Source organism: Rhizophagus irregularis, chromosome 20 (assembly GCF_026210795.1).
Source record: "Rhizophagus irregularis chromosome 20, complete sequence".
Lineage (NCBI taxonomy): Eukaryota > Fungi > Glomeromycota > Glomeromycetes > Glomerales > Glomeraceae > Rhizophagus > Rhizophagus irregularis.
In genome coordinates this window covers 1377614-1492465 of record NC_089448.1, presented here as the reverse complement: position 1 = coordinate 1492465, position 114852 = coordinate 1377614, and the positions used below count along the sequence as shown (strand labels likewise).

General features: G+C 28.4%; 23 protein-coding genes across 23 annotated transcripts, besides 3 other annotated features; 7 read left to right on the top strand and 16 right to left on the bottom strand.

The window, feature by feature from the left end:
* Window positions 1-3999: 3999 nt before the first annotated feature.
* OCT59_012947 (uncharacterized protein) lies at window positions 4000-8953 on the top strand (the record flags this gene model as incomplete). The annotated part of the gene is made up of 4 exons (XM_066140490.1): window positions 4000-7652; window positions 7965-7980; window positions 8054-8303; window positions 8760-8953. 4 exons carry the CDS (start codon window positions 4000-4002, stop codon window positions 8951-8953), a joined length of 4113 nt encoding a protein of 1370 aa, XP_066001372.1.
* Window positions 8954-9891: 938 nt separating this feature from the next.
* Window positions 9892-13634, bottom strand: OCT59_012946 (uncharacterized protein; the record flags this gene model as incomplete). Its single annotated transcript, XM_066140489.1, has 9 exons — window positions 9892-10004; window positions 10251-10433; window positions 10494-10544; window positions 10725-10842; window positions 11049-11783; window positions 12075-12460; window positions 12858-12944; window positions 13022-13151; window positions 13296-13634. 9 exons carry the CDS (start codon window positions 13632-13634, stop codon window positions 9892-9894), a joined length of 2142 nt encoding a protein of 713 aa, XP_066001371.1.
* Window positions 13635-14451: 817 nt separating this feature from the next.
* On the top strand, window positions 14452-15925 carry OCT59_012945 (uncharacterized protein; the record flags this gene model as incomplete). Its single annotated transcript, XM_066140488.1, has 6 exons — window positions 14452-14536; window positions 14651-14932; window positions 15116-15322; window positions 15400-15447; window positions 15527-15628; window positions 15711-15925. 6 exons carry the CDS (start codon window positions 14452-14454, stop codon window positions 15923-15925), a joined length of 939 nt encoding a protein of 312 aa, XP_066001370.1.
* A 4602-nt stretch (window positions 15926-20527) lies between these two features.
* Window positions 20528-22027, bottom strand: OCT59_012944 (uncharacterized protein; the record flags this gene model as incomplete). Its single annotated transcript, XM_066140487.1, has 1 exon — window positions 20528-22027. One exon carries the CDS (start codon window positions 22025-22027, stop codon window positions 20528-20530), a length of 1500 nt encoding a protein of 499 aa, XP_066001369.1.
* A 6182-nt stretch (window positions 22028-28209) lies between these two features.
* On the bottom strand, window positions 28210-29706 carry OCT59_012943 (uncharacterized protein; the record flags this gene model as incomplete). The annotated part of the gene is made up of 1 exon (XM_066140486.1): window positions 28210-29706. The coding sequence occupies one exon, from the start codon at window positions 29704-29706 to the stop codon at window positions 28210-28212; it is 1497 nt and encodes a 498-aa protein (XP_066001368.1).
* A 3151-nt stretch (window positions 29707-32857) lies between these two features.
* On the bottom strand, window positions 32858-34357 carry OCT59_012942 (uncharacterized protein; the record flags this gene model as incomplete). The annotated part of the gene is made up of 1 exon (XM_066140485.1): window positions 32858-34357. One exon carries the CDS (start codon window positions 34355-34357, stop codon window positions 32858-32860), a length of 1500 nt encoding a protein of 499 aa, XP_066001367.1.
* Window positions 34358-36135: 1778 nt separating this feature from the next.
* Window positions 36136-36772, top strand: OCT59_012941 (uncharacterized protein; the record flags this gene model as incomplete). Its single annotated transcript, XM_066140484.1, has 2 exons — window positions 36136-36248; window positions 36382-36772. The coding sequence occupies 2 exons, from the start codon at window positions 36136-36138 to the stop codon at window positions 36770-36772; spliced, it is 504 nt and encodes a 167-aa protein (XP_066001366.1).
* Window positions 36773-40242: 3470 nt separating this feature from the next.
* On the bottom strand, window positions 40243-44573 carry OCT59_012940 (uncharacterized protein; the record flags this gene model as incomplete). The annotated part of the gene is made up of 11 exons (XM_066140483.1): window positions 40243-40262; window positions 40418-40434; window positions 40536-40608; window positions 40686-40770; window positions 41497-41507; window positions 41573-41632; window positions 41843-41939; window positions 42010-42679; window positions 42758-42881; window positions 43206-43496; window positions 43580-44573. 11 exons carry the CDS (start codon window positions 44571-44573, stop codon window positions 40243-40245), a joined length of 2442 nt encoding a protein of 813 aa, XP_066001365.1.
* Window positions 44574-45905: 1332 nt separating this feature from the next.
* OCT59_012939 (uncharacterized protein) lies at window positions 45906-46148 on the bottom strand (the record flags this gene model as incomplete). The annotated part of the gene is made up of 1 exon (XM_066140482.1): window positions 45906-46148. The coding sequence occupies one exon, from the start codon at window positions 46146-46148 to the stop codon at window positions 45906-45908; it is 243 nt and encodes an 80-aa protein (XP_066001364.1).
* Window positions 46149-47946: 1798 nt separating this feature from the next.
* OCT59_012938 (uncharacterized protein) lies at window positions 47947-49195 on the top strand (the record flags this gene model as incomplete). Its single annotated transcript, XM_066140481.1, has 6 exons — window positions 47947-48013; window positions 48113-48468; window positions 48537-48546; window positions 48742-48769; window positions 48838-49108; window positions 49190-49195. The coding sequence occupies 6 exons, from the start codon at window positions 47947-47949 to the stop codon at window positions 49193-49195; spliced, it is 738 nt and encodes a 245-aa protein (XP_066001363.1).
* A 7265-nt stretch (window positions 49196-56460) lies between these two features.
* Window positions 56461-57963, bottom strand: OCT59_012937 (uncharacterized protein; the record flags this gene model as incomplete). The annotated part of the gene is made up of 1 exon (XM_066140480.1): window positions 56461-57963. One exon carries the CDS (start codon window positions 57961-57963, stop codon window positions 56461-56463), a length of 1503 nt encoding a protein of 500 aa, XP_066001362.1.
* A 2956-nt stretch (window positions 57964-60919) lies between these two features.
* On the bottom strand, window positions 60920-61557 carry OCT59_012936 (uncharacterized protein; the record flags this gene model as incomplete). Its single annotated transcript, XM_025322854.2, has 2 exons — window positions 60920-61173; window positions 61365-61557. The coding sequence occupies 2 exons, from the start codon at window positions 61555-61557 to the stop codon at window positions 60920-60922; spliced, it is 447 nt and encodes a 148-aa protein (XP_025165203.2).
* Window positions 61558-61584: 27 nt separating this feature from the next.
* On the bottom strand, window positions 61585-62031 carry OCT59_012935 (uncharacterized protein; the record flags this gene model as incomplete). The annotated part of the gene is made up of 3 exons (XM_066140479.1): window positions 61585-61811; window positions 61916-61927; window positions 62013-62031. 3 exons carry the CDS (start codon window positions 62029-62031, stop codon window positions 61585-61587), a joined length of 258 nt encoding a protein of 85 aa, XP_066001361.1.
* Window positions 62032-66374: 4343 nt separating this feature from the next.
* On the top strand, window positions 66375-66866 carry OCT59_012934 (uncharacterized protein; the record flags this gene model as incomplete). The annotated part of the gene is made up of 2 exons (XM_066140478.1): window positions 66375-66632; window positions 66729-66866. The coding sequence occupies 2 exons, from the start codon at window positions 66375-66377 to the stop codon at window positions 66864-66866; spliced, it is 396 nt and encodes a 131-aa protein (XP_066001360.1).
* A 1293-nt stretch (window positions 66867-68159) lies between these two features.
* Window positions 68160-69810, bottom strand: OCT59_012933 (uncharacterized protein; the record flags this gene model as incomplete). The annotated part of the gene is made up of 1 exon (XM_066140477.1): window positions 68160-69810. The coding sequence occupies one exon, from the start codon at window positions 69808-69810 to the stop codon at window positions 68311-68313; it is 1500 nt and encodes a 499-aa protein (XP_066001359.1). The 3' UTR covers window positions 68160-68310.
* Window positions 69811-71646: 1836 nt separating this feature from the next.
* Window positions 71647-73140, bottom strand: OCT59_012932 (uncharacterized protein; the record flags this gene model as incomplete). Its single annotated transcript, XM_066140476.1, has 1 exon — window positions 71647-73140. The coding sequence occupies one exon, from the start codon at window positions 73138-73140 to the stop codon at window positions 71647-71649; it is 1494 nt and encodes a 497-aa protein (XP_066001358.1).
* Window positions 73141-76371: 3231 nt separating this feature from the next.
* Window positions 76372-77871, top strand: OCT59_012931 (uncharacterized protein; the record flags this gene model as incomplete). The annotated part of the gene is made up of 1 exon (XM_066140475.1): window positions 76372-77871. The coding sequence occupies one exon, from the start codon at window positions 76372-76374 to the stop codon at window positions 77869-77871; it is 1500 nt and encodes a 499-aa protein (XP_066001357.1).
* A 4611-nt stretch (window positions 77872-82482) lies between these two features.
* Window positions 82483-86808, top strand: OCT59_012930 (uncharacterized protein; the record flags this gene model as incomplete). The annotated part of the gene is made up of 3 exons (XM_066140474.1): window positions 82483-85519; window positions 86108-86371; window positions 86477-86808. The coding sequence occupies 3 exons, from the start codon at window positions 82483-82485 to the stop codon at window positions 86806-86808; spliced, it is 3633 nt and encodes a 1210-aa protein (XP_066001356.1).
* A 3020-nt stretch (window positions 86809-89828) lies between these two features.
* Window positions 89829-89834: a sequence feature (Short protein (OCT59_012929, UZO20506.1) was converted to a misc_feature.).
* A 747-nt stretch (window positions 89835-90581) lies between these two features.
* Window positions 90582-90603: a sequence feature (Short protein (OCT59_012929, UZO20506.1) was converted to a misc_feature.).
* Window positions 90604-92314: 1711 nt separating this feature from the next.
* Window positions 92315-92367: a sequence feature (Short protein (OCT59_012929, UZO20506.1) was converted to a misc_feature.).
* A 3715-nt stretch (window positions 92368-96082) lies between these two features.
* Window positions 96083-99400, bottom strand: OCT59_012928 (uncharacterized protein; the record flags this gene model as incomplete). Its single annotated transcript, XM_066140473.1, has 19 exons — window positions 96083-96480; window positions 96909-96954; window positions 97036-97065; window positions 97340-97364; window positions 97436-97474; window positions 97540-97571; window positions 97645-97669; window positions 97746-97781; window positions 97862-97878; window positions 97940-97954; window positions 98046-98070; window positions 98166-98201; window positions 98383-98467; window positions 98550-98584; window positions 98665-98695; window positions 98762-98835; window positions 98992-99043; window positions 99129-99219; window positions 99398-99400. 19 exons carry the CDS (start codon window positions 99398-99400, stop codon window positions 96083-96085), a joined length of 1095 nt encoding a protein of 364 aa, XP_066001355.1.
* Window positions 99401-100773: 1373 nt separating this feature from the next.
* On the bottom strand, window positions 100774-101310 carry OCT59_012927 (uncharacterized protein; the record flags this gene model as incomplete). The annotated part of the gene is made up of 1 exon (XM_066140472.1): window positions 100774-101310. The coding sequence occupies one exon, from the start codon at window positions 101308-101310 to the stop codon at window positions 100774-100776; it is 537 nt and encodes a 178-aa protein (XP_066001354.1).
* A 1920-nt stretch (window positions 101311-103230) lies between these two features.
* On the bottom strand, window positions 103231-104465 carry OCT59_012926 (uncharacterized protein; the record flags this gene model as incomplete). The annotated part of the gene is made up of 3 exons (XM_066140471.1): window positions 103231-103793; window positions 103860-103965; window positions 104247-104465. The coding sequence occupies 3 exons, from the start codon at window positions 104463-104465 to the stop codon at window positions 103231-103233; spliced, it is 888 nt and encodes a 295-aa protein (XP_066001353.1).
* Window positions 104466-106079: 1614 nt separating this feature from the next.
* On the bottom strand, window positions 106080-106760 carry OCT59_012925 (uncharacterized protein; the record flags this gene model as incomplete). The annotated part of the gene is made up of 2 exons (XM_066140470.1): window positions 106080-106207; window positions 106358-106760. The coding sequence occupies 2 exons, from the start codon at window positions 106758-106760 to the stop codon at window positions 106080-106082; spliced, it is 531 nt and encodes a 176-aa protein (XP_066001352.1).
* A 238-nt stretch (window positions 106761-106998) lies between these two features.
* OCT59_012924 (uncharacterized protein) lies at window positions 106999-108224 on the bottom strand (the record flags this gene model as incomplete). Its single annotated transcript, XM_066140469.1, has 3 exons — window positions 106999-107487; window positions 108019-108132; window positions 108204-108224. 3 exons carry the CDS (start codon window positions 108222-108224, stop codon window positions 106999-107001), a joined length of 624 nt encoding a protein of 207 aa, XP_066001351.1.
* Between the last annotated feature and the right edge of the window lie 6628 nt (window positions 108225-114852).

Below are 114852 nucleotides of genomic sequence, written 5' to 3'. Positions count from 1 at the left end.
TCAATGGAAGGTAGGAATTAGGGAATAGTCATTTAGGGAATGTTAATAAACTTTATTAGCCTTTTTTTTTGTAGGTACTGCACCTACTTGAACGTCTGAACAAAGATTTTGGCCTTGGATTCTGAATGAAAGGTAGGCATTGGGAATTGGGAGTTAGGACGTTGGTAGGACCTTTACTAACGTTTCTTTAACCGTAGATACCTCCTATCTAAACGCCTTGAAGGGTACAGGTTAAGATCAACATTGCTTGGAGGACTTGGATGTAGCAATAGAATATTTGATTGTAATTTTGCTTAAAGAAACATTTTAACGTTTCATTTTTTTTCTTTTTGTAGAGAACAGGACGCGTTCAATATGTCTTCCAGGATTATTAGATGGTAAATTACGAAGTTAATCAGAGAAAAAGGAAATATTTTTATTAGAAAAAAATATATGTATATATAATATATTATACCATATATTTGACGCTATATTTTAAATTTTATTGATAATTCAAGTTTAGATTTTTAAAAGAATATATAAAGAAAGTATAAAAATGCCCTGGTTGTGCCACAGATGATTTATAGGAGCTACCAATATTATTATCAGAAATTTTTAAAGTCATTAAAGATTTGGATCCAAAGTATTGAATATTGAATGTAATAAACAATATGGATGTACAATATCAAAGTATATTTTAAAAACAGGTATGGCTTGTAAGAGACTTTAGAGTATTTCTGAAGAACCTTCTGAAATTTTCAGATGTAATCATAGCAGTAAAGGTGCAAATGAAATGTCTATTAATCAACTGAAAGCTATAATTGTCTAATAATCACAAAAAAAAAATTGGCTAAAAAATTTCAAAAATATTAAAAAGGGAATTGCTAACCGTCGCCTTGGCCTGGGTTTTTTTTTTCAAATATGTCACATGATGTACAATATATAGTAAATCGGCTGATGGCTGATTTTTTAACTTTTGATCGGTTAAACTTAAAATTTTATTGCGAAGATGTTTTTTTAAAAAATTTTTTGCAAACACATTTATTCAAAATAAATTTTATTTTTATTTACAAATATTAAAATTTAAGTCACACATTTACGATTTTAAAGAAAAAAATTACCGTATTTATTTTTAATGAAGTAATACAAATAAAAAAAACAAAACAATAAATAAAAAAGATAAGTAAATTACAATGATCAAGGAGAAAGATGCTAATAAAAAAAAATGAAACAACAATGGAGTAATGGAAAGTAATAGAAGATGAAAAAGAGTAATGAGAAGTGATAGGAAACAAAAAGGAGGAATAGGACATGATGAGAGATTAAAAGGAGTGATGGGAGGTAAAAAGGAGTGATGGAAGACGAAAAGAAGTGATGGGAAGATGAAGAGGAGTGATGGAAGATGAAAAGAAGTAATGGAGACGATAACGAGTGATGAGAGACAAAAGGAAGTGATGGGAGACGAAGAAGTGTGATTAAAGGTAAAAAGGGGTGATGGGAGACGAAAAGAAGTGATGGGAGACGAAGAGGAGTGATTGGAGACGAAAATGAGCGATGGGAAGATGAAGAGGAGTGATGGGAGACGATAAGGAGTGATGAGGGACGAAAAGAAGTGATGGAAGACGAAAATGAGCGAGGGGAGACGAAAAGAAGTGATGGGAAGATGAAGGGGAGTTGATGGAAAACGAAAAGGAGTGATGAGAGGCAAAAGGAAATGATGGGAAGTAAACAGAAGAGAAAAAGAGATAATAGAAAATGAAAAGTTGTAATAGAAAATAATGGGAGACGAAAGGATAGAATAATGAGAAGTAATACAAAAAATAAAAAAATGATCATGATAGGAGGTTGGGTACCAAGTAATTGTAGTTAGTAAGGAACGAAATATAAGATAGAAACGAAATAAAAAAAATAAAAAAAATAAAAAAACATACCTTTATTAATTGTAGAACCGAAAGAACTAAAATATCTAAAAAAAATGAAATAAAATTATTGAAAACCGAAATAACAAAATAAAAATAATAAAAAAATAAAGAAACAAAACGTAAAGTGAAAAACAACTGAACCTTAATTGCAGAACCGGAAGGACTAAAGGACCTAAAAATAATGAAATAGAGTAGTAAGAAACAAAGTGTAAGCAGAATGTAAGTTAGAAATAAAAATAAAAGAAAAGAAAAATACCTTGAGACTGAAAAAAACTGACCGACCGAAAAAACTGAAAAACGAGATTCGATAAACAAATAAACATGACGCGATCATGTGGCCAATCTGGCCAATCAAAAATATTAAATCTGTCACGTGATCGAGGTCCCAGGCGACAATCACCCAGGCGACAATCGTTCAGGCGACGGTTAGCAATTTCCTATTAAAAATATTAGAATTTATGAAAGATATATTATAGATGAATTATAAATGAAGAAATCCTACTATGACTCTTTTATTATTACCATTATGTACATTGATACTGTTAAGAGTTTTTGCATGTTTATGTTGTGCGTCAAGTGTCGATTTGCGTCAGATGCAGCCGACGTGCGTCAGACGTAGATTGATACCTGACGCGCGTAACTTGTGATATAAAATATGCAAAATTAAGTTATAATTAAATTAAAATTTTCAAACTTAAACTAAATTTCTTTATTAAATAAGTTTATTAATCTTGTTAAAAAATATGTAACCCTGTAATATTAAATTGATTAGACTCAGTTTCATGGAAAACACTTCATTCAAAATATTAATAAATTACAAGTTTTTTCAAGTAAATTTACAATATTTAATTAAACATAGATTAAATAGCCATAAAATTTCACAATAGTATGTGTAATTTATTGTAACAAACAAATTTACTTACGTAATAAAAAATAATTTTATTAGTAAAAAAAATTTTTTTACTATAGGAGAACTTTATTGTGTGATTCAAGTGACGCGCGTCAAGTATCAATTTACATCTGACGCACGTCAGCTGCATCTGACGCAAATCGACACTTGACGCACAACATTTATAATTTCTTCTTTTTATTTAATAAAAAATTTTTAAATCTTTTTTTTAATGTGTGATTTTATCTATGAACTTGTAATATAATCAACCATACATGGAAAGTGGCGTTCCGGACAATAAATGAAAAAAATTATTATCAAAAAAATAAAATTTTAAAATAGAATATACCTTCATATTAACTAAAATTAGACCCTATAAAAAAATTTTACCCATTATTTTTGTAAAAACTCTGTAACAATGAGCCTTTCACGGATCCATTCACGGAAAATGTAAATTATTAGATAAATTGCGTAATATAAAGTTATTAATTTCGGAAATATAAACCTTTTACGGAAAAAAGATGGAATATAAACACGGATTAACTTTTTTTATAGGGGATTATTAATTTTCTAACTATATTTTTTCTGACGCATTTATCTGCATCATGGTTGTTTAAATTATCAAATTATAATGTTGAACATGCCCATAATCCTATTTTATTTGCTAGTAGAAGAGAACTATTTGTCTACTTATTTTTTTTGGAGAAAAATGCTGATAAAATGCTTCTTATAATCTTAATGTGAGAAAATAAGCAAGTTTAATTTTGTTACTTTTATTTTTTTTTTTTGAACATGGGCGTTTACAGCGGACAGAATCACATGATTATAGTAAAGATTGCACCCACTTTCCATTTTTAGTAGGTATTCTGGGACTTGGAATTTTTTTTGTTAGTAAAAAACTATTTGTTATACCTCTTATTTATCACAGGTGTAATTTCTTAATGCCGTAATTCCGGCCAAAACTACTCCACTTTAGACGACCCATGTTGGAATTTCTCAATGCAGATCAGTGCATCTAGTGCATCGGAAAAAATACGGACCGAAAAATTTTTTTTTTTGTGTAATTTCTATTTTTGGTTAATAAAATATTTCTTTTTTAGCAGCTTCATTCATGATACTGTTAATAAGAAAAAAAATTTTATTAAAAGAATTTGTCTAGAAAAAAATAAAAATTTTTTTTTTCCAGTAAAACAAATTTCTAAATAGCGAATGGAAACTGAATTTAATAAATTAAATATCTTGGATGAAGGTACTATTACAATAGACACCAAAAATTGTTCGTATTGTGATATACCTTTTACTGAAGAATTATGGTGTAAAAAATGTATTAATTCTTTAGCAGAAAATGGCGATAAAGAAGCAATGTTTAATTTGGCTGTACATTATAGAGATGGAGTAGGAACAGAAAAGAATTCAGAAAAAGCCTTTCATTGGTTTCAAAAAGCAGCAGAAAAAGATCATATTGATGCAATGTATAGCTTAGCCAATCACTATTATAATGGAAAAGGAACAGAAAAGAATTTTGAAAAGGCCTTTAATTGGTGTCAAAAAGCAGCAAAAAAAGATTATATTATTGCAATGTATGGTTTAGCTGTATATTATAGAAATGGAGAAGGAACAGAAAGGAATTTAGAAAAAGCCTTTAATTGGTGTCAAAAAGCAGCAGAAAAAGATCATGTTGATGCAATGTATGATTTAGCTGTACATTATAGAAATGGAGTGGGAACAAAAAAGAATTTAGAAAAAGCTTTTCATTGGTATCAAAAAGTAGCAGGAAAAGACCATATTATTGCAATGTTTAATTTAGCTAATCAATATTATAATGGAGAAGGAACAGAAAAGAATTTTGAAAAGGGCTTTCATTGGTGTCAAAAAGCAGCAGAAAAAGATTATATTATTGCAATGTATAGTTTAGCAAATCATTATTATAATGGAGAAGGAACAGAAAAAAACTTAGAAGAAGCCTTTCATTGGTGTCAAAGAGCAGCAGAAAAAGATCATGTTGATGCAATGTATGACTTAGCTGTACATTATAGAAATGGAGTAGGAACAGAAAAGAATTTAGAAAAAGCTTTTTATTGGTATCAAAAAGTAGCAAAAAAAGATCATATTATTGCAATGTTTAATTTAGCTAATCAATATTATAATGGAGAAGGAACAGTAAAGAATTTAGAGAAGGCCTTTCATTGGTGTCGAAAAGCAGCAGAAAAAGATTATATTAATGCAATGTATAGTTTAGCCAATCACTATTATAATGGAGAAGGAACAGAAAAGAATTTAGAAAAAGCTTTTCATTGGTGTCAAAAAACAGCAGAAAAAGATTATATTATTGCAATGTATGATTTAGCTGTATATTATAGAAATGGAGAAGGAACAGAAAAGAATTTAGAAAAAGCCTTTCTTTGGTGCCAAAAAGCAGCAGAAAAAGATTATATTATTGCAATGTATGTTTTAGCTGTATATTATAGAGATGGAGAAGGAACTGAAAAGAATTTAAAAAAAGCCTTTTATTGGTGTCAAAGAGCAGCAGAAAAAAATCATGTTGATGCAATGTACGATTTAGCTGCACATTATAGAAATGGAGTAGGGACAGAAAAGAATTTAGAAAAAGCCTTTCATTGGTGCCGAAAAACAGCAGAAAAAGATTATATTATTGCAATGTATGGTTTAGCTGTATATTATAGAAATGGAGAAGGAACAGAAAAGAATTTAAAAAAAGCCTTTCATTGGTGTCAAAGAGCAGCAGAAAAAGATCATGTTGATGCAATGTATGTTTTAGCTGTATATTATAGAGATGGAGAAGGAACAGAAAAGAACTTAAAAAAAGCCTTTCATTGGTGTCAAAGAGCAGCAGAAAAAAATCATGTTGATGCAATGTATGATTTAGCTGCACATTATAGAAATGGAGTAGGAACAAGAAAGAATTTAGAAAAAGCCTTTCATTGGTGTCAAAAAGCAGCAGAAAAAGATTATATTATTGCAATGTATAGTTTAGCCAATCACTATTATAATGGAGAAGGAACAGAAAAGAATTTAGAAAAAGCCTTTCATTGGTGTCAAAAAGCAGCAGAAAATGATTATATTATTGCAATGTATGGTTTAGCTGTATATTATAGAAATGGAGAAGGAACAGAAAAGAATTTAGAAAAAGCTTTTCATTGGTGTCAAAAAGCAGCAGAAAAAGATTATATTATTGCAATGTATTACTTAGGCATATTTTATAGAAATGGGGAAGGAACAAAAAAGAATTTAGAAAAAGCCTTTCATTGGTACCAAAAAGCAGCAGAAAAAAATCATATTAATGCAATGTGTTATTTAGCCAATCACTATTATAATGGAGAAGGAACAGAAAAGAATTTAGAAAAAGCTTTTTATTGGTATCAAAAAGCAGCAGAAAAAGATCATATTAATGCAATGTGTTATTTAGCCAATCATTATTATAATGGAGAAGGAATAGAAAAGAATTTAGAAAAAGCCTTTTATTGGTGTCAAAAAGCAGCAGAAAAAGATTATATTATTGCAATGTATAGTTTAGCCAATCACTATTATAATGGAGAAGGAACAGAAAAAAATTTTGAAAAGGGCTTTCATTGGTGTCAAAAAGCAGCGGAAAAAGATTATATTATTGCAATGTATAGTTTAGCCAATCACTATTATAATGGAGAAGGAACAGAAAAGAATTTAGAAAAAGCCTTTCATTGGTGTCGAAAAGCAGCAGAAAAAGATTATATTATTGCAATGTATGGTTTAGCCAATCACTATTATAATGGAGAAGGAACAGAAAAGAATTTAGAAAAAGCCTTTCATTGGTGTCGAAAAGCAGCAGAAAAAGATTATATTATTGCAATGTATGGTTTAGCTGTATATTATAGAAATGGGGAAGGAACAAAAAAGAATTTAGAAAAAGCCTTTTATTGGTATCAAAAAGCAGCAGAAAAGGATTATATTATTGCAATGTATTACTTAGGCATATTTTATACAAATGGGGAAGGAACAGAAAAGAATTTAGATAAAGCCTTTTACTGGTATCAAAAAGCAGCAGAAAAAGATCATATTTATGCAATGTTTAACTTAGCTAATCACTATTATAATGGGGAAGGAACAGAAAAGAATTTAGAAAAAGCCTTTCATTGGTATCAAAAAGCAGCAGAAAAAGATCATATTTATGCAATGTGTAATTTATCCAATCGCTACTATAATGGAGAAGGAACGGAAAAGAATTTAGAAAAAGCCTTTCATTGGTGTCAAAAAGCAGCAGAAAAAGATTATATTGATGCAATATATGGTTTAGTTGTATATTATAAAAATGGAGAAGGAACAGAAAAGAATTTAGAAAAAGCCTTTCATTGGTGTCAAAAAGCAGCAGAAAAAGATTATATTGTTGCAATGCATAACTTAGGCATATGTTATAGAAATGGAGAAGGAACAGAAAAGAATTTAGGAAAAGCTTTTCATTGGTGTCAAAGAGCAGCAGAAAAAGATCACATTTATGCAATGTATGATTTAGCTGTACATTATAGGAATGGAGTAGGAACAAAAAAGAATTTAGAAAAAGCCTTTTATTGGTTTGTAAAAGCTGCAGAAAAAGATTATATTGATGCAATGTATGGTTTAGCTGTATGTTATAGAAATGGAGTAGGAACAAAAAAGAATTTAGAAAAAGCCTTTCATTGGTTTGTAAAAGCAGCAGAAAAAGGTCATATTAATGCAATATTTAATTTAGCTGCATGTTATAGAAATGGAGAAGGAACAGAAAGGAATTTAGAAAGGGCCTTTTATTGGCATCAAAGTTACAAAACAAATTCTAAAAATAAAGTTGAATTTTGTAATGAATGCAGGCTACCAAACACTGATTATCAATGGTGCCAACAATGTAATACTAGGCGATTTCAACAAAATTTTTCAAAGTGGACTAGTAAAAATAAATTTATTGATAAATTTATTCAAGAAGCACAAACGAATGCTAAAAATAGTTATGAAATTTTGGAGTGGATACCTTACAATAATTTATCAAGTATTGATTATTATGCTAAAGGAGGATTTAGCAAAATTCATAAAGCTATCTGGTCAGATGGGCCTATTTTTAGTTGGAATTTTGACAAACAACAATGGAATAGACAAACATGTTATGAGGTTATTCTTAAAACACTTAATAAATCACCAAATTTAAATAGTGAATTTCTAGATGAGGTATAGTATATATATATATATTTAATAGCAAATTTTATTTCAAAAGTTTAATAATTTTTTGTTATTTACATAGTGGAAATATCATCATAATTGTCAGAAAAAGTCATTTTCGAAATTTATTCAATTTTTTGGAATTACCCAAGATCCAAATAATTTAAATTATATAATAATAATGAGTTATGCGAAAAAAGGAAGTTTGAGAAAATGTTTATCTGATATAATTAATTTCAAGTGGCAAGAAAAGTTACAATTATTGAAAAAAATAATATTAGGACTTAAAGTAATCCATGAATCAAATTTAATTCATGGTGATTTACATGATGGTAATATTTTAATATCAGATAATTATAATGAGCTATTTATTATTGATTTAGGATTATGCAAACCTATAAGTGATTTACAAGATTCTGATAATAAAGTTAATGAAATTTATGGAGTTTTACCTTACATGGCGCCTGAAATATTAAGAAAAAAACCCTATACTCCAGCAAGTGATATTTATAGCTTTTCGATGATAATGTGGGAATTTACATCAGGCGTTCCTCCATTTAACCATGAAGCACATGATCATCATTTTATCTTAAGTGTTTATGAAGGAAAACGTCCTAAAATCATGAAAAATACCCCAAAATGTTATATAGATTTAATGACAAAATGTTGGGATTTAAATCCTTCCAATAGACCGACCATAAAAATGCTTGAAAACATTATATCTAAATGGATTAGATGTATTAATAAATATTATGAAATAAACAAGAATGAAAATTATAAATTTTTAGTACCTAATATTGATAATCAATTAAAAAATGAAATGAAAGAATTTGTAGAAGCAAACGAATTTTTGGTGCAAAAACAAACAAATACTTCTATTATCCAGTATCATTCACAAGCATATTATTCAAGTCACAAACTTACTGAAATTTTAGTTCAAGAAGAGTCTCAGGGTTTTGATTGTATGATTGAGGATTATTAATTCTATTAAATATTCTTTATTTGTTAGATTATTATCAATTATTACTCATTATTATTAGTATCATCAAAGTAAATTTCACTTGATATTATTGCATTGATCAATGTGCCTGTCGTGTCTTATATAGTTATATTCTTTGCTGAAACCTGTGAAATCGTGGCTATGTAGTAGCTATATATCCGCCATTTATCATAGTAGGCGTATGGCTACTTTAAGTTATTTTCAACGCGTAGAAATGTATTTAGTATAGTAATAGTATAGATTATTCGAAGTAGCCATATAATAAACATATAGATTATTTAAAGTATCCATATAAATGATTTAAAGTAAACATATAGATTATTTAAAGCAGTTATAAAGTAAACACATAAATGATTTAAAGTGGTTGTAAAGTAAACATGTAGATTATTTAAAGCATTTATAAAGTAAACATGTAGATTATTTAAAGCAGTTATATAATAAATTTGTAGCAAATGCGCAGTAACTCTATAGTATATTCATATATTCTCTACAATAAACATAAAGTAATATTCTATTCTATTTAATGTAATCCGGTCCAAGTTCGCAAAATAAAGTCTTATCCAAGTCCGGTCTAGTACCTAAAAAATGAGTATGAAAACGTTAATTAAGTTCCTTGAAAGTAAAGTAAACCTTTAATAAAAAAAAAGAAAGCCTTATTACATACAATTCTATATGATTCCATGGAGTACAACTTGAGATTTACGCAGCTTCATGTATGATAACAACTAAACAGATAAAGTTTGATTGAAAATATTTAAGAATTAAATTAACAATACGTGTTTAATGGATTAATTCGTTCATGTAACCAGATAAAGTTTTTCATCTTTAACGTTCTTTTTCAGCACTTGCCTTTTGGAAATAAAGTTAATACAAGTAAGAAATGATAGAAACAAATAAAGAAAAACTTACATACTGTATATTTAAATAGCTTCGAAAAAGAAGTCATTTTTTAAATAATGCTTATTTTCCGAATCATGACTATCCTTGCATCTTGCATTACAATCATGTACAAAATGCACCTTTCGAACTTTATCTATAACCGTTAATGGAAAAATATTGCGATAAAAATCATCACGACGAAGAACAAAGATTGGACAATCCAATTTGTCGTGATTCTTATTGGCATCTTCAAACCAATTGACGTAAATAAATGGATAGAAATAACCATCGTTGCTTTTGTGTTTAAAAATTCCTTTGATGACTGCGTAACTTTCACCATAATTGGCCACTTGAATGGTCACCACATCGTCTATATTCAAATGGTGTTGGGCTTCGCCACTGATATAAGATGCGTATTTATAAAAACTAAAAGTTTTGTTGATCATTGATGTATGATATCCAAAACTTTCGTATACAAGAGACAAATCAATTTGAAACGTTGTATCAATGACAATATTCGTGTTGCGACCTGATATTGGCTTTCTTAGCATTATATTTCGGAATTGACTAGACTGTGAACAGACTATTTAAAAATGTTAGCACATAGTCATTTTTAACTATTTATAATAAATATATTTATTACCTTCTAATAGTTCTTCGTCATCCATCTCTGAATTTTTCATAATAAACCAATCTTTGAATAAATGATTAAAATCTTGAGATATATTCATAAATTCAATGCTGGATCATAAGTTTCGAGGATCAATTCCACCATCTGCAAGATACCGAATGGATTGCAGAGTCGTATAACGTTTTAATAAGTCAAATTCAATGTTCTTGCGATTGGTATGAGGAACCATATTTTTAAAGATACGATGGACCATCTCCTTTGTTCCGACTTCAGTATTCGTGAGAGTTCCAAAAGTTCTTGCATGTCGCAATAAATGACAGTTAGCGTGAAGGTTAGGAAGACCAACGAAATCATCGAATAACTGCATTCAAGATAATATAGTTAGCAAAATCTAAATTGACCTTATAGAAAAAAAAATTTTCAGGTTCAGAGAACTGGCATTATTATTAGTTTTCGAATATAGAATTAACTTCCGGAGTATCTACTTCGAGCTGCCGATCCATTCTGAGCTTGTTTGAAAGATGGTCAATATAATAAATAATTCATACAAACATAAATAAAATTTACCTCTATCAATGCTTTTTGTTCCATTTTCAAATACTTTTCAAGAACTATATAGTCGTTATTTGTTAATGAATTCTTAAATGCAAGGCGAGAGCATTTTGCTACAATTGCCCAGCATTTAACGATTGCATTGATAACTTGATTGCGATTCAAGTTTGTTCGCACTTGTAGTTTCTCCATCTCTTGTGGCTTTAAACAATTACTGACCAAGAATCTATTCAATATAAATGGCATTACCATACCCAATCGAAGATGGTCAGACATCATGAAGCTTTCTAGGTGACTTATGGGATTCGGCAACTTCAACCATTGACGAGGATATTTGAACGATTTCCATTCTCTAATAAATCTTCGTTCGCCTTCTGGAGATAATATAGAAATCATCAATTTAAGTAATTTTGACGTCTTACCAGCTATTAGATGGTAAATATCCTGCGGCGACTGCAGGTGATGTTCTCGTTGAAGCTGATCGAGTATTGGCAAAATGGTATGTAAACCATATTCTTTCGCAAGATCACTTCGTTCCTTTTGGGTCAGAGCTGTAAATATATCTTCGAATTGGGTATTGGTAATGTGATGGTAGCGAGAAATATTAGCGATATCTAGTGTAATGTCTGTTGCATTTTCTTTGGCAGTTAGACATGTTCTACATCCCTTTATTGCACCATGTCTTTTTACACCAGTTAGGTCATTGCCTTGGGGTAGGTCCGCGGTTACACATCCAAGACCAGCGATGACCTAACAATTTATTCCTTGGACATTCATTAATACGCCCTTTTCCAATCATTTAATATCTCTAATAAAAGGTTGAATAAATTCTTCGAAATAACTGCCAAAAGGCACAAAGCCCAAGACAAAATGATTACGAAGTTGTTGCCTCATGTCATATGGCATGTTTCCTACTTGAATATAAACTCCTCCCAGAGAATGGTAAACATTTCGATATGTACCAAAGTCGTCATAATAAATATCAATAAATATCTTTAACACTCAGAGGTTATTATATTGTGGTGGTGGAGGATTTAGGACAGAATATTCGCATGGATGCATATAATCTAGCGTTGCATCTCGTAATTTCCAATGACCATTGTTTTTGTATAAAATTGTCTTAATAAAAAGGCCATCAGTTATAATTGTTGAATCACGAACAATTGTAATATCAATCTTTCTAACTATCTCATTAGTACTTGCGATAATACTGCTCTCTTCCAAATATTGGTCTACCAACCACAATTGTGATTCTCTTGTGTTCATTCGAGAATGACAATGAAAATTGTTCGGTAATTCGTCATAAGTATATATCTGTTGTATTTTTATCTGAAGTTCATCATTAACAGATACTATTGATCTTATCTGTCCAAATCTTTGATTACCATTTTCTTTGTATATAGCGAATTCACTTGGACGATAAATTTCTAAGTACAAAACAATAAAAATGAATTGAGACTTTGACGATCATTTTTGATCCATTTTCATCATTTGTTTGTGAATTGTGACATAACAAACGATTTTCGTGACAATAGCATTAAACCAAAGTACCTTCATTGATAGTTATTTTGTCTTGGCCAAATAATGGTGATTCTGCCCAAAGATCCCCATGCCAAAATTCCTTTTTTTCTTCAGCTTCTATTCCCGGTCCAAAGTACATTGAGTTGTATAGTGACGGATTATTTAATATATTCTGAATAATATCACGAATTGAAAGATAAAAACAAGGTTTTGTTTCTTTAGATATAGATGGTGTCTTTTTTGGATTTATTTTAATAGAGCATGTCCTTATTGGCATTAAGGGCAATCAGTTTCTCCATTGACGGAACCTTCTTATATTTTTCGCAATATCTTTCACTTCAAATTTTTGATGTTGCAATATTTCTACCAAGTCGTTATAGGCGTTTGTTGCTATCGATGTAGATCATTTATTTTAAAGTAGATCGTTAATTGTGTTCGTTATATCGTTATAGCTAAATTGTACTTACATATATTATGTTTCTGTATCCAACAAAATAACAATATGGAAGTCGCATTTTCGAAGTAAGGTGCAAAGCTTCCGTTTATTTTTGACATATAGTCATTATCTAATGATGAATCAACTATTGTATCTTTATGCTTTATTACAAAATTAACGGAAAATATGTTTATTAGTTAAATCACGTGAAAAGTGAACACTTTTTCAATTATTAAAAATATGGCAGTATCTAGAATGAGAGGTTCGTTCATTAAAGCAAGCAAATGAATAAATTTAAATATTACATTACTGCTAGTATCATCAATAATACTATCATCCACTCCCAAATTGTAATCTTCTTCCATTTCGTTCTCATCCACATTGTCAACATCATCATCATAATAAACGTTTTCTTCGCCATAGATATCATCATCATCTTCTTCGTTGTTGTCATCATCATCATCTTCGTTATTTTCTTTTTCGCCGTTGCCGTTGTCATCTTCACCATTGTTGTCGTCGTTATCACTTTCAACATCCATTTCATCTTGCAATTTGTTTTCACCATTTTCTTTATTATCCGCATTTAATGCTTTAGAAACAATTATAGAATCATTATAAGAAAAAGTTCGGACTATTGGGCCCATCTGTATAATATTACTTATACAAATGAAACTGCTTATGCCTTTGAAGGATATTACGTCCAGAAAAATTTGTACTTTTGCGTAAAGAAAATGGTTTAGTTAATGAAAGACGACTTTTATGCATTTCAAGTTTACAAAGAATGGTAAAGATGCAAAAGTTTATTATTTATTGTTTGTATATAACGAACTTTAATAAACTTTATATATATATAAGTTTAAATACAAAGTTAAAGAAGTTAAAAGGAATTTCATTTATTGTAAAAGGTTTCAAATTATACAAAGTTTAAAGAAAGAAAATTAAAGAAAAAAAAATATACAAGTTTCGCTATATATAGATTTTATCAATTGTTCGTCATAATTAATTTAGAAAATAGCATTGTTAACTATATTTGGTTAACAATAAGCGAGTGTTACATATTATTTGGTTAACAATAAGCGAGTATTACATATTAAGAGTTCTTTAGCCCAACAATAAGGGCGAAGCAGCAAAGCCTTAATAATCAGTGTAACTGATATATGAAAAATCAGAAAACTATTCTTGCGTTAGATTTTCTTGAAAAATAATGTTCATGTTCAGTTATATCGAAATCTATGTGTTACGTTAGATTTTCTTGAAAAATAATGTTCATGTTCAGTTATATCGAAATCTATGTGTTGAAGTATATAGAAAGTTTAAAAATTGTATAAAATCCATTTATTGAATTTAATGAAAGTTAATAAAAGCTTATCACAAAAATCTGTCTATTAAAGTAAAAGGATTTCTTTCCTACTTTTTACTTTGAAATTTTCGTGTTTACTTTATTATTACAAATATTTTAAAATGACAAAAGCAAGAAAATCTCCAAAACCCGCTAAAGCTTCAAAACCTGCTAAAACTAACGTGTCAAATGAAACACAAGCTGCAAGTAAGTTATAACCAAATAATTAAAGAAACCATCCGGCAAAAAAATAAAAAATTACAAAAAAAAGTCACCAATAAATTTGCAATTAATATGTTGCAATTTTTTATTTTCTATTAGAAGGTCGTGGAAGAGGTGGTCGTGGTCGGGGTAGAGCAAAGGCTGTCACAGAACCTATTGAACCTATTGAACCTATTGAACATGTGCCTAACGCATCTGGAAGAGGTGGTCGTGGTCGTAGTAAAGTAAAGGCTGTCACAAAACCTATCAAACCTGTTGAACCTGAACATGCGCCTATCGCATCTGGAGGAGGTGGTTGTGGTCGTGATCGTGATCGTGGCCATGGCAAAACAAATAAGCCAGTTGAATCTGATGTAAGTACTACGATTAAAGATAAAACAGGTAATATTTTTGGACTTTTTATCAATATTTATCAATTAATCTTTCTTTGAAAATTCACTGATCGGCATTTGACATTTATTTTAAAGGTAACCAGTTGAACCTGATACTCCGATTCAAGAACAAGAAGTCGCAATTACAAATTTTTTAAAGCTTTAAAATTAATTTTATACATATTGTAATTAGGTCATAGCGGCAAGTCAAGTCCTAATGTTATTACTGTTCATGACGATGATCCAATCTATGATGATCCACCTGATGATTTTAGCACTTCAGAACTGCCGGAGAGGTCACAATTTGGCCGAAATGACTATTTTACATTGGATTACAGCGCAATTCTTGATGAGTCTAATGAAGACAACTATGAATTGGAAACAACAGGAGCATCTACAAGTAAACCAGCTAAAGTTACGTTTAAAAAAGAAATTTATCTACAAATTCTGCCAAAAATAAACGTCAACGAGTTGAAGGCAGAATCACTAGTCTACTTCAATTATCAGAAAGTGAAGACGGGGAAGGTAGTTGTTGTTGGTTTTACGGATACCATGCTATGTGTGCCAGAATGACTTATGTATCATCTATTATCATGTAAATTAGATAATATCTATGACCATTCTGAAAGCTCAGATGAGGCCGAGGACGGTGAAGACAGAAAAACTGAAGTCTCAATGTCGCGTGGTGTGAAAAATGTAAAAAAATGTAATTGTTTTTTAATTTCTTTAATATTATTATTACGAATATTATATAATAGATATTTAACAATTAATGCAATGTATTTTAGATATGCCTAAGGCTTTAAATGGAATGGAAAATATACTTGAAGTCTGCCAATGGTTAATAACGGAAAGGCAAGATATATTATTTATGGCGAATCAGATGTATAATGCTTCAAATGCATCGCTGGATTCACCTCTTGTCAATATGCCCACCTCCCCTCTTATGATGAAACCTGCTGCTATTACACCGAATGATGAAAAGGACCTTGCTCGACTTTGACATGAGGAAATCAAGTGTCTTTTTCTCCGATGTAGGGTACCACCGGATGAAGTAATTGAAAGACTCGTCACAAAAATCTTTAATTATGACCTCTATAGCAGTGATGCTGAAGAGGTCATTTGTCACTCCAAAAGGGTTCTGACAGATTTTTGTAGCAAACTCAATAAAAAAATTGATGCAAGGGTAAGCGAATTTAAAGAAAAACGAATCAGGGAAGAACTAACAACTGCGCCAACAAGAACAGAAATTGAAGAGTTTTTGTCCAAAGAAGTTGTTGAGAATATTTTAGACAGATATTTAAAAGGCACAGACAAAACCAAGGTCAAAAATTGTGGGACTATGGAAAAGCTCGTATTATTTGTTAGAGAGGCGTTTAAGATACATTATACTAAATATAACATCAAAGATATTAAGAAACTTGATAAAATTACAATGAAGTGTAAAGTCCCAAGCAGGTCTGGAAAAAACATTGCATCAAAATTTTCATTAGAATGAAGCGAAGAGTTGGTGCTGGTAGAATTGTTACACTTAAAAATTTCATTTTTTTATATGTGCGAAGTAGTAGCATTTTAATATTTTATTTGTTCTTTGCGAACTTTGCATAATATTTAAAAATCACATTTTATACACTTTCTTTTATTATACATTCTTTAAAATTACATTTTATTAATTCTTTTACAATCATTAATTTCGTTATTTTTTTTTAATCTATTATCATACATTCACAAATTCAAAAAACAAGCTCGGATCTGTGGAGTAGAACGAAATATAGCGAGAGCATAAAAATCATCTGCCATAGTGAGGTGTGAGATTAGGTTGAGAAGAGAATCAGAGAACCGTGTTGATTGATAGGTTGTGAAGACTGAAGATCCGCAGGATCGTATAAGTTCTTGGGTAAGGATACTTGCATCGTATATCCACCACTTGAATTCTTTATCTGCAGACGCACCTAAAAATTCAGTTCGGAGAATGATCAATCAGGTGATAACATTGTCCAAATCAGGTTCCCACCTTGTTATGGTTGTGTCACCAGGGGCGCTATATCAACGGAAAAAATAAAAAAGTACGTTGATCGCTTAAAAATCCGCGGCAATCCAATTATAACAAGAGGAATTAATTTTTACATTATATAATGTATCTGTATTGTACAATATATTATAATTAAATTTACAATATTTTATAATTAAATTTTAAAATATATATGTTAATAATTTACAATAATGTATTTGTTAATAAATTAATACTACAATTAAAGTTAACTATTGTACGATGATTATAATTTACGATGATTAATTATTTATTATTGATACCTCTAAGTATTTCAAAAAAATTATGTAATCTATTAAAATTTAAATAATTAATAACGAGCATCTTATTATGGTTTGTATACAATTTATCGTCTCTATATAGCAGATATGAAGTGAAATGACAGAATCTATAATTACATGTTTTTTTTTAAAAAAAAATAATCGTATTTTCCAAGCTTAAAAAACAATTAAGGTTTTATATTAACTCCATGTAGCCAACATAAAGTAGTGAGGTAGAAACTAGACGTTCAAAACGAAAAAAATGCCACTAGCAGTTGTCTCTATAGTCACGTGATAGTCACATGCCAGAAGCGTTAAAGTTGCTAAATCAGAGGTTTCAGCAAAGTTGTAATTAAAGAAGTAAAGATCAAAAATTAATGGCTATAATACTTTAATTAAAAATTTACAGAAATTTAAAGAATCACATTAGAAAGTTGGATAAAAATAGTAAAAAAGAAATAATATATCATGTGTTATAAGAACTTAATATAAAAACAAAAAAAAATTCAATTCATTAATCATTTTATTAAAAAATTGGTTTTGAAACCACAAGTTGAACTGCAGTTTGAATCAGTTGAATCAAACCATGGTTTTGAAATGTAAATGTTCAAACTGCCTCATATCAGTCCAGTTTCAAACTGCTACATTAATGACCGACAAGTGTTGATGTCTGTCATATCTATTAGAAATAAAATAATAAAAAGTTTTACCCAGGCTATACGCTAAGTTCATTCTTGGTTTTGATTCCAATTTTCCAATTTAAAGTAAAATTTAAAAAAAAACTAGTAAAATAATATTAGATGATCCATTAAACAAAGATGATTACATGCTTTACAAACTGCTATTTGCAAGTTGACATACAAATATACCAGATAATATGATTTTTCTTTATAAGCTTGGAAATTCAATTATTTTAGCTAACTAATAGCAAAGATTTATATCATGTTTTTTTTTATGAAATGTACATTTGACGGAATATACCTTCGGTGAAACTTCTCTAGCTTTATCTAGAATGCTGGGTTTATTATTAGAATACAATTAGTAACTTCGTCCAAAAAATTCTTAGATCTAAGTGTTGGGGTATCAATTCCTTAGAGACATTATTACACATACCGAATGATCATAGGACACAGTATTTTGGTTCAATTTCCCTTTCACGAATATCCAATATTATATCAAACCCGCTAAAGCGAAAAAACTCGAATATCAATAAACATGAATTATGAATTTATCAATATGATGGGATGATGCATAATGTTGTTAATATTTGTAAACTACAATTTTCTCACATCCTATAGTCTTTTTCTATAAACAGATTTTCGAAATAATCTATTTTGCCCAACAAGATTTTCGCATATCCGTATCACTCACCAACACAAATTATGTGAAAAATTATATTTCGCAAGATAACTTTCCTGAGACGGATTCTACATATCTATAATTGTGATATTTCATTCCCACATTTGTATTGAGGGCCAACAGATAATAGATAAAGCTTTTGCTTCGGGTTTGTAGATACCTGGCAAGTAGGTATACTGCGCCAATATTATTTAGGCACGTGATAAAATTCAGGTGAGTCACTGCGCTTATGATACACGTGACTTTTCCGGGAGGTCTATGGAAGGAGAGGAGGGATTTAGTTTGGGTTAATGACGTAAAAGTAAGTTGAATTTTTGTTTGATATGCGCAAGGAGGATAAAAAGATTCACTAATCTCGTGAGATTGATTTCGGAATACAATATGACCGCATTAGAACGAAAAAGACTGAATAACCAGTCTGCCTTCAAGGACAATTAGATAACAAGGCAAGCTAATGCTAACAGGGTAATAAAAATCTTCCATTTATTCCGTAAAAAAAAACAATAATAAAATTTTAAAAAAAATTAAGAATAAATAACTTTTTTTATCCAGAAACTTTAGTTCTATCGGAAAAATAAGCCTGTTTCATCCGCATTATAAATAACTTCTGAAAGTACAGGGAAGAGTGGAAAGTGATAGAGCAAAGGATACGTTAATGCAATACATTTTCATATTTATTTACATATTTTTCTTGTTGTTATTAAATGTTATTATTAACAGTGTATTTAATTAATGGGTCTTATTGGTCTTCTATTTTTCTATTTATTTGTTCGTTATTCCTAAAATAGAAAATATGGACAAAAAACTGGATAAATTTAAAATTGAAGGAGTATAAAAAAAGGTTCGTTCAATCACTTTGCTCTAATAAATCATGTTTATTATATTTGCGTAAAATTATAAAATAGTAATATCAATAATTATTAATAATTCAGCTTTATCTCTGTTCAAGGTTAAAAGGTTTGTAGCTAGGATTTACCAGCGAGACACTGTTGCTGAAATAATATATAAATATTTATGATATCCAGAAAAAGAGAAGTAGTGACGCTAAAAACTTGAGTTATATTAATCTCTTTTATCAGTTTAAGAAATCCGTAGTTTATAAAAAATATGATAAAACATGAAACAAAATAATTGCTTAGTTTTTTCGCTACAAATCACGTAAATGATATTTCTACTTGAATTTCAAATCTTTAATTATTATTTAAAATATTTATATATTCCATAATTATTAGATGAGATTACTACATTAAAAGCCAAATAAAAGCTTTCCTTACGTATGAAATTCTATTATATGTAAAATAAAGCATCTAAATTTATTAAGTATTTATTATCTTTGAAAATAAAAGTTTGAAAAATTATATTTAAAATTTACAAAATAAATAATCAATGAGTAAATAAAAAAGTTTTATTGTTTAACACCTGAATTGTTTGTACTTAGGATCGTATTAACTAACAATTTGATTTGAAAAAGTGGAATTAGCCAAATAAGAAAAAATCAATGATTTCCCGTGATATCTTTGCCGTAAAAATTATTATAAAATTTTAAAGAAAGTTTATTTTAATAAATTTCATTCAAAAATTTTTACAAAGAAATACTTTTAATAATTGTTAATATACAGTATAAAATCATGTTATGATCACACGTAATCATACGATAAAAAATTGAATAATAAATATACTTAAACATGCTTTATTTAAACTATACTGAAAAATTGTTAATAAGTGAACCAATTCGATCCTCTAGTTAAAAAATATAAAAATGTCATAAAAATAACCTGATATCTATAGAAATAATGTTTTGAATCTTTTAAACCTTAACATTATGACTTATAACATATCAAATACAATACTTTACAAAAACTTAGTTCCTTAATAAGCTTTACTATGTGGTTACTACTATTATTTATAACTACAATGCAGCTACAATCACTGTACATTAATAGCAAACTTCCATAATATATTCAGTTAAATCTACATAAGGTAAATATTTATATTCTTTGATTACTCCATCTCTTTTATATTTATTGGTCAATTCCTTATAAATACCTAAATATTCAGTAGTAAATAATGAAATTGCATGTCTACCTCTCCATTTTTCCAAGAATTCCTCCAAGATTTCCAAAGAAAATTTAAATCTATGACAGAACCTAATTTCTTTAAAATTAGTTGGCGCTGATCTAATTAATATATTTAATAATTCTTCCCCATTTTTCAAAGAATTTTCGTAAGTATCTTTTTCATTATCAAAAATTACAACTAATAATAATGATTTCAAATTTTTACAAATTTTTAATAATTTTTCAAGTTCAATGAAATGCTCCTTTAATGGTGAGAATGCAATTGACAAGTATTCAATTGAAGGACAATTTTCATAAATTTTACGAATAAAATTGATAAGAGAATCCTCATTAAAATTAAAACGTTCACATTTAATATTATAAGGACTGAATAAAACTTTCTTGAGACACCCTCCACTATTTTCAATTATACTGGAAATTACACTTAGCTTATTCTGCTCTATATTAAGAACCTCAAGTTTACAATAAACCTGTATTTTCAATTTTTCTAATTGTTCTTCATTAAAAGGAGTATAATCACCAATTATTAATACTTTTAATTTATTAAACTTTGAAAGTATATCTTGCAATAATATGTGGTCATAATCATACGAATATAAAAAAATTATTCTTAAATAATTGAGGCTTTCTGCTTTTTTTTCTAGTGTAAGAATAAGTTCTTCGTATGGATCATAATCCGTAAAATCATCATCAAAATCATCATCCCATTCAAAATGCTTTAATTTCTTCTGAACCTCAATTAACTTAATAATCCCATGATTAGGTTTTGAGTCATTATTAATAATTAAAAGCCTCTGTATATATTGACACAATTGTGACAACCCATAAAAATATGAAGAATCAATTATTGTATCACATTGTAATTCACAAAGTGACTCAAGACGAACCATGGCTTCCGGAAAATAAAATATTTGGTGTTTAATTGATTTCATATCAAAATACTTTAATTCTGGACATTTTCTCATAAAGAGAGAGTAAAATTCTTGTTGCATAAAAAATTGATTATAAGGTAAAGATGATCCAATAGAAATTATATTATTTATAGTATCTACATTGATACTTCTACAGAAGGATAAATAATCAAATAAGAGTGATTGGTTTGAATATGAAGGTAATTGAATTCTTTGAATTGTTATGAATTCTTTTATATCATCGATTAAATAGTGAGAAATAATGATGAATAATGAGTTTTTATTTCTATAATTAATACCTTTGTAACACCAAGGATTCCTCCATAAAATCGGTACCACAGTTTCACACCAAAATCTATTAACCATTAGACATGAAAAAAGGGATTTTGAATTTTCTTGTAATTCTTCAAATATTAAGAAAAGAATATCTTTATTGAGTTTTGCCATTCTTTATTCAAAATAAATAAATAAATAAATAAAATAATCAAAAATGGTTTAAAACGATTTAAAACTTCCAAAAAATATTTTTAAAAATTTTTCAAAGTATTAAAACAAAAAAAAAGAAATAAATAAATAAATAAATAAAAACTACTTAAATCCAACTCCGATTAATTTGCTAATTTAGATATTCGTACTTGACCAAATAAAACAAGTAATGTTACACAATAACTGAGATAAATAAACAAAAATTACGCCATTGTAACAGAGGTTATTTTTTTTTTAAAAAAAAAGTGATTGCCTAACAAAATAGTCAAAAGTCGGAACTTGGTATCAAATCCTCCATTTGGTAAGTATTTAATAATTTCCACTGTTTTTATTATTTATATCCGCATCGTGATAAACAACAGAAATTTACTACGCCAATAAGGCACGTGCTGCCGACGAACAGCCATAAATATGATTATTTGAAGCAATGTGATAATATTTTTTAAAACAAACCAATTAATAAAGCAACTCAGTACACCATTACTGCTTTGCAGTATATATTTATTCGATTAATTAATTGATGAAATTTATTGTAAAGGTAGGTTATAAAAATTTTAATGTTCTTTGGATTCTTGTTTTGCTTTTATGAAGTGATAAATGAGATATAATTGATGAAATTTTATAATTTTTGTAACGATTGCGTTATCTTTGAATAGGTAAATATGATTACAAATAAATCAACGGTCTTTGACATATTAACCGGTATTTATGAAAAAAAACAAAAAATTATGTTATATTACTATGGCCGTGATACAGGTAATATTACGAATAAGTTTAAGAAATTTTTTTACACAGTGATCTAAGCATCATATTCCTCATCCATTGGAGTCATATAGTAAAGGTAATATTATGATACTTTATATGTTGCTTATAAATGCTACATTTCTTTATAATTTTAAAATTCAGTAAGCCAACTTACACTTCTTCAATGCATTTTCAACAAGATTAGGCATCGCTCAGTAAGTCCATGCTCTTACTATCTTCTGAGGTTTCACATTTTATTCAATAATTAATTAATCCAGTATATCAGAATTTTTTGCGGCCATTTGCGATCATATAAGCGTAATAATCTTGAAATATAGACCTGTGAGAAAAGACTGGAAAATTATTATTAATATGTAATTGTGAAATAGCAACAATAAAAATCAAATGTAACTCTTATACTTTACTTGATTAGCACTATAGCGATTAATAATGAAGTCGAATCTGACAAACAGATTAGTGATTGTCACAAAAATGATCTTTCAATACTGAACGTGAAGAGGTGTTTACAGAAAAATAAAAATAATTATTATATTAATTATACTGGGATGATTCTGTTAGTGAAAAAACATCAAGCGTGAATTTACTAATTTTGATAATGATTCAGATTAGCTATTATACAACGGCGTTAAGGTCAAGACAAATGGTTCCATATTTCATAATTTTTCTAAATAATACTGTATAAAGTTTTATCTGATATTATAATAATTATTAAACTATCACTATTATACCAAAAGAATTAAAAAACAAATAAACAAATTGAAAGAATTGTTGAAAGTGTTTGCTAAGCTAATAAAGCAGGTAAATCATAAGAGCACAAAAAATTCTATTGTTCATAAATAAGCTTTCATAAATAAACTTTCATACTTATCAATTCATATGATGCGTCACTTTTGTTTAAATTACTTGTATTACAACTATCACAACTAAGGAGCGGAAGATCTTAATCATAATTAGCCACACGTGACAAACAACGAAGTTAAAATCTCTTAAACAAGGGGTTAAGAGAATTATTCCTTATAAAATATTGTAAATAAATTTATCTAATTTTTTCTCATACAAAATAAATAAATCACTTATTCCATACATAATTACATAAAAATCTAATACAAGTTCTACATAGGGACGAATGAAAACGATTACTTTCGTTTGATTGATTTTTATGGCAAGCCGCACTGGTCAAAAGTGTGCTGCATTTTGCGGCAGGTGCGCCTGTTTTTAGGCGCCTGAGTGCGGCAGGTGCACATAGTTTTTAGGCGCCTGATGCGCAGGATGCGCCTGGTTTTAGACGCCTGAGGCGCCTAAGTGCGGCAGTTGCTCCTGATTGCAGCAGATGCGCCTGTTTTTAGGCGCCTAATTGCGGCAGGTGCAGCAGATTGTGGCAGGTGCGCCTGTTTTTTTGTTCATAGGTTTTTTTTGGAAATAAGCATCTTCTGAGCTTTTAGCATAGATCTACGTACATTGCCAAATTAATTTAATAATCTGATAAAAATAGTAAGGTTAAGCTTTTTTTGGTTCAAACTTGTTCCAATGGATCGGATGTTGTTTTATCCTTGAAATTATCACTTTTTTTTCAACCAACTAAATTTTATTAAATTAAATGTTCAAAATAATTATGAATATAAACATATAAAAAAATTTTTATCTTAATGGATTATCCATTGTATCATTTATTTTTGTTTTATTTTTATTTTTTTAAATTTTTTTTTGCTTATAATCTTGAATAATTTCATTGTCTTTCTTTTATAATTGGTATTTTTAGTTTGTTTTTTAAATATATTTGTATAGTGAAACAAGTAAAATTTATTTTTAAACTTCATATGCAATTTTACAATAAGAATTCTATTACCTTTTGATTGCATACTAGTTAAATAAAAGATTTTGACTTTTTAGAAATTCAGTCTCAACATTCCATCTTTTAATGTAAAATAAATACATGAACAAGAAAATTGAAAAAACTAACAACTGAATACAATAATCACAAAAAGGTCTTTTATGTTTGTTATTATTATTAATCATATTAATACAAGATTTTATAATTATTAAATTATTAGGAGTTTATAAATTACCCGGGTTCTAAGATAGGAATTTTTTTTATTTCTAGTAAAATATCCAGGTCTTATGAAATTGGATATGCAGTAATCCTGCACCGTGATAAAAATAGTTTAAAATATATAAGTAAAAATGTGTCAGTTTAATATTATTTTATAACATTTAGTTAAAAAAAAAAAGTCAAAGGTACAGTATCTTTATTAATTAGTTATATAAATTATTTTTTTTAATATTATTACTATATTATAAGTTATAAAATTTAAAAATATGCTAAAAAAATTATTTTTAATAAAAGTATTTGTAAAAAAAAAATTATTTTTTGTTAAACATAATAATTTAATAGTAATTTAATATAGGAAAAAAACATTTTTACGCGGGTGCGTAGCAACGCGCCCCCTTTTTGGTAATTTTCTCATAGTAAATATGTTGATCATTTATTATCACGTGACATCGTTAAATTTTCTGATGTTTGAATAAACGTCGCATAAACTTTATGTACATATTATAAAGCTTTCAAAAGACACGTACTATGCGTATTTTTGCTTGCCCTACAACTTTACTTTAAGATTAAAGTATGGTTTGAATGGTATTTTTGACTTTTATATATGAGATATTATAAAGGGTGCGTTGCAATGCACCTGCATATAAAATTTAAACCCTTTAATATATTATAAATTTTTTTGTTAAGTAAGGTTTTTAAAGACAGAAATTTTATTTTACAAGAAAAAATGAGATTAACATTGATAACATAATTATTAAAATGAAATAAAAATAAAATAGAGATTAATTTTGAGGTAATGCTAAAGTTAGTAAACTATTTTTATCATAGGTAGGGTTACTGCTTTGTGAAAAGGGAATACTATATGCAATTCTAGACAGTAGCCCTGTTTACTTCCATTTGATTTTTTTCAAAATTTTTAAAAATTGGAACAACAACTGATGATCTGTGTATTAGAGGTTGGAACCGGTTAAGCTTAATCGGTTAATTAACCGGTTAAAACGGTTAACCGGTTAAAACATTTGTTAACCGGTTAAAAAACAATTTTTAACCGGTTAAATTAACCGGTTAAATTATCCGGTTAAATTAATAGGTTAAATTAATCGGTTAAATTAACCGGTTAAAATGCGTAATTCTGGCCAAATTTACAGTGCCGGCCAGAATTATAAATCACGGGACTTCGGATAAAAGTTTAGCCACCAGGTAAGAAATTTTTTGTGTTATATATGCGGGCCGAAATTCATAGTGCCGGCCAGACAATTTTGGCCTGAATTTCGTCTTTCAGCTAGAGTTTCGTTTCGATTGTTAGAGTTTTGGTCTGGCCTAATTTTGGCCGGGATTAAAAATATATTTGATGCTAATCCTGGCCGAATTTTAATTCTGACTAGGATTGAGTTTTAACCGGTTAATTAACCGGTTAAAGGTTTGGTTAACCGGTTATTAACCGTTAAGACTTTTTGGACCAGTTCCAACCTCTACTGTGTATTCCGAAATTTTAAAATGCAATACAGCTTTAACATGATCGGTTGAAAATAAAAAGAAAAAATTGAATATGATTTTATACTCAATTTTAATTTGCTAAAATTAATTACACTAGAATCGGATGAGCAGGGCTAGTATAAATATTTATAGTACATGACTTTGGTTAACTAAAATTTTCAATACCAATGCTATACCCAGTAAATAGTTTTTGTATAAATTTATACCAAACGGGCTCATTGGCTCAAAATTAGCTCAAATTTATGCAATAAATAATCCAAATTTAAGCCAATCTAGAGCCAATTATATATGGATGAGCCCATTTGGTACAAATTTATACAAAAACTATTTACTGGGTATATTTGAGCAAGCTGAGTAATTTCTATTAATTTGCTACATTTATACAAAACCATGGATTATATAATTGTACAGTAGTATATATGTTACACAAAATAATTAGTGATTTATAAAAATTTTATGCAATTATTTCTATTTTTGTTTAATAAACTGAGATTAACTGAAGGTAATATTAACTAGGAAAGACTACTTCTTTATGCTCATATATAAATCATGAAAATTTAAACAGTAGATAAGATTTGTAATAAATTTTGAATTTTTTGAAATAAACTAAAATTGTTCTCATTTAAAAATAGTATTATAATAACTATAGCAGGATAAAAAGAGATCATCACACAAACCACAAGTCTGGTGATAATTCCAAGGATAGAACAACATCCAATCCATTGGAACGAGTTTGAACCAAAAAAAAGCTTAACTTACTATTTTTATCAAATTATTAAATTAATTTGGCAATGTACGTAGATCTATGCTAAAAGCTCAAAAGATGCTTATTTCCAAAAAAAGCCTATGATCGAAAAGGAACAAAAAACAGGCGCACCTGCCACAATTAGGCGCCTAAAAACAGGCGCATCTGCTGCAATCAGGAGCAACTGCCGCACTTAGGCGCCTCAGGCGCCTAAAACCAGGCGCATCCTGAGCATCAGGTGCCTAAAAACTATGTGCACCTGCCGCACTCAGGCGCCTAAAAATAGGTGTACCTGCCGCATTATGCGCATCAGGCGCCTAAAAACAGGCGCACCTGCCGCAAAATGCGGCACACTTTTGACCAGAGTGGCTCGCCATAGATTTTACTGTTCACTTATATACTAAGCAATTTATATAATTCTTATAAAATAATCACTATTGCTCAAAATTTGATGAATGTGATAATTAACTGCAAAAAAAGATTTTCTACTTTGTTTGTGATAATTCAGATCTTATATAACATTTAAAACGATCAATTATTTGCAAACTTCATGTAAATGTAGAAGTAATTTATTAGTTAATTGGTATAAATACTCATAGAATAGCTACATCATACATATAATTTTATAAAATACATAGGCTACAAACATTTACAATTAGAATTAATTTTACATTCACCAGAGGTTAATTTAAATTAATTTACATGAGGCGAATTTTACTTTAATTTATATAAATATTTATTATAATAAAGGTGAATTTCACCTTGATTTACGTGTAATACGTTAAATTTCCAATATTTTATGTCGAAATTCACTAAAGATAAATTTACACCTTAATTTACATAATGCACTATATAAACTAATTTATCTTGTATATAATGTTGTATAAAAGTTTTGTTTTTTAGATTTTTTTTTTTAAACTGAAAAAATTTAAATTTTAATATAACAAATATAAATTATAAAGTATGATAAAGGTTGAATTTTACCTGGTGTGATTTTTACCCTTGGTGAATTTTACCCCTGGTGAACGTTAAGATCACTTTTACAATTAATACTTTGAATTCTTGCTAAATTAAACAATCTATGACTTATAGAGTATAGCTATTATCTAATTCTGCATGATTCACATATTTAAAATCTTTAATTATTCCATCACTCTTATATTTATTTATCAATTTTGTATAATCCTCTTCTAAATAAATGGGATCAACAGTAAGTATGGAAAGTGCATGTTTACCTTTCCATTTTTCAAAGAATTCTTCCAAGTTTTCTAAAGAAAATTTAATTCCATTACAGATCCTAATTTCCTTTAAATTAGATGATGCTGATCTAGTTAATATTTTTAATAAAATTTCCCCATTTTTCAAATATTCTTCATTAGTTTCAATATCACTAAAAATTAATAATAATAGTGATTTTAAATTTTGACAAATTTTTAATAATTTTTCAAATTCAGCGAAATGTTCTTCTAATGATGGAAATGTAATTGACAAATACTCAATTAAAGGACAATTTTCATATATTTTACGAATAAATATGAGAGAATTTTCATCAAAGCCTTCATAGTCGCAATCAATGGCATCATAGGGTCTAAATAAAACTTCCTTAAGGCGACTTCCACTATTTTCAATTATACTATAAATTATATCTATTCTATTATTATTCATACTAAGAAGTTCAAGTTCGCTATAAACCTGCATTTGCAATTTATCTACTTGTTCATCTTCAAAATAAAGCAATGCATCAATTATTAATACTTTTAGTTTAGAAAATTTTGAAAGTACATCTTGTAATATTTCGTAATCACGATTTAACATATATTCGAAAAATACTTTTAAATAATTAAGACTTTCTGCTTTTTTTTCTAGTGTAAGAAGAACTTTTTCGTAATGATCATCACTCGTAAAATGCCCATCATTAAAATCATCTACCCATTCAAAATGCTTTAAATTCTTCTGAACTTCAATTAACCTAACAATCCCATAATAAGATTTTGGATCCGTATTAAAAATGATGAGTTTCTGTACATATTGACAGTAAAGTGTTAATCCATAAAAATATGAAGCATCAGTAGATGTTTCACATGTTAATTCACAAAGTGACTCAAGACGGATCATGGCTTCCGGAAAATAAAATATTTGATGTTTAATTGATTTCATATCAAAATACTTCAATTCTGGACATTTTCTCATAAAGAGAAAGTAAAATTCTTGTTGCATAAAAAATTGATTATAAGCTAAAGTTGATCCAATAGAAATTATATTATTTATAGTATTTACATTGATACTTCTGCAAAAAGAAAAATAATCAAACAAGAGCGATTTATTTGAACTCGAAGGTAATTTGATTCCTCGATCTGTTATGAATTCTTTTATATCAACTGATATATAGCAAGCAATAATGAAAAATAAATAGGTTTTATTCGCATAATTAATATTACTGTAGCACCAAGGATTCCTCCATAAAATTGGTACCACAGTTTCACACCAAAGTCTATTAACCATTAGACATGAAAAGAGTGATTTTGAATCTTCTTGTAATTCTTCAAATATTGAGAGGAGAATATCTTCATTGAGTCCGGACATTCTTTATTCAAAAATAATAGTAATAATAATAATAATAAAATGACTTAAAAAAATTTTTTATAAATAAAAAATATTCTTAAAAAATAAATTTTCAAAATATTAAATATTTGAACGAAAAATTTTTTTTTTACGATATTTATATTGCTCCGATCAATTGCTAAATTTATTATTCTGCACAACAATAAACTTGATCAAATGATACAAGTAATGTTTCACAATAACGAAAATAAATTACGCCCACCCACTCACTAAACTATCAGGGTGAAAAATCAAGCATGGATTGACAAAATATTACACCGTGCCTGACATTTTACCTGTTCATGCTTATCTGTACGTGCTTGATATTTTTATCTGTTCATGCAATCATGCTTGATGTTTATCTATCACGTGCTTGATATTTTTATCTTGATGTTTTATCTGTATGACTGTACGTGCTTTGATGGTTTTATCCGACCATGCTTGACATTTTTATCCGTCCGTGCTTTATGTTTTTATCCATCTGTGCTTGATATTGTTATCACCGATTTGGTCTGGAGTGATAACTAACGTCAGAGATGTTAAATTGAACAGTCGTGACAAAAAGGCCAAATAAAATGATAAGTGTTTTGATAATATTGTGATAAATATAAGAGTATCACTAATAATTCTCAGTAGAAAATTAATAATGATGGTAAACAATGTAAGAGTTTCTTAAGATAGAAATCTATCAAACAAATAATGACAAACACAAAGGCAAAACAAATAAAACACGCAAAAAGTTTACTACAAAGAAAACTAACAAACAAATCATACAAAAACACAATACTTCGGATAACACAATCTAAACTCACTGTTAGATTACCCAGGTGTTAACAACCTTTATTCAAAAGAAAATATTGCTCTATATATGTTTACATTTGCACACATGACAGTTTAAACTTATCAATATTATCCTATTATACTAATATGATTAATCAATCAATTGTCCTTTTTCCATTGCAATTATCTGTAGAAACCTTCCTATTGCTATTTCGTAATAGTTCTATGTGTCTATATGATTCATCAACTATGTAAAGTTCAAGAAACTTCTCTAGCTAAACTAATAAAGCAATTTTCTAAGGTTATAATAATTAAACTGATACTTATAATTGAATACTTATGAGTCAAAAGTACTAATAATACTAAAAGTGGTTAATTAATGTAAATAACTAATAAAACTAAAATATATTATAAGAAATGTTTCATATTGTAATAAACTCAGCCATAATCATAGGATTTCTGCGTACTACATCATGTGACTTGTTCGATCTTTAACTATTTTCATGGGCAACCCTAACAATAATCTTTGATTAATTCAATTTCAAGCAAAAATTTTGGTAACAATATTTTGTCCGTCTGTGCTTGATGTTTTTGTCCAACTGTGTTTGATTTAATCCAACTATACTCGATAATTTATCTTTGCCAAAAATTAGTTTCTTTGTCAGCACAGGGTTGATATTTTGTCGGTCACATGTTTCTAAGTTTAGCGTAGTTATAAAAAATTTTTTTTTTTTTATTGGCTTTTTTTTTATAAACAAATTTTGTAGAGAATTTTTATTTTTAATATATTTGTTTGAAAGAATTTCTTTGGGAATTTTTTTAATAAGATTTTTTTTTTGACATATACTTAATTTGTTGGAACAATTTTTTTTAACAGGAGAATTTTTTTATTTGATAGAGAAATTAATTGAGAATTTTTTTTTTTGTAGAAAATTATTTGAAGAATTTTTTTAATAGGGAAGGTTTTTTTTTGATAGATAATTTCGTTAGAAAATTTTTTTAACAAGTGAGTTTTTTTTTGATAGAGAATTTCGGTAAGAATTTTTATTTAATAGGAGGGAGTTTTCCTTGATAAAGAATTCTTTCGGGAATTTTTTTTAATAGGTGAAAGTATTTTTTGACGGAAAATTTTATTAGAGAATTTTTTTTTAATAGGGGGATTGTTTTTGATAGAGAATTTCATTAAAGAATTTTTCTTTAATAGATTTCGCGGAGAATTTTTTTTTGGTGGGCCAGCATTACATTTGGCCTGAATTGTAGCTATGGGCAACCTATAATGAAGACATTGTGTGTCTGAAATCTGAATCCTAATTAATAAGGACATCAGATGTCCGAGTTCTGGTGGTCAGCTAACCAGCTTATTTTCACATGAATTCTTTCAATATTGGGTAGTGGTTCGGTCTATGTTATTAGCCTATGGGAAACAGGACATTGGTTATCTGCCCATGGGCCGCCCATATAAGGGTTATAACTTATAACATAATAAACATATACACTTGTGACTTAAATAGTAAGGTTATAAGTTATAACCTTTGATGTGCCCAAAATTATGTGGCGTTTATAAATATTTTTCAGAGATAGCACCCCTAGCTTCATCACTATCATTATTGGACATCACATATGGTCCATTAACGCAAGTTGGACGTCAAATACGTTCAGTCTCAGGTACACTTAATCAATAAGCCACATGATAAATACTGCGCATTTGTTGAAATTATTTTAAAAAGTAATATAAATATACGTATTTTAATTTTTTAACTTTACTTACCTTAAGAATTGAACCTAAGACACTAAATATTCATTTTTCGTGATCTAATCACCTAGGCTATTTATAATACGTATGTTTTTGTTGAAAATCATGTAAGTTAATATCTTACTATGAACTTATTGGACAGTTCGTCATATAACTGTTATAAAACAGTCTTGTTCAATCATTGTCCGTAAACATAATAATTATAACGATTAATGACTTAATAGTCAATTAACAGTTATTGGACATACTGTATATTTCGTTAATTTTACGTAAAATTACTGGACTGCCCGATAATTTAGTGATGTCATTAATATGACGACTATGATGTTTAACTGGAATTGTATCATTTTATGCAAAGGATTAATTCAAATCTTATATACAGTACTGAAACGATCAATTATTTGCAATGTCGTGCAAATATAAAAGTCCAAATCTTCAGAACATATATACTTTATTAATTATTCAGATCTGCGTTATATAAAACTCTATTATTGTGATAAAACAGTTACATCATACATTATAATCTTAAGAAAAACATAGACTACAAACTTTTATAATTAATACTTTGAATTCTTGCATTATTGTCTAGCTTACAAAATATTAAACACAATAACTAAGTGAATCTATGTGACGAAAATATTTGAAATCTTTGATTACCCCATCACTTTTATATTTATTGATCAATTTTGTATAATCTTCTGTTATATAATAAGAATCAATAGTAAATATAGAAAGTGCATGTCTGCCTTTCCATTTTTCTAAGAATTCTTCAAAGTTTTCTAAAGAAAATCGTAAATCATCATCACTAAATCTAATTTCTTTTAAATTAGATGGAGCTGATCTAATTAATATTTCTAATAAAATTTCCCCATTTTCCAACCTTTCCTCAGTTTCAATTTCATCCACATTATATGAAATTAATAATAATGATTTTAAATTTTGACAAATTTTAAGTAATTTTTCAAATTCAGCGAAATGTACTTCTGATGGTGGAAATATAATTGTCAAATATTCAATTGAAGGACAATTTTTATAAATTTCACGAATAAATTTGAGAGAATTTTCTTTAAAGCTACCAACTTCATTATCAATAACATCATAGGGTTTAAATAAAATTTTCTTAAGACATCCTCCGCTATTTTTAATTATACTAGAAATTAAATTTAACATATTACATCCTATATCAAGAATTTCAAGTTCATGATAAACCTGCATTTTCAATTTTTCTAATTGTTCATCATCAAAATGAAGAAAACTTTCAATTATCAATATTTTTAGTTTATAAAATTTTGGAAGTATCTTTTGCAATAATATGTGTTCATAATTTATCGTATATAGGAAAAATATTTTTAAATAATTGAGACTTTCTGCTTTCTTTTCTAGTGCAAGAAAAATTTTATCGTATAGATTATCAATCATAAAAAGCTCTTCATGAAAATAATCTTCCCATTCAAAATGCTTTAAGTTCTTCTGAACCTCAATTAACCTAACAATCCCATGATTAGATTTTGTGTCCGTGTTGATAATGATGAGTCTCTGTATATATTGACAGAATTGCGATAATCCATAAAAGTATGAAGAATCAATAGATGTATTACATTTTAATTCACAAAGTGACTCAAGACGGATCATGGCTTCCGGAAAATAAAATATTTGATGCTTTATTGATTTCATATCAAAATACTTCAATTCTGGACATTTTCTCATAAAGAAAAAGTAAAATTTTTGTTGCATGAAAAATTGATTATGACCTAAAGTTGATCCAATAGAAATTATATTATTTATAGTATCTACATTAATACTTCTGCAGAAAGAAAAATAATCAAACGAGAGCGATTGATTTGAACCCGAAGGTAATTTGATTTCTTGCTCTGTTATGAATTCTTTTATATCATCTAATAAATAGCAAGCAATAATGAAAAACAAATAGGTTTTATTCGCATAATTAATATTACTGTAGCACCAAGGATTCCTCCATAAAATCGGCACCACAGTTTCACACCAAAGTCTATTAACCATTAGACATGAAAAGAGGGATTTTGAATCTTCTTGTAATTCTTCAAATATTAAGAAAAGAATATCTTCATTGAGACTGGACATTCTTTATTCAAAAAAAAAATGGCTTAAAATAATTTTTATAAGTGAAACTTCTAAAATATTTTCAAAAAATAATTTTTCAAAATATTAGAACGAAAACTATTTTTTTTTAAAAGAATGAGTGAACAACTCCTAAATTTGATTATCCTGTACAACCATAAGTTTGATCAAATGGTACAAGTAATGTTTCACAGTAACGATAATCAATAAACAAAATTACGCCCACCGTTCCCGTTCTGATAATAAGTCCATCTGGGATACCCAGATAAAAATTTGGTGTTGTAATTATCTCATGCCTTACCGTATAAAAGGACCCAGAAATATATATAAAAGGGTCAGGTTTGAGTTTGCGTATTTTGAACTAAAAAAGTCATGAAAATCTTTCCTTTTTTAGATAATTTTTGATAATGCCAGTCAGACTTTTATTTCCTATTATAGTAGCCGACTGGCATTATCATAATTCCGGCCTTGAAAAAATGCGTAGTAAAAAATTTTTTTCATCACCTGACCCCTATATATATATTTCTGGGTCCTCGTATAAACCTGTTTATAAATAAATGTAATTTTTTAAAAAACAATTTTTTATCAGAGTAAATAAAACTTAGGATACAGTATTATCATATTTATGTTTTTTATAGATATAGCCAAAATTTTCATCGACCAACCTTTCACCAAGGTTTGTATTTATATAATCGCAAATCAAAAGTTATCCAAAATAAGAAAAGAATGATTTTTTCGTTTAAAATAAAAAATTGTTTATTTATTTAATAAAAAAATTGCTTTAACAAAAAAAAATGATTTTTTTATGAAAAAAAAAAATCAAGTGTTTCATTTTTTAATAAAAAATGATTTTTATTCATTTTTAATAATAAATTTTTAATATAATATTGCGCAAATATTAAATAGGTTTAACGAATTAATCTGGGATAAAATAGGTCAATCTGGGATTAATACCAGATTTACCAATAGAGACTTTCCGCAATTTTCCACTTTTTACACCAGAGAGTCATAAGTACTTTAGGAGCCTTCGTCATTATTTTATTTAGTTCACTTCTTGAGAAATTTTAGGTACAACTTTTTTTCTTTTTTCTTCGACTTGCTCTGCTAGCCTATTTCACTTTACTACACCTAATATCTGCGCAATGGCGACAGCGCCACCCACTTTTTCCGAACCCGCAGAAGCGGTTTACGACTTTACAAACCTTTACGATATTTCTCACAGTTCGTTAATTTTCGCTCAATTTCCTATCTCTGGCGTCGATATCGGGCAGTGGTACCCTGTATTCGAAAAAAGCACAATATTACCTTTTACGACTTAACCACGAAAAATTAACACCAATAGAAAATGAATTTCATATTTTGACCAACAATGTCTATAGGACCAACAGCAAAAATCTCAATTTGAATTTTACGATCAGCACTTTTATCAGCCATTTTTTTCCACGACCGAATTTTCCCAAAACATATTAGAGACAAATATTTCCGACGATTACATAGCCTTTTAAGGGATAAACTAGACGCTTTTACGCAACCGAATTTTTTCGAACAAAGACAATAATAGGAAAACGACTACATATATAAAATTTCATATAAACGACACGCGATATATATAGGATCCGGTATCGCAGCTGCAATAATCCCGCAGCATTCACTACGTTGGCGATGTGGGAAACAACTCACCTTTATCAACAAGACACATCAAGTTCCGATATTACCTAGCGACAAGAAATTTTACCAATAACAAACAAATTCACAACAAACGCTTAGGCATTTTGTATACCATGACTTTGCGTCGTTTCACCACTCCTCCAGGTAAAATTACAGTAATGGAGCGTATATACGCTGAAAATAACAGAAATCCTACGTTTTCCAAATATTCAAACAATACAAAACCGTAAATTTGATGTAGTTCGATCTCGACAACAAATTACCCACTATACCGTTTAACCATACGGTTGTCAAACATATCCAACATTTACCTGCCAGATTCTACCGCAATCGTCTTCCCCGCTTTCTCATGATGAAAGAATCTTACAAAAACAACGTCGCAACTATCGGAAAAATAAGAAAAAATGGGAAAGATATCGTGTCAACACATTCCTCAAACAAGAAGCTGAATATCAGCGTCGCGTCCAACAAGAAAAATACGACCGTGGCTATGCACGGGCCGTGGCTGCTAATCTGAAACGACAAGCACACCTCCCAGAACCCATGATTATTGACGATCTGACAACGACGTTACCTGACCGATTTTATCAATGGTCCGAAGATACAGATGCATACTTGAACGAACCTGACTTTCTATTGCGAAAGAAGAAAAAACGATTGAATTTACCTTCACCTTCATCAACCGATAACGAGGACGCACCCTCGGAATTTTCCAACCAAATTTCAATGGAACAGGACGTCCCATCATAACTTTATGTATGATTAACAAATGGATCCTATGATCACGTATCATTTCACGTCTGACAGTATTTAAGTAAATGTATGAGTTTTAACGAATAAATCAATGAATAACGTAGGACAAGTATAATCACGTGCTAATCGGCCATTTTATTAGCTGCGGCAAGTTAGTACAAAGAATAATTACATCATAAATAAACATATTACATAATCATAAACAATTAAACTATTATTTTACTATATATAGACTACAATTCCCATACAAGCCTCTTTAGGCCGTTTTTACTAAACTAGTAAATAGGGTGGGAAAAATGGGAGGGAGCGTGATTATACTTGTCCTACGTTATTCATTGATTTATAAATGCATTTCGTTAAAACTCATACATTTACTTAAATCAATTTCATAACTCCGGACAAGTATAATCACGTGCTACTGCGGAGAATCATTAATGACTTCGTCTAAAGAATCGTGACCCACACGTGCTTCCGATAAAATCAACGAAGAAACCTGATTACGTTCTAACATCAATTTAATACCCCTTTGGTAGAAACGGTGATAAACCGAATTACTAGACCAATTGCCAAGTGCTAGTACGGTCTCCAATCCAGCCCCAGCATTTTGAGCGAAAAAAGCTGCCAATACACGCATATCTTTAGCTGTTGAACCCGGAGAGGAAATCTTTAAAATAGATTTTATCCATCCGGCAATAGTATCCACGGAAGCTGGTGAGTGAGGTTCTTTTGTAATAAGAAAAAGAGCACGTTTTTGATCAGCAGATACACGCCATAGGGAAGTTCTTGATAACAAAGAAGTAACAGCTTCATATGGACAAAGATGTCTTTCATCTGGGTAAACACCAACAAAAATCTTTTTTAATCGGGATTTTGTTGTGGAGGCTGAATGTGCAACCGCGATATTATATTCCTTGGGTGCGACACAATTGAACGAAATAGAAGACCTTGTCTTGGTATAATCAAAAGCATTAATCTGATGAAGATCTGACGGACGACACGCTGAAATCAAAGCCAATAAAAAGGCTGTTTTGCAAGTAAGTTCTCTAATAGACATGGTTGAATTGTCACCCAAGGAAACAATAAATTCTAACGAAGGAATAATATCAATAGCGTCATCTGACTTTGAAGTAGGAGGCTTATTGATCCGAATAGCTTGCATAGCTTTTAAAATGTCTGGGTGAGTTCCAATTGAGAAATTATCAATTCGTTCGTGCATTTCACTAATGGCTGATCTATAGCCAGCGATAGTATTATATGATTTTCCAAATGTCAACATGTCGGAAAAAAATTCACAAATCTTATTTATAGGGCAAGTAACAGGATCGATGTGTTGTGAGTCACACCAATGTTCCCATACTCGAATAGCTGAAGACACTGTTCTTGAAGATCTATTATCCACTGACGATGAGAGTAAGTTAATGGTTTTATCCGAAAAGCCTTTGTCTTTGTTCCTAGTCTGGAAATATTGCAAGCGAGCAGTTTCCACTGTGGATTGCGAAGTGGGTGTATTTGGGGAGGTGACGATGGGCAAAGAATTTCGTTGGAGCAAATCAATATCGGTAGATCTATTAATAGGCTCATTAATAATGGGAACCATGGGGCTGACGGCCACATCGGAACCAGAATAGTCATAGAAGCCTTTCCCGAATCAGTTTTGCCAATATCCGTGGAATTAAAACCCAAGGAGGGTTCGACCATAGTTTCATTTTGGACCACTTTTGCCGAAAAGCATCCATCCCTTCGGCAAACGGATCCGTTTTCCATGCATAATAACGGGGAAGTTGGGTGTTGGTTCTGCTTGCAAATTGATCCAATTGATAAGGACCCCATATCTTGTTGAATACTTTGCTGAAACTTGGAGTTTACAATCGATATTGATTAGATATTGCAATGATATCATTACGATATCATTACGATATTTTGATAAAAAATAGATTCGACGTCGTTAAGTTAGTCGTAACTATATTTATTCGACATTGATTAGTTCGATATCTCTGCGATATCGCAGCGATCATTATGCGATGTAAATATTATCACGTAATCACATCGTAGTGATGTCGTATTAACATTGAATTAATATTACAAAAATATTTGACATTTATTTGATATCGTAACCATGTCGTATTAACATTGAATTAATATTACAAAAATATTTGACATTTATTTGATATCGTAACCATGTCGTATTAACATTGAATTAATATTACAAAATATTTGACATTTTATTTGATATCGTAACCACATCGTAGTGATATCATATTAACATCGAATTAATATTGCAAAAATATTTTACATCTATTTGATATCGTAACCACATCGTAGTGATGTCGTATTAACATTGAATTAATATTACAAAATATTTGACATTTTATTTGATATCGTAATCACATCGTATTGATATCATATTAACATCGAATTAATATTCAAAAATATTTTATCTATTTGATATCGTAACCACATCGTAGTGATGTCGTATTAATATTGAATTAATATTACAAAATATTTGACATTTTATTTGATATCGTAACCACATCGTAGTGATATCATATTAACATCGAATTAATATTGCAAAATATTTGACATTTTATTTGATATCGTAACCACATCGTAGCCATATCGTAGTGATATCATATTAACATCGAATTAATATTGCAAAAATATTAAAAATATTTTACATCTATTTGATATCGTAGCCACATCGTAGTGATGTCGTATTAACATTGAATTAATATTACAATTTTATTTGATATCGTAACTACATCATAATAATATCATATTAATATCGAATTAATATTACAAAAAATGTTTTACATTTATTTAATATCGTAACTACATCGTAATGATATTATATTAACACCGAATTAACATCACAAAAATATTTTTATTGTAATATATGTTTATTATTTATTATACATTAATAATAATAATTTTTTATTAGTGGATTATTATGGGTGAGTGGAGTACGTTTCTTTTCTTCCTTTTTTTTTATTCTTTTCTTCTCGTATGTGAGTGGATGGATACGTCATTTTCAATTTTAAAATATATATATATATATATATAAAAAATAAAAAAAACAATCATGATTAATAAAATGTACTCTTTGTAAAATATATTTAAAATTTAATACATAACCTTGGGATAATAGTTAGAGCAGGTAATTCCGGGATTTTGTAAAGAATAATAAAAATGATAATATTTTTAAGTTAGTTCTTTCTTTAAATTTTTTTGAAAGTGTTTTGTTTCTTAAAATCATAATATTGTAAAAAAATGCTGGTTGCTACGACTGACGGACAACGACAAATTGTCAGGCTACCCCCGGACAAAGTAATTGGAAGGCGGAAAATGCCATAAATATCCAGCCCTATTTTACAACATTTTCTTCCAGGCTAAAGCAAATATTACAAAAGAAATTGCAAATATATTTAACAAGCAATAGATACATGGCCGTTGAAAAATATATTCACACTTCATATTGTAATACCACAGTCTAACAAAGAAATTGCAAATATATTTAACAAGCAATAGATACATGGCCGTTGAAAAATATATTCACATTTATACCACAGTCTAACAAAAAAATACTCAAACCACAACATATTGTAAAAAAAATATGAAAAATACGCGTATATCCTATTTTCATACCTTGCTTAACAGCTCCACTATTTATTTAAAAAACGGCTTTTTTCTCTTTTGTATGTGGGTAGGTGGGTACATTTTTCCTTTCTTTTATTCTTTTCTTTCGTATGTGAGTGGCGGGTACATTTTCTTTTCTTTATTCTTGCTTTTATTCTTGCTTTTCGTATGTGGGTGTCTTACTATGTTGAATATATAAACTAAAGTGTCCCAAAGTATTGTTAATATTGTAAAAAGATAATTAAAGTATACTTTAAAAAGAGACGAACTAAAATACCGTAAAGTATTAATATAAAAGACAAGAGAAAAGCGTATTTTTGAAAATAAACAAAAAAAATCTCATTAATAAACGCGAATTTTAGCTATTTTTAGATATCACATGCATGATATCACATGCATGTAATTAAAGTGATTTTAATTGGTTAATTTTAATTTATTATTACATCATGCATATGATTTTATTGGTTAAAATTTTATACGATACAAATTAAAATAATTATTTTATTATATTTATATAATTAATATAATTATATGGCTGTAAAATAAAAATTATTTTTTATCCAAATTCTATTTGTAGTATCATGATTTGGTAGTTGGCACCTTTCTGAATTACAATTATGAATAAAATGTACTTTTTGAACATTATCTATTACAGTAATTGGAAAAATACGTCTCCATTTATCTCCTGTTGCTTGGAGACGGTAAAGTGGACATTTTAATACTGAATGTTCAACCATAGTATCTTCAAACCAATCTACAACAATAAATGCATAATATTTGTTATTGTTACCCTTATGTTGAAAGATACCTTTGATTATTGCATAAGATTCTTCATGATCTTCTTCATAAATTGTGATAAAATCATCGAGATGTAGGTGAACTTTTGAAAGGATACCATTTTCTTCTTCAATCATATATGATGCAAATTTGTACCAACTAATTGAAGAGTTTATAAGTGCCGCCTCAAACTTCATATCCACATAAGATAAAAACAATTCAGTTTTAAAATTATGTAAAGTTAAAAGAAGTTTATCACGTTCCTGCTTTGGCATTCTTTTTTTTAATGAAATATTGGAAATAAAGTTTACTGGAGATATAACTAAATTAAAAGATTAGTAAATATAAATATCAAACATGTACTATTATATGCAATAAAATACTTACTTTTTGTATCATCATCATCGTCTTGAACTTGTTCAGTTGCTTCAGTTGAATATTTATCTTCTGTAACATACCAATTTAAAAATAATTGTCCAAAATTTGAATTTGTAAATCCAGTACAAGATCTATTAAATCTTGGATCAATACCACCATCTGCTAAATGTCGAATTGCAAATAAAGTATTGTAACGCTTTAATAAATCTAAATCTATGTTTTTGCAATTAGTTTTTGGTACCATCCCCTTAAAAATATGATGGACCATTTCTTTTATACCAACTTGGGTATTAATAAGTGTTCCAAAGGTTTTAGCATGCATCAAAAGATGCATATTAACGTGTATGTTTGGTAAATTAACAAAATTTACAAAAACCTATAAAAAGTAAAATATTGTTAATTATTTGAAATTATTCCACATTTCAATATCAAATTTGTAACTATACCTTTGGAAGGATTGAAAACTCTTCTTCAAGACATTGTTGCAATTCCTCATAGCTATCTGATGTAAATTTCTTGTTAAAAACCGCTTTCATAGTTTTTGCAACATGTATCCAACAAGATATAATAATTTTTGGAACTGAACTAACTCGAAATGCATCAATTCTTTGTTGAATCATGGCTGTTTCATTACGTTTGATACTTGATTCTTTTAAAAACTGGTTTAACAAAAATGGCATAATCATAGCTAATCTAAGTAAATCCGACATCATAAAACTATTGTAGTGAGTAATCGGATTTGGTAAGCGAGACCATCTTTTTGGAATTTCTAAATTTTTCCAAATTTCGATAAAATTATCTTCTCCTTCTCGTGAAAATAATTCACAAGTTAATTTTAGTAGCCGCCCAATCTTTCCTGCAGTCGCATGATAAACATCCTGCGGCGTCTGTAAATGTCTTTCCCTTTTTAATTTATCTAAAATACTAGGTAATGATCGTAAACCATATTCCGTACAAAGTTGATCTCTTCTTGACATTATAGTCTCATGAGAAATTTTTAAGATTTCTTCGTCTGTAATATGATGATAACGTAATGTTGTTACGATATCCTGATTGTGAGCACTCAATGATTCTTTAGTAGTTTTACAAGTACGACAACCCTTATTTGCATTATGTCTAAATTTATTTTTTAAACAATTTTAATAGTTGTCATAAAATTATATTATTATATTATTAACTAAGTTGAAAAAATACCTTAGTACTCCTGTCATATCGTTACCTTGAGGTAAATCTGCCGTAACAACGCCTAAACCAGCAATTATCCATGCATCTTGTCCTTGGACAGTTATCACCTTTCCTTTCTCTAATTCCTTCATTTCTGAAATGAATGGTATCATAAATTCGTCAAATTTTCCTCCAAATGGGATAAACCCAATAACAAAATGGTTCTTTATTAGCTTTCTTTGATGTGCTGGCATATTTCCAAACTGTACATAAACACCACCTAGAGAATGGTATACATTTCTAAATGTACCAAAATCATCATAATAAAGATCTAAAAACAGCTTATAGATTGGCATAGATGATGATGGTGGATTTCTAATAGAAATGTAATCAGATGGATGTAGGTATGAAAGCTTTACATTACGAACGTGCCAACGGTCATTACATTTATAAATTATTTCACTAATCCGCAATGAACCATCAGGAATATTTTGATGTTGAAACATCATCAATATAGTTACTTTTTCTAAAATTTGAGAAGTCATTATAATTAAAAATGGTTCGTCTTGTAACCATACTTCACCGGTAATAGAACGACGTTGTCTTGGTAACCCTTTTAAATTTCCGGGTAAATCACTATATTCCAAAATTTTTTGAATTCGTAACTGATAATATCCATCATGATTTTTTAAAATTGATCTTAATCTTCCAAGTTTTTTTTGACCATTATCATCATGATAGTAAACAAAATCACCAGATCGGTACAATACTATTTATTAAAAATAAATAACTTTAATAAATATTATCAATGATAATAAATTATAATTGTATCAAAGTGTATTAATTTATAACCTTCTGATATTAATATTTCGTGTTGTCCAAAAAGTGGGGATTCCCCCCATAAATTTCCATGCCAAAATTCTGATTTTTCTTCAGAATTAATGCCGGGTCCAAAATACATATGCTTCATTAGCATCGGATTATTAAGAACACGCCATATAATTTCACTAATTGAGAGTTGATACGAAAGTTTTGATCCTCGTGAGGTTGATGGAGTTTTTTTTGGTGAAATTTTAATAGACTTTGTTATTATTGGTAGGAGAGGAAGACGTTTTCTCCATGATTGGAATCTTCGGATATTTTTTACCACATGGGTAGGTTCAAATTGAGAATTGTGAATGATATCGACAAGATCTTCATATGCTTTCGTAGAAACATTATGTTTCTGAAGCCAGCAAAATAATGCCGTAGTTGTATAATTATCAAAGTACGGTGCAAATTGACCATTGCAGAACGGTATCTTGTCTTCATCTAACGCTTCAACGATTTGATGTATTTCTTCCTCTTCGTTATTACGTTCCTCTTCATCGTTATTACGTTCCTCTTCATCGTAATTACGTTCCTCTTCATCGTTATTACGTTCCTCTTCCACTTGATTATTATTATCATCATTATTACCTTCATCCTCCTCCTCTTCGTCATTGTTTTCATTATTATCTTCCTCCTCTTCCTCCTCTTCATAATTGTATTCGTTATCACTTTCTTCTTCCTCTTCAGTATCAGATGAATTGACATTATCTTGCGAAAATATCATCTCATCATTGTAGTCTTGAGGATTAATTGATCCATATGCATTATCGTCATCATTAATGTCTTGAAAACTTAAATCATCTTTATGATCATACTGAAAGTCCATGTCATCGTTATCATTATCAGGTGAACGTACAGGCGAACGAATTGCCACTCTCTCGTCAGAATCTGTTGTCTCATTAGGTTTGCTGTAAGAAAACCGATTTCGAATTCGAATTGGCTCTATTGGCTTGTTGTGACTATATCGTCTTCTCATCTTTATAACAATTTAAAATAATTCAAATTTAATTAGAACATAATTACCAGTGGTACCACTACCACAGTATCTGTTATAAATTCAATTAGAACTAAATTTATTAAATACTATTAGTGTGTCGGCAAAAAAAAAATGCAATTAAGTAATCAATTCGGTTAAATTACTGCCGATTTGGCTACACAAAATTTAGGGTCAATTATACCGGTTAATGACAATTGGTATGACAAATAATATTATCGAAAATAGTCATTTATTGAATCAGAAAATAAAATAAAATATATAATAATATAAAACATAATAATAAAATAAAATAAAACATATAATAATATAAACATAATAATAATTAATTCGTGATCCGCCAGTGAACCATAAAACTTGGCTATTAAATTCCGGTGAAAGTTATATATATATTTACTAATAGCACGGAATCTACAGTTCCGCCAATGCAAGGTACAAATTACTAAAATATTATATGAAAACTAATATTATAGGCATAAAAATATGCCATTTGGCTATCTTAATAATAAAAGACCGGTAAAAATTTTAAGCACCAAAAGACACTTTCATAAGAGCTGAAAATTTGAATTTGAAAAAAAAGAAAAATTTAGTATTTTAAAATTTTAAAGATAACTCATCATCTAGTGGTCGTATGAAAATAAAATTTGGTTTATCGGATTCGTCTCATTGAGACGCATCTAATGGTAATGATTTTATGTCTTTATGACCAATAGAAGGCGAGTTATCCCATATTTTTTCTCCAGAATCGCAGATTCTAAATTATTGATAAAAATATATATGAACTTATCACCGCCTTTTAATAGTCAAATTTTATGGTTCACTGGCGGATCACGAATTAAATAAAATAAAACATATAATAAAATAAAACATATAATAATAAAATAAAATAAAACATAATATTAAAATAAAATAAAACATAATAATAAAATAAAATAAAATATATTAAAATAATAAAATAAAAAATAAAAAATCAATGACGTCGGTGAGAGCGCCCGCGCTCTCGGTGGTAGGGAGATCGAGAACGAGAGCGCCTGCGCTCTCGGTGGTAGTAGGGGGATCGGGAGCGAGAGCGCCTGCGCTCTCTATACTCGTATGTCCTACGATCCATCCTATTTCTCCGGGCGGCCCGGACTAATGCTTAAAACAAAGCAAGTATTAATATAAATGCAATGAATTAATGAAAAAATCAGTTAAATAATAAATACTTACGCTCCACTCTCCAAAACTCGTCAGAGAGTTCCTGGTGGAATCTCTCGTCATGCAAAGTCGGGGTACGAGTGGGATATCCTTCAGGATTTCTGTTTATTAATCTCTCTAAATTCTCGTACCCGACTTTAGCGCATTCCATTTCTCTCTACATTGTTTTCTAGTTGGCCTGAATATGTGGTTGTTTCGTATATCACGAGCAATTCCACGCCATAATTGGTTTTGGTTATGTAACCTCGTTGTGGTGAATAAGGGCTGATAGGCCCGACGACGCTGAATTAAGGTCAAAGCAGCATCATCGGGCCATTGAATGTATACTGGAAGATTTGCGTTTAAGTTTAATGCTGCCATTATTAAATATTATTAGTTTGATGGGGAAAATGTCAAGAAAAGGCTCTATATTTATAATAAATTTATTATGATTTCTTTGAGTTTATTTTTATGATCTTGTCTAAATTTTTTAGTTCTAATGCAATCATCCTTAATTAATTTATTTAACATTGAATACACACATAATTTTTTTTTGATTTCTTTGAGTTTATTTTTACGATCTTGTCTAAATTTTTTAGTTCTAATGCAATCATCCTTAATTAATTTATTTAACAATGAATACACACATAATTTTTTTTTGATTTCTTTGAGTTTATTTTTACGATTTTGTCTAGTTCTAATGCAATCATCTTTAATTAATTTATTTAACATTGAATACACACATATTTTTTTTTGATTTCTTTGAGTTTATTTTTACGATCTTGCCTAAATTTTTTAGTTCTAATGCAATCATCTTTAATTAATTTATTTAACATTGAATACACTCAATTTTTTGATTTATCAATTTATTTTAAAAATATAATTATAGTAATACTGCATTAATTAATATATATAAATAAAAATAAATAAACAAATTCTATTAATAAAAAATGAGTTAAAATGTTATCTTTATACTTTATAATTATAAAATATAATATTTTAAATCACGCATGTCCTTCCTTGATTATATTTCATATTACACTGCGATGATATATTACAATTATACTGAATTTTAAGCTAACCTTAATTTACACCGTAACGAACTTAATTCGATCTTAATTTACTCCGTTTTAGGAATATTATCGAACAATTAAACAAATGATTAGTTGCACATGACTTGTATTATTTGAATAGTTGATACTTTATATACCGATATTTGATTACACCAATATGTATTAAAACTCTTTCCTATCAGTAATTTCACAATTTCAATCAATATATCGGTATTTTTCAAATATCGTTGTAAGTCTACTACTGTAGATCCCATCTATTTTTTATGTAATCAATCCAGAGGCTTACACTAAATAGATATGGCTTAGTTAGATAGGATCATCACATGGTTCATTGGCTCAGTTATTTTTCCGTCAAGAGTACCAGGATCTTATAAATTTTTTTTTCTTGCATGTCATCGTATCACACATAAAAATGGAAATTCAAAACGTAATATTCCATTAATTTCTTCTCACTCCTTTTCTTCTACCGATCATTTTTCTTCTCACTCCTTTTCTTCTACCGATCATTTTTCTTCTCACTCCTTTTCTTCTACCGATCATTTTTCTTCTCACTCCTTTTCTTCTACTGATCATTTTTCTTCTCACTCCTTTTCTTCTACCGATCATTTTTCTTCTCACCTTTCCATTATTTTTCTTCTCATTCCACGTATAGCCTGAAAAATATAATAAATTTGAAACCGTAAAATCGATTTGAGGTAATCTTCCATGTAAAAAAAAAATTTCACTGAATGAAATTCGATATTGTAATAATTTATTTATATTAATTAAATTTAATTTTCGATCTTCTAGAAATCATAATTTTTAGTTTTCCCATCTCCTGATATTTTTAACTGATCCTGCATTCTACACGATACACAATGATATTAAGATCATGTATATTTTCCAATTAAATACTACAATCATAATTACAATAGCTAAAATCTCAAAATTATATCATGATAACCTCGCCCTTTTTTTTGTTCATTCAATATTTATCATTTACTTTTTTGAGCAAGAAAGTTGCTCTACATTTTTTATTCATTCATATTTTCTCGATAAATATCACCTACTTTTAAACAAAAAGGTTGTTCCACTTTTTTTTTCGCTCATATTTTTTTTTTTATATTATGACGACTAAACGTAAATTACCTAATAAATCGTCTGATGATAATCAAGAAATGGAAGTTGAAGGAGGTATGTAGATATAACTCTTTTGTAAATTTATAGTAAGTTTTGCTTATATAGTTATATGTAAGAAGAATAATTAATAAATACCAAAAATATGTATAATAGGATCGAAAAGAAAACAAATTACGAAAAAAAGAAGAGATATTGACATTGAGAAAGCCAATCAGTTGATGAAAAAAAGTAAAAATAGTAATAAAGAAGCTGCCGAATCTGCTGATAAAGAAGTTATAGTAGTAAATGAAAAAAGAAGTAATGATGATGATGATGATGATGATGATGATGATAATGATGATGATGATGATGAGAGTAAGACGGAAGATCATAAAAAACCCGAAGTATTTCAATCAAAGTCAAATTTAGAAATAGTTGCTTGGCTCGTCGACCATCCGGAAATTTTAAGATTGGCACTAGAAATGAACAATACGGATGTTGCTATCTCATCATCCAGTAAAATTACGGACGTAAGTATTAAATTAACATGATTTTATTATGTCTAAATCTTTTAAATAATGTATTTTTAATATTTTAGGATAAAATTCGTCTATGAGACGAAAGTGTCAAGTGTCTTTTTTTACGTGCAAGAAGTCCGCGTGGTGAAGTTTTTGATGAGTTGATAACAAAAATTTTCAAAATAAAAATACATTCGAACGAAGCTAAAAGCTACCTCGAAAAAACCCGAAAATTTTTTATCGATTTCAGAAATAAGTTTAACCAAATTATTTTAACTTCTGTAGAAGAATTTAAAGAAATAAGAAAAAACAGGTATTTATTTAATTGTTTCGTAGCTAACCAAATAGTGCTGTTTGTATTAATTATTAATTTAATTATAGAGCATCTACTGGAAGTTTATCTCAAAAGGAACTTATAGATTACGTTGATGAAGAATTTGTCCAAAAGATTTTAAGCCGACAGCTTGTAGCTGTTAATATTTCAGAATTAACAAGAAATGGAGGATTCAATACCTTGGTTGATTTCGTAAGAGAAACCTTTAAGGTTTCGTGGAACGGAAAAAATTTGTCCGCCGTTAAAGAATTAGATAATATGACCAAAAAATTAACGATCCCTTCTAGGAGCGGAAATAAGATCGTTGATTCTTTATCGGTAAGTTATTTTATTTATACTGTACTGATACTTCATATCCTTTAATCATAGTTATTAATAATAATATTAAATTATACATAGTTATAAATCTTAGCAAACGCTCTAATTTTTTTATAAAATTATGCATTTTATAACGATATTACATTGAATAAATTTAGTAAATTTTACAAGCAAATGATAATATGAAACATCATTATTCTAAACATTATACCATAATGTCGAGTGATAATAATATAAAATAAAATGGATGTATAAAACTATAAAATGTTTGTCTAAGATATAACATTTTCAAGTTTAAAAAGTAATTGTTGTTTTGTTAAAAATGGAATGGTTATTATATGACGTTTCTTCTTTAGTATATACGGCCTAAATATCTCTATATATTTGACGTTCTTATACAGATCAAAAAGAATACATTTGCGTAACATTTGCGTAAAGTAAGAACTTTAAAGTTTAAGCCAATTCTGACTGGTAATTTACAAAATAACAAACACATTTCTTAAAAAAAAATTCTGAATCAGAATACTTTTCCGGTTTCCATCTTCGATTCTGCAAAAAATTGAAAAGTTCAGGTGATAATTTAAGAAATATCCACCTATAAAGAGACTAAACAATTATCAGGTTGATCAAGTTCGTGTAATACCAAATTTAATAAATTGTCTGATTAAATGATCGCGTATATTAAATGATCGCGTATATTATAAGGCTATAAGGCCTATTAATTCCTAAAAAGTCAATTTAACCACTATTTTATTTAACCGCTATTTATTTGTACGTTTTTTTTTTTGAAAAAAAAAACTTTCTTTCTGAAAGTAGAGTCTTCCTCCTATACCGTTTGCCGTCGTGCATAGTGTGTTATAGGAAAAGGCGGACTTGAATTATATAGGTGTAAGCTTATGTTATATAGGCGTAAAGCTTATATAATTAACGCAACGAAAATCCTTTAATCAAAGGTTAAAATAGGCATGATGGGATATTCTCATATATCATGAGCTCTGTCTGTTCGAAGTGTCGTTTTATATATAATTAAGTAGGCTTAAGTCGTAAGTAACTTTTTTATAACATTGATTATTGGAGAATTAAGTGGCAAAAATAATTTTTAGTTTGTAAGACTTTTAACTCCATACCAACTTGTGTGTGTTTGGCGTGTAATTAATTCCCTAACCCTTAGACCCACTCGTGGGTTAGGTAGGTTGCTTTGCACTTCTTGCAGCCTACCTTATAATGGGTTTTAGGTCCACGTTTGCCCATTTAAAATTTATTAAACAGGATGTCATTCGTCCAAACACATTGCAACGTTTGTTGATGAAGCTATAGTTGTCTAATAAAAGTTCGCTTTGCCAGGCAATTTATGGTGGATTCAATGGATCAAATTACAAACAACAATAATGCAGTCATATGAGAATTCCAGGCCAAAGAATAAGGGTGAATTGTCAAAGTTGAGAATATATTTGTATTTTTTTTTTAAAGCCGTCATTCTCATGAACTTTTTCATTGTATCCCTAAATTCAATGATTTTGGTAATGATGAAACTGCAGTTGTTTATAGGGGTTTCCCGCCAAACTTCTGAGGTGAATTTATGTCTGGTGTTTTCGAATATACTTATCCTTTTTGCAATAGAGTCGTAGCGAGTCTTCTTAAAGCGTACCTGTGACACCCCATCCAACTTGGGCAGTGTCGCTGAATCTAAAGCAAGGTACCCGGTTAATCCTCAACTTTGGGTTGATGAGTTATGATTCTGGAGTATTAAGGCATAATGTTTTGACTTACATCACCAATTTAACTCATAATTCTAATTTATTGAATTAGTTTATTATAGATTTATTGATATTTTTTTTATCTGTTATATAATATTTAAACTAATGTATACTTTATCTGTAATTAAAATTGTTATTGTAATAAATAACCGGTAACTTAAATCTATTGAAATTAACTTTTAAATTAGATTACAAATTATTAAAATATTATAAAACGATATTTGATTGATTTGATATTTTTATAGATAATATCATTTTGATATTATTTTGATACTGAATTAATATTAAAATAATATTATATTGATATTGCATTTATTAAAAAAAATCATTATTGTTATAACAATATCAAAATGATATCGTTTCGTTATTTGTCAATATCGATTAGATAATTATAAAGTGATATCTTTACGATATCATATTGATATTGAATTAATGTTAGAACGATATCATATTAATATCGTATTTACTTTCTATTTTTCATTATTGTTATAACAATATCGAAATATCGATATGATATCGATTTGATGTTTCGTCAATATCGTTATGATGTCGATTAGATAATTATAAAGTGATATCTTTACGATATCATATTGATATTGAATTAATGTTGGAACGATATCATATTAATATCGTATTTACTTTCTATTTTTCATTATTGTTATAACAATATCGAAATATCGATATGATATCGATTTGATGTTTCGTCAATATCGTTATGATGTCGATTAGATAATTATAAAGTGATATCTTTACGATATCATATTGATATTGAATTAATGTTGGAACGATATCATATTTATATCGTATTTACTTCCCATTTTTCAAAAAATTCATTGTTGTTATAACAATATCGAAATGATATCGATCTGATATTTTTTCAAACAAATATCTTTACGATATCATTTCGATATATTGAATTAATATTGAAATGATATCATTGCGATATCATAATGATATCATTTGCAAATCGATATCGCCACGATATTTATTTAACATCATTATTATATCAATTCGGTATTGTTTAAAAATTCAAGGTTTCTGTAAAGTACGTTGAAGATTTTGCGATGTAACTTCCATTCGTTCTTTTCGATCATTATCCTTGATGCTAGATCCGCTTCCACATTTTTTATGCCGGGAATGTGTTCCGCTATCAACTTTAGATTGCGTTTCAGACCACAAATTCTCTGCGATCTTTGAGAGATCCGGAGATATCGTCCCGCCCTGATGGTTGATATAAGCTACACACGTCATGTTGTCTGTTCGAATCAATATCGTTTGATTCACTAGCTCCTTGAACGCGAGAATGGAGAACTGAATCGCCTTCAGTTCCAGAATATTGATGTGAAGAGTTGACTCCAACTGAGTCCAATTTCCGTGGATGGTCAAGTTGTCCCGGGATGCACCCCAGCCGGTATTTGACGCATCTGTGTGAATTATTGTACTTGGTTCTTCCTGGATTAAACTTCTTCCATTCCAGGAAGGGAGATTTTTTATCCACCACTCGAGCTGCAACTTGCTTTTGTCGGAGAGCTGTACTGTACCGTTCCACCCGTGCAGTTTCAGACCATAATTTTTGTCTCGGAGCAGAGCTCTGGAGTAAAGACGAGCTGGAAAAACCGCTGACGTTGTTGCCAATATCTTTCCGATTAGAGACGCTAGCTTCCGGACAGGTATTTTGGATAGATGTACTGCCTTTTTGCATTCGTTCACTAGGTCCTTTACTTTTGTCTGCGGGAGGACAAAGGTCATCGTCTTTGTGTTGATCTTGAAGCCTAGATACTCTATCGATTGAGAGGGTACGAGCATTGACTTTTCTTTGTTGATTGTAAATCCCATTCTTTCTAAGGTATCCATGACTTCCTTTAACTGTTGTAACGCTTCGTCTTTCGTCCTTGCCATTATGAGTATGTCGTCTAGATATATCATCAATCTGATGCCTTGATTCCGAAGAGATTTTATCACTGGACGAAGGATCTTGGTGAACACCCTCGGACTTGTTGTTAAACCGAAAGGTAAACATGTGAAACAAAAACGTCTGTTCTGGAAATCGAAAGAAAAATAAGGTTGTTGGTCCACTGCTAGGGGAACATGAAAGAAAGCTTGATTTAAATCTATGGACACCATATAATCGTTCCGTCAGATCATAGATTTCAACAATTCTAAGTTTTCCATTTTGAAATGTTGGTAGTATACGAACTGATTCAGTTTTCATAAGTCTATGACAGGTCAGAGTTTCCCCCCTTTTTTGGGTACTAAAAACAGGTCGGACAAAAAACATGGAGTATCGATGTCTAATTCTCGAATTGCTCCAATCCGTAATAATGCTTGAATCTCGTCGTAAAAAATCTTGAGATCTTTCTTGTATTGGCGATTGGGTGAAATAGGATGAACTTCTAAAGGAGGGACTGTTAACCATTCTGGACGATAACCATATTGGACAATATCTGTAACCCAATTTTTGCCAAAAGACGCGATCCAATGGTCTTTGAAGTGGGAGATCCTTCCAGCGATCTTTGAGGGAGTTGAAGAAGAAATTATTTTTGGTTGTTTGTTGACGTGCTTGACTGAAAATTTCCCTGCGATTGTGAGTGTGATTGGGATCGTGAATAATTACGGTTCTTTCCTTTGTAAGAATTGTATGAATTTTGAGATCCTGTTGTAGATGATTTAAAACTGACAGGAGAGTATTGTTTCTGTTTTGAATTTTGTTGAGCTCGTTTCTTTTGAAAAGCAGCTTCATTAAACAATTTGTTAATTTCATTTTCTTGTTGAACCAACTCTGGTAGTTTATCCCTGAAAACACCTCATTGACCGGTAGGTTTTCTATAATTGGAAGAGAGGTTCTTAAGTGCCAGTTCCCTACGTAGGTCATTTCCGTATGATAAGGCGTCCAAAAGGAGGGCCCTTGAGTTGAGTACTGTCTGTTCAAGTTGGAGCTAAGACTCGTAAGAATCTCCAGAGTCTTCGGTCGGCTTTGAAGCATAAACCATCCTGAGTGTATTATCGATCGGTCTAAGAACTGAGAACGTTTTATAGAGCAGTCTACTATAGTTTTTGTCAGTTTCTTTGTCAAAACGGGACATGACGGATAACATGCGTTGTTCCATCTTGAGTGGTGTAAAGGATATATCTTTATTTCGAGGTTCGGCCTGAAAAATTTTTTTCTTAACAGCAGGCTCGAGAGAGTTTCCACAATAAATTTCTGTGGGTAAGTTTGCCATGGGACCGCAAGCAGTCCAGGTATTTGAGTCGTTTTCCTCAAAATCGAGGTCATCTTCATTTGTATTATTAATATTATTAACATTTTCTTCGTTAGTCATTTCTTGAAGATGTTAACAAGAGCGAACCGCAACAAGTTAAAAACGGCCTAAAGAGGCTTGTGTGGGAATTGTAGTCTATATATAGTAAAATAATAGTTTAATTGTTTATGATTATGTAATATGTTTATTTATGATGTAATTATTCTTTGTACTAACTTGCCGCAGCTAATAAAATGGCCGATTAGCACGTGATTATACTTGTCCGGAGTTATGAAATTGATTTACACGTGGCACCGTCAAGGTGAAAGACCAATACGGCTCTGTGGGGTGGATTTACGTATTTCAATGTTCATTTTCTCCTAGTGTGAAGACCCGGTACTGCGACTATGCCACCGAGGCTGGATCTTTTCGAAAGGTGGGTCCTGTATGGATGTGTATTACTAGTTGAGTTTGCGTAGTTAGTATGTAGTTTTTGCCTCTGTAATTATGTACTGTTCAGCAGTTTACCTGCCTCTTTTGAAATAAAATAAATAATAAATATATCCGAAAAATAAATTTTGACAAAACATTAATATTATGAATAAAAGCAAAAATTTTCCATAATCCTTTTACTTGGCCATTCACAAAACTGTCAAAAATCTTCCATTTAGTTCGTTATATTAAGGTGTTTAATATTTTTCCACTGTTTTTATTAGATACAGTATATCCACATTGTGAAACTTTAGTGATAAGCACTACGCATGTACCAGAGAACAGTGAATAAATATGATTGTTTGAAACAGAAAATTAGCATTATGATAATTATGCGATAAAACCACTCAGTATGCCATTACTGCTTTGTTTGTTCGATTAATTATTAATTGATGATATTTATTGTAAGTATAGATCATAAATTTTATTATTGTTTCTTGAATTCTTGTTTTGTCTTTATGAAATGGTAATTGATGAAAAATCTTTATTTTATGCATTTTGTAATACTATACATTGTGTGATCTTGAATGGCAAATATGACCACTTTTAGAAAATGTGTGTACGAATTTTGATAATTGATCATATTAGCTGTCATACAGCGTTAAAATCATCAAGATACACCGTAGAAAATAGCTAGAAATATCAGAATAATCAATAATAAAAATCAGTATTGTCTTTTTTTTTCATTAAAATTTCAAATTAGAGAATTGTTGATTACAGAATGGTTGAATTTTATTATGATGTATAATGCATAATTTTTTGGTTAATATAACGGGAAGAGCAACTAAAGCCAGTTGCTGAACTTGTTTGGCATTAAATACTCATAGCTCAACGACGACGGAATTGTTAAATACATCATATTAATCATTAAGCTCTCACTATTATATCCAGGGACTTAAAAGACAAGATAAACAAATTGAAAAATTATTACTGTTAATTGAACTGAGCTAATAATCGTAAGAGCACGATGAAATTATTTTATTGTTCTTAAATAAGCACTCAAAATCAGATAATAAATTCAAACTTATCTATTTATTTGTACAATAACTAGGAAACGTTTCCAGAAACCGTTATTGAGTTCGGAGCGGAAGATCTCAATTAATACAAGATTAATAACAATACTCATAATTAACCATATGTGACAAGTAATCGGTGACATGGGGATAACAGAATTATTAAAATTTCTTATACTAGTAAATATTGTAACATATACATTTTTTAAATAAAGTTTTGCTGCAAAAACAAATAGATCATATCGGCTGATTGGAAAAATCAAGCCAATTAATATTTAAGCTCAGTTGATGGGTTCATTATATAACTGATGGGTTACTTATTGTCATTAGCATATATAATTATGGGAGGCTTTTCTGATCAGCCGATATGTTCATATAGACATCTAATACCAGATTTATCTAGGAATGAATGAGCTCAACAAGATAAGAGAGATTGTATTCCTTTAAAAAAATATACATGTAAAAATTCGGTTAATTGATTTTCATGTATAAAGATGATATACAGTAGTTAAAGTTTATGTCATTTTCAACTTTCAAGTACATTGAAATAAGCACACGTAGCTCACAATATGACGACTATGATGTTTATCTGGAATTAGATCTTATATACAGTGCTTAAACGATCAATTATTTGCAAATGTCGTGCAAATATAGAAGTCTAAAATGTCCAAAACATATTTATTAATTATTCAGATCTGATTTCTATAAAACTCCGTCTATTATTTTGATAGAATAGTTACATCATACATTATAATCTTGGGAAAAACATAGACTACAAATTTTTATAATTAATACTTTAAATTCTTGCTAAATTAAACAAAATAACATTATTGTCTATGGCTTGCAAAACATTAAACACAATAATTAAGTGAATCTATGTGACGAAAATATTTGAAATCTTTGATTACCCCATCACTTTTATATTTATCGATTAGTTTTGTATAATCTTCTCTTATATAATTAGAATCAATAGTAAATATGGTAAGTGCGTGCCTACCTCTCCATTTTTCTAAGAATTCTTCCAAGTTTTCTAAAGAAAATTGTAAATCATCATCACTTAATCTAATTTCTTTAAAGTTAGCTGGGGATGATCTAATTAATATTTTTAATAAAATTTCACCATTTTTCAACATTTCCTCAGTTTCAATTACATCCATATTATATAAAATTAATAATAGTGATTTTAAATTTTGACAAATTTTAAGTAATTTTTCAAATTCAGCGAAATGTTCTTTTGATGGTGAAAATGCAATTGTCAAATATTCAATTAAAGGACAATTTTCATGAATTTTACGAATAAATTTGAGAGAATTTTCATTAAAGCTATCATATTCGTAATTAACAGCATCATCCGGTCTAAATAAAATTTTCTTAAGACGTCCTCCACTATTTTCAATTATACTAGTAATTATACTTAGTCTGTTAGTACAATCTATATTAAGAATTTCAAGTTCATGATAAACCTGCATTTTCAATTTTTCTAATTGTTCTTCATCAAAATAAAAAAAGCTTTCAATTATTAATATTTTTAGTTTATAAAATTTTGGAAGTATCTTTTGCAATAATGTGTATTCATAATTTATCACATATAGAAAAAATATTTTTAAATAATTGAGACTTGCTGCTTTCTTTTCTAGTGCAAGAAAAATTTTATCGTATGGATTATCATTCATAAAATGCTCTTCATCAAAATTATCTTCCCATTCAAAATGCTTTAAGTTCTTCTGAACTTCAATTAACTTAACAATCCCATAATTAGTTTTTGTGTCCATATTAATGATGATGAGTCTCTGTATATATTGACAGAATTGCGATAATCCATAAAAGTATGAAGAATCAATAGATGTATTACATTTTAATTCACAGAGTGACTCAAGACGAATAATGGCTTCCGGAAAATAAAATATTTGATGCTTAATTGATTTCATATCAAAATACTTCAATTCTGGACATTTTCTCATAAAGAGAGAGTAAAATTCTTGTTGCATAAAAAATTGATTATAAGCAAAAGTTGATCCAATAGAAATTATACTATTTATAGTATTTACATTGATACTTCTGCAGAAAGAAAAATAATCAAACAAGAGCGATTGATTTGAACCCGAAGGTAATTTGATTCCTCGATCTGTTATGAATTCTTTTATATCATCTAATAAATAGCAAGCAATAATGAAAAATAAATAGGTTTTATTCGCATAATTAATATTACTGTAGCACCAAGGATTCCTCCATAAAATCGGTACTACATTTTCACACCAAAGTCTATTAACCATTAGACATGAAAAGAGGGATTTTGAATCTTCTTGTAATTCTTCAAATATTAAGAAAAGAATATCTTTATTGAGACTGGACATTCTTTATTCAAAAAAAAATAATAATAATAAATTGGCTTAAAATAATTTATAAGTAAAATATTTTCAAAAAAATAATTTTTCAAAATATTAAAATATTAGAACGAAAACTATTTTTTTTAGGTACTGTATATATAGTAAAAGAACAACTCCGATCAATTTGCTAAATTTGATTATTCTGTACAACCATAAACTTGATCAAATGACATAAGTAATGTTTCACAGTAAAGAAAATCAATAAACAAAAATTACGCCCAATATTATGTAATAAAAAAAAAAGTTGCTGCTTACTGCAAAAACAGTCCAAGTCAGAACTTAGTACAAATCCTCCATTTTGTTCGTTAAAGTGATAATTTTATTCTATCTATATTGACGTTTATAGTTAATGTCATTTTAAAGTACATAGTTTTCTGAAATACCACCACTACGTCACATCATATACCGTCAGGCCCGTCAGTCTTAGGTAATATGGACGTCTTTACCCAGTGTCACTGTCACTTTTTTTCCACCCCACGTGATGTTTGTGGCGGTTAAAAATTTTAAAATTGAGTTGGTAGTTTCGCGTGTAACATTTAAAAACTACAAAAAAGAAAAAGAGAAGATATTTTTTTTCTCAAATATTATATAAAATAAATTATTTTATTACTTTTACAACAAAAACATTTAAAAATAACTTTCTCACACTTTATTAAATTATCATAGAATATAAACCAAGTGATATTTTTTCCAATTCTGTAATCTGTGAGATGTTTTACAAACACCTTTTGCGAATTTTATTAAGAGGATTTTATATTATTTTTATTTTATATGTCTCCATAAAGTTCTAGAGTTAAGATCTTCAAAACACTTGCAACGTGTATTCTTTTTTGGCTAGTCTTCTTGGCCGAAATAGGAAAAAAATACGATGAAAATTATATTATTCTATTTGAATTGGATCTTAGATATGTAGCCCTTCCCTCTCTCCATAGGAAAGCGTGTCTTACAAATAAAAAAAATTTTTTATTTTTGTGTATCATAAATCCATTTTTTTTGTTTGTTATACGAATCAAAAAAATTGGATTATTGTTTAAGTTTTTTACAACTTGTAACAATATGTAGCTCTATTTCGATTATTTAAAAAAAGGAAAAAAAAATTTGGAGCTTAATGAAATTTTTCTTTCATGTGATCAACTGGTTTTTACTTGTAAGTTATATGGATCTGGAACATTTTAAGAAAGAATTAAATTTCCCCCCTTTTATCATACTCCTTTTTTAAAAAAAATAAAACATCACTCTTCGTAAATTATTAGAAATTTTTCTTTAATCAATTATCTGTTATGTAAAATTTATCGTATTTTTTTTTATCAAAAGTGATGGCAGATGATGATTTGTTTTTTCTTCATATATCTCTATAAGGAAGTATGAGATATAGGGATTTTGTAAAAAAAGTGATGAAAATGTGAGAGATTTCTTTTTCACTGTCATCTCCTTGTGATCATAGCGAAGCCACTTTTTTTTCATGAGAAAATATTCGTATTGCTTTGCATTCCTCTTTTTTTTCCTCAAATAAACCAGTAAATATGTCATTAATCTTGAAGGCATTTCGTTGATCTCCACGAATCCAGCAGATCTAACGCCAGGCAATCGTTAAATCTCCCATGGTTAAACGCTCAAGTGAATGGTGCAAACAGTAATAGGTCAAGCCAAAGTCCCAGGGGCGCAACTCTGAGAATGTCACGTAGAGGAAAAACTACTCTGGCACAGATGAATCAACCAGCCAGAAACCAGAATCTTTCAGCTGCTTTGGAGGCAAATCCAATTCCATCCATGACTAATTCTACAGCGATAATCCCACTTCTCAAGAACAAACTGACTAGCGATATGTAAACTGATATTTTATTCTATTTTATTTTATATTAAAATGTTTGGATATTACTAAATATCACCAGTTGTGGTGAATTTATGATGTAATACCGGCCATTATTTTAATAGATTCTTAATTCGGGCAAAAGTACATCATAATGCTGGTATCGTGACCATCACCGCTGGTGAGCTTTAGCAATTTTCAAAATGGTTTATAATAAAAAAATTTTTTATTAATATTTATCTGAGATATAAATTGTACTGTCCATAATATTTCTCCTAAAAAAAATTTTCTAATCCTTAGGAATTCAATATCATCAAATAAATTTATTTTAGTGTCAATTCGTTAAGTTAGGGGTTCCAGTGGGTGTACGATATTAATTCACTGTACGCCCATCAGTTTAAACTTTTTAAATCATCATATTAGATGACCGTCCCGCGGATAATCGGATAATTGGATAATTATGGCCTGTAGGCTGTAGCACACTGATTTTTATAAAACTTAGGTCAAATTTATGATTTATCAGACTATACTGCAGGTCAGTTATCTAGTATCAACTGGAAAATTTTAAAATTTTGATGTATTACACAACAAAATATCTTCGTTATAAAAATTCGACAAAATTATATTTAAACCAATAATTTGCGGCTTTTCGAATCTAGTTTTCGCAACTTTGAACCTGGTTTGGAATTGGTTTTTTTGGAAAGAATAAGATTCATCAAAAGTGGTAAGTAGTATTTTAAAAAGTCATTTTAAAAGAAGCTATTTATAATAAAAACATAACAGATAATATTGGCAAATAACAACTATAATTCCAGAACGTAATATGTTTCTAATATTTTCTAGTATATTTTTATATATATGAAATTTTTTTTTTTTAAATAGTAAAGCATTTCCCTTTATTGAATATATGAAAAACAATATGATAATACATTAGACTTAACTAGCTTACGTTAAACTATTACTATCCTCTTTCCGAAAAAATGTGGATGTTAGCAAGCTAACATTTAGGTACAATAAAACGAACAAAAATACTATACTATCGATACTGTCTATTAACTTAACCCTGTATATCTATGTTGGAAAAATTTTCTAATATATCTGCGTACAGATACTTCACTTGTCCTTGCATAAACTCTCAACTCTCCATCGTTTCCTGAACTTATTTTCTGGAGGGCTGTTTTTGATTCTTTTATCCCCGGTATCTTTTATATCCGTCGCTCTATTTTCATCCGTTAGACGCTTTGTGAATTCATCGTTTAACGTCGTGTACTGCTTTACAATATCACTTTGTTCCGTTAAACTAATAATTCCACGCCCTAATTTTTCGTAGTTCTTATCCTCTTTACACCATGCTTCAAACTTCTCTGCTTTTATACCAACCGATTCTCCCACTAACGCTAATTCTTCTTAATTTCTTCCCGCTTCATCTCGCACGCGTTTGCTGTAAAGATTTTCTTCAACTCTTCTATTAATATAAGTTTCTGGACTTTTTCAATTCTCTCTATATTCGTTAACAATTTTCACGACCTCTTCTGTATTATCTTTTGTAATTTCTTACTTGATACGATAGTATTATTCACTTCCTCATCAATTCCTCCTCTGTGCTTATTAATTACGTCCACTACCTCATTCTCTTTTATTGTGATAACTGCCTTTTGGGATTGCTCCTTATTAGGCTCAGAATTCATCGTGTTTGTTGGTAGTGTTTGTACAACGTTGTCTTCATTTGGTTTTGCTGCATGTTGATACATACTAATACCATGTAATTCTGAATAAATTCATTGTGGTGGCGTATCCAAATGAAACTCGCTTATTACTTCTTCTCTTGTTTTTTCGCGTTCATTACTACCACGCTCTCTATGGAACTTCGTCTTGTACTCTTTCGGTAACTTCTCCATTCTATATATTTCTTTTTGATCCCTAACTTTCCAAATGTTCCACATTATTCCTCGTTTGATCGATTCTCCTATTGCCAGTTCTGTCGATTTTTGATCCTTAAGATATACTATAATTTTCCAATGTTGAGTTATTTTGAGTATCTTGGCGAATCTGCCAGCAGCAGACCCTTGTTCACAATCGTATTTATAAACTCGTATTCATTTTTCTTACACTCGTCCATCTCTACCGTAGTTAAATCTCTAGTTAATTGCCATCGGTTTATATATATGAAATAAATACTAAAGAAATCTCTTTATTAAAGACTTACTAGTCGTGATTTTGTACATAACTATCCAACCGGTTCAAGAATTGAAGCCCACTATCAGTCAAATGGTCGATTATAATATCTCCTGGAACTTACTTTGCTAACGACTTAAAATTTTCTAAATGTATTGTAAAATTAATATTACATAAGATACTCGTTATTGGTCTTGTAAAGACATTGTACAATAGTTAGTATAAAATTTGTTGTAGCATTAATTTATTAACATACATTTAATACTAATTGTAGCAAATTATTGTAAAATACATTGTAAATTTAATTGTCAGGTGTAAAATTATTAACGTTTGTTCTCCTAACTGAATTTTTGAAGATTATACAATATCAAGATCCATTGAAAACCTGCATCCCAACAGATAAATAATAGCTATTAAACATAGCTATTATATTACCTATTTTCTCACTCATCCAGCTATTCCTCCAGTTCTTCCTATTTTTAGTAATGGCTTAACGAAATACGCTTCCAATTTTACAGAAGATTTATTTGTCTTCATTCAAATTTCTCTGGATACTCTCTTCCCTTTCCTTACGATCAAGTTTCTTCTCTCCGCTTCCTTTCTTTGTGCAGCCAATGTGCGTTCATTTTCTTTCACCATTCATCTCTTTTTGATTTAGACATCAATACTATCAAGGAAAAACAAAAAAACTCCGCGTGAAGAAACCACCGAGAAAAAAGTTAATTTATAAATAAATCAAAGAAAAAAAACTTACTGAAATCCAATACGTCCAAAGAGATCCAGAGAGACCTGAAGAGCTACTGGCTTCCTAAAAAAAGAAATAATCAAACTAAATTCCACGCGTCTATACCTAGAAAAAGTAAACCGAACCGTTAATAAGCATTTCGTTAGAAAAGTAGTTCAAAGAAAAGAAATTTACCGAATTCCCATGCAACAAATACCTGAGGAACAATCTGTCTAAAAAAGAGAGAAACAATCAAATAATTTAAAATAAGAGTAGTAATTCCACTAAGTTAATGCGAATTTTATGCGTCCAAACTTCAAAGACCTAAAAAAACTAAAAACTAACCGTCTAAAAAAGAAGAAAGAAACAAATGATGTTAGTAAAACTTTGTTAAACACTTTCCAAAGTTTAAAAAAATCAAATAATCCCACCGAAATCCACGTTCTAAACCCGTTTATAAAAAGAAAATTTTCCGAATTTTACCAAAATCCATACGTCCAGGCCTACCAAAAAAAAAGAATTAAGTTTGGAACGTTAAAATACGTTCGTTAGAATAAACTAACTAAAACAGAGAAAAAACTTACCGATAATGAAATTCCGCGTTTTGTTAAAGAAAGAATCCCTACCGAAATTCTGTGCGTCCAAGGACTTGACTGCTTATAAAAAAAGAGAGAAAATCGAAACGTTAGCAAGATGTTTCACTAAAAGAATTAAATTAATAAAAACATATTTCGGAATCACTTACCGAAACAATACGCGCCAAGGACTTGCCGTCTAAAAAAAAGAAACGTTTCATTAAAAGTATAAATTAAAAAAAAAATTCCGTTAAATCAAATAAATAATAGTTCTTTTCTAAAAGAGTTCACATTTCTTTTTATTCATATATATTAAATATATCAGTTTTTTCAAAGATTCGGGCAATTTGCTGTATTTCGTTTACCTATAAAGAAATCCACGTCCCAAAGACTCGGTCGCTCTAAAAAAAAAGAGAGAATATTTAAAGGTTAATAAAATGTTTCGTTAAAATGAATAATTTAAAAGAAAAGTTCCGATACTTAACGAAACGTTTTTTAATATTTCGGGTTTCCCTTTTTTTTAGGCGACTGGATCTTTGAAGATTGTTGATTTCGGTATGGAAATATAAGAAACATATTAAATAAATATTGTCTGATTTCTCACCGAAATTCCACGCGTCCGAAGGGTGAACATAGACAAGGCCTAAAAAAAATAAAACTTAGTACCAAAGACGACAAAAAACAATAAACTATAATAAAAAACCAAAATCTACCTCTATTACGGACACTCATTTCCATTCCCAAAGAGAATTGGCAAACCCTAAAGAAGAAAAAACGAACTATTAATAAAGTTCGTTAATGAAATAATTAAAGAAAAAACAAAAAAAATCCAAAAACTATCATACCAGAATCCCATATCCCATATCCAAAGAGACTTGAGAGAACCGCCTAGATAAAAGAAGGTAAACGAACTGTTAGAAACTGTTCGTTAAAACAAAACAAATAAAAAAAAAATTGAATAACTTACCGAAATTCGCGTCTAAGGAGACCGAAAGAACCGCCTAAAAAAAAGAAAAAATTGAAACGTTAGAAAACGTTTCGTTAAAATAAATAATTAAGAAAAAAAATTCCTCACGCGTCAAAATAGCCGAAGAACCGAGTCGTCTAAAAAAAGTAAGAAAACAACTATTAGAATCGTCCGTTAAAATAAAACAATTAAAAAAAAAGACAAACTTACCGAATTCGCATCTAAGGAGAGATAACTAAGATTTTTTTCAACAAAAAGTGCGAAAAGGGAAAGAAAAGAAAAGAAAAGGGAAATGTAAAAGTAAAGGGAAAGGAAGAGGAAAGGACGAGGGAGAGGCGAAAGGTACCAAGGGAGGGAACGGAAAGAATGAAAAAAAAAATAAAAAAAAATAGATAGAGTAGTTGATCAAACATTCGAACTGCGGATTATATCACGCTATACACGTGATATTAGCATTGTTACTGATTAATAACTATATAATTGAAAAAGGTGTGAAAATAAAGAAACTAAATATATTTCAAATACAAAAATATGTAATACAAGGAAAATCGTACAGAATAGTACAAAATCTTCTACAGCAGTTGCTAACGCATTTTTAGAGGTATATTCTGTAATTAATATTTATATTAATATTTTAATTTGCATTTTTTTTTAATTAAATTTTATTACTTTTTGAAATCAAAAGGCGGTTGATCAATTAAATGTTAAGCATAAATTGACGAATTTCTCTGGACAGCCAATCGTATATGTACGCTGTATTGATCTTGACTACAAAGAAAATCAAGTCTATATTAAATTTAAAGATTCAATTCCTGCAAGTACTTATGATGCTGTTGTACGTGTTTGTGATGATGCCGTGATGGATACCGCCACTTAGAAGCAGTTGTACCTTTTCTTTTTCATGAATATTTGGTTGCTGATAGATAAATAATCTTATAAATACTCAATACCCATAGAAATTTTCAATGTAGATGAGATCTATATAGTATTAATGATACCACTGATATTTTAATAGATGATCATGAAATAGGAAATGGTGCTTTCCGCTCTCTTTTAACTTTGCTTAATGTATTAATTCCTATTTGGAGAAATCTATAATAAAATCAGGAGATACTCCTTATATTAAACTAGGTGAAGATGGTCACAATATTGGAAGGAAGCAAAATCATGTAATGATGGCTTTTTGTCTAAGACGATCGAAGGAGATGAAGTACTTAAACCTACTCATCAAGTTAGGTATATATTTATATATATATATGTACAGTATTTATTTATTATTTTATTAATCCAATTGTTTTTAGTATAAGCCTTTATATAGGTGTAATAATATTAATATACAAGATAATGGTTGACGCGTATAGTCATAATTTTTGTATAAATAAAATGTAAACTTGTGATACTTGCGATAAAATTCTTTTTTTATTTAACATGTAAAATATTTAGTACAAGGTGCATAACTACATCAACCTAAAAGCCATGCTATGAGCCTACAACTCTCAATCAAAATTATCTTGTTACTTGCAAAACTAATAATAATCAATCAAACCCATCGCGATATAGACCTATTCTATCACGCTCTACTCTTCAACAATTAGTTTACAATCAATTTAACTAAAGGATGGCTATCGTATTTATCATATATCATATAGGTAATTGTTTTAATTATAACGTAAATAAAAATTTACATTTGTACTTACTCATCAACAAATTCCCCGAACCAGTTGTAAACTTGCAGGTAACTGTACCACATTGAAATATTCGGTCATTTTTAACTAACTCATTCTGTGTCCAGCTGAAAGTAACTTCATAATATCCCTCATAATTTACGTATCCACCGTGAACTCCTTCTAACGTCTTAAACCTCGTTCACCCTCATACCCTAATTATTCATGATGATCGCCTTGCTACTAGCCAGCCTGTAGTTATTGGCCAAATTAGCGTCAGGATTTAACTAATTTCTCTTTTAAAGTAGAGTACATGATGACATATGCTACCCTTTCCTCTTATAAATAAGTAATTTTGTTTCTTATTTCCTTCGCATTTTTATTTTCTTTTTTCTTTACCATAACATTGCTTTCATCGCTCTCGAAAATTTTTTCATTTTGTTACATCTTTAATTTTGTAAAAATGAGAACCGAGGAATTTCGTCAAAGTTTCAAATCAGCCTTTTTAAGTCAAGAAGTTCCCAACAATAAACGATTAACCACGCCACAACGACCACGTAATCGAAGTGGAATTAAAACGATTCTAAATTCTCAAAATTCTAGAGTTTCGAATAGTGTTTCATCTGCTAAAACAAGTAGGTTGAGACAGCCAGAAATATATAATTGCATTGAAAGAATTATCAGTCAGAAAAGTTCAAAGTTTAATTACCCAACTAGAAATGTACAATATATCGGTTAAATAATCAAACATTATCCAAAAAGAGAAAATGCGAAGATTCGCGAAATATCAAAAAACGCATTTCTTATGACCAAATAGAGAGAACCAGAGAAAATTTGCGGAATAGGAATGATGATAGATGATGCCATGAAGGCTGTTCTTAACGTGACTCAAATCGATGCAATTGTGGAGCTTGAAATTGAGGATGAAGGTCGCCTCAATATATATGTCTGTTAAATCATGCTTTGACGTTCGATGTAGAAGAACAAAATCCATAATTGAGCAAGAAGAAATCGAGGTTATTGCCCAACTCTAAATTATTATAGAAACTTGGTGAGATATTGTAAGGACAGTGCATATACTTGATCAACTTGAAAGCAAATGTCCGGTTCAGGAGAAAAGCAATTTAAGAATCCAATTAAAATTTGAAAAATTAATTGGCAAGACCCGTAAAGTACTAGATGATTTGGAGGAAATCTTGACGCACAACTTGATGACGTCACAATACTACTTTACGATAAGGCATCGTACCAAAATTACGCTATAAAGAAAATACCACCCGCGCGTAGCACAGTAACAAAAAAATATTGATATTTTTGCAAATATTCAAGATATTTTGATAAAATTTAATATTTAAGTAGTTCCATACCTGCCGAATAGCGTTATTTAAGCTTCCTAGACCTACTTCATTTAACTAAAGTATCAAAATTATGCTATAAAATTAAAAATAAATGTTAATTAATTTTATTAGAAAAAGAATAGATATTTAAGCAATATCAATAAATAAATATTTCCATACCTGTTAATCATAAAAAAAAAAGTAAAAAAAAACGCGTTTACTAAATAAAATCATTTACAGCTTCGTAAAAGTATTATATGCTTAAGCTTTTTACTTCTTTTTATTATTTAATAAATTTTTAAAACATTATATTAACGTGGAATAAGAAAAGAAGAGAGTGTGTTACATGTTATTTTTATTATTTTATTTAGCAAAAGCTGATCGCGCTACACAAGTCACGTGGATAAGTCACATGATAACTACTGCGCATTCGTTGATTTGATGCGAAATTATATTAATATTTAAATTAAATTAATTTTTTATTTTATTAACAGACCCTAAATATTCATTTTTCGTGATCTAACCACCTACTATTTTTAAGCTATTAATTTATAATACTTAGTTAATATTAATAAAAATATATAAACCTTATGAACTACAAAAACAGTATGGTTCAATTACTGTCCGTAAAAATAATAATTATAACGATTAATGACTTAATAGTCAATTAACAGTTATCAGTTATTGGACATATATTTCATCAGGGATCTTCCTGATAATTTGGTGATGTTATAATACGACGACTATGATGTTTAACTGAATTAATATCGTTATATGCAAAAAAGAGTATACTACTTTATGGTTAATTCAGATCCTATATACAGTACTTAAACGATCAATTATTTGCAAGTGTCGTGCAAATATAGAAGTCCAAATCATCAGAACATAATTTATTAGTTACTCGGCAGATCTGATTTCGTCTATTATTTTGATAGAATAGTTACTACAACATACATTATAATCTTAGGAAAAACATAGACTACAAACATTTACAATTAACGTTAATATTTTGAATTCTTGCTAAATTAAACAATAACATTATTGTCTATGGCTTGCAAAACATTAAAAATAATAACTAAGTGAATCCATATAACGAAAATATTTAAAATCTTTGATTACCCCATCACTTTTATATTTATCGATTAGTTTTGTATAGTTTTCTCCCATATAAATAGAACCAACAGTAAATATGGTAAGTGCATGTCTACCTCTCCATTTTTCTAAGAATTCTTCCAAGTTTTCTAAAGAAAATTGTAAATCATCATCACCAAATCTAATTTCTTTTAAATTAGCTGGGGCTGATCTAATTAATATTTTTAATAAAATTTCCCCATTTTTCAACATTTCCTCAGTTTCAATTTCATCCATATTATTATATACAATTAACAATAACAATTTTAAATTTTGACAAATTTTAAGTAATTTTTCAAATTCAGCGAAATGTCCTTCTGATGGTGAAAATGCAATGGTCAAATATTCAATTGAAGGACAATTTTCATAAATTTCACGAATAAATTTGAGAGAATTTTCATTAAAGCTATCATATTCGCTACCAATAACATTATAGGGCCTAAATAAAAGTTTCTTAAGACATCCTCCGCTATTTTTAATTATACTAGAAATTAAATTTAATCTATTACATCCTATATTAAGAATTTCAAGTTCATGATAAACCTGAATTTTCAATTTTTCTAATTGTTCTTCATAAAAATAAAAAAAGCTCTCAATTATTAATATTTTTAGTTTATAAAATTTTGGAAGTATCTTTTGCAATAATGTGTGATCATAATTTTCTATATATTCGAAATATATTCTTAAACAATTAAGACTTTCTGCTTTCTTTTCTAATGCAAGAAGAACATTTTCGTAACAATCATCATTCATAAAAAGCTCTTCATAAAAATTATCTTGCCATTCAAAATGCTTTAAGTTCTTCTGAACCTCGATTAATTTAACAATCCCATGATTAGATTTTGTGTCCATATTAATGATAATGAGTCTCTGTATATATTGACAGTATTGCGATAATCCATAAAAATATGAAGTATCAATAGATGTATTACATTTTAATTCGCAGAGTGACTCAAGACGAACAATGGCTTCTGGAAAATAAAATATTTGATGCTTAATTGACTTCATATCAAAATACTTCAATTCTGGACATTTTCTCATAAAGAGAGAGTAAAATTCTTGTTGCATAAAAAATTGATTATAAGCAAAAGTTGATCCAATAGAAATTATATTATTTATAGTATTTACATTGATACTTCTGCAGAAAGAAAAATAATCAAATAAGAGCGATTGATTTGAACCCGAAGGTAATTTGATTCCTTCTGTTATGAATTCTTTTATATCATCTAATAAATAGCAAGCAATAATGAAAAATAAATAGGGTTTATTCGCATAATTAATATTTTTATAACACCAAGGATTCCTCCATAAAATCGGTACCACAGTTTCACACCAAAGTCTATTAACCATTAGACATGAAAAAAGGGATTTTGAATCATCTTGTAATTCTTCAAATATTAAGAAAAGAATATCTTTATTGAGACTGGACATTCTTTATTCAAAAAAAAAAATAATAATAATAAAATGGCTTAAAATAATTTTTTATAAGTGAAACTTCTAAAAATATTTTCAAAAAATAATTTTTCAAAATATTAAAATATAGGAACGACAATTACTTTTTTTTTTACATATATATAAAAAAAGAACTTGCTAAATTTGATTATTCTGTACGACCATAAACTTGATCAAATGGCATAAGTAATGTTTCACAGTAACGAAAATAAATAAACAAAAATTACGCCCAATATTATGTGATAAAAAAAAATTTGCGGCTTACTATTAATAAATATATCCGAAAAATAAATTGACAAATATTTACTGTAGCCCATTCACAAAAATAGTCAGTCAGAATTTAGTTAGTACAACAAATCCTCCATTTTGTTCGTCATAATATTTTTCCAAATCATATCTGCATCGTGAAACTTTAGTGATATAATTAATTTATCCTATCTACTGTATATAAAGACGTTTATAGTTAATGTCATTTTAAAGTACATATTTTTCTGAAATAGCATCCCTACTAGTTGGACGTCACATTTAGAGTTACGATCCGGATGAATTCGAAAGGGCACAATTTGGCAATTATATACGGATTTTAATTAATAAAGATTAAATTTTTTTATATATTATAAGACTGCATCCCAATGCACAATCTAGTAATTTAAAAATTACCATTTAATAAAAAAAAAGAGAAAATAAAACGGATTGATTTTCGTCCGATCCGGATAAATTTCAATCCGTTTTAATTTTCTCTCTACTTTTACTTTCGAAGACAATTTTTTTTATTATATTATGTATTGATAGATATTCATAAGATATCTATAAAAAAAAAAATACTTTTTATTGACTTAATATTCATAAAATGGCTGAAATGTGTTTATTTACGGATTGGCGGATCGCAACTAGTGCTTCGATCCGGATGGGATTTTAACGGATCAATCCGCGGTTTACTACGGTTTGGCAACGGTTTATTTGAGTTGGAGCTATAAGTTTGGCCAAAATTAATAAAATTTGTAGAAGAATAATTTTTTTAAATCTGACAAAAATTATAGTTTGACAAAAATAATAGAAAAATGTTGATGCTAATCAACGGATCAATCCGGATCGAAGCACTAATCGCAACTCTACGTCACATCATATACTGTACGTTCATATTCCATAAACCATAAACCGTCAGTTTCAGGAAATTAAAATTAATTTTTCATTTTATTACCCGGCCTAAATATTAATTTTTCGTGACCTAATCACCTACTGCTTTAACTACTTAAGCTTTTAATTTATAATACTTATGTTTTTAATTAATTTAAGTTGAAAATCATGTAAGTTAATATTATAAAAATATATAAACCATAATTTATTATGAACTATAAAAATAGTATTGTTCAATTACTGTCCGCATAATAATTATAACGATTAATGACTTAATAGTCAATTAGCAGTAATTAGACATATATTTCATCATGGATCTGCCTGATAATTTAGTGATGTCATAATACGACGACTATGATGTTAACTGGAATTATATCGTTACGTTATATGCAAAAAAGAGTATACTACTTTGTTATTAATTTAGATCTTATGAACAGTACTTTAAACGATCAATTACTTGCAAAATATATAGAAGTCCAAATCTTCAGAACATAATATATTAATTACTCGGCAGATCTGATTTCGTCTATTATTTTGATATAATAGTTACATCATACATTATAATCTTATGAAAAACATAGACTACAAATTTTTACAATTAATACTTTGAATTCTTGCTAAATTAAACAATAACATTCATATTGTCTATGGCTTGCTAAACATTAAACACAATAACTATCAATAACTAAGTGAATCTATGTGACTAAAATATTTGAAATATTTGATTACTCCATCACTTTCATATTTATTGATCAATTTTGTATAATCTTTTCTTTTAAAGTTAGAATCCATAGTAAATATAGTAAGTGCATGTCTACCTTTCCATTTTTCTAAGAATTCTTCCAAGTTTTCTAAAGAAAATCGTAAATTATCATCACCAAATCTAATTTCTTTTAAATTAGCTGGAGCCGATCTAATTAATATTTTTAATAAAATTTCCCCATTTTTCAACATTTCCTCAGTTTTAATTTCATCCATATTATATATAATTAATAATAGTGATTTTAAATTTTGACAAATTTTAAGTAATTTTTCAAATTCAGCGAAATGTTCTTCTGATGGCGGAAATGCAATTGACAAATATTTAATTAAAGGACAATTTTTATAAATATTACGAATAAATTTGAGAGAAACTTCATTAAAGCTATCATCTTTGTAATCAATGGAATCATAGGGGTTAAATAAAATTTTCTTAAGACATCCTCCGCTATTTTTAATTATACTAGGAATTAAATTTAATTCATTACATCCTATATTAAGAATTTCAAGTTCATGATAACCCTGCATTTTCAATTTTTCTATTTGTTCCCCATCAAAATAAAAATAGCTTTCAATTATTAGTATTTTTAGCTTATAAAATTTTGGAAGTATCTTTTGAAATAATGTGTGTTCATAATTACTCACACGTAGGAAGAATACTTTTAAATAATTGAGACTTTCTGCTTTCTTTTCTAGTGCAAGAAAAATTTCATCGTATGGATTACCATTCTTAAAATGCACTTCATAAAAATTATCTTCCCATTCAAAATGCTTTAAGTTCTTCTGGACCTCAATTAATTTAACAATTCCATAATTAGGTTTTGTATTTATATTATCAATGATGAATTTCTGTATATAATGACAGGAACGTGATAATCCATAAAAATATAAAGAATCAATAGATGTGTCACATCTTAATTCATAAAGTGATTCAAGATGAACTTTCGCTTCTGGAAAACAAAGTATTTGATGTTTAATTGATCCCATATCCAAGTATCTCAATTCTGGACATTTTTTCATAAAGAGAAAATAAAATTCTTGTTGCATAGAAAATCGGTTATAAGTTAAAGATGATCCAATAGAAATTATACTGTTTATAGTAGTTACATTGATACTTCTGCAGAAAGATAAATAATCAAAAAAGAGCGATTGATTTGAACCCGAAGGTAATTTGATTTCTTGTTCTGTTATAAATTCTTTTATATCATCTAATAAATAGCAAGCAATAATGAAAAACAAATAGGTTTTATTCGCATAATTAATATTACTGTAGCACCAAGGATTCCTCCATAAAATCGGTATCACAGTTTCACACCAAAGTCTATTAACCATTAGACATGAAAAAAGGGATTTTGAATCATCTTGTAATTCTTCAAATATTAAGAAAAGAATATCTTTATTAAGTTTGGACATTCTTTATTCAAAAAAAAAAAAAATGAAAATGGCTTAAAATAATTTTTTTATAAGTGAAACTCCCTAAAAGTATTTTCAAAAAAAAATAATTCTTCAAAGTATATTACGAAAAAAGAAATAAAGAAACGAAAACTTTATACTTATATATGTAAACTCCGATAAAATTTGCCAAATTGGATTCTGTGTGACCATAAACTTTGACTCAATGACGCAATTAATGTTTCACAATAGCGAAAATAAACAAACAATTATTACGTCATGCCTATTATCTCGAAAAAAAAAAATGACAATACTTCATAAATTCATAAACTCTATAAAAATTTTTATCCGTTATTTCTGCAAAAACTCCGTAAAAATGGCCTTTCACGGATCCATTCACAGAAAATGTAAATAATTCGATAAATTCCGCGATATAAGGTTATTAATTCCGGAAATATGAGCCTTTTACGGAAAAAATATGGAATATAAAAAACGGATTGACTTTTTTTACAGGGAAAAGCAAAAAATTTCATAAGCTTTTTATATTCCTGTAATAAACCTGCTTTAAAAATACACTTAAAACTTTATAATTTATATAACAAATCTTCCCGTTCAATAATTTTGGTCGTTACATTCATAGATGTATTTACGTTAAGTATTTGATAAAACAAATATAATTAATTTGGTTTATCAGAAAATTTTTCCCGTAATTTTTAATATTATCAAATATATTTGTACCACTGTACTTTTAAAGCTATATAATAAAATTCCTATTCAAGAATAAAAAGTTTAACCAAAATATAACTTCATATACCTCAAGTAAAGTTAATTCTGGTCGGAGTTATAATCGAGCCGAATAGTATGTCCACATGAGATAATTCCTATTTGTATATGTTTTTGAAAATATGTATATAATTATATAATAGAGACCCGTAGTCGGTAAACTGATAATTTATGATGAAAATTCAAATTTAGAGATTAATAAATAAATTGTGACTTGAGGATTCAAACTATAGAAATATGTGGATCAATGATATTGTGATTTATTGCAGCAAGTACTTGAGAAAGCAGGTAAGAGTCAGTTTCATATTTAGACCGACATACAGTTATTACGTTACATGTAGAATTCTCCGAACTCTAAAGCACAAGTAACATTAGATGTTTCTGAACGTGGCCACGAATCAGAATCCATAATCCAGTAATACTCTTACTTTTTTTTTTTATTTTTATATTTTCATGTGACAGACTAGATACAGAACGATCTTCTCACTACCATATATGATCAATTCATGAGAAATTCTATATATATATAGCATATATGAATAGTTATTGCACAACGCCGCCCCGAAATATGATTTCCACGCGATACCCACCGTACCATTCAATTATCTAATTAGGTCGACACAATCTAAATTAAATGACTCTAACTTACAAGATACTTGATCCTCCGACCAGTTAAGTATTGACAATGATTTTTTTACTCGATTTTGTATGAATATTAGCAAGTTCCGAAATCCTAAAGAAAAAACATCACAATAAAAGAAAATGATAAATAACTCTAAAAAGAAAATTAGCCTGCCTTCTTATAGTATAGAGCGGCTACATAGGTCCGCGCCACAACCCACTAGACCAAGCAAGGAACCCAACTACTCCTTCGCACACCTATTGCGTGGTTGGTAAAAATTTCAAAATTTCCGTTAATATTTTGTCCTCGCTACCGGGATCATCCTTGTTCTTACGTCCACCAACCATTAATGATTTAGACTTTTGGAATGTATTCTTCTGATTAGTCAAAGCAGAGCCTTCTTTGCCAATATTTGTTGATGACCTTTCCGATTAATTTGACTTCTGATTTAAGGTCATGAAGAATTGGTGAATTTTTTGTTAGCTTAATAATCTTTAATTAAATTTGCAAAAAGAAAAAAAAAATGAATAAAAATAAATAAATTAAAAATTAATAAAGTATAAAATCATATTCTAAAAAAAAGAATCGTTTTACATGTGTAACATAATGAGCATGTTTAGATATTCACTCATTTATTTCAGCAATTTGTCATAATTAAAATATTTAAATTAGTAAATTATATTAATAATAACTTATCTGTGAATCTTAATAAATTCTTTTTTTATTACATAAATTTTAAAAAATTAATAATAAATTTAAAACATATATGCAACGAAAAACTTTTTCCTAATTTTTATGATTATTTGTTTCTGCGCTTCTGGATGAATTTCAATCTTCAAATTGAAATTCATATTACGTCGTACATTTATTGGCTTCATACAAATATATAATTGAGTATGTTACACTAAACATAATTTATGTAAAAGCCTTATTGTTTAATTTTCACAAAACAAATATGAGCTCTTATCCACTTGTTTATTTATGTATTAAAAATTTACAAGTATATTAGCATAAATGTTTTGATGAATTGAATTAATGATAATATTTATTTGATCGGATTTTCTCCATTTTATCAAATACTTAATTTAACGAGACAAGTTTACCAAAGATTCACGTGTGTAATACGGTGTATCTTGATCACGTGTAATCAATTACCATTGCGCCCATCTTTACTTTTTTTTTTATTTTAAAAAATAAATAAATAATATTATAATAGTTTCCGTTTCCTAGCTACATGTAAAGGACTTATAAGAGAATTTTTGCTTGCTATAACAATACTGGTAGAGCCTTGTTAACTTTATTTCTTTCTTAAAAAAATTTGAAAAAAAATTTGAATTCTATTTTATGTAAATGCATCGTTAACGCCTAACGGTGACCGTCACTACACCAATTAATTTTCCTTAAAGTTATGATTTTGGTCAAAATTAAAAAGTAAACACCTAAATTTGAAATTTTTTTTTTTTGAAACAAAAAAAAAAATAATGTTACTTAATTCGCATATTTATGAAAGCATAATAGCAATGAAAAAATAAATATTCGTGTGGTTGAACCACTGGTGATATTTTAGTAAAATTTGGCGTAATTTTTTTTGTTTATTTTCGTTGTGAGACATTTGTATTATATCACTTGATCAAAGTTTATGGTCACACGGATAATCAAATTCGGTCAAACGGAATTTTGCCTCCGGCATTTTATTACGTAAATGGAATCATTTCACAAAAAATTTTTTTTTTTTTTATAACCAAATATTTTATTACTTTTATATATCTAAAAATATCATTTTCAAACATTATTTTAACCAATTTTATTTGTTTATTTATTTATTTATTTATTTTTTTGAATAAAGGATGTCCAAACTTATTAAAGATATTCTTTTTATAATATTCGAAGAATTACAAGACGATTCAAAATCTCTTTTTTCATGTCTATTAGTCAATAAATATTGGTGTGAAACAATGGTCCCAGTTTTATGGAGAAATCCTTGGTGTTATAGTGGTATAAATTATAATAATAAAAACTCTTTATTTATCATTATTTCTTATTATTTATTTGATGATATCAAAGAATTCATAACAAATCAAAGAATTCAATTACCTTCAGTTATATACCAATCACTCTTTTTCGATTATTTATCTTTCTGTAGAAGTATCAATGTAAATACTATAAACAGTATACTTTCTATTGGATCATCTTTAGCTTATAACCGATTTTCCATGCAACAAGAATTTTACTCTCTCTTTATGAAAAAATGTCCAGAATTGAGATACTTGGATATGAGATCAATTAAACATCAAATATTTTGTTTTCCAGAAGCGAAAGTTCATCTTGAATCACTTTATGAATTAAGATGTGACACATCTATTGATTCTTCATATTATTATGGATTATCACGTTCCTGTCATTATATACAGAAACTCATCATTGATAATATAAACCCGAAACCTAATTATGGAATTGTTAAATTAATTGAGGTTCAAAAAAATTTAAAACATTTTGAATGGAAGGATGATTTTTTTGAAGATTATCTTACAGAAGATCCTTATGGAATATTTCTTCTTGCATTAGAAAAAAAAGCGGATAGTCTCAATTATTTAAGAATATTCTTCCGATGTATATATAATATTACTGAACGAGCAATATTACAAATGATACTTCCAAAATTTCATAAATTGAAAACGTTAATAATTGAGGATGGATTTCTTTCATTTACTGATGAACAGTTGAAAAATTTGGTTTATCATGATCTTGAAATTCTTAATATAGAATATAATAGATTAAATATAATTTCTAGTATAATTGAAAATAGTGGAGGACGTATCAAAAAAATTTTATTCAGACCTTATGATACTATCGATTTTGAATTTGATGATTTAAGTTTTCATGAAAGTTCTCTTAATTTTATTCGTAAAATTTATGAAAATTGTCCTTTAATTGAATATTTATCTATCGCATTTTCACCATCGAAAGAAAATTTTACTGAATTTGAAAAATTATTAAAAAATTGTAAAAATTTAAAATCTTTGTTATTAATTATATGTAATATATATGAAGAAGAAACTGAGGAGAAGATATTAGAAAATGGAGAAGAATTATTAAAAGTATTAATTAGTTCTACACCATCTAATTTAAAGGAAATAAGATTTTATGATTATTTTAAATTTTCTTTAGAAAATTTGGAGGAATTTTTAGGAAAATGGAGAGGTTGTACACTTTCTATGCTTACATCCGATTCATTTTATGAGAGAGATGATTATAAAAAACTCATTAGTAAGTATAAAAATGATGGTGTAATTAAAGATTTTAAATATATTAGTGAATTGGAATTGAATATTGTTTGTAAGTCATAATCAATTATTAAGGATTCAACATACTTATTAAGAAACTAAATAAAGTAGCTATTTTATCCCAATGATAAAAGTCTTTAATATATTACCTACTTTCTGATATTCGGTTGGGATTTTTTCATCATACAAATATTTGAGTAAAAGATCCGACGCAAAAAGTTTCATATGTTTAGTACGTTAAATAAATTTTTTTTCTAAATAATATAAACATATTATGTGTGGGCGGAAATTTTAAGCGAAAAACATTTGTTCATACAGTTACAAATAAGAATGACGTAATAAGCAGTGAGCTATGCCGAATATATAAAACAACAATACTTACGTAGGCATCATAATTAATACGAAAAATAGTCTATTTTTATAAAGGTTATAATCTATAGTATGTTAATTATTTACTTCATTGTTCATGCATCAATTGTCATCATTAATATGTCAATTATAGTTTATGAAGTTAAATTTTTTTAGTCAATTATCTAAATTTATTCTTTTTTTTTCTTGTTACCCAGCATTTTTTGTGTTTCGCCCTTTAATTTTCTTTACGTGTTCGTTTTTTTTATACATTACTTATAGTCTTGTAGTTTTTTCTCATGGCTCCGGTTAAAGTATATATAATAGGACATAAAGATAAATTTTATTTCTTTGATTGTATCGTACTGAATTACTAAATAAAGGGGAATTAAAAATAAACTATTCAAATATAAGCGCAATATATATCAGTATTATCGAATGACTAAATCCTATCAATCGTCACTTTCGCATTACTATCTAACTAATTTTCCTCTTTGAAAGAATTAATAGACGATCATTTGGAAATGAAAGAGCATGGTTGTCTACTCGCGTAAATAGCTTTGGATTAGATTTTTAGAGAGCACAGAACCAAAACTTCTCTGATTTCAATACTTTCCATTCTTTGCTTTATTGAATATTTCATTATGTTTATTTTGAAAGATTAACTACTACAAGCACTACAGATTTTTTTTTTTGTTGGCCTTTTTTGGAGTCAGGATCCCAACAAATTTGCATAACATTCTGGTGCATCTTCTGTAATTTCAGCATCAAGAATTTCAAAAATGAAATTAATATCATTCAAAATTAGCAAATAACTTATAGACTGTTGCAAGTTCCCACATAATCATTAACATAACTATAAACATCAGATTCTTTAGAGAATAAAGACCCTTTAAACATTTCTGGTGCAATATATATAAATATGTTACCATTATAAATTTCTTGTATGTGAATTAGAAATCACCATAAGTATTATATTATAATAAAATACATTAATATAAACAACCTTCTGAAATTTTCAATAAAATATAAAATATTAATTTTTCTTTATTCCGCGTAATTTTTCACCTAACTTAAGATCTTTTAAACACCGCGAATTCCGTTAATAATATAATATTGATTTGATTATTACTAAAAAATTCAATAACAAGGGTTTGAAATATTTATTACCTCATTTAAAAAATAGTTGCTGTTATATATTGAGAATAATTAATTTTTTTAAATGACACTTATTTGAACCCAAGTTATATGTATATATAATGCTATTTCCTTTACATTTGTAATTTGAGAATATGTTTATAGATTTTAAAGATTTAACCAGACGATATTATTATGAAATAATCTTTTGTAGGTACTGTAGATTAAATGAAATTATCCCCTGATCGACACCATTTACACGATTATGCAAATGTAGTTATACCTACTGGATAGCAAATTTTATATGTATTTATTTATCCGTTTCTAGGAAATTTTGCGGTAAAAATTAACTATTAATTATACTATAATGGACTGATTTTAAAATTTGAGTGATTCGGAAAGATTTGCATTTTTCAAATGAGAAAAACTTTCTTTTAATTTATTTGTAATCTCAATATTATTTTTCAAGTGTAATAGTAATAGTTCCGAAGCTTTTTAAAATTTAATTATTTTTAAAATCTTTTAAAATGAAAAAAACCAAGCGAAAGAAAAATAATATTTAACAATAAAAGAAAATCTAATTATTTTTTATTCCATTAATTGTAATTATAATTATATAACATTTATTTATTACATTTTTACAACAAATTAAATTACTTATATAGCCAACTAAATTATAATTGCTTAAATCATCTTACGTCAAAACTACAGAAAAAAATTGTTTAAATTATTAAAATTTTATTGAATTTATTTGGATTGCAAAGAAAAGATGACTCGATTTTAAAATTATGTGAATGATTGTTTTTGATCAATTTTAAATTTTTGTAACGTCAAGGGCCAATAACGTATGATTAGGTAAGCATAACCCTAACATGCTTAGTTTATCAAACAAAGAAATTAAGCCTATAAATAAACTAAAAGGAATCAAATACAATAGGCAGTTTATGTTTAACATATAGTAAATATAAGTAGCAAGAGATATTTTCTCATTAGCACCTATTATTTTGACAATTAATTGGAAATCACAAATTATAATAGGTAAACGGAAACCGTTGAAGTCCGTCGCTTATTACGATTTTCTGATAAAAGTCAAAACCGTCTAATACATAGTAATAGAATGCGTTCCGAACAATAAATGAAAAAAATTATTATTATTTTATTTTTTAAAAAAAATTAGCGACGTTTTATTTATATTACACCGAAGTACAGAACAAAATCAAATACATAGAGGTGACGTTGGACAACGAATACCCTATAGCTAACCAGTCTAGTATTTTTTTGGTGTTGTTATTTATATTAGATAAACTAATACACCAGACGGCCATCCAGAGCATAAACAAAACATAAAGCAAAATAACTCCAATTAACGTCGCTCTGAAGGAATAAACACACAACCTACCGACTTCAACTAACTCCTTCTCTTCATCATGAGAACCCGACGAGTAAACTATGCATTCCCCCACCGCGACCGACCTTCCCCTTACCTAGTCAGGTTACAATAATTATACGCCAACTAACGTCACTCTGCAAAGAAGAAAAACAACATACCGACTTTCAACTCCCTTCTCTTCATTACAAGATCCCGGCGAGTAACCCATGCTTTCCTTCCCATCGTGACCGACATTTCCCTAGCCAGGTCATAAAGCTGAATCCAAACCTCCATGATTTGGGATACCGCACGTACTCCCGCCGAGGAAGTAATCGCATCACTAGTACTACCTGGTAGTCAACCTTGAGCAAATGAATCCAGTAAATCCAAAATTTAGTCTGAAGATGGATGGCAAATAATGATCGTCATCTTTTGTATGTGTTTCAAAATTTGCGAAAACATGTGACTGGTATCGACGAGAATCCAAAACTCCCTAGTTTGTTGTTCCACACACGTGTAAAATTTGCACTGCACCACGGAACTGAAAAAATTTCCCAAGAAGCCCTAGAAACCCAAAACCCAAAACCAAAGACGGTCCAAGTCTAAGTCCACATACAATCAAAAGGAAAAAAACGTTGTCGGTCACCGTTCAAAACTTAATCATCCAGTACTTTGTGGTTCAATAAAACCTTGTATTTTGAAAGGTTTGGAATGCTTGTGAGTATATTTCTTTCACAAAGCCTAAAATGGTTTTTTTCACATCAACCGTCCGTGAAAAAAGTCTCAAACCGAAGATAAAGTAGTGAAAAATAAGTTGGTATTAAGTCTGGTGTCAAAATATGAACTTCTCCTAAGGGCTTTGCGAACTTTTCCACCTTTGTTTCTTTCTAAAATTTGTGGACCGATGATCGGCGGAGAGTCCCCCTTTTAATTCTTTACATATCCCACTGCACCAGACACCACACGGAAACCTTTAGCTAAAGGCGAAAGGTTTGTACAATCTGCAGGTATTTCCATGAAAAAAATTATTAGCTAAAAAAAAAAAAAATTTTAAATAGAGTATACCTTAATGCTTTAACTAAAATTAGTCCCTATAAAAATTTTATCCGTTATTTCTGTAAAACTCCATAAAAATGAGCCTTTCATAGAACCATTCACGGAAATGTAAATTATTCCATAAGTTCCGTGATATAAGGTTATTAATTCTGGAAACATGAGCTTTTTACGGAAAAAAGATGGAATATAAAACATGGGTTGACTTTTTTTATAGGAAGAAATTCCGGTATTAATTCTATTTGTCTATTAAGTTTTTTGAGAAAAATGCTGATAAAAACGCTTCTTATAATCTTAATGTGAGAAAACAAACAAGTTTAACTTTGTTATTTTTTTTTTATTATAGAAACAATGAATATTTATTTTATATTGACGTTTACAGCGGACGTTACCACGTGATTATGGTGAAGATTGTCACTGAAAAACTATTTGTCATACTCTTTATTTGTCACAAGTGTAATTTCTTGATGCCGTAATGCAATGCTCAATGCAGATCAGTGTATCGAGTACATCGTACATCGGAAATAATATGGACCGAAATTTTTATTTTTTTTGTAATTTCTACTTTTGGTTACAATATTCTTTTTAGAAATTTCTACTTTTGGTTACAATATTCTTTTTAGAAATTTCTACTTTTGGTTACAATATTCTTTTTAGAGCTTCATTCATAATATATTATAATAAGAAAAAAAAATTTTGTTAAAAAATTTGTTTAGAAGAAAATAAAATTTTTTTTTCCAGTAAAACAAATTACTAAATAATAACAAATGGAAACTGAACTTAATAAATTAAATATCTCAGATGAAGATACTGTTACAATAGACACCAAAATTTGTTCGTATTGTAATATACTTTTTACTGAAAAATTGTGGTGTAAAGAATGTATTAATTCTTTAGGAAAATTAGCAGAAAATGGGGATAAAGAAGCAATGTTTAATTTGGCCAGCTGTTATAAGAATGGAAAAGGAACAGAAAAGAATTTTGAAAAAGCCTTTTATTGGTGTCAAAAAGCAGCAGAAAAAGATCACGTTGATGCAATGTTTAATCTAGCCAATCACTATTATAATGGAGAAGGAACAGAAAAGAATTTAGAAAAAGCCTTTCATTGGTGTCAAAAAGCAGCAGAAAAAGATTATATTATTGCAATGTATAGTTTAGATGTACATTATAGAAATGGAGAAGGAACAGAAAAGAATTTAGAAAAAGCCTTTTATTGGTGTCAAAAAGCAGCAGAAAAAGATCATATTATTGCAATGTATAGTTTAGCTGTATATTATAGAAATGGAGAAGGAACAGAAAAGAATTTAGAAAAAGCCTTTTATTGGTATCAAAAAGCAGCAGAAAAAAATCATATTGATGCAATGTATAGTTTAGCTGTATATTATAGATATGGAAAAGGAACAGAAAAGAATTTTGAAAAAGCCTTTCATTGGTATCAAAAAGCAGCAGAAAAAGATCATATTGTTGCAATGTATAGTTTAGCTTTACATTATAGAAATGGAGAAGGAACAGAAAAGAATTTAGAAAAAGCTTTTTATTGGTGTCAAAAAGCAGCAGAAAAAGATTATATTATTGCAATGTATAGTTTAGCTGTATATTATAGATATGGAGAAGGAACAGAAAAGAATTTTGAAAAAGCCTTTCATTGGTATCAAAAAGCAGCAGAAAAAGATCATATTGATGCAATGTATAGTTTAGCTTTACGTTATAGAAATGGAGAAGGAACAGAAAAGAATTTAGAAAAAGCCTTTTATTGGTGTCAAAAAGCAGCAGAAAAAGATTATATTATTGCAATGTATGGTTTAGCTATATATTACAGAAATGGAGAAGGAACAAAAAAGAATTTAGAAAAAGCCTTTCATTGGTGTCAAAAAGCAGCAGAAAAAGATTATATTATTGCAATGTATAGTTTAGCTGTATATTATAGATATGGAGAAGGAACAGAAAAGAATTTTGAAAAAGCCTTTCATTGGTATCAAAAAGCAGCAGAAAAAGATCATATTGATGCAATGTATAGTTTAGCTGTACGTTATAGAAATGGAGAAGGAACAGAAAAGAATTTAGGAAAAGCCTTTCATTGGTGTCAAAAAGCAGCAGAAAAAGATTATATTATTGCAATGTATAGTTTAGCTGTATATTATAGAAATGGAGAAGGAACAGAAAAGAATTTAGAAAAAGCCTTTCATTGGTGTCAAAAAGCAGCAGAAAAACATTATATTATTGCAATGTATGGTTTGGCTAATCACTATTATAATGGAGAAGGAACAGAAAAGAATTTAGAAAAAGCCTTTCATTGGTATCAAAAAGCAGCAGAAAAAAATCATATTGATGCGATGTATAGTTTAGCTGCATGTTATAGAAATGGAGAAGGGACAGAAAAGAATTTTGAAAAAGCTTTTCATTGGTGTCAAAAAGCAGCAGAAAAAGATTATATTATTGCAATGTATGGTTTAGCTGTATATTATAGAAATGGAGAAGGAACAAAAAAGAATTTAGAAAAAGCCTTTCATTGGTGTCAAAAAGCAGCAGAAAAACATTATATTATTGCAATGTACGGTTTATCTGTATATTATAGAAATGGAGAAGGAACAGAAAAGAATTTAGAAATAGCCTTTCATTGGTGTCAAAAAGCAGCAGAAAAAGATTATATTATTGCAATGTATAGTTTAGCCGTATATTATAGATATGGAGAAGGAACAGAAAAGAATTTTGAAAAAGCCTTTTATTGGTATCAAAAAGCAGCAGAAAAAGATCATATTGATGCAATGTATAGTTTAGCTGTACGTTATAGAAATGGAGAAGGAACAGAAAAGAATTTTGAAAAAGCTTTTCTTTGGTGTCAAAAAGCAGCAGAAAAAGATTATATTATTGCAATGTATGGTTTATCTGTATATTATAGAAATGGAGAAGGAACAGAAAAGAATTTTAAAAAAGCCTTTTATTGGTGTCAAAAAGCAGCAGAAAAAGATTATATTATTGCAATGTATGGTTTATCTGTATATTATAGAAATGGAGAAGGAACAGAAAAGAATTTAGAAAAAGCCTTTCATTGGTGTCAAAAAGCAGCAGAAAAAGATCATATTGATGCAATGTATGGTTTAGAAAATTGCTATTATAATGGGGAAGGAACAGAAAAGAATTTAAAAAAAGCCTTTCATTGGTGTCGAAAAGCAGCAGAAAAAGATCATATCAATACAATGTATAGTTTAGCGGTACATTATAGAAATGGAGAAGGAACAGAAAAGAATTTAGAAAAAGCCTTTTATTGGTGTCAAAAAGCAGCAGAAAAAGATTATATTATTGCAATGTATGGTTTATCTGTATATTATAGAAATGGGGAAGGAACAGAAAAGAATTTAAAAAAAGCCTTTCATTGGTGTCAAAAAGCAGCAGAAAAAGATCATATTGATGCAATGTATGGTTTAGCTAATCACTATTATAATGGAGAAGGAACAGAAAAGAATTTAGATAAAGCCTTTCATTGGTATCAAAAAGCAGCAGAAAAAGATCATATTAATGCAATGTTTAATCTAGCTAGTAGATATTATAATGGAGAAGGAACTGAAAAGAATTTAGAAAAAGCCTTTTATTGGTATCAAAAAGCAGCAGAAAAAAATCATATTGATGCAATGTATAGTTTAGCTGCATGTTATAGAAATGGAGAAGGAACAGAAAGGAATTTAGAAAGGGCCTTTTATTGGCATCAAATAGTAGTAAAAAGTAACAAACCAAATTCTAAAAATAAAGTTGAATTTTGTAATGAATGCAAGCTACCAAATACTGATTATCAATGGTGCCAACAATGTAATACTAAACGATTTCAACAAGATTTTTCAAAGTGGACAAGTAAAAATAAATTTATTGATAAATTTATTCAAGAAGCACAAATAAATGTTAAAAATAGTTATGAAATTTTAGAGTGGATACCTTACAATAATTTATCAAGTATTGACTATTATGCTAAAGGAGGATTTAGTGAAATTCATAAAGCTATCTGGTCAGATGGGCCTATTTTTAGTTGGAATTTTGACAAACAACAATGGAATAGACAAACATGTTATGAGGTTGTTCTTAAAACACTTAGTAATTCATCAAGTTTAAATAGTGAATTTCTGGATGAGGTATAGTATTTATATTTAATAGCCAATTTTATTTCCTTTTGCAAAAGTTTAATAATTTTTTTGTTATTTATATAGTGGAAATATCATTATAATTGTCAGAAAAAGTCATTTTCGAAATTTATTCAATTTTTTGGAATTACCCAAGATCCAAATTTAAATTATGTAATAATAATGAGTTATGCAAAGAAAGGAAGTTTGAGAAAATGTTTATCTGATATAATTAAATTTAAGTGGCAAGAAAAGTTACAATTATTGAAAAAAATAATATTAGGGCTTAAAGTAATCCATGAATCAAATTTAACTCATGGTGATTTTCATGATGGTAATATTTTAGTGTCAGATAATTACAATGAGTTATTTATTATTGATTTAGGATTATGCAAACCTATAAGTGATTTACAAGACTCTGATAATAAAGTTAATGAAATTTATGGAGTTTTACCTTACATGGCACCTGAAATATTAAGAAAAAAACCCTATACTCCAGCAAGTGATATTTATAGCTTTTCAATGATAATGTGGGAATTTACATCAGGTATTCCTCCATTTAACTATGAAGCACATGATTATCATTTTATCTTGAGTGTTTATGAAGGAAAACGTCCTAAAATCATGAAAAATACTCCAAAATGTTATATAGAATTAATGAAAAAATGTTGGGATTTAAATCCTTCTAATAGACCAACTATAATAATGCTTGAAAATATTATATCTGAATGGATTAGATGTATTAATAAATATTATGAAATAAATAGGGATGGGAATTATAAATATTTAGTACCTATTACTGATAATCAATTGAAAAATGATATGTTTGAATTTGTAGAGGCAGACAAAGATTTATTACAAGAACAAGCAAATGTTTTTATTATGCAATCTCATCCACAAGCATATTATACAAGTCGCAAACTTACTGAAATGTTAGTTCAAGAAGAATCTCAGGGGTTTGATTGTATGATTGAGGATTATTAATTCTATTATTAAATATTCTTTATTTGTTAGATTATTTATCAATTATTATTACTGACTAGATATTTTTGCATTTTTCAAAGAAAGAAGAACAAAACTCCTTGATCAATGTACCTTATATAGTTGTATTGTAATTGTATTGTAATTAAAGTAGTAAAGATTATAATTAATGGCTATAACTTTTTAATTAAAAATTTATAAAAATTTAAAGAATCCATCAGAAAGTTGAATAAAAAAATAGTAATAAAGAATAATCATGTGTTATATAAAAAAACTAGTAAAAAAAAAACAAAAAAAAATTTAATTCATTAATCATTTTATTAAAAATTTGCTTTAACCATGAAGTTGAACTGCAATTTGAACTGGTTGAATCAAATTTGAAATGTTCAAAACACCTCAGTTTCAAATTGCTATTAGTAATAGGGTGAAACATTCAATGATTGTTACATTAATGACAAGTGTTGTGATATTTTCCAATGTCTAATTTAATAAAAATAAAAGGTAAATTATTTCTCACCCTGGATTAGTGCTCCGAAACGAGTCAAGTTGACTCGCGAGTTGGTCGAGTCGAGTCAAGTCAAGTCGAGTTGAACATTACAATCAAATCAATTTGATTCAAGTCGAGTTAATAATTTAATAAAATCAAGTCTAGTCGAGTTAAGCCGAATTAAACATAATTCCGGCCAAATTTATGGAATTTCCTTTTTTGGAAATTATGTTACACAAAATCCGAGACGAAAAATTTTTGAAAATTACAAAAATGGAATTTTGTGGAATGGCTATCACCAAAAAGGAAATGATCGGCATAGCCGGATAAAATCACATGATTTAATTCGACTCAACTCGATTCAGTTTGACGGGCCAACTCGACTCGAATCGGGGTATATAGCAAACATGTATTGTATGGTTAGCTTTGTATGTATTGTATGTATTGTATTATTAATTCAACTAGAGTCATACCCTAGGGCCGGTGACCGGCCCTTACTAAGAGTAGGATATATACCATAAATTTTAACACTTATTTGCAGAAACAATAATATTGGTAATAAATACAGTATATAATTTAATTTTTATTTAAAATAAATAAATAATTTAATTTATTTTTTTTTCATCTAAAAAAATTTAATTTATTGTTTTTTTGCATTTTGATTTAATAATCTTGTAATTGGCTTGAATTTTTTAATTTATAAAAAACATTTAACAATTTTTTTTTAAAAATTTTTTTCAGTTTCTAACCATGCTGTAGTAAACTTTTTAAAAATTTTATATAAAACGTATATTATAATTTATATTCATATTCAAAATAAAATTATTCAATAAAATTTATTTCACACGAATCAAATTTGGACGATTCTATGTCCACATTTTTTTTTATTTGTGTAATATATATAATTTTTTTAATAAATCAATTTATGTAATATATATTTTAATAAGTAAATTCATATAACTTTTTTTTGATAATTAAATTCATATAATGTTTTTTAATAATTACTAAATTTGTATCATATAATGCTTTTTAAATAAATAAACTCGTATAATGTTTTTTAATAAATAATTTTTTTTTTAATATATAATGCTTTTGTTCTTTAATAAATAAATTTATATAATGTTTTTTTTTAATAAATAAATTTATATTATGTTTTTTTTTAAAATAAATTTGTATAATATTTTTTTAATAAATAAATTTAATAAATTCGGGTATATGTATTTTTTTTAACAAAATAAAATTTGGATATATTAATAAAATTTGGATATATATATATATATATTTTAATAAAATTCAAATATATTTATTTTTAATTCGGATATATATATTTGGGTAACATTATTTGGCGACCTGTCGCCATGGCGACTCTATCACATGACTTAATAAAATTTTAATTGGCTGATTCATTTTTGATCAGTTAATTTTTAAATAATATTTTATTTACAGTAAAATTTTATTTGTTAAATACAATATCAAAACTATAAAATTATACACTTAGTGGATTATATTTTATTGATTAGAGAAATAAAAACTAACAATAATGGTAAATACTAGTGATAAAAAAAAAAAGAAAAATTACAATGATAAAATGAAAAAAATGCTAATAAATAAGCAAAAAAAGGAAATAGAAGATATAACGTTAATAATTATGAAAGAAAAAAGGAAACAAAAAGAAATGACGTGGGATGAAAAGAAAAGAAATGAAAAAAAGTGTAAAAAGGATAATAATGACAAAAGAAAGTGTAATAAGATGATAAGGATGAAAGGGAAGTGAAAGGGAAATGTAAAAGAAGTGAAAAGGGTGTTAGAAGATGAAAAGAAAGTGAGAAAGATGATAGTAAACGAAAATGAAGTGAGAAAGAAGTAAAAAGGATGATAGGAGATGAAAAGGAAGTGAGAAAGATGATAGTGAATGAAAATGAAGTGAGAAGGAAGTAAAAGGGTGTTAGAAGATGAAAAGAAAGTGAAAAAGATAATAGTGAATGAAAATGAAGTGAGAAGGAAGTAAAAAGGATGATAGGAGATGAAAAGGAAGTGAGAAAGAATGAAGTAAGAAGGAAGTAAAAGGGTGATAGGAGATGAAAACACAAGTCGAAATTAGTTAAATAGGGTATCAATAGGTTATCAATAGGTTATCAATCGGCTATCAATAGGCTACCCTATTGGTAGCCTATTGAACTTGCGCCATAATCTGTCACCAATCGGGCAGGCTGATTGATAACCTATTGATAACCTATTAATACCTTATTGATAACCAATTTGATAAAAATACCAATAGGATACTAATAAGTTATCAATAAGTTATTAATTGGCTAACAATCAGCCTGCCCGATTGGTGACGGATTATGGTGCAAGTTCAATAGGCTACCAATAGGGTAGCCTATTGATAGCTGATTGATAACCTATTGATAACCTATTGATACCCTATTTAACTAATTTTGACCTGTGAAAGGAAGTGAGAAAGATGATGGTGATCGAAAATGAAGTAGGAAGGGAGTAAAAAAGGATGATAGAAGACGAATAAGAAGTGAGAAAGATGATGGTGAACAAAAATGAAGTGAAAAGAAAGTAAAAAGAATGATAGGAGATAAAAAAGAAGTAAGAAAGATGATGGTAAACAAACGGGAAGTGAGAAGGAAGTGTAAAGGGTGATAGGAAAAGAAAAGAGAGCGAAAATAATAATGAAAAATAAAAGAAATAAAAGGATGATGGAGAATAAAAAAGAAGTAAAAAGGAGAAAGAAATAAAATAATAAAGGGTAAAAAAGAAGTGAAAAGAATGATAGAAAGACGAAAAAAAGTAAAGAAAAAATAATCAAAAACACCACCCATAACACTAGTCGAAAAAGGAATATTCGGCCTTAATACAATTCGGCCTATATTTGACTAAAATTAAAAAATTCGACTTCAATTAGTAATGATCTATGATTAGACATATATTCAACCTTGTTGAATAAACGTTACGCGTTATGCGTTACGCGTATTAAAAGTTTAAAAAAGGATCATCTTATTGCATTCTTTTTTAAACTTTTTTTAATTTTCTTTCTTCCCCTTCCCCTTTCCCTTCGTTCCTCTTTCCCTCCTTTTACTTCCCTTCGTCCCTTTACTTTTCTTATCCTTTTCCCCTTTCCCCTTTCCCTTCGTCCCTCAGTTTTTTTTCTTTTGTAGGTCCAAGACGCCCATTTAGAAGGCCGGACTCCTATTTCGAAGGTATATATATACCTTCAAATTTTATTTTGTTGTTTTTTAACGAAACGTTTTACTAACGTTTTCATTTTTTGCTTTTGTAGATCCAAGACGTGACTGAGATTCGTAAGTATTATTACGAATAGTGGATTTTTTTTAATATTATAGAACGGTTTACCAGCCGTTCTTGTTTTTTTATAGGTTTCAAGAGGAAGTGAAAACGAAAGGGGAAGAGAAAATGAGAGGGGAAGCGAAAAATGAAAGGGGAAGCGAAAAAATGAAAGAGGAGGCTAAAAACGAAAGGGAAGCGAAAAAAATGAAAGGGAAGCTAAAAACGAAAGGGAAGCTAAAAACGAAAGGGGAAGCTAAAAACGAAAGGGGAAGCTAAAAACGAAAGGGGAAGCTAAAAACGAAAGGGATAAGGTAAAATGAAAGGAAAAGGAAAACGGAAAAGAAAGGGAAAACGAAAGGGGAAAACGAAAGGGGAAAACGAAAGGGGAAAATGAAAGGGGAAAACGAAAGGGGAAGGGTAAAATGAAAGGAGATGGATTTCCAAAAGAGTATTTTAAGATTCGTAAGTATTGTATTACGAATCAAATATTTTTTTTTTTTTTTTTTTAAATATTATCGTTATGAACGGTTTACTAACCGTTCTTTCTTTTTTTAGGTTCGGGTGGGCTTCCGAAGAACGGAAAACCCAAAGATTTGTAAGTACGAATCTTTAATTTATTTTTGTTATTTTTTTATTATTACGAACGGTTTACTAACCGTTCTTGTATTTTTTTTTATAGGTTCGGGAGGGCTTCCGAAGAACGAAAATCCAAAGATTCACATACGAATCTTATTTTTTTTTATTTTTTTTTTAATATTATGAACGGTTACTAATAACCGTTCTTTTTCTTTTTTTTTAGGATCGGATGGGCTTCCGTGTTCCGAAGAACGGGAAATTCCAAGATTCGTAAGAATCTTGGATTTTTTTTTATTTTTTTAAAAAAAATATTACGAACGGTTACTAATAACCGTTCTTTTATTTTTTATAGGTTCGGGTGGGCTTCCATGTTCCGAAGAACGGGAAAATTCCAAAGATTCATAAGAATCTTGGATTTTTTTTTATTGTTTTTAAAAAAAATATTACAAACGGTTACTAATAACCGTTCTTTCTTTTTTTTAGGATCTGGTGGGCTTCCGAAGAAAGGAAAACCAAGAAACCAAGGTTCGTAAGTAAGTACAAATCTTGGTTTAATTTTTTTGTTTTTTTTTTAATATATGAACGGTTCTAACCGTTCTTTTCTTTTTTTTTAGGATCTGGCGGGCTTCCGAAGAAAGGAAAACCAAGAAACCAAGGTTCGTAAGTAAGTACGAATCTTGGTTTAATTTTTTTGTTTTTTTTTTAATATATGAACAGTTCTAACCGTTCTTTTCTTTTTTTTTAGGATCTGGCGGGCTTCCGAAGAAAGGAAAACCAAGAAACCAAGATTCGTAAGTAAGTACGAATCTTGGTTTAATTTTTTTTTTTTCAATATTAATGAACGGTTACTAATAACCGTTCTTTCTTTTTTTAGGATCGGGTGGAGTGGGCTTCCGACCTTCAGGAAAAGAAGAACCAAGATTCGTAAGTACGAATCTTGGTTTATTTTTTTTGATTTTTTTTTAATATTATTATGAACGGTTACTAATAACCGTTCTTTTCTTTTCTTTTTAGGTCTCGGGTGTCTCGGGTGTCTTCTGAAAAACAGAAAAAACCAAAGATTTGTAAGTAAGTACGAATCTTGGTTTTTTTTCTTATTTTTTTTAATATTATGAACGGTTACTAACCGTTCTTCTCTTTTTTTTATAGGTTCGGGTGAATTGCTAAAGAACAATCAAAGATTCGTATATACGAATACATGAATCATGTAATTGTGGAATTGTATTTGAATTAGCAATATTTTTTGTAAATTAGATAGATGCAATAATAATAATATAATTATAAAGTATTTAAGCATTAATAAATACATTTATTTAATAAATTTGATAAAAAAAATCAAAATAAATTCATAAATAAATGGGTTGTTATTAGACCATAATTCGGCTTAAAGTTTTAAGGTCGAATATTGGTCAATTTAAACCTAAATAATGGTCGAATAATTAGTCCGAATTTGGGACGATTGGCACCCTAAATGCACCTGAAAATTCGACCTCAATTTGACACAGGTTAGACCATTAATCGACCTATATTCGACCTGGTCAAATTTAGGCCGAATTGTCCTTTTTCGACTAGTGTAAAAAAAGGAACAAAGAAATGACTGGTTAGTATTATTTCAAATAAAATGAAAAAGTAATAAAAACAGAAAGATATAAAAAGTAATAAAGAAAGACATACATTAAATAAAAAGAAGCCATCCCATTATCTAAAGAAAAAAATAAAGTTAGCGTTAATAATAAAGTAAAGAATCATTAAATACAATAAAATAACAAAAAAAAACAAAAAAAATTGCCTTAAAAAAAAGTCATTTTCAAGCCGAAATAGCACTGCAATAAAAAAAAAAGGAAAAAAAAATTATCGTTATCTAATAAACAAATAAACATTTATCAGATGACACGATGATCATGTTTGTGTAGCCAATAAAAAATATAAATTTATTACATAATCAGGGGTTACCGGGTCGCCAATTACATTTTCCCTATTTTTTTTTATATATATATATATTTTGACCTTCAATTCCTATTATAATCACAAAAATTAGCCTCCTGAACAATATATACGAATAATAAATATTTCCTTGATGTTAATATATAGTTAACTCTTAGATATTTGGCCAGTCAATTCATAATTCCTTGATGTCAATATATGGTTAACTCTCGGTTTTTGATCATGCTGCAGATCATGATCAATTTTTTTTTTTTATATAAACAACCATTGTTTGTAATATTGAACTCAATATCAACTCAATATCAATATCAATATCAATATCAATTCAATTTCAATTCAATTTCAATTCAATATCAATATCAATATCAATATCAATATCAATATCAATAATATAAAAAATGTACCCTATACTTAGCGCATAAGAGCTAACCAAATTAGTAAAATTTTCCTTCCTTTCCAGGATAGTACAATTAGCAGAACAACCAATCACAAGGAATATCACTATTAAAATGAAGATCACCTGATATCATTAACTATATAGCATGATCTGTATATGGTGTCAATTATGTATGTATTGTATGATAAATGTGGTAATTTCATGTATTTTATTACCAAATATAACTATTTCACATTTTTCATTATGATTGTGTACTAGCTAAAACAATTCAATGTGTATTATTATAATCTTTTTTTTCTTTTTATTTAAAAATAAATATTTCTACCATGTTTATTACTTTTCATTTAAAAAAATTTAAAATAAATATTTCTATCGCATTTTTATTACTACAATCTCTTTCTTTTCATTTAAAATATTTAGAAAGCTAAATATTTAAAATGGATATTGTTATGCGAAATCTTGCTCACATGATTTCTGATAATATATGATGATCTGATATGAATACAGTACATTTGTGTTAGGGTTGGATCGGTCTGGTCCGGTCTGATCCAGTCCCAAAAAGACCGGTCTTTCAACCTGGATGGGACTGGACCGATTTAAATTCAAGAAATTTTGTCCCCATGATTTTAAGACCTCTAAAACATTAAAGAACGTTGCGAAATGTTTTTTAACATGTAATTTAACAAATAAACAACGTTTCGCAACGTTTTTTAATTATTTTAATAGAAAACGATGCGAAAACGTTTTTTATTAATAAGTTCATAAAAAAAAACATTTTTCGCAAACGTTTTTAATTATTTTAACAAACAACGTTGTGAAAACGTTTTTATTAAGTAATTTACGTTTTGCAGCATTTTTTATTAAGTAATTTAATAAAAAAACGTTTTCACACATTTTTTAATTATTTTATTAATAGGAAACGTTACAAAAATGTTTTTTATTAATAATTTCACGAAAAAAAGGTTTTCGCATATTTTTTTAATAAAAAACGTTGCAAAAATATTAAAAACTGAACTGATAATCAGTTTTGGCAAAAACCATGCCCTAGAAGTACATGACACAAAAATTTGGCTTATTTTTATTGGATATTAATAATATAAGATCGGTCCCAGTCCAGACCAGTCCTCAGATCTCAGACCGAAGACCATGAAGACTGGTCCCAAGACCGACGCAAGACTGGTCTTTATTAGGACCGATCCAACCCTAATTTGTGTATATGTCAATTTCTGATATTAAATGTTGATTTATATCGATATATAATTGTTGATTTGTGTACAATAGATTAACCTAATAAAAGATATTGATTTTATTTTATTATATTTATATAAGTTGTATTATTACATTTATTCATATTATTATTGTTTATATTATTTATTTTCTTTATTTGTATTGTTTATATGTATAAGATTTTATTAGAAGTTATTGTAGGGAAATTAGCTCAATAGTAATTAACCATCCAAAATTATCATTTGTACTTTATTATAGTGGCTTACAATCATATTGATATATTACAATATATCACGATGAAACTTTGACAATAGAAAATTAATAACCCATCAATAGATATCTATAGATTAGATTTTGCCTTGATAAAAAAAAGAGATGACAGTTAGATAAAAATCAGATATAAATATACCTTCTGCCAACTCTTTGATAGAATAGTTACCCTCATAGTTATTTTCCGTAGTTGTCTTGTAGCTAAATAACTTTAAGATATATCCCCTATTCTTTTTTATCACTTTTTATCACTTGTTGTAAAGACCCGAAATTTACATCTATTAATAAAATCGTTTTACATTTGGTCAATATTACACATTGTTTCTAACAGTCATATAACATTTGTTCTTATAACCATTGCATATTATTATTTATCATAATTTATAGTTATTTACCTTGACGATTCTTAATGAACAATACTGGAATACCAGGATAGGTAGTATTGAGTAAGAATCCCGTTGGTAATCGAGTGTTTATATGATATAATATTGCTAGTTATCCAACTCTTATTTACTGTCATAACCGGTAATAATATGTAAATATCATAAAGTGCAGACAACAAGTCAACATTAGAAATTATTAAGAAAAGAATATATATTATCATTAATTCGTTATAATTATGTATTTATTGTTAATAAGATTTTATTATATATAACATATTAACTATTAAATTTCTATATGTTGGTTAAAGACATTTCCAAAACTTCCTGATAATATATACCACCAGATCTACATTATATTACAAGAAACCAATGGAATAATAATAGTTGCTACTGCTACTAGTCCAGAAATAAATGAGCCAATTTGTCCTAAATTAGATAATTTATCTTCAAATTTCAAAACATGCTTATCCATTTCCTGAATAACTAGTTCACGGTTTTCATATTTCATATAATCCATAATTCTTTCATTTAATTTTTCTAAGTTACTTGGCCTATAAACTCCTATTTGCTTATTCAAATGGGTTAATAGAATAATTTTTGACTTTTTTCTTTTGCTAATATCATTTGAAGGATTATCTAGATAAATAAAAAAATTACAGCTTTTAATTATGGTCATTATTTGTGATTTCCTTTCAATTAATAATCTTTGATTTTTTGGCATTCTTCCTCATTTTCAAATTTCTCAAAGTTAATTCGTACAATTGTAGTATAGTTTTTCACATTTTCATCAAAAAGAACTGTTTCTAATATTTGATAAACTTGGATTTCTTCCTCAGTAAAGCGACCATTAGTAACTAAAAGAATTTGATGCAAACCATCTTTTAATTCATGAGCTAACTCAACTAATTTATATAAAATATCTTCTCGATTTAGTTTAGTATCATTTAAACCAATAGTATCAATTACTTCATAGGTTATTTCCTCCTCAACAAATTGACATCTTTGGATTGCTTTAGTTTGGCTAATAGAATAGTTGCTTTCTTTAAATTGGTTAGTACCAGTCAATACATTAGCCAAAGTAGATTTACCACTACCTGTACGACCAATTCACTGGTCATTTCATCCAAATTTCAAATTGATGAATGTTGGACGAAAGTTGGTCTAAATTCGGCTGATCATTGCCAAAAAAATCGTCAAAATTATTATGGACGATTTGCACAGTTCGCCTGCCACTTGGCAATCAAAAATTGGCAAAAATTCGTTACAATTCCATTTCGGCAAAAAATCGATTGGCCAGTTTTAGGCTTAATTTTGGTCTAGAACTGGCCGATTTTTAGTTGATGCAGAAATAGTTAATTTTATATTTATTTCTGATTTTTAAGCATAATTTAATTTCAATTTATTAATAAAACTACATAAAGGCATAACATACATATATCTATCTATCTATTATTTCTAATTAATTACTATCTACAGTACTATCCGAATGTTATCAAGAAATCTATAAAATTTCCTCACGAACTTAAAAAAAAAGATGAAATAAAAAATTCGCCAATCAGAACTGGAATCTAATAAAGAGGAAATAAAGTACAATAGTTAGTTAAAAAATGGAATAAAAAATTGTTTTTGAATTCAATTCAATAACTCACCAGTTCTGGAGTAGCAAAATCGTCAGAAATCTACAAAAGAACAAAATCAAAACATCATTTGCATTTCGTTAAGAAAAAACAAAATTGAATTTTCAAAGGGGAGTACCTTTAAAGTTCCGTTTAAGTATCATCCATAAACCCCAAAAAATCAATAAAATTTGAACTTTTTAAAAAGAAAGTTCCGAAGTAATTCTTCGAAACTCACTGATCTAAAGCCCAAGAGCCGGAAGCCGAAACCTACAAATTAGAAAAAAAAAATTTAAAAAAAATAATTTTTAAAAGTTTCGAAGTTTTCAAAACTCACCCATATATCCAAAGCCCAAGAAAACCTACAAATAGAAAAAAAAATTAAAAATAATTTTAAGGAGTTTAGTCTCAATTCCTTCACTTCGAAACTTACCTATATATTATCCAAAGTCTAAGAGCCAGAAGCTGAAACCTACAAAATAGAAAGAAAAATTAAAAAAATAATTTCTAAAGAGTTTCGAAGTTTTCAAAACTCACCTATTCAACGCCCAATAACCGAAAGCCGAAACCTACAAAAAAGAAGAAAAAAAATTAAAAAAATATTTTTTTAAAGAGTTTCGATTCTTTCACTTTGAAACTCACCCATATATCCAACGGAAGTCGAAACCTACAAATAGAAGAAAAAAATTTAAAAAAAATAATTTTTAATAAAAAGGTTTCGAAGATTTCACTCTGAAACTTACCCATATATCCAATGCCCAAGATCCGAAGGCCGAAACCTACAAAGTAGAAGAAAAAAAAAACTTTAATGTTTTTTAATGAAAAAATTAACCCTCAAGTCTGTTTAAATTTACCATACCTAAAATCCAAGTCCGTCTTAAACCAACCACCTCTTTTAAAAGTCTTATCCTGGTGGAAAGCATTCGTTTGCTTTGACTAGTTCGATTCTAGTCTAAGACAAATTTTTGTATTTTTAAGCTAACGGTCTTTCGCATCTAAAGAAATAAAGTACAAGTCCGTCGTAGTAAATAAAAAATTCCAACCAATCTGAAGTCGAATCGAAGCATCCTACAAAAAAAAAATTCCCAAAAGTCCAAGATCAAAGTTGAAATCAAATTTGAGGCAATCTACAAAAAGTGAATCTGAATCTAAAGTCAACCTACAAAAGAGATAATCCAAATTCAAAGCCGTAATCGAATCTACAAAAAGAAAATTCTGAATCCAGAGCCAAGGTTGAATCGAATCAAGTACCTAAAATAACTACAAAAATGGAACAAGAGTTGAAGTCAGTTAACCGAAGCAACCTATAAAAAAGAAAATCCCAGTCGAATCTATAAAGAAAGTCCTAAGTCGAGTCAAATCGAAGTCTAAGCAACTTACAAAAATAGAATCCCATAACCTAAAAAAGTTAAAGTCGAATAAAAATAATAAAGCCAACATTTCCAAAGAGACCTTAGAGAAACGCCTAGATGAAGAAAGTAAACGAACTGTTAGAAAACGTTCGTTAAAACAAAAACAATTAAGGAAAAAAAATTTAAATAATTTACTGAAATTTTGCGTCCAAAGAGACCAAAAGAACCGCCTAAGAAAAACACTGAACGTTTCATTAAAATTGATAATTAAGAAACAAAAATCCGAATTCCAAAAATCAAATCGAACTACAAAAGAGGAAATAATGCCGAATCGAAGTGGCCTACAAAGAAAAAAAATTGTTGAAAAAACCTACAAAAAGAAAATCAAAAGCAAACATCAAAAGTACCTATAAAAAAGAAAATCAATAAATCGGAGTAACCTACAAAGAAAAATCTAAACTCCAAGTTCGAATTGAAGCACCTTCAAAGAGCAAATATGAATCAGTTATTGTCCCGAGCAGGAGTCAAACCTGCACCCTACAATTGAATTGTATGCTCTACCATCGAGCCTTCGGGACACAATGGTAAAACGCTATCCTCCCAAAACTCCAAAACCCCAAAATCGAAGCGTACCTACAAAAGAAAAACCTCTTTACTGATAGGAGTTAAACTTAAGTCTGGAAACTGACCTACAAAAAAGAAATTCCAAGTCCGAAAACCAAAATGAAAATAAATTCCAAGCCCAAGTCCGAAAACTGAAACGAAGAAACCTACAAGATAAAAAAATTCCAAGTCCGGAAACTGAAACGTAAATATCTACAAAAAAGAAATTCCAAGCCAAAGTCCAGAAACCGAAATGAATGACCTATAAAAAATAAATTCCAAATCTGGAAGTCAAAAATGTTCAAATCCGAGAGTCAAAACGAAGAACCTACAAAATAGAAAATCCTGGTTCGAGAGCCGAAATGGAACAACCTATAAAGGATATTATTGTCCCGAGCAGGAGTCAAACCTGCACCCTACAATTGAATCGTATGCTCTACCATCGAGCCTTCGGGACGCAATGGTAAAACGCTATCCTCCCAAAACTCCAAAACCCCAAAATCGAAGCGTACCTACAAAAGAAAAACCTCTTTACTGATAGGAGTTAAACTTAAGTCTGGAAACTGACCTACAAAAAAGAAATTCCAAGTCCGAAAACCAAAATGAAAATAAATTCCAAGCCCAAGTCCGAAAACTGAAACGAAGAAACCTACAAGATAAAAAAATTCCAAGTCCGGAAACTGAAACGTAAATATCTACAAAAAAGAAATTCCAAGCCAAAGTCCAGAAACCGAAATGAATGACCTATAAAAAATAAATTCCAAATCTGGAAGTCAAAAATGTCCAAATCCGAGAGTCAAAACGAAGAACCTACAAAATAGAAAATCCTGGTTCGAGAGCCGAAATGGAACAACCTATAAAGGATATTATTGTCCCGAGCAGGAGTCGAACCTGCACCTTACGACTGAATTGTATGCTCTACCGTTGAGCCTTCGGGACACAAGTCAAAGAAGAAACCAGACTGAAATAACTTACAAAAAGAAAAAAAAATAAGTCCGGAAGTCAAAACGAACTGAGGCGACCTACAAAAATAAATTCCAAGAAACTACAAAAAAACAAACTCAAAAAAGAGTCCGAACCTGATTAAAAAGATACTAATTTAGACTTTTATGGCAAAAGTCTATTTAAATCTTAGGGGGTCGAATGTAAATCATTACTAATTTAAGTTTTACTTTTTCAACAAGTATTTGGCTATTATTTAGATGGTTCGATATTTTTGATTTTGTTCAAGATTGTTAAAAATCGTAAAGTCAATTGTTGCTATTAATAAAAATCGATCAAAAAAAAATATTGGTCGATTTATGGTTTTTTTTTATGTTACAACTCAACCAAAAATTAACCAAAAATCGACCAGTTGATTTATGCTAATTTTTTTTCGATTTTTATAATTGGCCGAATGTTTAACGAATCACATGATGATGATGACGAACTTTTGACGAAAGGTATTAATGCCGAAAGAAACGATTTCGACCAGTGATTAGCAATATTTTTCTAGGTAGTTTTTTAGTAAATTCTTTTATTATCTGATTTTTCTTATCTATTGTTTCCTGAAGTCCTTGGCACTTCTTCTTCCAGTCTTCATCTTGAATTTTCTCCGTAAGAGTTTTTATTTTTTTTTTTTGCTAGTTTATTTTTTTTTAATTTGTGGATTTTTTCAATTAATTCTTCTTTTTCTTTAACCAATTTTCCTAGTTTAGTTATGTTTTTGCTACTAATATTAACAGTAAATTTACCTATTAACCCAACAAATTATTAAGTTTCTTTTCCATATTTTCTAATTGCTTTTGATCACTTTTCAATTCTTCCTTTAAATTTTCTAACTCTTTTTTTTTTGTTTAATTTTGGTTTTGGTAAATTTGTCTATTTTATCAGTGGGAAGTGGTATGGCTTTAATTTCAGACAATTTACTTTGTGTGTCAATTAAGCTTTGTTTACTTTCTTCATTTTGAATTTTCAGTTGTTTGATATTATTCTTCAATTCTTTAACCTTAGAAATAATTAATTCCCGCTCTTCACTATTTTTTCTAAGTTCTATCTCAATTTGAGTATTTTCTAATATTTTATCAGCCTTAATTAATTCCTCTTTTACTTTTACTAGCCTTGATTTTTCTTTTTCCATTTCTTCAGCTAACTCATTTATCTTTTGTTGTTTTTCTTCTTTATTTTTGATTAATGTTTTTATTTCATGATTTAGTTCCTTTTTTAGTGTCTCTAGTTCATCTTCCAATTCTTTTTTTTCTTCTTGTAAGTAATTTGATATTTCATGGTAAGGCCGCACCAAATTTAAACTTTGTTTAACATAACGGAGCCATGATTTATCAGAGGGGGGCGCATTTGAACAACAGTTAAACATATAATAAATCACGTGATACACATTATTATATATTTACTGTATTTATTAATTAAATTATTGAAATACAATTAACAATTCCTTACTTAGCAAATCACATATCAAACAAAATTTAATCAGTCAAACCAATGGGTTTCAATAATTGTACGAGCGGATATGGTTGGATACAATGTCTCCACTTTATTTTTTCCATCATCAACCATAGAGCGAAGCTATGGGCATCTTGACTGCTATTATTACATTACCATAAAACAGCAGTTGCACTATCTACACAGACTCCCACAATAATTGTATTTCTACATTTTATACACAACTCAATACTCCAACATATAGCCCAAGAAAACAACTCAAACAAATAACTTCCTCATGATTTGGAAACTCATATTTCGGATTATCAATACATGAAGCATTCATGTTGAACTCAGAAAAGGTTACTGCTCATACCAACAACACTTTTAATGATCATGCAGATCGCCTTACTAAAGCTGGTGCTGACGTTAAAGATCCTATCGTAGTCAATTACAATTTTTTTGCTCTGACATCTTTAGGCCTCATTAAATGGAACAAATTATATATAATTGATCAAAATGTTAGACACACAAGCAAAAATATTCAACTCATTAATCAATCATTTTTCTCTACAACCCATTGAACGCAACATCTTAGAAAGCCACATAGATTGGAATTTTACCAGCAAATGGACACATATAATCCTATAATGTCACCCACCAGCGAACGTCTCTCTAAATCTCAAGGATCACGCATTAAAAAATAAAACCAACACTCGACATATTACAACGCAATTATCCCAAACTATATCCAACTCATCAATTAAGATGCAGAGGCTGTGACCACAATGCTGACTCTAATGCTCACATCGGTATATGTTATCCATTATGACCAAACACAGGAAACTTCTTTACAACAACATAGAAAAACATGCTATTGGTCTTACATTTGACCTTAAAAGACGTCTAGACACGTCCCCACTTTTCAACATCATGTCACAAATTTTAGATCATTCCCCAACTAATTTGCCCTTTTACTTATTAATACACAATCTGATCCCAACTGAATTGACCTCACTTTTGTATAATTACATAGTACACAAACAAATTCGTGATCTAGCCTTCCCTGAATTTATATCTCCAATTTGCAAGATATCAACACTTTAATCTGGAAAGATTACGCTTATTCTGGGAACTTACCCTAGGAATAACCAAATTAAAGAAGAAATATTATTACAAATTTCACCAACGTCATACTCGCTCCAATAAAAGATGATGTCCTGGATCTTCTGCTGATACTACTTCTTTTAGTTCATTCGATAGGAACTAAACTATACCATCTTCTGTCAGAACTCCTCGAATGGCCCTCTACAGCAACAACATCTCACGCTTTAATGAAATGGCTTACATTTGACGGACGTCTAGTAATTTTCTACACGGGGGAGATTGGACTATCTATAGAGATTTATCTACTTTTCTTTTACCTTATAATATAGATTCTTTTAATAATGTTTCTTTTTCTGTAACTTTATCACTTAATTTTCCTTTTCAGTTTATTTTTTTATCACAGTTCTTTTATTTTTCTTTGGTGCGTTTGTTCGAATAAAGGTTCATCCCGCTCGTTTCCTCTTATTTACACCAAGATGACATCACCACTAGGGTGTTTTGATTACTAGTTGTTTAATTATTTTAGGCTTTAGTATATAGAGTCCTCGTAATTTTCCCCTGTAACTTGGTTCGCTTGTGATTTAAAAATAAAAATAAAAATAAATTAAATTATTGAAATAAATTAAACTAATAACATAAATTATGAAATAAATTAATGAAAAATTAATAAAATCTTAACTTTACTTAGTTATGACCCTTAAAATAAACTTTATATTGAACAATTCAACAATTATTACCGAAATTTTATTCAATTACCAATTTTACGCTTCTTTGCAGCTCTTGTATGAGTTTTAATTTCACCACGTGCAAAAATATCCTTCCCTGCACTTCGGCACAATATACAGCATGAAAACAAGGATTTGTATTTCAACTTAAGGCTTTCCGGAGGTTCTACCAATTCATTATCATGTTCACACCAATAGCAAGTATCGCAATTATTAGTATTACTTTTTTGGCATGAATAATATGCCAATTCCATTGGCATTTCACAATTAATTTTTTCTCTTACAAAAACTTTGTCATATAGAATATTATCCTCTGGTACAAATGGTGATCCACAACTGTAATCCCAATCATCTATGGCAACTTGGCATGCAATCTTATCTTCAGCTGATAATGCACGCTCACTGTAAAGACATCGTATCTTTTCACATTGAAAACATTGAATAAACTCACGAACTCGTGTATTTGTAAAAATGGATAATGGTACACGTTCACTATTTGCCATTGTTGTCATAAGTGTTGGACGATATTGTTCTGTTGTTCCTGACCGATATGCTGTCTGAAAGTTAGCATAATGATCTTTATCCACTACAATTAATGAATTTTGTTTGTCAAAGATATTATATATAAAACAAAAAAAATCTTATGACGCACTTGTAGAAGGGATAGGATCTGGCAGCCAATCAAGTGAGTCAAAAATGTTATCTGGAAGCCGAACAGATTGACAAATAGTACATGACGATTGCCCACATTTTTTTATCTATTTATAAAATAATGAGAATTTATCTATTATAAATGTATTAAATTGATCTTTAAAAAATGAAACTAACTTGCCTGAAAAACATATTGACGCTGCCTGCAATGTGTTTTCATAAATTGTTGTAATTGTGTTTTTTTTGATAAAATATCACTTGTTGTTTCTGAAATCTTTAAGGTTCGATCAATCAATAAAATTATTTAAAAACAATGCGTTATATTAGAATAAATATTAATAAATATTCAGTATTAATGTTAAAATATGTAATTTTCTAAATTACTTACATTAAAAAATTCATCAATCATAGTTTTATCTGCTGGCCCATAGCACTGAAATGGTTCATCATGTAAAACTAATTTTTCTGTACGTCCTTCCAATATCTGTTGTACATGTGTTATACATTTACATAAATCACTTCGCAAAGTTTCATTTGTTTTAGCAGCAGCACGAATTTCATCTAATGTATCCAATTTAGCAAATGCAGTTTCCGATTCTGGACTCATAGTATCTCTAACTAATGCTACACCCTGTAATCCTAAATTCAATATAGACATGATTCTTTCTGCAGGATTGGTCCAGCTATGATGTGGCGCTGTACGCATAGCAATAAGCATATCAAAATTCCCATGTAAAAAAAGACAAATAAGAGAAATTTGAACTGAACCAAATATTGTGTGATGATCTAGACCACCATCAGTGTAAAGGCATAGAATAGGGGGAATATTGTTAAGGTGATGAGTAAGAATTGTGTTATAAAACTCAGTAGTATGTCTGATAGCACTACTAGGTTGGAATACTGTATCTTTAAATGAAACAAATACTTTTCCACTATAAAATGAATTTTCAATAGATTGGGGAATATTACAAAAGAATATTACAGAAGGTGTAAGTGATAACTTTGTAAAATCATGATCACATGCAACTAAGGGAGTTTCTTGAAAACCATAGTTTTTCTATTGTGAACTCCAGTAGAAGTATTGATACCCTCTCCAATAGAAACCTTATGTTTATCATCTGCACATATAAATGAAACATGCTGTTGATACAAAATTGCAAATTCTCGTAAATACTGAAAAAGAGCTGCACGATAATGTGTGTCTGGATGGTCACTGGTAAAAAAATGATTTATCCTACACATATCTTACACATATTGGGTACTTAAAATGTAGAAAATCATACACAAATAATACACATATCATACACATATCGGGTACTAATATATATATCATACATATATCAGGTACCTGATAGGTATACTATATATATAAATACCCAATATGTGTATGATATGTGTATTATTTGTGTATGATTTTCTACATTTTGAGTACCCGATATATGTAAGATATATGTAGGATATGTGTAGGATAGACCATTTTTTTACCAGTGGGTCTTTACGAAGCTGTCTTGCTTGAACCATAAATTTGATATTAAAACGTCCAGTATATTGTTTTGCACTTTCAGTTATTGATTTGTTGGTTGAAACTGCAAACGTATCCATTCTTCATTTGGAGTAGCAGGTGTAATATTCTTAACTAATGAATACTATTAGAATTATATGCAACTATTAGTACATTTAATTTAGAATATTTTTTCAAGTAAAATACAAATAAAATTAACCTTTTTTAATGCATTTTTCGCATTTGTCAAGTGAAATATTGTGGTAATTTTTCTTGAATAGTTGCTAGTACACGTGCTTGTGCAGTTTCTGATCGTTTTTCAGGATTAATTGGAACTTTCCAAATATAATTAAGGGTGCCAAGATAATTGCCATGATAATACCGATATAAAGTAACAGGAAACTGTATCTGAAGATCTTTAATATAACAGTACCGTTGCATTGCATCTTCAGGTAAAAAGCTATCCAAATTAATTTCGGTATAATTAGCCATATTGGATAGGTGATTTTGAAGTTGTTGGTATTGTGCATAAATTTTTTGACAGGAATCTACTGTGTATACCTTTAGATCATTAGCTGGCTGACGTGTTGGTGTATTACTCAGCAGGTGTATTTATTTCATAGATTTATTAATTTGTTCTAAGTTATTTGCATATTTTCGCATTGAAGATGTAAAAATAAAGACTTCTTCAATAATATTCTCACAAATTTCACTAGCTGCCTATGGTTGTGCTGCTGATAATTCTAATGAAGAAGCTAATTTTTCAAGCTTGTCATGCTCAAGATTATATTTAGCATGCTTTCCAGTAAAATAATAAAGATTATAATTTTGGTCTTTTTGATATTGATCTAATTCATTAAATAATTCTCCAAGTAAAAGTGATCATTCTGCAAATTTTGTACGATGTGGATCTATGTACCACAATGCCGCTGTTAGACGTTCAACAAAACTCTTTCCAAAAGTATTTTGTGTTTCGTTTCTCCATCCAACCATTTTACTTTGAAATAATTTAATAATGTTATTATAAAGTAAATCCTTGCGAGTATCTTCTTTTTTCTGTTCTGGAAGACAAATACGTTGTGAAATATTCATAATTAAATCAAATGCATTTGGCCTTTTTTGAACTGTAGTTTCAGTTGCTTCCAAAATGAACTTAATATGTGTAAAATTAAGTTCAAATAGCATAGATATATCACTCTGCAGTCCTTCCTCTACATAAACCCATTTTTCTGGAGGTTTTCTTAAAAATACCTGAATACCTCCTAAATTTTCGAACTGGTTATTTGTTGCTATATTAAACACATTGTGAAACTGGCAACAGTCTGTAAGCAATACCTTTACAATCTTATCTGAAATGATTGTTTTTGCTTCTTTAAGTACGCACACAACAAAGAAACCCATTGTGCAACAGGATTTTGGGTACAAAATTGAGAAAGCATCATTTATATGTTAATAAAAAGTTGCGGCCGATCTATTGGTAAAATACGGCTGATCTAATGGTCAATTTTAGTGATTTAATTGTAAATCACATGATTAATTTTAACCAATCAAATTGATAAAATATGTGTTGTTCAACTATCCTTTATTTATCCAATTGGAGGGGGGGGTTATGTTAAACAAAGGTTTGGATTTGAGCGGCCTAATGAGCAGTTTCTTTATTTGCTGTTTCAATGATTTTTTCCTTTTTTACTAATTCAATTTCTAATTCACTTATTTTCTTGTCTAATTCCTCCTCTAGTTCAGTTTTTTCTTTAGTTAGGTTTTGAGAATTTTGCTGTAGTGCTTCTATTTCATTTTCTTTTTGTCTAATCTTTTCTTGTTTTTTAAATATCTTTTTTTGTAGTTGATCATTTTGTTTTTGGCTGATTTCTATATTAGCTTTTATTTGCTCTTGAGCTTGAATTAAATCCTTCTCAATAATTTGATTTTTCTCCTTTAATTTGCTTATTTCATTTTCCAATTTTCCTTTTTCTTCTTGTATGTTGTTATTTGTCCCTTCAATAATTCTTTCCTTTACTGCTAGCTCCTCTTCTAGTTCAGTTTTTTCTTTAGTCAAGTTTTGAGAATTTTGCTGGAGAGCTGTTATTTCATTATCTTTTTGTTTAATTATTTCTTGTTTTTCAATTATCTGTTCAGGACCCCGAAATATATATGTAGAGGTCAGGTCCAGAAGTGGTCCAAAATACGCATTCTTTCAGGGCCAGAATTACGATAATTTCAGCCATTATCTAAATTAGGAAATATTATTTTGGCTGGGATTATCCATAAAAGGAATGATCTACATGATTTTTTTGACTCATTATACGCAAACTCTGAACTGACCCTTTTATGTATATTTCAGGGTCCTATCTGTTCTTGTAATTGAAAATTTTGTTTTTGGCTGGTTTCTGTACTAACTTTTACTTGCTCTTGAATTTGAAATAAATCTTTTCAATAATTTGATTTTTCTCCTTTAATTTGCTTATCTCATCTTCCAATTTTCCTTTTTGTTCTTGTAATAAGTTGTTTGAGTTTTCATAATTACAAATGATTTTTTTATCTTCTTCAATAATTTTTTCCTTTTTTGTTAATTTAATTTCTAATTCACTTATTTTTTGCTTAATTTCTCCTCTAGTTCACTTTTTTCTTTGGTTAAGTGTTGGAAATTTTGCTGAAGTACTTCTATTTTATTTTCCTTTTCTTTAATTTCTGTAGTAACTTTTATTTGCTCTTGATTCTGAATTAAACCTTCTTCTATAATTGGTTTTTGTATGGCAAGCCAAGCTGGACTAAACTATCAGGCATTGGGCGGGTGAAAAATCAAGCATGGATTGACAAAATGTTACACCGTGCCTGACATTTTACCTGTTCATGCTTGATATTCATCTGTCCGTGCTTGATATTTATCTGTACGTGTTTGATATTTTTATCTGTTCATGCTTGATGTTTATCTATCACGTGCTTGATATTTTTATCTGTTCATGCTTGATGTTTATCTGTTCATGCTTGATGTTTATCTGTATGTGCTTGATGTTTTATCTGTACCGTGCTTGATGTTTTATCTGTACGTGCTTGATATTTATCTGTACGTGCTTGATGGTTTTATCTGTACGTGCTTGATGGTTTTATCTGACCATGCTTGACATTTTTATCCGTCTGTGCTTTATGTTTTTATCCATCTGTGCTTGATATTTTTGTCCGTCTGTACTTGATGTTTTTGTCCAACTGTGTTTGATTTAATCCAACTATACTCGATAATTTTATCTTTGTCAAAAATTAGTTTCTTTGTCAGCACAGGGTTGATATTTTGTTGGTCACATGTTTTTAAGTTTAGCGTAGTTTTAAAAAAATTTTTTTTTTTTTTATAAACAAATTTTGTAGAGAATTTTTATTTTTAATATAGGCAAAGGCTTTGTTTGGTAGAATTTCTTTGGGAATTTTTAATAAGATTTTTTTGATAAAAAATTTCATTAGAAAATTTTTTTCATTGATAGGGACATTTCAGAGTTTTTTTTTTTGATGATAATTTCATTAAAAACTTTTATTTGATAGAAATTTTATTGGAGAATTTTTTTTTAATAAGATTTTTTTTTTGACATATACTTAATTTGTTGGAACAATTTTTTTTAACAGGAGAGATTTTTTTTTTTGATAGAGAATTAATTGAAAATTTTTTTTTTTTTGTAGAAAATTATTTGAAGAATTTTTTTAATAGGGAAGATTTTTTTTTTTTGATAGATAATTTCGTTATTAGAAAATTTTTTTGACTAGTGAGATTTTTTTTGATAGAGAATTTCGTTAAGAATTTTTTTTTAATAGGACTGAGGGAGTTTTCCTTGATAAAGAATTCTTTTGGAATTTTTTTTAATAGGTGAAAGTATTTTTAACGGAGAATTTTATTAGAGAATTTTTTTTTTTTTTTGATAGAAATTTTCAACATAGAATTTTCTTTTTAATAGGTAAGTTTTTTTTTTTGATAGATCATTTCGTTAATAATTTTTTTAACAGGAGATTTTTTTTTTGATAGAAAATTTCGGTAAAGAATTTTTTTTTTAGAATTTTTTTTTTAATAGGAGGGAAGTTTTTTTTTGATAGAAATTCTTTTGAGAACTTTTTTAAATAGGTAAGAATCTTTGAATTTTTTTTTAATAGGGAAAATGTATTTTTTGATGGAAGATTTTCGTTAGAAATTTTTCTTAATCAGGGATATTTTTTTTGATTGAGAATTTCATTAGAGAATTGTTGGTTGAAAAATTTTTTTATTTTTTTGATGGAGAATTTTGTTAGAAGTCTCAATAGAAAATTTTATTGAAAATAGTTTTTTTTTAATAAGGGTATTGAGAATTTTGGCTTGAAATTTTTTTTTTAATAAAGAATTTCATTAGGAATCTTTTTTTTTTATAAAAAATTGATTGAAAATTTATTGGAAATTTTTTATTAAATTTTACAATTTTAATAAATTTTTACTCCTCTTCGTCATCCCATAACTTCTTTTAATCTTCCATCGCTCCTTTTTGTCTCCCATCACTCCTTTTCGTCTCCCATTGCTTCTTTTTGTCTCCCATCACGCCTCTTCGTCTCCTATCACTCCTTTTCGTCTCCCATCACTCTTTTTTGTCTCCCATCGCTCCCTTTCATCTCCTATCACTCCTCTTAATCTTCCCATCACTTCTTTTCGTCTCCTATCACTCCTTTTCGTCTCCCATCACTCCTTTTAATCTTCCCATCACTTCTTTTCGTCTCCCATCATTCCTCTTAATCTTCCCATCACTTCTTTTCGTCTCCCATCACTCCTTTTTATCTCCCATCACTCCTCTTCGTCACCCATCACTCCTCTTCGTCTCCCATCACTTCTTTTCGTCTCCCATCACTCCTCTTCGTCTTTCATCACTTCCTTTTGTCTCCCATCACTCCTCTTAATCTTCCCATCACTTTTTTTTTATCTCCCATCACTCCTCTTTGTCTCCAATCACTTCTTTTCATCTCCCATCACTCCTTTTCGTCTCTCATCATGTCCTATTTCTCCTTTTTGTTTCCTATCACTTCTCATTACTCTTTTTTTTCCCTTTCATCTTCTATTACTTTCCATTACTCCATTGTTATTTTATTTTTTTATTAGCATTTTTTTCCTTGATCATTGTAATTTACTTATCTTTTTTATTTCTTGTTATTGTTTCTTTTATTTGTACACTTCAATAAAAATAAATATGGTGATTTTTTTCTTTAAAATCGTAAATGTGACTTAAATTTTAATATTTGTAAATAAAATTTAATTAAATAAGATATTTTGAATAAATATATTTGCAAAAAAATTTTTTTAAAAAATATCTTTTTAATAATAACCGATCAAAAATTAGATAGTACATATATATTTGAAAAAAAAAACCCAGGCGATGATCGCCCAGGCAATCCCAATTTTTTATTTATATATTAAACAAGAGTCCATCATTCATGGGGAGCTGTGAAATTCATAGCATTCTGTTCATTTTAGTCTATACACTCAGTAATTTCGGCATAATTTCAGCAGGTTCAGTTTAGGACCATTCCTGAAACTGAAACTCTGCCGAAAGTCAAGATTCAGGCCGAAATTGTCTGGCCAGCACTATACATTTTGGCTCGCATTATGAATTTTGTAATGTTTGCTGGCATTTTGCTGATCAATGATAACTATGAACCGGCCAATATTTTACCGATTGTAATTAATATATGGGTTTGTCACATGATTGCCGATCAATGTTGCGTTTTTTTTTAACATTTTTTTAATTCTTTATTTAAAAATTATGATTTAATAATATAGGGAGTACTAAGTTATTTTTAATTCCATTATTACCTATTTATATAATATCATAACTACATATAATTTAAACTAACTAAATTATTTACTTAAAAAATTATTTTGTAATTTCTTTTAGTTAGTAAGTTATACTAAGTTATTTATTATTGCTTTATTTATATAATATTTACATAATTTAAATTAACTAAATTTTTTATTTAAAAAATTATTTAATAATATAGGGAGTAATACTTATCAGGCATTTACTAATTGGTGATTTATGTTAGTACAACCAGTTACTAAGTTGTATAAAAAATACCTATTACGTAAGCCTGATAAAACAGTTACTCGGCACAACGTGACCTAATAACTGCGGCACTGTCGATCAGTAAAATTTACTGAGCTGCGCTCAGTAAATCTCACCAATCATATTGCTTATTGCAAATACAACAGTTACTCGGCACTTCGTGCCGAGTAACTATTAATTATTTATTAATTCTATTATTACTTATTTATATAACATTTACATATAATTTAAATTAGCTAAATTCTTTATTTAAAAAATTTATCTAATAATATAAAATTTAAACTAACTTCTTTATTTAATAGATTGTATAAAGTTATAAGTTATTTATTATTGCTTATTTATATAATATTTACATGTAATTTAACTAAATTCTTTGTTTAAAAAATTATTTATTTGTTATTTAATTCTATTATTATTTTATTTATATAATACTTACACATGACTAATTAAATTCTTTATTTGAAAATTATTTTGTAATTTCTTTTTGCTGGTAAGTTATAAGTTATTTATTATTACTTTATTTATATAATATTTACATATAATTTAAACTAACTAAATTTTTTATTAAAAAAAATATTTAATAATATATATAGGGAGTAAGTTATTTATTTCTATTATTACTTTTATTATATAATATTTACATATAGTTTAAACTAACTAAAATTAACTATAATAAAAAACGTTATTTTAACGTTTTTTAACATTTTTTATAATAAAAAAATGCATTTGACGTTATTTCAACGTTTTTTAACATTTTTTATAATGAAAAAATGTTATTTAACGTTTTTTAACATTTTTTACAATAGAAAATGTTATTTGACGTTATTTCAACGTTTTTTAACATTTTTATAATAGAAAAATGTTATTTGACGTTATTTCAACGTTTTTTAACATTTTTATAATAGAAAAATGTTATTTGACGTTATTTCAACGTTTTTTAACATTTTTTATAATGAAAAAATGTTATTTAACGTTTTTTAACATTTTTTATAATAGAAAAATGTTATTTGACGTCATTTAAACGTTTTTTAACATTTTTTATAATGAAAAAATGCTATTTGACGTTGTTTCAACGTTTTTTAACATTTTTTATAATGAAAAAATGTTATTTGACGTTGTTTCAACGTTTTTTAACATTTTTTATAATGAAAAAATGTTATTTGACGTTATTTTAACGTTTTTTAACATTTTTTATAATGAAAAAATGTTATTTGACGTTATTTTAACGTTTTTTAACATTTTTTATAATGAAAAAATGCTATTTGACGTTGTTTCAACGTTTTTTAACATTTTTTATAATGAAAAATGTTATTTGACATTGTTTCAACGTTTTTTAACATTTTTTATAATGAAAAAATGTTATTTGACGTTGTTTCAACGTTTTTTAACATTTTTTATAATGAAAAAATGTTATTTGACGTTATTTTAACGTTTTTTAACATTTTTTATAATGAAAAAATGTTATTTGACGTTATTTTAACGTTTTTTAACATTTTTTATAATGAAAAAATGTTATTTGACGTTATTTTAACGTTTTTTAACATTTTTTATAATGAAAAAATGTTATTTGACGTTATTTTAACGTTTTTTAACATTTTTTATAATGAAAAAATGTTATTTGACGTTATTTTAACGTTTTTTAACATTTTTTATAATGAAAAAATGTTATTTGACGTTATTTTAACGTTTTTTAACATTTTTTATAATGAAAAAATGTTATTTGACGTTATTTTAACGTTTTTTAACATTTTTTAACATTTTTTATAATGAAAAAATGTTATTTGACGTTATTTTAACGTTTTTTAACATTTTTTATAATGAAAAAATGTTATTTGACGTTATTTTAACGTTTTTTAACATTTTTTATAATGAAAAAATGTTATTTGCCGTTATTTTAACGTTTTTTAACATTTTTTATAATGAAAAAATGTTATTTGACGTTATTTTAACGTTTTTTAACATTTTTTATAATGAAAAAATGTTATTTGACGTTATTTTAACGTTTTTTAACATTTTTTATAATGAAAAAATGTTATTTGACGTTATTTTAACGTTTTTTAACATTTTTTATAACGAAAAAATGTTATTTGACGTTATTTTAACGTTTTTTAACATTTTTTATAATAAAAAAATGTATTTGACGTTATTTAACATTTTTTATAATAAAAAAATGTCATTTGACGTTATTTCAACGTTTTTAACATTTTTTATAATGAAAAAATGTTATTTGACGTTATTTCAACGTTTTTTAACATTTTTTATAATAAAAAGATGTCATTTGACGTTATTTTAACGTTTTTTAACATTTTTTATAATAAAAAGATGTCATTTGACGTTATTTTAACGTCTTTTAACATTTTTTATAATAAAAAGATGTCATTTGACGTTATTTTAACGTTTTTTAACATTTTTTATAATAAAAAATGTTATTTGACGTTATTTCAACGTCTTTTAACATTTTTTATAATGAAAAAATGTTATTTGACGTTATTTCAACGTCTTTTAACATTTTTTATAATGAAAAAATGTTATTTGACGTTATTTCAACGTCTTTTAACATTTTTTATAATGAAAAAATGTTATTTGACGTTATTTCAACGTCTTTTAACATTTTTTATAATGAAAAAATGTTATTTGACGTTATTTCAACGTCTTTTAACATTTTTTATAATGAAAAAATGTTATTTGACGTTATTTCAACGTCTTTTAACATTTTTTATAATGAAAAAATGTTATTTGACGTTATTTCAACGTTTTTATAATAAAAAAATGTCATTTGACGTTATTTAACGTTATTTTGACATTTTTTATAATAAAAAAATGTCATTTGACGTTATTTAACGTTATTTTGACATTTTTTATAATAAAAAAATGTCATTTGACGTTATTTAACGTTATTTTGACATTTTTTATAATAAAAAAATGTCATTTGACGTTATTTAACGTTATTTTGACATTTTTTATAATAAAAAAATGTCATTTGACGTTATTTAACGTTATTTTGACATTTTTTATAATAAAAAAATGTCATTTGACGTTATTTAACGTTATTTTGACATTTTTTATAATAAAAAAATGTTATTTGACGTTATTTAACGTTATTTTGACATTTTTTATAATAAAAAAATGTTATTTGACGTTATTTAACGTTATTTTAACATTTTTTTTAAATTAACCATAATAAAAAACGTTATTTTGATGTTTTTTAACATTTTCTTAAATTAACTATAATAAAAAACGTTATTTTTTTTAAATTAACTATAATAAAAAAATGTCACTTGACGTTTTTTCAATTAATTATAATAAAAAAATGCTTTGCATTTAATTACTAAGAAAAAACTTTTGGCATTTTTTATTAAATTACAATTTATTTAGAGTGTAAAGAAAATGCTCCTGCATTTTCTTTTTTAATAACTTAACTTCAGGTTAACAAG